The sequence below is a fragment of the Pelodiscus sinensis genome, chromosome 1 (genome assembly GCF_052426305.1).
Source record: "Pelodiscus sinensis isolate ZL-2025 chromosome 1, ASM5242630v1, whole genome shotgun sequence".
In the NCBI taxonomy this organism is placed as follows: domain Eukaryota; kingdom Metazoa; phylum Chordata; order Testudines; family Trionychidae; genus Pelodiscus; species Pelodiscus sinensis.
In genome coordinates, this window is record NC_143052.1 from 80,967,251 (window position 1) to 81,111,429 (window position 144,179).

Here is a 144,179-nt window from a genome sequence, read left to right on the forward strand (position 1 = left end):
ATAGGCCAGGTCCTATGATGCTAGACACATATGGGCTTCCTTTCCACCACATTTTTGTAACGCTTTGCTTCCAGATGACAAATCAAGGCTAGTTTGTAATGCCACTACCTTCCTGAGCAAGGGTCAGTACACTTATATACGACCTCAGGAACATATCAGAGAGGGAACTGTGGCTCTTGATCATTGTGATGGGGTATGGTCACAGAAGTCCTCTGGGGATTGTTCCCTAATATGCAAATCATGCCACTGCCACCTGCCTTCTTGCTTTCTGGGGTTCATGTAACTAACAGAAAAGTGCTGAATATGTATTTCTCTGAATCAATGTGAATTTAAGGTGAGAGTAGCTTACTGCCATTAGTCTTAAACATTCATCCCCCTACAATGTAATTTTTAAAAATGCAAAAGTATCAGCACAGTCAGATTCAAGTGATATAAGTGAAAAAGACAATAATAATACTTAGCACTTATTCAGTGTTTCTCAACTTCAAAATAAGTGTCAAAGATACAGTTTTAATTCAGAGCAACAGACATGCTGGAAAAGAGTTGTTTCACTTGAGTTGTAGTGGGACATTAAGGGTACGTCTAAACTACATGGCTCCGTCGATGGAGCCATGTAGATTTGTTTTTTTGACAAAGGCAAATGAAGCCACGATTTAAATGATCACGGCTTCATTTAAATGTACATGGCTGCCGCGCTGAGCCGACAAACAGCTGATCAGCTGTTTGTCGGCTCAGCGCGCTAGTCTGGACGCTCCCCTGCCGACATCAAAGCCCTTTGTCGGCAGCCCCGGTAAACCTCATCCCACAAGGCATAATGGGGCTGCCGACAAAGGGCTTTGATGTCGGCGCGGGAGCGTCCAGACTAGCATGCTGAGCCGGCAAACAGCTGATCAGCTGTTTGTCGGCTCAGCGCGGTAGCCATGTAAATTTAAATGAAGCCGCAATCATTTAAATACCTCAGAAATAGTAGGGGTCATTTTTTAAAATGTTTATCTTTAACCTGTCAGTCCTTCAGCCACTCCACCTGTCAAATGATAATAACAATACAGACGCAGCCTTGCATAGCATTTTGTCAACAATAGATGAAAAGTGCTGTGGAAAGGCTAACAAAGGCCCCATTCTTACAGCTGACAACTTATGGGGACACAGAAGGCACTCCATTGATTTCTGTGGGAATTTGCATGAGTACAGCAGTCCTTTATCGTTCTGTCAATCATGGCACTGGACCATAACTATGATTATCCTTTAAAATGACCTTGTTAGTAGTTAACTAGGTGTTCCAATTGCTTAGCATGTTTTTCACTGGGTAAAACCTCCATTACTATCTGAATATAATTCTAATGAAACTCCCATTGAACTAATTGGAAGAATGTGAATGAAAACATTTTCATAATCTTCAATATGAGTGAAATCTAATGATTAAAACAGTGATCAAAGCACATAAAGACCATATAAAATTCTAGGAGAAACTCTAAAGAGCCTGTAAATGACAGATCAGTTATGCAAGGCTTCCTTTCCTATAGTGTACCCAAGTAAAGCAGCAACATACCACAAGTGCTTACCACATGAGGGCATTAATGAAGTATAATTCTTTCAGGAAATAAGGTAGCTGGATCAGCATTTATTATATAGTTCATCCATCATCTGTTATTTATTTAGGTATTTTTGTACTAGTTGCATTAGAGATGTCTAAAGTAATATTGTCAAGGTATAAATATATATTTGCTGAACATTTTACTCGGTATAAGAAAATTGACTAAGGGAGTAGCAAAGACTGATAAAGAGGTACAAAGGAATACACTGTTCTACAGAGAAACTTTAAATTAAAAAACAACATACAAATACAGAACCAACTTTTACTGGCTTCCCAGAAATTGTGTTTGTGTACGTAACTAAGGAAAATATTTGGCAATAAAAATCTAACTTACTTCTCCTCATTTATGTTCTTTGTATTTCCACTTCAGTCACCCAAAATAGTGAAATTAGAATGCACTTGCCAAGAGCAAAAGCAGGAAGAGATGGACTTCAAAAAGGGTTACGCGAAAATGTGCAGGCACTTTTCTGCTTATACAAGGTTAGAGTATGCAAACTATACTGCATGCCTGCAACACTTTGTATGTATATTCAAACGCTCATACACTTGCCTGTGTGAACAAGTGCAACACAGGTGCGCACAAGGAAGTATACATGCATTACTACAAATCTAGTGCACATCCACATGCTCATACATTATAAAGCACCTTCCTTGTTCTAGGCAGTCTACAGAAAGTTAAAATACTTGGCATAATATTCCTTTAAACAAAATGGGATATTTTTGTAACTGCAAATATTACATGCACAGGAGAAGAACAAACACACATTTCCAACAGCAGGTTGCAAGGTACCGATTCTTAATTGTGTCCCTATTCCAAGACTGAATATTCTCTATCTAGCACCTCAGACAATATATTTTAAAATGATGATCATTTGAAATTGCTTCACTATTCAATGTATTCCCTGCAGAAATAGATTAGTGGGAAAAGCGCAGGTGAGGTGATCAAAGGTACATGATAATTTCTCCATGGATTTTAACCATCACATACTGTATGCGGTATAAAATATACATGGATAGAAACTGTATGTCACATGTACACAACCACCATTTTATGATGAAACCATCTAATTTAATTAAGTAGCATAGGTCGCCTGTCATTATTTCAGTACAAACAATAAGATCACTCATTATTTTGCAAGCATCCAAAATACTGGTACAATGTAATTACTAAAAATAAAGAAATCAAGCATTAGAAATTCACAGTTCAATTCAAAAGACACTAGCAAGTATGAAAATTCAGTTTAGGCACCCCATTCAACCAATGCTAGGTCTGTTCCTGTAATGACATTCTAAGAAAGGAAGAAACCCAAATCAACATGACAGACTATCCAAACACTTTTATCTCATTTGTAATTACAAATGCTGAAGTTTTTTACTCTGAATCATACAGAGGTTCAACAAACTCTGACTTTTGTACAGCCATGCCCAGTTTATAGAAAAAGACTTATTTTATAAAGCCCTAATTAAGGAGTGGATTCCCCAATCCATACTTGTGCTGACTAATAGCTTCTTGCCACAAGTAATGTGATTTAAATCAGTGAAGAAGCTATTGGCAAAGTAAGGTGCCAATAATCATTGTGGGTAAAGGATGATAGAATTTGGTTCTGACCAAGTAGCCACATGAAATCAATCATCCCACACCCTTCTATTTGACATTAACTAAGCAGCGTTGCTGCCAGTTCCCTTAGGTGCAGAGAGATGTCAGCTATTCCTTTCCTTGAATGTCTATAGTTCCAGCCCAATCCTGTTTTGTTTGTGAGCTGTGAAAGGATCACAGCACAAAATGATAGACATGTAGTATAATTCCTATTGCTGTTTTTGAAGAACATGAAAGTAACGTTTGTCATCAGTAACGCTGCCTAGAAAATTTGGAAAGCTTTTGTTCTGTTCTTGGCAGCATGTTATCTGTTAAAGTATTTTTGGAGGCAAACATGGGAAATTATGCCACTCACAAAAGAACGACAAATGCGTGAGCACACGAACGACCCTGATATTGGTACTGCAAGCATTTTATTTTGTAGACTGTATATTTCAATCACAACAAATGAAGCAAAAGGAGAGGTGCGCCCGTATTTGTATATAAAAATATATATGTAAATATATTTGATACAGTCTGCAATATTTAGTAACAAAGAGTGGAAAAAGCATCTGCTGAACACATTAAGAGGAATTACTTTTGATCTGAAAGATAAATGGCCAGACTGTGACCCAGATTCTTACATAGACTTCTGGAAATATTTACATGGGGTATATTGTAACCCCTTCCTTATTAGTAATTTTAAGATGTGGCAGCCAACTCATTCAGCTTTGAGTAAAATCACTGTGGAACAGGTTCTCAGCTAATGTAAACGGATGTATTTTCAATGGAACTACATAGATTTACATCATATTAGAATCTGACCCACTGTTAATATCTATTTTTGTGGCCCATAAATGCACTTTACAAACTTCACATACATTACAAATCACAGAATAAGACCTAAAGCCAAGATCGGTTCTTATTTATAATGTGTAAATGTGTAATGTGTAACAGAGTTACAGCAATGAAATAAGAACAGAATTTGGCCCTAATATTTGCTTCCCTAGTACATATGCCAGTGTAGATAAGATAAAACACAGGACAATAGTTCATGCATGGGAGGATGTGAAGACATCACTGCTTAACAAGGTAGGAAAACTTCTCTGGAGAAATTAAATTTAAGGGGGATTTGAATAAGACAGTGACCATTTAGAGGACAAGACTTGTGAGGACATTTCAGAGCAGAGAACATTTTGTAAACAGAGATGAGAAATGACCTCTTGATCTCATTTTTTTCAATAATACACAAGGGATTTTAGCTTTGCAAATGTCTTTTAAAAAACAGCTTAGAAGCCTCCATTATCTCTTCCTTCCTTTCTTCTGCCAGCTGGAAGATGAATTTCAGTGATGAATTTTAGAGACTAGTTTGCGCCTTAGACATTATGGTCTCTTGAAATAAAATATACAAGCATACAGATTTGCTTCCTCCATTTATGCTCTGGTAATCATTCTGTGACTATGAAACTAAGCCAAAGTCAACTTCATCTACAAAGAGCAGCTAAAAGCTGAAAACGTTTACTATGCTTCGTTGCTTAGGTTATAAAAAGGGACAAGTTTGTAGCTCAATGGATTTGTTTTTCTTCTTCCCACAAGTGCTTCCCTGATCAGCTTAGGAAGCATCTTCTGTTCTGTGCCAGCTCCCTGAGTTCTATTGCTGAATTACTCACATATAAAGTTAAATATGGTTTTGACCTGATGTCCCAGTTGCTTCTTAGAAGAGGAAAGTCAGCGGCCCACACTTCCCAGGAAATACACTTTTTTTTTCAAAGCTGTTGAATTTCCTAATATTCCTATATTTTATAAAGAACAGAAGAATTTCCTTCAGACTGTCTTACAAAATGGAGTACTATGGCCATGGTGTTAGCAGGTGCTTTGAAGCCTTTCACAGAGACTAGGAAAAGTACCTGTAGTTTCTTTTTGCCCACTTGTTCTTATTGGGGTGTGCATTTGTTGTTGAGAAAAAAAGTCAGACTGACACTCCTAAAGATCTTCGTTTACCCACAAAGGGACACAACAAGGACAAGATTGTTTCAATTTCCTCCATTTTCTCTTACCAATGTACTCCTACTCAATTCAAGAGAAATTGCCTCTACTAACTTTCTGAAGACAATAAGACTTTTCCTTCCATTCCAAGATTAGATCTGACTGCAGCTCTTATTTTAGAAGGAGTTGTATACTACTGCACATATATCTGAAAGACTCAATTATTCCATGACACTTTTTGAACCACCTGAGAGGATGGCTGTGGAGTGAGACTTAGCATGAAATGACCAAAACAACTTTCCTGTCTTAGCATCTATCTATTTACTTTGATCTGCTTAGGTTTACGTACCCATTCTCCAGATATTTAATGATGCTCTGTCTCACACTCCCTTCCTTTTTTTCTTTTTTTCTTTTTCTCCCCCTCTCCTTCCCCTCTTCTATTTATTTTGACTTTTCATATCCCCTATTCATAACTCCGGTCATCTGAAGAAGTGGGCTGTGCCCACGAAAGCTCATGATACCATCTACATGTTTTGTTATTCTATGAAGTGCTACTAAACCATTTGTTGGGTTTTTTACTGATGAAAGAGCACATGAAATAACATCACATGGCTCTTTAAAGGTATTGGACCTGATCCTCAGCTGTTGTAAATAGTTTCAGTGGTGTAAATAAAGTTCTCCAGTTTGTGCCAGCTGAAGTATTAGCACTGTATTTGTAAAAGAACAAAAGTTAGCTTTCCAAAAGATCAAGATGTATAACAAGAAAAGCATCTCTGTGACATTAAGCCATGTCTGCACTGCAGATAAGATTGAAGCAGTCACAGTCGATCTTCTGGAGGTTTGAATTAGAGGGTCTAGTGAAGACACACTAATTTGAACTGAGTGAGTGCTCCCATCAATGGCCATAGTCCTGCTTCAAGAGGAAAAAGGGAAGTCAAAGGGAGAGTGGGCTCCCTTCAACTTCCCACAGTGTGGAAGACACCAAAATTCGAATTAAGCTATTTCGACTTAAGCTAAGCAATTAATGTAGCTGAAGTTGCGTATCTTAATGTGAACGTAGACCAGAGGTTAGAAACACTGAAACTAGTTTCTAATCTGGATGGATGGGTGTTTGGTTTGAAAGAGTGGTCAGGCATAAAATTCAGATTTGTATTCAGACTTTATTAGGCTTTGGAGGGCATTCATATCTCAGATATGCAAGCCCCGCACCCCCATCCATTCTCTCTCATTCTTTATATAACACATATGTTAGCCTGTGTACAGGACATACTTATTGTTGCATTTCTATCTTTCTCTTGATTGGATTTATAGCAACTCACTATTTATGTGGGAGGAAGTAAAAATGTAAGTACGTCATACAATGAAATTAAATTACTCGTTTAACACATTTTCCTCTTAAAAACAGTGGTGTAAATTCTCTGGGAGGAAAAAATGTAAATTCTTAACTGTTCTATTTCTAGATTGAGTTCATATTGATTTACTCTCAGGAAGGTGTACAGTTCATCAGCATTCAGAATTGATTTGGTTTGTTTGGTCATGGGTTTACCATTATTTTATGTTGGAGAGAGGTTGTGGGCTACAATCAGCTCTAATCAGCTTTCTAAAACATAAGATTGCTTTTTTAAAGAAAAAAGAAACAGTGCTAAGAATAAATACTGATCATATGGATTTTCAAACCTCCCACATCTCAGTCTTTTCTGGATTAAAGGAAGTAACAGAAAGCTCAGTGTATTAGATTCACAAAGGAATTTAGGCGTGGTGATGCTCATGCACCCAGAAAATCACTATCATTCTGAATGCCTTCAGTGCTCAGGTGCCCTATACAATTTGTGGGGAGAGAGAGATTTGCCCCACACTCCACAGTAAGATTACAGTTATTTTGGTATCCAGTCCCAGCACGATCCTCCTCTGCTGTTGTTTTGTGTTCCAATAAAATATACAGGCTCAAACCACTGAGACACAGTTTCCATCTGTGTTTTTTCTGCACTGTAACATTAAAAAAGGGCCTTGAGTGCCTAACTAAATCCCAGAATCTGCTGCTGCCAAACCTTAACTCATGCAATGGCATTTTTCCTCTTCATAAAAATTCTCTGGGAAACCTGTATTTCTGCATCTGAGCGTATGCACCCGAGAAACGCCCCAGTAGCCGCATAACAATTTGTGAACTGGAGGAAGGTAGGCATTCCTCCATGTAACTCACTTATAGTGTCTAACCCGAGAAGCATGCTCTAAGCTTGCTTATTGGAACAGGACCCAGGAGGGGCTTTACGCAAATCAGCAGCAATCTCTCTTTCAGGAGTTGCTCTACTCCGGTTAAGTAATTTTTCATCATTGGCCAGAGAGACACCACAAGCATGTCCTGTAGCCTGGTGGTTAGAGCACTCATTGTAGAAGAGTGTCAGATCCAGAGCCCTACCCTAATGACATGCAAATGTATTGAGCCGCAATGTTGAACAGCTTCAGTGGGAGAGATGGAAGGAACTTGACATCAGAATATCCCATAGCCCAGCTATTAGAGCACTTTCACTGAGATACCAGAGCCTTGTCAAATCCCTTCTCCCCCAGACACAGGATCTGAAGCAAGGATCTCCCATATCCTAGGTGAGCAGCCCACCCCTGGCCTTTAAGTTGTGGAGGAGGGTCTGCCCTATTTTGGCACTGTTTTCTGCCATTTCAGATGCAGAATCCAATCCAGTAGGTGAGTTCTGAGCATACTAACAAGATTGGCCCCTCCCAGTTAGGCACAGGAATGCTTATCTTCTCTAATTTGCTTTTCACTGTACTGCATAGGCATTTGCATGCCTAGAGTGGGGCTGTACTAAGCATGCTCAGAAGTAGAAACACAGATGCATAGGAAATGTTTTACTGTAAAAAGTTAGGTGCCAAGCAAACTTAGGTACCTACCTGCATTGGTAGCAGCTGAGCAGCGGTTTTATGAATCTAGTGGAGCTTGATTCTGGGATTAAGGTACCTAAAATTGAAGTTAGGTGCCTAAGTCCCTTTGTGATTCCAGACCTGTGTTTCTTACTTTGCACAAATTGCAAAACTTTGATTGACTTAAATGGGGTCAGAACTACACTTGTAAATGTTAGGAAACCAAAGGCCAGCCCTGAAATTACTTGATATTATACACATACTTTTTGTTATGAAAATAAATACTTTAATATCTGCATAGTGGGTGAGTTAAAAATTATAAAGGGGATTGTTGCATGAACAGGAATTTTCACTATTTGATAATCCAGTTTAGAACAAGCCAAAAGGCTGATTTAAGTGAGTTTATTATATAGAGTGTATGATCAGATTCCACATTCCCAAAGTGAACAATTTGTTCTCTTAAAATGGTCCTTGAGTAATAGCAAACAATAGGTCAATAGTAAAAAAACCAAGTCTGTTCATGAATAGCCAAAAGAGGAATGGAAAAAAGAACCAGATAAGTGTTCAAGGAATCATTTAAACCTGTTTTCTAAGGATTTGAGTTGGGCTGTTGCTCAAATTATTTATAGTTGTATCACACCTGAAAAAAACCAGTGGGGATATTTTCTATGTTGCTGGTTTTCAGTAAAAGTATGGTTTTATATTTATATAGATGGACTCAAGTCTTAGGCATTTTAATAAATAAATGAAAGGAATACAAAAGGAAAGAGCTCACATCACAGTTTGTGGTTGGCTCTCTCAGACGGTTTTGTTTTCCCTTTTTTCTCCTTTGTGTGTGTGTCTGTGTTCTCTCTGAACATTATGTGGGTTACTAAAATAACCTTAAAGTAAGCTGGCTTATAGTAGTTTTCATCTGTTGCTATAAATATACCATTCTGGGAACTATATCAATTTGATTTATCACCACTGTGAAATATGTGATCTTATGAAATCTCTGTCCACTTCTCCTTGTATGGTTAAAATAGCCCTTCTACGGATTCTTTGCAGTGTCCATATAATCTGGGAACAAAACTGGTTTTACAATCACACTCCAGACTACATTTCCCAGCACATGGTCTACCAATATTTTCTTTGTTGATCTGCAGTAAAACTTGAAGCCCCTCTGATATATAACATTTTCTTTTGTATTTTATACAACTGATTTTGTATTTGTAATGGAATACACAAAAGGTATTTTTCATCACAAATATGAAACGGTGTAGATTTATTTTTTGGTGTGGGGAGCAGGGATGGTTTCTGGCTGGCAGCTCAGCAGTAGATTAAGATTCTGAATCATTACAGCCCTGACACTTCTCTAAGTACTGACTTGAATTCATGCCATCAAGTTTAAGGTGCAGTAGGGAGCAGAGTTTTAAAATGCTTCATCCACTTCCTGTCTTACCTTGACTATATCTGTGTTTGGGGGTCAGAGAAATGCAGTTCTTCAACTAATGCAAAATCATCTCCGTGTCACCAAGTTGTTAATAAAATAAAGGTAGACAAGATGGACAGAGATAAAATGATCCACTTTGAAATTCAGATAATGATTTATAAAAATGTTTCAGGAAATAATCTGTACTTCCACAAATTTCTGAACACCTATGAAAACCCTCAAAACTCTAGTTTAATAAACAAAGTAGCTGCCATTAAAAACACAAATGACATCATTATAAAGCACAAAGGCAGAGATGTGATCATTAGGAGATGTAACATTAACTCTTGACATTTCATTGATTTTTGTGGCAAATTTAGCGCATATTATTTTTATTCCCAGGTTCATTATTTTAGAGCTTTGCCATTTTATTATTAACCAGAATAAAAAAAGTCTTGGTTTCAACTAATTGTACTAATAGTTTCCAAACTCTGGGATACCGTGATAAGAAAATGTGGGTTTTTGCAAGAAATTAAATGATAATAAACATGGCTGGGACTCAGTAGGGAGTGATATTAATGTCGGTGGTGAGTGAAACTGCCTTCCAAATAACTGAGGCTTTATAGGTCTGTTCTCCTGAAATTAATTTTTCTTTCTCAAAGACCATTATCTTAAATTGCATGTTATATAACCAGTGCCGCCTCCTTCCAGCCCACATCCCCATTTCTAAAGCAACCTGATGCTGCATATTGTGGAAAGCATTCTTTCCTGGGCTCAGCATCAAGGAGATTACAATCTCCAGCCATAATGGGAATGGATTCGATTTTATACTGTTTCCCATTCTCTCTCAAATCATTCTCATGTGGATGGATTCCTTCTGATGGGCCAATTTCTGTTCATTTTTCCCCCTCTCCTTTCTCACAACGGTGACACCTTAAGAGTTTTAATGTTGCAAGTGGCAAGAGAGAACACTGGCCTAGTTTAACTGTGATATTCTGTATTTTGACCAGGTAATGTCTGTGTAGGAGAACACTGAAGCTATAAGAAGGGACACTCTGGCTAACCAAACAAATTAGAGAATATTAAAATTCAGCCCTCTCTATTTGTGTGGTACAGATTGTAAGTGAGTGAGGGGGGAGAAAAGAAAAGTCACAGCATGAATCCATTGTCCATCTTTGAGACACTAAGTCTAACAAGAAAAGCAAATGGTCCAAAGGTCACCTGATCTCAATATAGTGGACAATCTTAAGATTCCATACTCATAGCCTCTTAAGCAATGCTGTTCCAGCAGCGGGAGATTACAAAGCTTCCATACCTGCTTTACATTCTCTGTTGTTGGCAGGTTTACTTAAGAAGTCAAGATCATAGAACAGGAAATCATGCATGCCAGTAAATACAACACCTACTGCATTACAGTCACCAAATATCTACACAGCAGTGTTATTTAGAATAACTGACATTATTCCTCAATAACATAGTCCGCATCTACACTACAAGCAGTTATTCAACATAATGTCGAAATAATGTTGAGCTGGAGGACTTACTACTCTGACTCCTGTAACCCTCATTTTACAAGGAGTAAGGGAAGTTAAAGGAAGAATGTTCTTCCTCGGACTTCCTGCTCTATAGACAGAGCCAAACGCTGAAATAAGCTATTCCGATTTAAGGTACTCAGTTGACGTATCTGAAGTTGCATAGCTTATTTCAGCTTTAGCTCTGCTGTGTAGATGTGTCCCAAGAGAAAAGGGAGAAAGGGAAAACATGTCTTAATTAAAACCAAGAAACATTATCTTCTGAATTTGTAATTGTTATTCCATGTCTTTGGCACTGTCCGGTAGTGATTCCAGATCGAATCCCACCCTTACTTGAAGTCAATAGCAAAATTCCCATTGACTTTAATTTGGTCGGGATTTCATTCTCAGTACTGGCACCACCATTGGTACTAGAATTGTAAATAGCGTGTTTTCCTTTTATTCGCATGTTTACAAAACTGCAAACATTTCCTCTGAAAGATAATCAATAAACAAATTAGTTTAAAAACATCTATAACAAAAATGGATTCACAGCTTTATGGACTCCGACCTCAAAGAGCACCTTAGCATTAGATTTCAAGCTGTAATTTGCTGTCAGTATCATTAAGCTTCTGTTGGAATGAAACACATATCCCTCAAGTAGTCCAGTTTACTGGGCTAGACTCCCATCAGCATCAGTCTGACAAGTACACTTTGTACCATGTGAATGAACTTAAACTGTCCAGAGGTTTGTGCTGCAGATGGTCTAGAAGAGAATCTCTGCCAGACTACACCTCCTACGCAGCTGCCTCCTATCCCAGTACCTTCACGCCCCACACACCCCTATTGCTGGAAGGGGGAGGATGAGAGTATGCTGGGAGTGAGCGAGAGGGGAACATGGGGCAGAAGTGTATGCGTTGGGGAGCTGAATTCCTTTAAACTTAATCTCTTGCTGGCATTAGCAGCAGAAGTTAGAGCAGGTCCCCTGCTGCTCTAATTTCCTTTGGGATGGAGCAACTGGTTTCCTGAAGTTGCCACTCTCCACTAGTTCTGAAAACTGGGGCTCAGTAGCTCAATTCAACAAATATTTTACCTTGTAAATAATAACCGATATATTGCTTGTATTGCTTATGGAGAAAATAGCTGAAAGTACTTTGAAAACAACAGAGCAATATGTATAAATCACTTAGATCTAAAATAACTCTTCTAAATTTGATTCACAACTGAGTCTGGAATTTTTGGTTCACAGGCTATTGAGTTGCCAGAGCTTTGCATTTAATCTGGGGTCAATTTTTATTGTGAACCCATTGGCAAAGTTCAGATTTAATAAGTTATTGCCTGTTCACATAAGTTCACATCAGCGTCTGATGTACTGACCCATAACTGAGTAGGAGCCTTTGCTCTGTGCCAACTAAACTCTGGTCTCAGAGAAACAAGGTTCCACCTCTGAAACTGGGCTGTAATAAGGTCAGCCAAATCATGAGAGTTCCCGGCAGTTGGGTGAACTGTATAAGTTAATAATGCACTAGATCACTGCCAGCCAGAGTCCAACTGACACAGGAGAAAGGAGAAAATCAAATTCTGACTTTTCCATCTTGCGCAGAAAGAGTTCAGCTAAATCGTAGCCTGTATTTCTCTCTGGGAGGAGAAGAAAAGTGAAAAAATACTGCTTAGCCCCAAGGGAGGGTGGAGCATTGAGTAAAATTTCCATGAAGCCAGCGGAGTATGGAAAAAATTGGTGGTTAAAATTAAACTGGATTGCAGCTTAAAAAAGGATTTGGTCTTTGAAATCAATGTGTTGAAGTTTGTGGATAACTATTTTTTTAGTAAAAACTTTAAAAAACAGCAAATAGTCTGGTGGCACTTTATAGACTAACAAAATATGTAGATGGTATCATGAGCTTTCATGGGCAGAGCCCACTTCTTCAGATGACTGGAGTTTAGTGTGGAACAGTAGCATTTTCATGTGGTTTCAACTTATATCTGTATTAGCTAAAAATGTAAGAAAATATAATTGTTGATGGGGGGGGGACACATAAATTCTGTATGTCTATATCTATATGTTCCTCCTCCACTCCCATTGAAGTAGAGGGGGACTTTGAAACACCCAGTGCCATTTTACACCATAAAAAAATTGTCTGCTTCTTTCTTGACTATGGATCACGTGACAACTCAAATTTATTAATCCATCTAAATCAAATTTCTGCTTATTGCTGTACTATTTGACATGTAGTATATTTTTCAAGAAAAAGTCACAGTCTCTTCATCAAACACACTTATGATAAGCCTAAGGAAGAAGATAATGGCAACAGTTACGAGAAAAACTTTCTATTTTAACGGGCAAGCAAAAGCATAGATACTGCTGAATAAGGGGACCATACATCCCACTTTGGCCCAGGACAGTCCCGTTTTCTGGCTTGACTGAGCTGTCCTGACTTTTTTGGCAAAGCTGTGCATTTCTCCTATTTGCTCTTGCTGATTGAGCATCAGTCAGCAAGAGCAGAGCAAATGAGAAAATGCCCAGTTTTGCCAACAAAGGGGAGTGCAACCCTTTGCAGGGCATGGAGAGGTGGGGGGACAAATAGCAATATCAGCCTTCCACAGGAGGAAGGGCTCAGGAGAGCAGCTGGAGACAGGCAGGAATCAGCGGCAGTGCATCTTGGGCCAGCCCTGCACAGGCTGACAGCAGAGGGGAGGGGAGGGGCTTGGGCTGGCCCCATGAAGAGAGTGTCCTGTTTTCCTTTAGGGAAAATATTGTCACCCTGCCCTGCCACTCAACCCTCCTGTCTATGGGTATGTCTACACTAGCCCACTAGTTTGAACTAGGGAGGCTAATGTAGGCATTCGAAGTTGCAAATGAAGCCCGGGATTTAAATATCCCAGGCTTCATTTGCATCTTCCCAGGCGCCGCCATTTTTAAATCCCTCTTAGTCCGAACTCCGTGCCCGCGGAGTTCCATGAGGAGTAACGGTAGTTCAAATTAGAGATCCTAATTCTAACTACCTACTCCGTGCCGCGTGTAGCCGCGGGCATGGAGTTTGGACTAAGGGGGATTTTAAAATGTCGGCGCCCGGGAAGATGCAAATGAAGTCCGGGATATTTAAATCCCGGGCTTCATTTGCAACTTCGAATGCCTACATTAGCCTCCCTAGTTCAAACTAGGGGGCTAGTGCAGACATACCCTATGAGGTTAAACAATGGAATAAGTTGTCTAGAGAGGTTGTGGAATCTCTATCACTGGGGATAATTAAGAGCAGGTTGGATAAACATCTATCAGGGATGATCTAAATAGTGCTTGGTCCTGCCATGAGGACAGGGGACCGGACTTGATGACCTCTTGAGGACCCTTCCAGTTCTAGTATTCAATGATTCTGTGAGCTCATGTACATGGGGTTTATCACAGACTAAGGGCCAACATTTTTGAATGAGTTATTAAAATATTGGCAGCACATCTATAATGGACAGGAGGAGTGCTGACCAGCACTCGGTGACTAAGGGGTTAAACTCAGGTAGCTACAAAGATATTGCCCAGGGGGGCCAGGAGAACCAATCAAGATAGAGGGATGAAATGTGAATCATATAAGATCCCTTGCCTGCTTTCTTTGTGTGGGAGAGAAAAACCAGGAGTTGAAAGACATAGAATGATTTAAACCCAGACAGAACTACTATGTCTCCAAGGAATTTGGGGCCTGGGAGTGGACTGAACAAAGAGAAAATTGGAAGTAAGTAAAGGGAAAAATGAATCCAGTCATGTTCAGGGTAATTTTTCTTTATTTTGCGATTTGGTTTGAACTTCTCTATATGATTCTATGTCTCCCCTCCCCATTTACCATCTAGCACTGTGCCCAGAGACTTTTCTCTGTGTTTTAATGTGTTTTCCTTAGTTGCTCTGTAACATCTAGCAACCAAGTATGCTTTATCAAGTTTATCTTTTGTTTTGTAATTAAAAAATTACTTTTTTAAGGCGATGATTTGATTCTTGTGTCTTGGAAGGTCTGTCTGTCGTCTGTATCTGCATGCCTCTGACTGAAGGGTCAGCTGCCAGAGACAGCAGTTTGTTTTTCTCTTTTCTTTTTTCAAGCTTTTTTGCAGCAAAAAAGCTTGGTGTACCTCTGGGGGTGGGTTCAAGTGTTCACCCCTGATTTTTTAGGGACAATCATTTGATAGAGATCCTCCAAAATCAGTGTATTGTGATTCTTGGGGGAAGTTTTTGTTACTAGTGTCTGGAGAGGCAAAGGTTGTTTTTTGGTTTTTGGTTTTTCTTTTTGAACTTTGCAGGACCTCACCTCCTGCACTCGTTGTGCCAGATTAGGGAACAGCCCTGACAACATCACTGTTGCTCTCTAGTGCAAGAAACAAATCCTTGAGCACTGGTAAATGATCAGCACTGAGCTGTGTATATTTTCCATCAATCTCCACTGACCTGTCCTTTTTTTTCAGATATTTTCCCGATGAGATTTTTTTAATTATGAATTTCTCATCATTTTAATTTTAAGACAAGCTGTACTTCTATATCAATTAGCATCTTCTTTTCTTAGAGGACCAGGCTCCCCAGGATCCAATCACATTTTCACATCAGTTAGATTATGCCAATTAGTTTTAGTTCATATCTGAATTCTGGTTGCACAGTTAGTTTTAAATTGAAGACTTTTTCAGCAGCCTTGATATCACTATTTTACCTTTAACCATCTAAATATGTCTACAAACAATATGCACTATTCAGTGTGGGTTACATTTCTATAACAAAGAAAGGATTGGTGATTGTCTGTATCATATCTATTAACTTGATGAGAAAACAGACAGATGTAATATACTCATTCAAAGATGGTTCAGGGCCCTGTTTATTACAAAAATTTTATCTTAAATATAAATTGACTAGAAGATTTGTAGACTATCCCAAGGGGTGGTTAATCATAAAGTTTGAGATGAATTCTCTTAAGAGTTCGGTAAAACAAACATGATACTTTTTTTATTTGAAGAAGACCTAAGTCACACAGAGGGTCCCTCAACCTGCAATAGGGGACAGAAAATAAGGCAACAATAGTTGCAAACTGAAGTTCATAGGCCTTCATTGGACTGGGAGAGAATTACAGATGAGTGGTAAAATAGACGCTACAGAGAAGAGACCTTTACTAGGGAATTGGGAGACTCTGAAGCAGAGAAAAGATTTATACACTATTTCAATCATGAACTCTTTGGGGCAAGGATTCTCTATTTTGTCTGTGTTTGTACAGGGCCTAGCACAATGGGGTCCTGATCCATAATTAAGTTGCTTAGACATTACGGAAATGCAAGGTATATAATTTCAGGAAACAGATAGTCTGTGGTGTCAGCTGAGGGTGGAGCACCAAGTGTTGATCACAGAGTTGGGCTCTATTACCAAAGATATTGGCTGTCCCTCAAGGACATCATTTACAAAGATTGGGAAATAATAATACTATATCGTACCATATTTGTCATCTATTCCCAGCAGTATTGCTGCCTAAAACTAGAGATGGGTTATGTGTTTCGTTAAGATTTCCCCTGAAGGAAGGTATTTGTCCTGTTTTATTTATCATTTAGTATTACAATTAAATTTGGGATCAACACTCTTAGGGTACATCTACACTACATGGAAAATTGATGCTGCTGTGCTCGATCTTCTGGGTTTCGATTTAAAGGGTCTAGTATGGACCTGCTAAATTGAACTCAGAGGGTGCTCCTGTAAGTGTTGGTATGCTCCTCACACGGAGAAAGAGAATCTGATGGAAGTGTTTGTTCCAGCTGGCCTCCTACAATGTTGACAGTGCGGAAATAGGATTTAAGATACATCAAATCCAGCTACGTAATTTATGTAGCTGGAGTTGCATGTCTTACTTCAACCTTCTACTGTTGTGTAGACCAGGCCTTAGAATCATAGAATCATAGAATCATAGAATAATAGGACTGGAAGGGACCTCAAGAGGTCATCGAGTCCAGCCCCCCGCCCTCAAGGCAGGACCAAGCTCCACCTACACCATCCCTGACAGATGTCTATCTAACCTGTTCTTAAATATCTCCAGAGAGGGAGATTCCACCACCTCCCTTGGCAATTTATTCCAATATTTGACCACCCTGACAGTTAGGAATTTTTTCCTAATGTCCAATCTAAACCTCCCCTGCTGCACTTTAAGCCCATTACTCCTTGTCCTGTCCTCAGAAACCAAGAGGAACAAATTTTCTCCTTCCTCCTTGTGACACCCTTTTAGATATTTGAAAACCGCTATCATGTCCCCCCTTAATCTTCTTTTTTCCAAACTAAACAAGCCCAGTTCATGAAGCCTGGCTTCATAGGTCATGTTCTCTAGACCTTAATCATTCTTGTCGCTCTTCTCTGTACCCTTTCCAATTTCTCCACATCTTTCTTGAAATGTGGCGCCCAGAACTGGACACAGTACTCCAGCTGAGGCCTAACTAGTGCAGAGTAGAGCGGCAGAATGACTTCACGAGTTTTGCTTACAACACACCTGTTGATACTTTTAGAGTCTTAAAGTCTTACAGAAATTCAAATAGATGAAACCAGTAATAGTCTCTAGAAATTTAATATCTTTAGACTGATAATCTTTCCCTAGTTCTAAATTAACCTGTAGAATATTATAGTAACATAGAATTTTAATTGCATTCAATGAAAAAAGTGCCAAAACTTATAGAAAAGTTATTTTTTCTATTAAGTTCTATAATGCTTTTCTACAAGAAAGGGATTATTTTACTCATTTTCCAAATTGCAGACCCCACACTAATTTGTCTTTTCAAAAATACACCATAGTGTGACTGACTATTCTAAAAGCACAGATACTAAGAATGAGCATTTAGAATCTCATATTTTTGCACAACTATTTTTGTATGAAAGCAACTTTCACAATAACTTGACCTTTTGGATAGACATCCAACGCTTTGTGGGCCAGTTGGAACTGATAATCAAATATCAAAGAACCTTACTCCTTTGGTAAGTGAATCATCAGAAAACAAGACAAAAACATCAAATAATGAAATTCAGTAAGTCTTCTTGATAAATTATACCACCAACATAATTACCAAAATCTCAACAAATACACACATTTACATTCCCTTTCCTTAAATAAATGTTAGTGCTTGGCTGTACTCTACGATTTTATCTTTAAAGATTTTTTTTAATCAATGCTGTTTTAAATAAAAGTGCTATTTGTAACAGGCAATGCATGACAATAATTAATACTCAAGAGGGGGGAAATCCTGTTAGTAGCTATATTTTTGAACTGGAGAAAATAGGGAGAAGCTTTTATTTCTGCCTTAGAGTATTTGTTTCACAAACAGACATGCATGTACAGAACAACACTCAGACCTCCTCTAGGTAGTAGCAAGCATCAGTTAAATCCTTTCATCAGTTAACCTTAATGGATATAATCCTAGACTTGCTGACGTTATTGGTGAAATTCCCATTGATTTCAGCTCCAAAATCTGACTTCCTAAAAATTTAAGGTACAGTTTTAAGAGTCCAAGACACACTGGTTTTGCTTCTTTGTACCTTTCCCACAAAAGTGTACCTCATGTATACAGGAACAAAGACTCTTTCCCCCTCTTTTTAAAAGAATGCATCCTCATTCTATGTGTCATCAAAAGCCCACTAAGTAATGAAGAACCTTTCCACTAATGTTAATGAGTTTGGTTTTAAGCTGATGGTGAGATACCGCTAATACAATCTGAAGGGTTTTTCCAGATGTAACTCAGAGGCACTGAGACCACTGAGAAAAGAAAGTTAAGTTTTCTCTACAGTCTTAGCTGTGAGCCAGTTGGCAATATAGCTCATGCACTACAGACACATGGCTTTAGCCTCTAAGATCCCAGGTTTAATCCCACTGGCTGACAGCACAGGGTCCATCGGCTTTACACGGCATGAACTAATGAAGTGAGACAATGAATTTGAAGTGGGTGCAAAAAGTACTCGTAAAAGGTTAGATTATACCACAGTTACTCACACTAATCTGAAATCTACTCCATGAGTAGATTTACTCATTTTAATGGGATCACCTAAGATGTGTACTATTCAGTGTCAATAAAGGCAGTAGAATTAGCCATAACTTTTATCTTGCAAACAAAAGATGCATTTTTGCTTTAATGTCATTAACATTCCATAACATGCATTAAAAAAATGTAAAAAACAACATATAGACTAGTAGGACCTTAAAGACTAACAAAATATGTAGACGGTATCATGAGCTTTCATGGGCGCAACCCACTTGTTCAGATGACAGGAGTATTAGACATCCAGATCCAAGAATAATGTGAGTTACAGTTTGTTTTCCAGGATGTCTGCAGAAAGTCTCTCAACTACAGGAAACCCTCACCATTTGTGGTGATGCATTCCCGCATCCACTCGGAATGGCAAAATTCATGAATACTGGGAGCCATGGCTCCAAATCCCCACAGTGAGTTTCTCATGCCTTCCAGCAGCTACGGTGAGTTCCCCACAGCTCTGTGCAATGGTGGAGAACTCACTGTGGGGGACAGGCGCTGTGGTGAGTTCTCACTCCTTTCCCTCCCAACCAGGACATGAGACCCGCACATATGCAGAACCATGAGGAGTGATTCTGCGAATAACGAGGGTCTCCTGTACCCAGGTGACTGCATTATCATATGTTTTGCAATGGAAGAAGCCACACAGCTATCTTGAAAGCTCTTTGGCTGCATTTAGATTGGCATGATTTTCCGGAAATGCTTTTAACGGAAAAGTTTTCCATTAAAAGCATTTTCGGAAAAGAGCGTCTAGATTGGCACGGATGCTTTTCCACAAAAGCACTTTTTGCGGAAAAGCGTCCATGACAATCTAGATGTGCTTTTCTGCAAAAAAGCCCCGATTTCCATTTTCGTGATCGGGGCTTTTTTGCGGAAAACAAATCTGAGCTGTCTACACTGGCCCTTTTGTGCAAAAGCTTTGCACAAAAGGGACTTTTGCCTGAATGGGAGCAGAATAGTATTTCTGCAAGAAGCACTGATTTCTTACAGTAGGAAGTCAGTGCTTTTGCGGAAATTCAAGCAGCCAGTGTAGACAGCTGGCAAGTTTTTCCGGAAAAGCAGCTGATTTTCCAGAAAAACTGGCCAGGCTAGACACAGCCTTTGAGTTTAGTATTCAGAAAGGGGAAGGAAAGAAGCAGTTGGTTCTATAAAATCTGGAATTTCTATATGGGAAAATAACTTCTATTAAAAGAGAATATGTGCATTTTTATCTTGAAATTTGATAACCTTTTTCAGACTATGCTAAGGAAGTCCTGTGACAGAGAGAGAAGCCAACCTCACTTGCCCCATATTGGCCAATTTACAATTCATTTTCCCAATCGCAAAGTATTTTCTCTTATATATAACATTGACAATTATAGGACTTTTCTTTGAACCAGGATGATTATGGCAAACTAGAAAGGAAGTACAGCTTATTTATTTATTTTCACTTCAAGTAAAGACTGCTACTATATAGAGACAAAATGTTTTACCTAAACTGCTATTGGTGGGTCATTTCTTGGCCTATGATTCACCATCTAGTCTTGTGGTGGCTCTTTGGTTAGTTGTTTATTATTCTTTAAAGCTGTCATGTTTGGGTTATTTTCTAATACATATGATTAAATCTCTGTGGTCTCTATTTGTAAAAATCTATTTCCTCATTTTATGCATGTTTCTTGTTTTTTCCTTATCACAACCTAAAAAAATATTATATCAAACAGAAAAAGGGGTTTATCTTCCTTTACTGAGTTTTGTACAAATGAAACCAGTAGTTAGATATACTGTACTCCCAAGGTCCCAAGTTATAATATGGGCTAAGGGTTGATAACATCTGATCTCAGAATATTAAATCACACTGAAATTTGTTTAAAGCACTAACATTTGTGATATGTCTGTGAAATATGAGCCTGCATGGTAGGCAAGAAGGATTAGAATAGTTGTTGAAACAAATAAATGTGTACACTGTATTTTAGGGTTGGGAAACTCATTTTGCCAAATTTAGAAGCCACTTAAAAGTCTCAGTTTGCGGTTTTAGAATAGAAACCAAACCTTCTAAGTTTTGTGTTCCATTTGTCTTGGCAAAACGACATCCTGGTCTGCATCTTGTTTCTTTAACTTTATATCCTGTCTTAATCCTAGAAGCAAAGACAAGAATTATGCTGAGGAGTATCTGTATTGTTCTCATATCCATTTACATAAAATACGTAATTTTGTTAAATGTCATATATAAAGTATATTGTCTATATGGGCACAATAATATTATATTTAATCTGAAAAGTTTTGCAAATCCTAAAGTTCTAGAGAATATGTAAAAGCTCAGGACATCAATGATTTTCCTTGTATATTGATACACACAGAGAGTAAGTTATGTGTACGTACACACAAACACACAGAAGAAAGTAATATGTGAACTTTTATTTAAGCAGTTGGACTTACTTAGTAAGAAATAGTATGCAAACATCACTGGGCTGTCTTTAAAATACATTAACTAAATTGTCCATGTCACCCCATACTAAGGTCTATATGCAAACAACCAACTGTTTGTTTTGTGACTAGAAAACCTTATTTGCGGATGAATAAGATAGCTACTAAGCAAATCTCATTATTTGTCTGACACCTTCTGCCATGCCAATAGCACTTAGCAAACAACATATTCTGATGTGAAATATGCAGCATGTGTGTGTGTGTGTGTCTGTGTGTGTGGACTACTTGTTCTGCATGTTGATTACTCTCTGTGTCATTTGAAAAGCTTTCTATTCCCACAGCTTTATGCAATATATCAGAGGTAATGGATTCATAATCATTATGAAGCTTGATAGAGTCTTGACTACTGTGACAGATGTCTTCTCAGTGTTCCTATCTTATACTTTCTTTTCCCTTTGGAACACTGCTTACATAAAATCTAGTATTCGTATTACTTTTGTTGTTTTTTATAAGATTTTGACTGCAGCAATCACTCTTTTAATCCAAATGAATAGATAATTACTACCGAGGTGCCAAATGTATTGGCACAAATTAAGCTACTCTCTAGCAAACAGTACTAATCAAAATTATTGTCATCAGGTAACGTGGGATTTTATTACAGTTTTGTGCATCTGAATATTGTTTCTATTGACAACTATCATACCTAGTTACTGTGTCCTGGCAAAAGGCAGACTATGATATTATACTGGTTCAATTTTATACCCATCAAGAAAATAGATTAGGTGACTGTGCAAATTGTTCTCCTACTTCAACAACTATTTACCTTTAAAAAATATCTGGACAGGGAAAGAGACTGAATGCTGCTTTAAATCCTTCCAAGCAAAACCAAACAAGTTTATAAAATCTTCCTCCTGGAAATTATTTTTTCTGTGCCTCAAGCAGCACTTATTTAAATGTCTTGGGCTGACAATCAATTATAGAGTTTCCAAGCATACTTTGCGAGGAAATTATTTTATTGTGCTTAAAGACAGTTCTTGGGATTCCTTCCATGATATTCTCCAGTTCACAGTAGGCTCAGTCCTGAGAGTTACTGGTGTTTAACTCTTCCATGGGGTTGTCCATAGCAACAGAATTCAGTAAGGGCTGAGGGCATGCAGCACCTCTCAGAGCTCCTCTACTTGAAGGGAGCATCCAGATGAACAGTGTATGTTTTGTTCAACATCTTCTGCACTTCATTGTGTTGGGCTTGTAGGTTTTTCTTTTTTTTGGGGGGGGGGATTTAATGTTGGCCCTGTCTAAACTAAAAAATGAAGTCAAATTACGTTCACGTACAGCCACAATAATTAAAGGGTTCACATGCACCCTATTTTCTTTCTGTCAGCAGCAGGTATCCCAGAAATGCTTCCCCTGGCTGAAGTGAGCCACCAAGGGGTACATACATCTGGAGGCCCCTCCCGACCATGGTGAGCCTTCCCACTCTGAGCCCCATGCCAGGCCGACAGACAGCAGGCAATATAAGTAACGCAGCCACTGCAGCACCCTAATTACATTTAACTTAAGTGCTATACCTCCCGCAGAGGGGAACTTATTAAATTGAGGTATGAGGCACTTACATTAGTTGGAGCACAGTTATGGACTGAAGTGTATGTAAGCTCCTTTACATCGACCTAAATCTATAGCATAGACTGGGATTTAGTCTTGACTGTCCCTTACCCCTTCATTTGCAACTGCTCTAAGTCTCTATCCTTGTGCTTCTAACAGCTTTCCACTTAGACTCATAGACTCATAGACTTCAAGGTCAGAAGGGACCATTATGATCATCTAGTCTGACCCCCTGCACAGTGCAGGCCACAGAATCTCACCCACCCCTCCCAGAATAATCCTCTCACCTATATCTCAGATATTGAAGCCTTCAAATACTTTGAAGACCCCAAGATGCAGAGAATCCTCTAGCTGTGATCTGTACCCCATGCTACAGAGGAAGGCGAAAAACCTCCAGGGCCTCTGCCAATCTACCCTGGAGGAAAATTCCTTCCCGACCCCAAATAAAGTGTTATCTGCAGCATGAACTTTTCCGTTCTTAATAGGCTCTCTTATTGCAGCACAGAAGGTCTCATATCCTTGGAAAGAAATGTTCTATTATACTCTTGGTCTCTTTGCGATTGACATAAAGGTAATGTGAAAATAGAGGCCTGTGGGCTCCACCTGCAGAAGAAAGCCTACAGATTGCTTTACACACATTTCAGCTATTTGCAATTAACACTTTTCTCTGTACACCCATGTTTTCCTGCTACTCTAACTGGTATGTACATTGAAATACATTGCATGTAATACAGAGGATGGTTAAGAGTCTGCTGATCTGATGGAAGGAACGCCCATTAGTAAAACTAGTCACAACATAAACTTTTTTTCCCCTGAGGAAAATTTCAGCTTTTGGGCGTGGGAGGGGGAATATCAAGCCCTGAAAATTATATGCTGCAAAGCCAAAACTTGTCTTTGGAAATACCACCAGAGTGCTTCCTGGGAATTCCAGGTCAGGTGCTGCATGCCCCCATTCTGCGTGCTCAGTCGCCCGGTCTCCCTGCTTGCTGAGCTACTGCAGGTCATCATGGGATTCCTATGGAAGTGGTTCATCATGGGAGATAAAGTCCAGCTGGAGTGCATGTCACACAAAATTGGGTCCTGCAGCACCTGAACTACAACTCCCATGAAGCATCCTAATGGGCATTTTCAATGTTATATTCAGTTGTTGACCTAAGGTGCAAAGTTGAAATTTTCTGCCAGAGGGGACACTACTCTCTCACCCACACAACAATAAAACAAATTCTGTAAATAAATAAAAATTAAACCAACAAGAAAAAATTTTTGATTAGCTCTACCCATCAGCCTTCAGCGGGCAATATTTTGTGTTAGTTGGGACCAATTCAGGACTCACAAAAGTCTCCGGATATACTTTGATCCTAGCATTTCTTTAGAGCAAAACACGTAAATAGATTCCCCAAGCCTCTTCACAGGAACCAGGCACATGGCAGTCCTAGCTCTTGATTGGCCCTGGTTCCCCTGCTCTAATCAGCACTGGCTGAGCAGGTACCATGCAGAAGGAATGACAACAAGAGAAATCACGAACATATTCAAATTGAGACTGGTGATATAAACAACACCTCTGTGTCTAGCATTTCCTATAGTTTCAGTTGGGACAGTGATTTACTTCAAAGACTTGTTTCATGACCAGTATATAATTAAAACTAATGGAGAATTCTTTTTTCTGCAACAAATGCATCCAGTTTAACTGGAAAGCCTAGTGAATTCACCGGGTATTAAAACTTAAGTCATTAAGGTCCTCACATTATAATCATGAAAGCATCTGACAAGAGATTAATAATAACATTTTCCAGTAATGTTTCTAAGTTGTGCCATACAACATGCGGTTTTGAAATTAGATAAATGCTAGATTTTTGAGTTGAGTCCTACATATTGATGTAATATTCTGTAATGTGCCATGTTTTAAGAGCAGTTTCCAAGTACCGGGTTTCCCAGGATTCATGTAAGATGAGTCTATGAGTTTTTGAACTGTGGTGGACTTTTGCTTTTCCATTCCCCAGTGACAATTCAGTAGGTCAGCATATTACTGACTTTGGAAAATGACACTTGCCCTCTGTAAATTAAGCATGGATGTCCTTCTAAAATGTATTTTCAAGCTCAGCTAGAAATTAAGGACTTGGTGCAGTAATTGCTGGGTGAAATTCTACATGCTGTGTTACACAGGAAGGTCAGACTAGGCAATCATAATGGTTCCTTCTGGCCTTACTACAGTAAAACTCCATTAGTCCGGCATCCAATGCTCCGGGACTCCTGATGGTCCGGCAGCATCAGGAACCCGGAAGTGCTGGGGCAGCCGGACAGGCTTCCCCCATTCAGCTGCTGCTGAAACTGACCAGCAGCTAAATCGGGGAAGCCGGGAGCAGAGCAGCTGGGGTGCTGCTGGGTTGGTCTGGTAGCACTGCCCCTCGGGGCTGCGGCACCAACCCAGCAGCACTCCAGCTGCTCTTGGGGACGCCTGGGGCAGAGCAGCTGGAGTGCTGCCAGGTTGGTCCCACAGCGCCAAAGGACAGCGATGCGGGACCAACCCGGCAGGACCCCAGCTGCTCTGCCCCAGGGGTCCTGGAATCAGCCGCTGATCTGTTTCAGCAGTGGCTGACTTGGGGACCCCTGGGGAAGAGCAGCTGGGGTCCTGCCGGGTTGGTCCCACAGTGCCGTCCTTTGGCGCTGCGGGACCAACCTGGCAGCACTCCAGCTGCTCTGCCCCAGGCGTCCCCAAGAGCAGCTGGAGTGCTGCTGGGTTGGTGCCGTAGCTCCGCCCCTCGGTGCTGTGGGACCAACCCGGCAGCACCACAGCTGCTCTATTGCAGGCACCCCCGATTCAGCTGCTGCTGAAACTGACCAGCAGTGGCTGAATCAGGGACTCCTGGGGCAGAGTCTGACTATCGTAAGGGGGGGCTATGAGGGGTCTGGGGTTAGGCATCCCCTCCAAACCCACTCCAGACCCCTGATAGCCCCCCCCTTCTGATAGTCCGGAATATCTGATAATCCGGCACCCCCTGGGTCCTAAAGGTGCCGGATTATCGGAAGTTTACTGTACTTACAAAATCTATAAATCTCCAGTAAGTAGCTTGGTGAATTTTTACCTTTAACCACTGCAAACCATCAAATACTTTATGGCTAATGGGGTATGTCTACACTACAGCACTAATTCGAACTAACTTAATTCGAATTAGTTAATTCGAACTAAGCTACTTCGAACTAGTGCATCTAGACCTAAAAACTAGTTCGAATTAGCATTTTACTAATTCGAACTAGCATGTCCACACAGAGTGGACCCTGAACCGAGGTTAAGGATGGCCGGAAGCAGTGCCGGCAGGGCATCAGATTAGGATTTAGAGCATGGAGCTGCTGTCTCAGGCTAGCCGAGGGTTGTGCTTAAAGGGACCCGACCCCCACCCAGGACAGACAGTTCTCAGGGGTTTCCCACTTGCAAAGCAGTCCTGGTTTGGAATGCCCTGAGTGACCACACTCAGCACATCACAGCACTTGGCCATCAGCCCGGCTGCACTTGCCGCAGGCTGCCATCCGGGGGGGGGGGGTGTTCAATCAGGGGGCTGCAGGAGAGTTTCCACCCCAAGGAGCCCGCAGAGCCACCCCAGTCCTCCCCATTGGGGGCTCGTACCCCATTCCTCCCTCACCTCCTTCCACTTACCCCTCCCTAGCCCCCCTTCCTGATGTACAAAATAAGGGACATGTGTGTTCAAAAATAGAAACTCTTTTTATTGAACAAAACTCGGGGAGACTGGGAAAAGGAGGTGGGAGAGGGGAAGAGAGAAGGTGGAAGAGGGGAGGGCAACTAAAGTGATCAGGGGTTTGGAACAGGTCCCATATGAAGAGAGGCTAAAGAGACTGGGACTTTTCTGCGTAGAAAAGAGGAGACAGAGGGGCGATATGATAGGGGTCTATAAAACTCTATACAAATAACATTTTCTTACTCTTTATGTTTTGAAGTTTTATAATATTTCATTTATAGCCCAAGGCAATTAGAGGTTTCTTGAGACATCACCTAACTGGTATAGGTTGTAAATGTGGCTTTCTGATATAATAGGTAGGTGTGATTATTATGTTGCTTAATCACAGTTTACATTGCAGTTTATTTCACTTGGACATTATCTCAGATTCATCATTATAATTGCCATATGTTCAGAATTATTAAATTGGCATTCCATTAAACACTCAGGATAAGGTGTGAAACATTTTTTCTCATCTATCATTTTAAAATTCAAATTACTGAACACAATCTTACCCAATGAGGCTATAAAACATATTACAAAACAAAATCATTACCTATTTCTCCTCAGAAAGACAAAACCAAACTATCCCCCACTCCGCAACCCCAATACAAAACAAGGGTCAGGGTATTAAGTCTATCAAATACCCAATAGTGCCTGCTTATAACATACATTAGACTAGTGCAATAGAACACAAAATGCTGTAAAGTCCAATACAATCTGAATTTAGGCTAAAATTTAGTTAGAAATCAGGGAGTTGGCATTGCATAATGATTTTGAGAGCACTGACAGCATTTGCTTGTGCTAATGAATACAATAGCACATTAAAGCTATTTAAATCTAGGGTGGTGTATGTTTAAGTTTGAAAAGGAAGGCTGTAGTACAAAAAGTTATGATCTTTACCATAACATAAGAATCTGGTCAATATTTTCAAACCAGAGTCCTGATCCTCCAAGGCACCTAATTTCTATTTAAATCAATAGGAGTTAGATGTCTGAACTCCTATTGATTTAATAGAAGTTAAGTGCCAAAATATCCTTTGAGGATCTGGCCTAGGGGAGGTTTAACAGTAGGCACCTCAATTCCTACTCGGGTACCCAACTGAAGACCTAATTCTGTACCACTGATAGTCACTGAGGGTATGTCTACACTACAAAGTTAATTTGAACTAACAGCCATTAGTTCGAATTAACTTTGATAGGCGCTACACAGGCAAACTGCTAGTTCAAACTTAATTCGAACTAGTGGAGTGCTTAATTCGAACTAGGTAAACCTCATTCTACGAGGACTAACGCCTAGTTCGAATTAAGTAGTTCGAATTAAGGGCTGTGGACATGCTAGTTCAAATTAGCAAAATGGTAATTCGAACTAGTTTTATGTCTAGATGGACTAGTTCAAATTAGCTTAGTTCTAATTAACTAATTCAAATTAAGTTAGTTCGAATTAGTGCTGTAGTGTAGACATACCCTGAGAGCTGCTAGGTACTCAGTACTTATTCTGCTCATTAAGGCTATGTCTACACTGCAGCCTTTTGTCAGCAGAGACAATTCAAATGAAGAGCTCATTAGCATTTGTCTCTCCATCAAAGGTGCAGGTAAATAAAGTGGTGTCTGGCCCACCTGCCGGTTATTGCCCACTGCTGCTCTAGGCCCTCAGCCTCCAATAATATTGGTGTGGAAAGACGCCTATAGAAGTCAGCAGAATTCCACAATGGCACTGTAGCTTCCCTCACAGAGCTCTGGATCAGGCTGGTGTTTTGGAGGACTCACGTCAGCATCCTCAAAAGATATTTAGGAGGCAGTTAGGTACCTAAATACTTTTGTGATTCTAAGGGCAAGTCTCACAGGCATCTTCATGGAATATCAGACTTTGCTACCACTTGTACATGACCATTTATTATTTTCAAAATTTACTCCCTTTCTTTGAAAGAACTAAAAGCAAAATGTTTTACAGCAAACCATCTCTACCTAGAAAAGCACTTTAACACACACACACCCCTTTAACCACATACTCAAGTTCCATTGATTTCCACAGTTAAAATCATCCTAAGTGTTTGCTGAATTTGGGTCTAAGAGGTGTTACAATGGGAGCTAAACAAAAAGCTTTTCTATTGGGTAACTTAGGGTCAAGTATTTCAACCAAAATTTCCTGAAACAATTTTAGCACTATATTGTATATGATTATCTCCCTATGCACTCTCTTTCAAACACTATTACTCACAGGTTGAAGTCAGCTTCTTTCCCAGAGCCTCTAGCCTGCACTGTGATACAGCATTCTCGTGCTAATGAGCTCAATAGCATATTAAAGCTATTTAAATGCAGATTAGTTTTATCTTGATCCTTAATTATAGCCTTTCAATTCCCCACCTCATCCCCTTAGCAATTCTATGGAAGTTTCCAACTTTGTAGATCTTCTGACGAAAGATATCAAAATGAAGTCCATTCTCATGCTAAAATTTATAAAATGTCTTGATTCTCTGGCACAACTGAGTCTACATCTAGACTGCAGGCTTCTTTCAGAAGAAGCTTTTCTAGAAGATATCTTCCAGAAAACCTTTTTTTTGAAAGAGAGCGTCTATACAGCAAAAGCACAAAGAAAAAGCGATCTGCTTTTTCGAAAAAGTGTCCACGTTGATTGGATGCTATCTCGCACATAAGGCCACCTGGAACCAGTTCAGGCAGGGCATTAGGTCAGCAAAGTGCTGTTGCCTAAGGCTAGCTAAGAAGTTTGCTTAAAGGGACCTCCTAGACAGCTGTTTCTCTGCTTCTCCTGGGTGTTTGCCTACCTCTCCGAGAGACAGAAAGCTTTAGCAGTGGATGCTCTGGTTGCCCAGCTTTTGGATGTCACAGCATACTCCTAGCCATAGAGCCAAAGCTGCCTCTGGGCATGCAATGGCCCCACACTGCCATGCTGCAGTTTGTGCAGCAGTTTGTGCAGGCTGCCTTCATAGCCCTGCAGGAGCTCAACACGGAACTCATCATTGAGACCCTCTCCCTATGTGCGGGAGCAAGGCCCTTGCATCACAGGGGAGAGATGATTTTGGAGGCAGGACATCAGTTCCAACTGCTGGGACCAGCTGGTTATGGAGCAGAGGGATGACCAGCAGTGGTTCCAAAACTTCTGTATATGGAAGGCCACTTTCATGGAGCTGTGTGCCTGGCTTGCTCCTGCCCTCTGTTGATGGGAAACCCACCTGCTGCCCGCCATCCCCCTGAAGAAGCAGTTCGCAATCACCCTCTGGAAGCTCGCCATCCCAGACAGTTACCAGTCAGTGAGCAACCAGTTTGGCATGGGAAAGTCCACCGTTGGGTGGCTGGGCAGGGGACATGACGCCTGCATATTTAGAAACTCCAGCCTCTACCACAGGCTGGCACATTCTCACCTCAGCGTGACTCTGGGGTTGGGGACGTGCAGATGCCACTGTGCATCGTGGGGGACATGACCAACCACCTTATGCCATGGCTGATGAAGCCATACACCAGCCACCTGACCCCCGCAGGGACCAATTCAATGCTGACATCGGTCAGGCCCACATGCAGGCGGAATGTGCCTTCGGGCACCTGAAGGAGCAGTTCAGGTGTCGCCTGACCCACCTTGATGTGGGGAAGCACAGCATCCCTGAGGTAGTCTCCACGTGTTGTGTCCTCCACAACATTGTGGAGAGCAAGGAGGAGGCCTTCCTACCGGGGAGGGGAGCAGAGGTCAGCCATGAAGGGAGGGCCTTCAAACAGCCACAGACAGCTGCCACCCGCCAGGCCAATCACTTGGGGGTATGCATCTGGGAGGCCTTGAGGGAGAGTTTCTCTCAAGGACCCCAGTAACGCTCCCCAGGGCCTCCCCACTAAGCCTCCACTATACCTTTCCCACCACAACTCCTTCTTTCCCCCCTTCCCTGAACTCTGAATAAACACACCTGCTTTGATGTGAACAAAACAAACTTTGTAATTTTTTATAATAAAATAAACTGGAGAGGAGGGAGACTGAGAACCTGGATGGGGGATGAAGAGAGGGGCTCATGGCTGGGAGTGGTGTGTGGGGTGGCTGGAAGTGCCACCTCGGATCCGGGGTCCTTGGTGAACTTGGGCTTGGGTGGGACCTGGGACAATAGGGAGATGGGCAGGAGAGGGGGTGGAATGGGGTCAGGGATGGCAGAGGGAGGAGCATAGTCATAGCAGGCGGAGGGGGCAGAGGCATTGCTTGGGGAACAGTGGGTGGGGGAATGGGCATAGCAAGGGGGCAGGAGGATGGGAGGCAGGAGCAGGGACAGCAGCTGGGTGAGCCATCATTTCCCACATGATGGCACACGTGTTGTTGCCCTGCCACACAAGTTGGTCCTACATGCGGCTCCACCACTCAGCTTTGTCCCAGACCTTCAGGGCCAGGATTTGCTGCATGTCGCACAGGACACCCACATGCTGCCTTGTGAGGACCTCCTGGTCCCTCTTGTGCTTGCGGATTCCCTGGGTCAGGCGGCTGCCTCAACTGGCGTGCCATAGTCATGTCTGGTCTGGCTCTGGAGAATAAAGAGGTAGAGACGGTCAGTCATCCATGCACACACTGTCCATGGGCCAGAGGAAGGGAATGTCCTGGGAGCAAGGCCATATGTGGCCTGCAAAGCAGGCTCTGCCTCACAGGGACCCCGAGGTGCCCAGGGGATCACGCTTCCACCCCACTCTCCTCTGTCCCATGGACAAGCAGACAAAGGGAAGTGTCCAGCCGCAGTGGGATCCCATGGGCGGGAGAGGGGCCTGGAGTAGCCTGGCCTTCCATACCACCGCCCCTCCACACACACAGCTGCACCTGGCTGTGCTGTCTGCGAGAGCAGGTGGTGCCTCACGCGGGCAGGCATACCCATGTGCTGTGTGCGGCACTCCTCGGTCTGTATGGAGTCAAGAGTGCGCCCTTGTTCCCAGCTTGCTTCCAGTGGTGGCTGGTGGTGGGACGGCATCCCCACCTCCAGGGGTCAGACATGGGTGTGGCCTCCCCTGTGCCTGTAAGCAGGATCCCGGGGGTGCTCTGGGGCTGCCTCCTGAGGCTACTTGGTGCAGACTGGTGCTACAAGTGGTTCCATGTGCATGGACTGCAGCACGATGTCCAGCCCAAGCAGGCAGAGCGACGATCGCACCCCATCTCCTCTGCACCCGCCGCCCTGTGTGTGTATAAAACTGAGAGCACTCACCTGATGATTCCCGCCATCAGAGGATACCTGGAAGAGCTCCAGGGCCTGGGTTACTGGCTCGAGGGTGAGGGTGACAGTGCTGGCTGTGTTCTCTTCCTCCTGCAGCTGCTGTTCTTCCTCCTCCACCTCCTCAGCAGGAAACTCCGGACACGCAACGACGGGCGTCTCAAGCCCAGAGTCCACCACCACAGATGGGGAAAGGGCTTTCCATCCCCCAGCATCTGGTGAAGTTCCTGGAAGTACGGGCAGGAGTGGGGTTCTGCCCCAGAGCAAAAGCTGCACTCCCTGGTCTTGGCAGAGCCCAGGCGGAGCTCTATTACCTTACTGCTGACTTGCTCAAGAGTCCTGGGGGGGTGTCCCCTCTCCGCCAGGGCCTCAGCAATCCTTCCATAGATGTCAGCGTTTCTTCACTAGGAGCAGAGATCCTGCAAGGTCTCCTCCTCCCCCCATAGCTCGAGGAGGGACAGGATCTCTGCCCCAGATCAGGAGGATACACACCGTTTGGTGCCCCTGGCTGGGTCTTGGGAGCACTGGTGTTGCTCCCTGTAAGGGCGAGGGAAGTATCGGGGGGCTTGAGGCTGGGCCATTGCTTAACAGTTGTATTGCAGTCCGAGCTGCATGGTGAGGTGCAGTTTCCAGGCCCGGCTTCCTGCCACAGGGCTTGTCCTGGGTGCCTGCAGCTTTAAGAGCCAGCAGGAGCCAGGAACTATAGAGTTCTGATTACTTTGGATGGAGTGGCCACCAGGGCACCTGTGCTATTTCCTGGAGGCCTCTTCTTTCGAAAAAACACCCTCTTCTGCATCCAGACATGCCTTTTTCTGAAAAAGCTTTTTCAGAAAAAGGCTTCTTCCTCATAGAAGAAAAAGGCTTCTTCTACTGTCGGAGAAACCCCTCCATTCTTTCAACTTTCTATCAAAAGAACTCAATAGCAGTGTGGACATAAATACTGATTTTCCACAAAAATGGCTGTTTTTCCGAAAAAATGTTGCAGTGTAGACATAGCCTGAGTTGTGTTCCTCAGATCTAGGGCTAATTTAAGGCCAGATTAATTTGGGGGGTTACTTAGAAAAGCCTTCAGAAGTGATTTGGGATCAGGTTTAAATAGCATTGAGTTGCTTCTGAGCTCCAGGGGCCATTTCAGTAGCTGGTATTTCTGCAGTCCAGCATCATTATGCATTTGGACATGTTCACTTTTCCAAGTAGCAGAGAGGTAAAAGGTGGCATAGCCTTCATACTGACTCTCCACCACCCCAAATTTCCCCTCATGAAAGAAGAATTCTCAGGAGACAATCAAGCCAAGTTATAGTCCCTTTTTGCTTGAATGGGACAAGTGTGAGATCAAGGATTTAGCCCACAGAATCTGGGAGCTGATGGCTGCTGTCACCCATTGCACCATGTCATTCCCCCCTGTCCTCCCCCTTAAAAATTAAAAGGCTCTTGGGCTTGACTTCTGTTTCACTGGGAGTGAGGACATATTTCCACTAACCCAGCCACTTGTGACTACATTACAGCTTGGTGTGCTAACCCATGATGACATTGCTTCTTTTGAGGTGGATTCAGTATGTATGAGCAGACATGTAAACAGTTGTTTGCTGCTTCACCCCCTCGATATTTGGGAATATTTCTTATTCTCACAACTGTTTTGGACACACAATTACTTTAGTTTTTCCTGAGAGGCCAAGCTCTGTTGCAGACATTTCTCCCCTCCCCAATTTGATCCTGCTTCCACGACTATATTGAAAAAATGAACGATGTCCTAAAACAGTGATCTCCTGTCAGCCTTGGATTTCAGTCCCAGAGAACAGGCAATATGTGAATAAGCCGAAATGTGGCTTACACATGTCTTGCCTGGAAATATACATTTTCATTTTGTTTGTCCTCTCTCTTAATAATGCATATATTTGTGGCATTAGCAAAATCAGAAAGATAAGCTACTCAAGGCCTCATGCAACTCTGAAAGTATCTTTTTATGAAGGAATTGGGAACCAGCAAAATTAGAGAAGAAAGCGTTGTCAAATCTATTTGAAATGGAATATGAACACAATTAGTATTTGTCTCATTTTTTCTGCCTTGCTAGTCAGACATATTGTTCTATCTGAAGTTCAGATTAAAGCATTGGAATAATGGCTTTCCCAATTACCTAAATAGATATATATATAACATTAAGCATATGGCATGTAGCTATAAGTGTACCATTTGGATATACTTATATTCAACTAAATAACTACATCCCTTGCCAAAAACACCAGTCCAGGATGCAATGTTTTCAAGTTGGAAACCTGTTTTCTTTCATTCCTGATGGGGGACAGGAAACTTCAGGGAGCAAACCTTTTATACCTTGCCTTTCACCTGGTATTTGAATCAACATCAGAAGTGCAAGCTCCTCTGATAAGCCTTCTGTTAAATTTGCACTGTAAACAGGATTGTAAATCAAGAGAGACTTTGGGTGGCTCATAAGTTAGGTAGGTGTAAGTCAGTTCAATTTACAGTGAAGTGTCAAAGCTCAGGCCTTTTTTACCAGCTTTGTTGAAAAATCTGTGTGATGGGATGCACAGAGGAGGGACCAAAAACTTCAGAGCTAGATCTAGAGTTTCACTGATTTGCACTTGTTGAGGATCTTGCCCTTAGTTTTTTTTAACGTGCACTGCCATGTGAATGCATCCTAAGTAGCGGCAAATGCTCATGATGTTTATGTTTCAATATAAATATCAGCTTTGTTCCAGTCTTTATTGTTTTTGTTTATCCATCCTTTCCTCCAAAAAAATATTATTTTTTTATATTCTTTGATCATTCTTGCTAACATCTCCTCTGAACAGTGATCATCAAGCCTTCTTGGTGTCATTTGTCTACCCACCAAATTCTAAGTTACGGAAAGTTATCCAGAGAAAGACTAGTTTCATAAAAAATAAAAAACCATGTTCTCAGCTGTGCTCAGAGGTTTTCTGGGAGCAACAAGGGACAGAGTGCAAAAGAACAACAACAAAAAAAAACCCATTTGCAGCTCGCTGATCCTCAGGGCAGTGTCTTTGCTGGCAATGTCTACAGAGTAGTTTTGAGTAATCTCAAGGCAGGGGCTCCACTTCACCTTGCAATCCCCTTGTGTCAATGGAATCCTCAGCTGGCCGTCTAGCAAAGCACGATTTATTGGCATTTTGTGCCATTCAAACATCTTGGAGGATTAATTAATATAAAATTTTTGCGATATGCACTCAACTTATTAGCCACCCTGATAATTTGTGAATTTGAGTTGTTATCCTCTAAATAGTGACACTGACGTAGTCTAACGCAATAATTTCCAGATCACATGCTACTCTTACAGGGCTATACCATGTAAGGTAGTATACTCATCACCCATAACACCCATAGCATAGTCTGTCCATGTTTTCAGCATCTCCTGCTGACCATCTGCCTCTTGCCACATTTTGTGAGATTCGCTCCTTCAGCCCAGTCACAGAAAGCTAAAATGATCCAAGTAAAAGTTCGCAAAAACATTCAACACAAAAAACTACTCAGCCGCCTTTTGGGCTGCTGCTCAGCCTGGCCTTTGGGGTCAGTCTCCAAGCTCACCCTGACTCAACATTCCTTCTGTTGGCAGGGGAGCCTACAGTCACACCAGGCTCTGGGGCAAGGTGAGGGGGGACCGGCTCTATGATCCCTGAAGGGGCAGGACCTCAGGCAGAAAGTGTGGGGCTGGGGCAGTTGGCCCTCAGCACTTCCCAGACTGTAAAGCATTGCCCCCCCCCTCCCCCTCCCGCCCAGCCCTTAAAGCTGTTGGGAATGCACTGTGAAGCACTCCGGTGATGACTACAGGGCCCAGAGCAGCAATGGCTGCTGGAGCTCCGGGCCTTTTAGAATCACTGGAGCCCAGAGAAATTGCTCCTTTTTCCCAGATCCCTGTCTGTGGGCCTCTGTGTTGGGCTTCATCAGGCACTGCTAGTAGAACCCAGATCCATCCTCCACCTTGGGTTGGGCTCATGGGCATAGGCGTGTGCAGCACATTTCATTAGGGTGTGCACCCAAAGAATTTTTTTAAAATGCACTTTGACCCCCCCCATTAGCCACACCCCTGACCCCTGTTAACCACGCCCCTGGTCCCCATTAGCCACGCCCCTGGAGGTAACCCTCTCTGGGCAAGATGGGCACATGACCAAAAGTAAAAAGTGTTACGTGACCCCTGACCCAAGGACTTTTCCCACCATCCTCCTACCAATAGGGATTAGTTTGGCCCCCACCAACACCCCCTCCCCGCAACTATCTTGCAATTGCATTAATCCAATGTGTGTAACATTAATGCAGGGGTGGAGAAGCTGGAGGGGGGGAAGTGTTCCCTCTAAGAGTTTCCTCCCATGAGCAGAATGTATTTTGTGTTGTGCACCAGTACTGAGTTCATGTGGCTTGTTTGGATGTGCCATGTGGCACCTTTGTTATTAATACATATGTTATAAATCTCTACCTTTTCCCTCTGCTGCCATGTCTCCTCCACTTGCTCCATCAACTCCCCTGGTGCCCGTTGCCCCCCAGCCACTAACTCTCCTCTGCTGTCCTGACTCCTGCCCTTCTCACTGCCCTCAGCCTTCCTGAGACCTGCCCCCCTCCACCAGCCCTTCTCTCCCCCATGTGCCTACTCCTCCAGTAGCCCCACTCTGATCATGTGAGCTACCCCTCCTCATCCCTTCATCTAACACCTCCCTCGCCTCTCTCCTCTGGTGCTGGTCCCTCCCCTGCAGGTGTCTGCCCTTCTGCTTCACCCCCAGAATTCCCTGGCACCTACACTTTCCCTTACTCCTGCACCCTCCTGGTGCCTCCCCCTTCCCTCACTGCCCCTGCCCCCTTTGTCCTTTTTTCCTAATGCCCATCCCTTCACCACCCTCTGCCCCCATTCCCCTCATGCCCCTGTGCCCTCACACATGACTTGCTCCAACCCCACATTCCTCATGCCTACCCCTTCTGTCAAGCCTTCTCTCAGCACCTCCCCCTCCAATCCCCAATGCCCTTACCCTCTCCTCTTCCAGCATCACCCTGTCCCCCCTCCCACTGACACCTCCCCTCCTGCCCTTTTCCTCATTGTCTCCACTTCCCCCTAGCATTTGTGTCTCCTCTATCCTGGCCCTTTGGTGCCTTCCCCTTTCTTCCCCCTCTCCCCTTCTCTGCCGTACAAGCCTCTTCCACCCCTTCCCCTTTCTTCCTCCTCCACCCTCCCCCACTGCAAAAGCCCCTTCCTCTCCCACCCCTTCCTCTTATTCCCCCCCCCCCTTCCTTACCTTCAGCTTCTGCCTTATAGCTTGCAGGGCTGGAGTCAGAGCCAGCCCAAGCTGCAGGGCCAGGGAGGGGCACCTCCGGCGCGCCGTATGGTGTTGTAGGGCGGGGTGGGGATGCCCCCAGGGCACCCCACTGTGCTGCAGGGCCAGGCGCCGTGTGGTGCTACCGGGCCAGGTGGGGGCACTCCCGGGCACCTCAAGGGCACTCTACCGTGCTGCCGGGCATGCTCCCGGGTGCCTCAACAGCATCGCGCCATGCGCGCCGTACTGCCGGGCCGGGCAGGGGCACTCCCGGGTGCCTCAAGGGCGCCACACCATACTGCTGTTCTGGGTGGGGGCACTCCCAGGTGCCTCAGGGGTGCCATGCGGTGCTGTTGTGCTGGGCGGGGGCATTCCCGGGCGCCTCAGGGGCACCGCGCCATGCTGCTGGGCCACGTGGTGCTGCTGGGCTGGGTGGGGCCCAGGGCAAAAAAATGGCTCGGGTTAGCTGGCCCGAGACATTAGAGTGTGCCTGGGCACACCCGGCACACACGCCTATGCTCATGGGTCCTGTATTAACCGTTAGCTGCACATCTGAAGAAGCAGGTCTGTTTCCACTTCCTTCACCCAATCCCCCTCACTCATGCTGCTTTCTCACAGTCTGTGCTTCACAGAAATTCCTTTGTTTCTCTACCCTCTGGCTTCTTCCTTTCCCTGATCTTCTGCCCTTCTCAGATTCCCCTAAAGTGCTTTTACTGGCTCCTGTCTCAGGATTTACCCACAGACACCTTACACATACCCTGTGGATTATCTTACCTGCCTTCCCATCTGTTTAAGGCCTTTTGTACAGTTTCCCCCACACCTTGCTCTTTGTGGGTATCACTCCATAGACAAGTCCTGTGTTCTCTACAGTCTCCTCTTCTAGGGTATGTCTACACTAGCCCCCTAGTTTGAACTAGGGAGCTAATGTAGGCATTCGAAGTAGCAAATGAAGCCCGGGATATAAACATGGTGCCATTTTTAAATCCCCCTAGTACGAACTAACTGCCCGCGGCTACATGCGTCAGTCAAATGTTAACTTGAACTAAGTCCTTCGTGGAATGAGGTGTAACAGTTAGAGGTTACATTTATATTTCTCCTTTACCATTTTCCCAACCAAAACAAAAAACCCAACTCCTTTGTTTTAGCATGCAGAATGTACCTGCAGACTCTGAGGCAAACTTAGGCCTAGGTGCACATTGAGCATTCATTGCTTCAAAGGGAGATGTTCCCACACATGCCAGGACAGACTCTGACTGCAAAACTTCAAAATGAATGTGAAAGGCCATTTAAGTAACAGTAATTGTAGTCTCAGGATAGCCCAAGAAAAAAAAGATACAAGGAGACAGTGACTGTTACAGTGAAACTTTGCTTCATCAGAGAATCAGTAGAAATGCTGAACATAATTTGACATGACTATTTGAAATGAGTTGAGTTTTTCTGAGTGGAAGCAGTTTTACCCCTCTTGCTTTTGACTCAATAAAGTGTTGATCTTTACTACTGTCATTATTACTGTATGTTCCTTATGTTTCCCAGAAAAAGGAGGGAACGATTTATGCATGTTTTCTTTTCTCTCCAGCTTTGTGGACTAAAATAATTCTGATATATAAGAAAACAAGACAAGATTTGGTCCAGAAAAACCAAGGTAGGCATATAGTTTCAAACATTTATTTTGAATACCACTATATGGTTCATGGTTGAGATACAATAAAGAACAGTAACTTTCACAATGCTGAGCACTCAGTAACTTATGTAGTACCCTTAGAGGTAATGTAGATTGACCACTAAAAAAAATCTGTAAGTAAATTCTCCAAATAGAAAAGGCTAATTGATTGAAGCTCATAATATGCATGTTGAGAAAATGCTTGTTATTCACTAAATGGTTGAAAATATACCTCGTAAATTTTTAGAGTTGTTTGTTTTTTCCAGGATGGTGGGCTTTTCCCCTGTCTTCATTTAAGTCTTTAAGAATGGATATGGGAATAACAAATACAATAAATGTAATGCCCCATAAATCCCACAATAATGTTAGCAGATCACTTAATTTGGGTCCCATTATTTTGTGGCTCTGCCCAAACACAAGGAACTGTCTGAATAGAAGATTTTGCAGAATCGGGGCACAAATATATTTAACCCCGATGAAGTACATATGTTTTGGGGGACAAAATTACAGTGCATTGCATTAAATGTTTTTAGTAGGGGCAATAACATCAAACTGTGCAAAGTGCAAAACACACAATAATAGGTTTAGTGGGAAAACACATTCATGGGAAGTGGGAAAAAACAAAGGATTTTATTGTGGTGGTATCAGACAGAGGAAACAATCTTACACCTCTCAAGCTGAGAAAAGCTGCATGTGTTACACAAAATTAGAGGTGAGAAAACTGTCACTATAGTTCTAAAATCCAATTCCCCTCAGATCTTGAAATTCCTGGTGCTTGCAATTTGATTGGCAAATCTGCACTAAAATAATGTAACAAAAGTTTAATGGAAAACCTGGGGCTTTTGCACCATGGGGCAAATTAATCATTGATATAACTGGTCAGTGGAATCACACAAAGAATCAATCCAGCTTCATGTTTCAAAACTGAAGACTAACATGGAGAAAATGTAAGGGAATCAATTTCTATCAGTGCACTGTGTGTTAGGGAAAGAATTGAGCTCAACAGTACTGAAAACCTTTCCGTTCCTGATAGTCAAAGAAGATATTGTCTTATAATGGAATAAAATAGGATAATGGAACAATACTGAAATATAGAAACCTTAGGATAATTGGGATTTGTGAAAAATTGGATCCATCCACAACTCACTGAATCAATAGACTCTTTCCGTTGATTTGGATCAGGCCTGAAATGAAAATTGTTAAGTCTCAGAGAAGTAGCCATGTTAGTATGTAACTGAAAAAACATATAAAATGATGAACAGTTCTGCAGCACCTTAGAGACTAACAAAAAAATGTAGATGGTATCATGAACTTTGGGTTGTGTCCACAAAATCTCACGATACCATGAAAATTGGAAGGTAGCTGAGGTTTGGGATTTAACTGAACTTCTATTTGAGACTAAATTTGATCCATTATTAAAAGGTGTATACTGGGTATTGTATCCTAAACAAGTGCTGTGATATCTTGGGGGGAGGGGGGAACAAGGTCAAACTCTATAAAGGTACCAAGAAAACAATTATTTTCCTTTTCTGTACCCTCTCTAGCAACTGGTATAAAGTACACTTTAAAATAATTTCCTTGGTCTGAGGAAAACGGATGGTCTCCTTGAAAGAACTGCTCTTCAAAAGCTCTTATGTGACAGATTTATTATCTCTCTCCATATATAAAAAAGTTTTTCCTGTTGGGTGACAGAATGATATCATGTCATCAGTGTCATAAGCATCAACAGGCTCTCAATGAAACGAAAGCAGCAAGAGAGAGCGAGGTAGTCAAATGTAGCAAGCAGAGGGCACATCCCCCTAGTTCTTATTAATGGTAAATTAGGCTGAAGAATTCTCTCTTTTTTTCTTATTAGGCTTACATGAATTTTGTACAGCTCCAATTTAATTAGAAATACAATCTTCTGTGAAGATTCATAATATCTCAAGTGTTTTGTTAGGGCAACAACATTGTGGCTACGTCTACACTGGCCCCTTTTCCGGAAGGGGCATGTAAATTTCACCAGTCGTCGTAGGGAAATCCGCGGGGGATTTAAATATCCCCCGCGGCATTTAAATAAAAATGTCCGCCGCTTTTTTCCGGCTTTTAAAAAAGCCGGAAAAGAGCGTCTACACTGGCCCCGATCCTCCGGAAAAAGCGCCCTTTTCCGGAGGCTCTTATTCCTACTTTGAAGTATTGAAGTAGGAATAAGAGCCTCTGGAAAAGGGCGCTTTTTCCGGAGGATCGGGACCAGTGTAGACGCTCTTTTCCGGCTTTTTTAAAAGCCGGAAAAAAGCGGCGGACATTTTTATTTAAATGCCGCGGGGGATATTTAAATCCCTCGCGGATTTCCCTACGACGACTGGTGAAATTTACATGCCCCTTCCGGAAAAGGGGCCAGTGTAGACGTACCCTGTGTGTGGGGGGGGTTGTTGGTTTTGTTTGTTTTTGCTTTGAGCAATACTTGTGAAGTTTTTTTGTTTGTTTGTTTTTAATAATAAAACACTAGACTCTTAATTGTATCCAGGACAGAGTAATGGTCTCCCTCTCCTGATAACAAAAGAATTGCAGAATATTGCAATTTCTGGTGTTTTTCTATTTTGTTTTTTCCTCTTCTTCCATTTGTGCAGCAAAATGCCATTATGTGATGTCTTTTCCCTTTTGAGGATTTTGGTGAAAGAATACCCATAAGGAACAAGAAATTTTTTTAGAAAAGCAAGCTCCTGGACAGAAAACTGTATCATAGGACCTGATCCCAAAATCCATTAGAAATATTGGAAAAGACTCAAAGGCTTTGGGGTCAGAACTGTAATACTCTATCACATAAATGAAATAAATGAGGAAGCGATGAAGTTTGCCAAACAATTCTTGCTGGATCATTTTGATATTCAGAATGTTTCAGAAGTACCATCCCACTAGAACATGAATGAAGGGCCCTGAGGTTCTACTCACACCCGTGGTTTTTAAGAGGACACCGCCCTTTCCAGTTATTAATATTGCATGTAAGATGCTGATTAAGAACCAGACTGTGATATTTAGCAACATGCCTAAACTGGGAGCTGTACAATCCCAGAAGCAGCTCCCGGAAAGACTGCAGCTTAGGAGGATCTAGCCTTCCCCTGGTTCTGAGTACACAGGACAGGTTTCAAACTCCACAGGAGGATTGTATTTTCTTGTCTATACTACAAATGCTTTGCTGGACTCAAGAACTCAAATTTAACACAGCGTACACCACTACCAGCATAATACCACCTCCCTCAGCGTTAGCTTTGGTCAACAGAAGCACTTTGGCAGCATAGCTATGTTATCTGTGGGGTATCTAACACAGTTATGTCAACAAAACGTTGAATACAGAACCAGCCTTCATGATACACAAATAACAGCAAGCTTTATAGTTGGTCAACAGTATTCATTTCTAACCCTAGTGTTCTAAATAAGACAGTAGCTAATCCATTTTATATTTCACATACAAAACTAATGCAGGCCCTGTACATTCTAAACAGAATGTTTTCATTTTCCCTTACATGATTGTTTTCGGAAAAGCACTTAAGCATGTGAGCAATCTGTTTGAAGTCAGAAGGTCTACCCCTATGCTTATAAATGCTTCTTTGGATCAAGGGTTTATGGATAGCTATGGGAAACAAATATTTTTGCTTCATGTGAAGGAAGTAGAATTGTACCGTGTCATGAAACCTCATCCCTCGGGCTCTCTGCATTCTTTTGAATTAACAATGCCTTATAATTATCAAAACCACCTGTGTGAGCTTTCTGATGCTGTATAGTTAAGACTCAGCATTTAATATCTCTCATAAGACATTATTTGAAAGAGCCTCTGGGTTTTTTGTAGTCTGTCAGGAACATGCCATCATTTCCACCCCCTAACAAGCACATATTTTTTTCCTCCTTTGCTATAGAGTTTTTTCTTGGTTTGCTCAGCTGGTAACACAAAGGTTTGTACCTCCTAGGGCAAATGGACAAATCATGGTCATAAGCATGTTTAATAATTTAGAGGGACTGCATACAAAAAGGGGCAGATCCCCAAGTAAATCAGAGCACCTACGAGGCTGGGGCTGGCCACAGACGCTGATGGTGGACAGGGGGCTGTGAACAAGGAGACAGAAGAGGGGACATGGAAATGGAGCCAAAGTGGGCAAGAGGAAGAGGGGAATGATGAGAAATGAGAGAAGGATTGTGGTATGTGGAGTCAGTGTGAGAAGATAGGGACTGGGGCAAGAGCAGACTGGAGGAGCCAAAGGAAGCATGGGCTATAACCATTAGAGACCATTCCCCTCACAAGCTGGAATAGAAGTCTCAGCTTTCTTCTGCTGTTAGCCTGTGAATCCCACTGAAAAACATGTTCACCTCTTCTCCTACTAGTTGCTAGCCCATATAGAGGATGACAACCTAGTGTGTTAGCTCAAGTGATAAATCTTTGTGCATTGGATCAAAACCTTCTAAACAAAGTTTCTGACCTCTTTGAGAGAACATATGAAGGGTTTTCTCTTTTTCCCCTTGTTTGCTTTTTCAAAAAGTTGGAAATCTTTTAATGTGTGAGAGAAAGTTAAGGTTGCAAACTCAAGTACTCAAATGTTAGTGCCATGTAACCTTAATTCACCTACCTTGTGAGTATGCACCACAATACAGTTTAATTACATAATCATGCTCTTTTCCCCATGAGACCTCTGCCCCATTCAGTGCACAGGATAGACAATATTCAAGGTTGATCAGGATTGTGTAATCAGTAAAGTTGTAGCCCCACTATCTCATTTATTTCAGGTGTGGGAACATATGTAGTGACTGAGACAGGGAAAAGGTAACCTTATGATCAAGACAGTTGAGTGTCCCACTAGAGAACTGGATTATTTTCCTCCTCCTATCACATAATTCCTATATGATGCTGGCAAAATATTTAATCCAAACTTTTTCCAGATGGTCACTTAATTCCTGTCCCTGGAGCCAGTAACCTCCCCTTCTCCGGATGTCACCCAAGGGTCAGATTAGACCAGGGAAGGCTCATCAGTTGAGTAGCATTAATTTCCCTAGACACACGCTGTGGGAGGTTCTGGGTAGCCCGGGGCTGTGCTCTGCTCACTTGGCCTTTTTGTCCTGGGCATTGCAGAGCTGCCTGTGCACGTGGGTGCACATGGGGCACCAGTCCAGAGCAAAAAGCCACAATGAGGCTGCCACACAGGAACCCTGCGCTCCTGTTCACGGAGTTCCTGCACAGGCCTACCTTACTCCCGACCCTGTGGTGGGATGCCTTCCCACCACAAGCCACTATGGAAGCACCATTGACTTTTGGGGCAGCATCTGCTCCTGGGGAAGCACGGCCAGGTGAAGGACAGAGCCCCTAGTAGCACCCTCTCTGGCAAGCAGCGTCTGCTGCTCACACACACCTCCCCTCAACAACCTGCCCCACTCTATCCTCCGTGGACAAGGATACAAGTCCTCTCCCTGTGGGATGTGGCCACTGCTGGACTTGATGTGTGCACACAGCTGTAGAAATCCTGGAGCCCCTGCTGGTCTTCCCATTGCTCCGTGACGATGTGGTCCCACCAGTCCGAACTGGTGTTGTGGAGCCAGGAGCAGCAGGGCATGGTGTGCAGGGAAGGGGGGCAGGGCTGTTCTGTATGAGTAGCACATGGAGAGAAGAGAGGAGGTGCCCTGTATGGAACAGCGGGTCCTGTTCCTGTAAAGCCACAAGGGCAACCTTCAGTAACTGCACCAGGAGGTGTGGCAGCAGGTCTAAGAGCTAGCAACTGCTTTCCAGCAGGTCCTACGGTCCGACTCAATGGCAACTGCTTTCCAGCAGGTCTGATGGTCCGACTCCTCAAGGAGGTAGGTAGGCAATGGAGAAGAGCATGAGACACTAGAGACTGTACAAGGGGGTCCCTTTAAGCACGAGCCTCAGCTAGCCTCAGGAAGCAGCTCCAGGAGGTGAATGTTGTCCTGATGCCTTGCCCAGAATGATTCTAGTGGGGCCTTAAATGTGATTCAAGCTCCAAGCAGTGTGGATGCTCTATTTCAAAGTAGCTCAGTGCTATTTAAATGGGCATTTGTAGTGTAGACACGCTACTTTGAAATAAGCTGTTTTGGAGTTTTTATTCCAAAATTGCTTATTTCAAAATAAGCGTGTAGTGTAGACATGCCCTAGGGACCTAGGAGAATGCTTTGTGAGTTAAGTTTAGGTTCTAGAAAGCAAATCATGATTTTGTTTTATAAGCAGCAATTTGTTTCCAACCTGCATACTTTCTATATATCTTTGATAATAGAAATATTCTTGTTTTCACTATATATATGCATACCTTCCTGTGTTGTGCATTAAGCAGAGTGGTGATCATTAGCTGAATCTTGCAAACTGAGGTGTACTATTCTTTGGGGAGTAGCACATCTAAGAGCTCTGTGAATTTTCATTGGATCTAAAGGTTGGGCACTCCAGAGGCAGGGTTAGAGGAGGATGCCTATTGCTAACTAGTACAGATCAAAGCCTGCAGAGGCCTGGAAGTGCATGTGTTACCAGAGGCTTCTTGCTTCAGGGCACAGATCAATAGGAGGATCAGACAAAAACTTCCTCTTGCCAAGAGCAGGTGGTGATGAACTGCCTTGCAACTATGGGTATTCCAAGGAAGTATCACAGTTCTCCAAAAAACTATTCTGGGAACATCTCAGATTGGACACCCCAAATTAGTGGGCACATTTGACAATGGGTCTGTGCCTCAGATGTAAAAGGGAAATAACATCATTTCACTTCCAGGGTGCTATGAAGATGAATTAATGTCAGTGAAGCACTCAATGCTATCGGCATTACTGACACAGAAAAGCCAAGGAAGATATTAAGAATTCTGCCTTCAGATGAGTGTGTAGTAAATCAGGCTTTCTGAATAATAAGGATAAAACAAAAGAGTGAATCCATTAGGTGAGCACTGTCCATTCTGTCCATTGAATGAGACAGTCTTATCGGGGGGGAGGGAGGAAGAAAGATAAGTCTGTGGAACAATATATACGGATAAAAGGGACAAATTAAGATTGCAACTGAAACATTAAATCTGGTGTTTACTAATTTATAGGTATTTAAGTTTGCAACCTTACACTTTTATTGTAGTTCCTTATATGTAATATATTTATAAAACATTTTGGGAGAAGAATACAGAAGAGGTCTGGAACTAAATTATCTCTTTACTACTGACCCAAAAAGAAGGGACTATTTATGTTGGAAAGCCCACTAAAAATTGTTAAATGCCTTAGCATAATGGATGTTCTTTCAGACATATATGGGATTTATTTTAAATGCCCATTACATTCCATTGAGTTGCACAGCGTAGCACTTCTTTACAAAGAGAAAAAAAAAGGAGAAAAAATATTGTAAAGATAAATCATCCCTGTCTTAGGTAAGTGTTCTGACACAAATTTATGTTTGCCTCTGGCAGGAATTCATGTTTCTGTTTCTTAAAATAAAGCAACTCCATCTTCCTCTTTGATACTTGAGTCTTCCAAAATACTGCAGAGACCACAGCAAAGCAAGTAATGGCTTGTGAACCAGTTCTGTAGAAATGTAAAACCACAAGGCTATGTCTACATTGGTGCGATCTTGCGCAAAAGCGGATACACAAAGAACAAGTTAAAGATCACTTAGGAAAGTTAGATGTCAGCAAGTCACCAGGTCCTGATGAAATGCATCCCAGGATACTCAAGGAGCTGATAGAGGAGGTATCTGAGCCTTTAGCTATCATCTTTGAAAAATCATGGAAGACAGGGGAGATTCCAGAAGACTGGAAAAGGGCAAATATTGTGCCCATCTATAAAAAGGGGAATAAGAACAACCCAGGAAACTACAGACCCGTCAGTTTAACGTCTGTTCCAGGGAAGATAATGGAGCAGGTAATTAAGGAAATCATATGCAAACACTTGGAAGGTAATAAAGTGATAGGGAATAGCCAGCATGGGTTTGTGAAGAACAAGTCATGCCAAACTAATCTGATAGCTTTCTTTGATAGGATAACGAGCCTTGTGGATAAGGGAAAAGCGGTGGATGTCATATACCTAGACTTTAGTAAGGCATTTGATACGGTCTCGCATGATATTCTTATTGATAAACTAGGCAAATATAACTTAGATAGGGCCACGATAAGGTGGGTGCATAATTGGCTGGATAACTGTAGTCAGAGAGTTGTTAACGGTGCTAAATCCTGCTGGAAAGGGATAACAAGTGGAGTTCCGCAAGGGTTTGTTTTGGGACCCATACTGTTCAATATCTTCATCAATGATGTAGATATTGGGATAGAGAATACGCTTATTAAGCTTGCAGATGATACCAAACTGGGTGGGGTTGCAACTTCTTTGGAGGATAGGGACATAATTCAAAATGACCTTAGCAAGTTAGAGAAATTGTCAGAGGTAAACAGGATGAAGTTTAATAAAGAGAAATGCAAAGTGCTCCACTTAGGAAGGAACAATCAGTTCCATACATACAAGATGGGAAGCGACTGTCTAGGAAGGAGCATGGCGGAAAGGGATCTAGGGGTCATAGTGGACCACAAGTTGAATATGAGTCAACAGTGTGATGCTGTTGCAAAAAAAGCAAATATGATTCTAGGTTGTATCAACAGGTGTGTTGTAAGCAAAACTCGTGAAGTCATTCTGCCGCTCTACTCTGCACTAGTTAGGCCTCAGCTGGAGTACTGTGTCCAGTTCTGGGCGCCACATTTCAAGAAAGATGTGGAGAAATTGGAAAGGGTACAGAGAAGAGCGACAAGAATGATTAAAGGTCTAGAGAACATGACCTATGAAGCCAGGCTTCATGAACTGGGCTTGTTTAGTTTGGAAAAAAGAAGATTAAGGGGGGACATGATAGCGGTTTTCAAATATCTAAAAGGGTGTCACAAGGAGGAAGGAGAAAATTTGTTCCTCTTGGTTTCTGAGGACAGGACAAGGAGTAATGGGCTTAAAGTGCAGCAAGGGAGGTTTAGATTGGACATTAGGAAAAAATTCCTAACTGTCAGGGTGGTCAAATATTGGAATAAATTGCCAAGGGAGGTGGTGGAATCTCCCTCTCTGGAGATAGTCAAGAACAGGTTAGATAGACATCTGTCAGGGATCGTGTAGACTGAGCTTGGTCCTGCCTTGAGGGCGGGGGGCTGGACTTGATGACCTCTCGAGGTCCCTTCCAGTCCTATGATTCTATGAAAACTTGCTGCCTGTCTACACTGGCTGCGAGTTCTTGTGCAAGAACACTGACGTTCTACTGTATGAAATCAGTGCTTCTTGCACAAGAACTATGACGCTCCCACTCAGGAATAAGCCCTCTTGCGCAACTGTTCTTGCGCAAGAGGCCAGTGTAGACAGGCAACATGAATTACAAGAAAGCCCTATGATTAAAATGGCCATCAGAGCTTTCTTGCGCAAGAGAGCGTCTACACTGGCATAGATGCTCTTGCGCAAAAGCACATGCCAGTGTAGACGCTCTCTTCTGGAAGAGTTTTTGCACAAGAACTCTTCTGCAAAAGAGTTTTTGTGCAAGATCATGCCAGTGTAGATGTAGCCCAAGTGTTTCAGAAAGCTGTGTCATGAGATGCAAACTTGGATGCTACCATAATATAAACATTCTGGCAAAGTAAGAGTTCAGGAGAGCTTAAAGAGGGCTGATGAGGGACTGAATATGTTTCAAATAAAGGAAGGGGGAGTGATCCCTGGAAGAGATGCAGCAATGATCAAAATACGAATTTTTCTGTCCTGCCAGACAATATGGCATGAATGATAAGGGATGAAAAGCTAGGACAGTAATGTTCAGGACAGAATGTTTGGTAACCTTTATTGTATTCATCAAGTACACCAATGTAGAGGTGCTTAGTGTTTATGGATTTTCAAGTTGCACAAATGAATGACTTCTCAAAAGTTGAAGTGCTAAAATGTTTGGACTTTGCTTTAATTGCAACACTTTGCAAGAATTCAGATTTGTAGTGCCCTGGCCCGAGCATCTGCAAAAGCAAAGTCTTGGAAAAGAAAGGCAAGATGTGAATCTGCATCATTCATAAATTATCCAACATACAGTCTTAGTCTTGGACTATCAGTAAGATGAACTTCCCAGTGGAGCAAAACTGAGGCATTGACTAGAATTCAGTAAATGTTCACAAAGCAAAACCAAATAGAAATGGGAGTTTCAAGAACATACATAATACTCAGCATTTATTAATCCTTCCTGATGAGATTTTATTTTCAGTTATTGGACCAAAGAAGGAAGTAATGAGCATTATGCAAAAGTCACACAGTACAATTTGAGATGGATACCAGAAATGTGTTTTTCCCCTCTTCTGTTCCCATGGATTTCTCTGTGGATTGATTAAAAACATAAGACCTTGTTCTTTTACTTAAACTGAAGTAAATGAGGAGTAATTCCATGTGAGTCAATGTACTGTAATTACACCAGTGTAAATACTAGAGGGAGATCAGAATTAGACATTCTTATTTTTCCTTAAAGCTTTTGTTCATGCACTCAAGAACAAAATCCTTTCCCCTGCACACACATTCCAAGTCTGAATCAGTGGAAGATCCTAAAATAATTTTCCCCTCTTAAAATATTTGTAGCATAGAGAAGGAGGGAGTGAAAACTCAGAGTTTTCTCCTCTAGAAATCATAAAGAAAAAAAACAGTTATGTGTGTCTCAGATCTTCACCTTGTGGAAAAATCATTTTCTGTATAACAAACAATCTGTTTCCATGTATTAGTTCTGATACCAGTTTTCCCCTAGTTGTATTTCTTCTTTTTTGTTGTTGTTGTTGTTGTTGTAATGAGTTATTTATAAGTTGGGATCTCTCACTCCACCCCAACGCTCTATGAAAAATGTTCATTCTCAGTAGAGGTAGTTGGTCTTTTCAGGAAAGATAAAAGAGCCCTCCAAGATATGTTGAAGGTGACAATCTTATAAATGGCAGGGGCAGCATATATATAGGGTTGGCCTGGAGTCTCCAGGAATTAAAGATTAATTTTTTATTAAAGAATGTTATGTGATTAAATCTCTAGGAATACCGCTAAACAAATTGGCAACCCTACATCTGTATGAACAAAATATATGAATATGCCTTTTTCAGTTTTTAATTTTTAATGATGTGTCTATGATCAATATGAAAATGAGAGTCTAGTTCTAAGTTATCTATGCTTGGCTTTAACTGTTCTCTAGATTCAGTCTAAACATACTTATTTAGTCATCTTTACAAATAAAATGTGCACTAATACTACATGTCTGCAGACCTTTCCTCCTTTGATTGTGATATTAAATGAGTGAAGCAACAAAGAGAGTAGCATCTTGAATTTGGCCTCTAGTTGCTATTACAATATATAATAGATTATAAAGATTTATGCCAATGTAACAGAGCATGTTCTGGCTTAAAACAGATGCCTCTCCTATTTGTACACAAAGGCGGGTGGAGGGGGGTGGGGCGGGATCATCTCTTTGCTTAAGGTGACTGGTGGTCTTTTTACAATGAAGTACAGTAATCCTGGTATGTAAAGTAATTGTGATATTTTATCCCTCTCTCTCTGTTTAGTCAACGATTGTGCTAAAATTCATTTCAAGTTAAATCAAAGTTTCCTTGTAGAAAAATATTAGTTTAATATTAACACCAGCCCAGCCCAGAATACAAAGTGTTCCAACTTGTGAAACCATACTACTAAATAGAGCAGGGTTTTCCAGCCTATGGGTCAGGACCCAAATATGAGTCGCCATTACATTTCAAAAGAGTCTCCAAGTGTCTCCCCAGGTGGCTCTGCCTCCTCTACTCCCCCCCGTTTTTTAATTGCCTTGGGTCACCAAGTCTTCCTGAATTGTCAAAATGGGTCTCCATCTGGAAAAGGTTGGGAACTGCTGAAATAGAGTGAGTATTATTTGTTATTGTATACTTTGTTCAAAAGGCTCTCATATAGTGCCATAGCATGAAGGGTTTATTAAAGACTGCAATCAGAACACATTGCAACTTAAGCATTTTTATACCTAAGACTTAAAACTTTCATTTATGTTTTTACTTGCCACAACCCCAATGAGCCTGCACTGTTAGTGCCTGAAGAAATGAGGTTTCAGAGGTGATTATAACTTTTGTGCCACATACAACTGTTATGATTTGGAAGGCAGATGCTAAAACTGAGTCAGATAAAGGTGTATACTGGGCACTCGCAAGGTCTCAAAGTGCCCTTTGCTGTGTTCCAATATTTTAGTTTCTGGCAACACACAGTGGGAATTACAAAATCAGAATATATAGGTCATAGTTATGAATAGATGCACATTTTAGAAAAACTGCAAACTATCACATTTGCATTTAGGCAATTAAAAAGTGCAGCACACAAAAATCTGAGACCTACATTAGCACATGAGGCTGGTCAATGTAAAGCTTGAAGCTATGCACTTTATTACTAGGATTTTATATGCAACTCTGTTACCATGGCTGCCAATAATTGCACGCCCTCCCCCCCCAACCAGTCCCTCCCATAGTGACTGTGACAAGGCCTCAATCATACTGCAGTCCAAGATTGATGAGAACAGTGACCTGCCATTGTATGCAAACCTCTTCAACCACCCACCAGCTCGCCTGACTTCTGGACACCCTTTATGGTCGTTTATGACACCAAATGACATGACAGTGGAATCTGCTTGGAGCAGTCACGATGAGAGTTGTTAGTCACCTCTCTCATCACTAACCCCACCATCTGTTCACCAGGTTTTGATTCATCACTGATGCACCTGTGGACATAGCTGAACTGGTTTTGAACAGGACATGGCAACTATGAAACTAATCTCTTTAAAAGTTTTTTTTTTCTAATGATCCACAATGCAGCTGTGATCAACCCCAAACTATGTCACATATCCTGAGTAAGTGCCCTCTGACTTAAGTGTAATGAGGGGTTACTGGCTCTCCACTTGGTTGGGCACATTGCAAATATGCTAAGAGAGATTGTTAAATTTTATTCTGTGGCCATATTCTAAAATTATCTTACATGGACTAAGTCTAAATTAATTATCTCAAGCCCAACACCTAAGCTTAACTTATCCTAAACATTAAGAACAGTAAAAACAGAGCTATTTTAAAAAATTAGTTCAATTGCATTCCTTTGACATTTATCAATATAGAATGTATCTGCTCTGTTTTAAGCCTAGATCCATTGATCCTGACCATTAGGAGAAGAAAATAATTATGATTAGACTATTCTCATTTATAATAAGGCTAATTGGTCTTGTAGAAACTCCATTGTTGGTGATGCACAAGATGGAAGAACTCAGTTTGACTGCAAGAGCCCAGAGTGAATTTGCTTTCCATAAGTATTGTGTTTCTTGCAAACTGAGCAAGTATGGTAAAGAAATAAGACAGTGAATATGGAAACCCTCAATCTCACTTCTCAGGACAAATTTTTTTAAAAAATCAAACAAAATGAAACTCCACAGTCCACAAACAATCACTTTTGTAGAGTAAAAGTTCATTAACTATAGTTGGCAATACCAGCTGCTATAAAACAGTCATATTCATGATCAAATGTTTTCCCCAGCCTACACTAATTTTAAGTGTCTAGCTGATGAACTGTCAGGACATGCAGTACTAACAAAAAAAAATTGATAAGTAAAATATGCGCGTTCTGAACTGCTTCACTTTTGGAATGTCAGCACAAAGAAAAATACATTAAAAGAACTTTAAAAAGTTGGGAAATGGCAGAATTAAGGTTCTCCATGAAACTTTAATTTAGCTCCCTTGTGTGTATGCATTATGGTATAGGTCATTGAACATCCTGTTTAAGTTACATATGAATATTTTACGGGTCAGTTAACTTGAGCTGAGCATATACTGCAAAAAGAAAGTAATAGTAATTTGGTTTTTTAAGAGAATTTGTTTCAATGCTGTTTGTTTTCCACATTTTTTTAGGTAAGGTCTCTTGCACAGATGTTCTATAAAAAACAAGATTTTAAGCAAATATTGCAGTATATTACATTATTGCTCAATTGTTGACATAAAAACACTTCATTTCATCTGGTTTTGCCCACAAATGCTCATGATTCTATATTTTGGTTAGTCTCTAAGGGTACGTCTAAACTACATGGCTCCGTTGACGGAGCCATGTAGATTTGTTGTTTTGGCAAAGGCAAATGAAGCCGCGATTTAAATGATCGCGGCTTCATTTAAATTTACATGGCTGCCACGCTGAGCCAACAAACAGCTGATCAGCTGTTTGTCCGCTCAGCGCACTAGTCTGGACGCTCCCCTGCCGACATCAAAGCCCTTTGTCGGCAGCCCCGGTAAACCTCATCCCACGAGGAATAATGGGGCTGCTGACAAAGAGCTTTGATGTCGGCAGGGGAGCGTACAGACTAGCGCGCTGAGCGGACAAACAGCTGATCAGCTGTTTGTCGGCTCAGCACGGCAGCCATGTAAATTTAAATGAAGCCACGATCATTTAAATCGCGGCTTCATTTGCCTTTGCCAATGTGTCTAATCTACATGCCTTTGACGAAAGAGGCATGTAGTCTAGACACAGTCTAAGATGCCGTATGACTCCTTGCTGTTCTTAAAGTTACATTCTAACATGTTTACCCCTCTGAGAATTAAAAAAAAAAATCTGAAAGACAAGCTTATCTACTCAAGGAACAGAAAAATACTATGCAATCCACATAAACAGTAAAAACAGTTGGTTTTTCACATGCTCAAAAAACCTGCTCTTTAAAAAGCTATACCCCAAGAATTACTTGCATAAATTTAATGAATTTCAAATACAAATTAATCCTCATCTGTTCAGAAAATTCACAAAGTAATGCTCATTAAATACATTATCTCTAACTAGTCACTCGTCTCTACACTTAGGCTGTGTCTACACTGCACCCCTTTTCCGGAAAAGGGATGCAGATTAGACACTTCGGAATTGCAAATCCGTGGGGGATTTAAATATCCCCCGCGGCATTTGCATTTACATGGTTGCTGCTTTTTTCCGGCTTGGGAATAAGCCGGAGAAAAGCGCCAGTCTAGACGCGATTCTCCGGAAAATAAGCCCTTTTCCGGAGGATTTCTTATTCCTACTTTCTTATTCCTTATTTCAAGTAGGAATAAGAAATCCTCCGGAAAAGGGCTTATTTTCCGGAGAATCACGTCTAGACTGGCGCTTTTCTCCGGCTTATCCCCAAGCGGAAAAAAGCGGCAGCCATGTAAATGCAAATGCCGCGGGGGATATTTAAATCCCCCGCGGATTTGCAATTCCGACTCGTCTCATTAGCATCCCTTTTCCGGAAAGGGATGCCAATCTAGACGTAGCCACAGTCTTCTTTAAAATTATAAAATAAGCACTTTCTAAATTACTTTTAAATATATTTTCATGTATATCTATACAGCATGTTATTATGCCATTGGGGGAAAATCCCACCCTGTGTACAGAGACAAGATAAACTTACTGTGTGTTCATTTCACGATACTGGTGAAAAGAGTTTCTTGTGAGTTCCACAGTTCCTCCTGCAACCCGAAGTAATCCCTGCATCCCCACACTGTTGGAGAGGGATGGCGCATAGACTGATGTCACAGCAGCAGCCTGAACCCTCCTTTGAGCTATTTTCCAACCATCCATCTTACTCCCTACACCAGTAAGCCTTTGGCTGGGATTTTTGCTCAAGACATTATTTACAGATTGTTTATTTCCAAAGTTGTTTAATTTTTTGGCCCACAAAGAAAGTGATACCCTGACCAAATGTAGTTCATAAAGATCCACAATGCAGCTTGTAAATAACATTGATCAGGGCTGGCAGGTTTGTATAATTTGTGGTGATGGCAAAATGTAATTCAAGTCTCCTCCCACCCTCAACAGCTGCCCTGGGAGGGAGTTTGGAGTATTGGCTCTGGGCTGGGGCAAAGGGTTGAAGTGCAGGCTCTAGGTTAGGGTGTGGGCGTGGGACTGGACTAGAGGTGAGTTTGGGGTGCAGCAGGCAGGCTGCCCCAGGATTGGAGTGGACAGCCAGAGAAGTGGACTTTCCCCAGCCCTCTTCCCACCAGCAATGGTGAGCTCCAGGAATAGTGCTCCCCTCCCATCTCCCTCCTTTCCCTCTCTCCCCTAGCAGGACACTCATCCATGCCCGCTCCCCCCAGGCTGCACTCAGGAGGTCCAGCCAGGATAAGACATTCCTCCAGATGGAGTTACCTGCCAGAGGAATGGCTGCCATGCACCTCCTCTCTTCCTCTCTCCCCGGGTGCTACAGTTGCCTCAGCCCCACTCCCTTGTACTTGGCTGCAGCAGAGGCTGGTGAGAGAGTGCAGCTTGGAACTACAAGTGACACTTGGAGGAGGTGGACAGGACAACAGGCAAGGCCGGGGGAGAGACCTGGTCCCAAACATTGGCGGAGCCAGTCCCCCAGGTCCAAAATATGCCTGGAACCCAGGTTCCATGGGCCCATCCGACTCGCTGCCATTGAGTAAATACCATCTAAATTCAAACTGGTGCTAACCCAGAGTGACTGCACCAAAGCCATGACTGTTAAGTGACTGAAATCACTCTGCATTTACAACAGCATAACTGAGAACAGTCCTCTGTTAAAATGTGCATGGTTTTAAAGTTGACCATATGCTTCAGTGCTTCACTGGGTCAGGGCCTGAATCAGGAGTGGGCTGAACACGATATACCAGGATTAGCCCCTGAAGTGCTGCCAGATGCTCTATTTACCTGTGCGTCTGCAGGTACGGCCACTCACAGCTCCTATTGGCTGTGGTTCGCTGTTCCCTGCCAGTGAGAGCCGAGGGAAGCCGTGGCCGAGCCTGCAGTACTTCCCACAGCTTCCACTGGCCGAGAACAATGAACTATAGCCAATAGGAGTTGCGAGCAGACATACCTGTGGACACACAGGAAAATAAAGCAGCCGGTGGCTCACCAGGGGCTAATCCAGGCGAACCACATCTAGCCTGCCGACTGCTTATTGCTTACCCCAGGCCTAAATGAAGAAGGAACTAAAAGCCTGTTGATCCCAATGCATGGTGTGTTCTCTTGTGCAGAAACTCAGATGTGAAGAATGATTTGGGAGAGGGGTCCAGCTCCAGTAAGGCAATGGAAAATCATATGGTGACGGTGGGCATGTTGAAGTACGCCACGGAATAGGGGGCCACAGTGGCAAGACAGATCCCAACCCATGTCTTAGAGATGGGAATAAATACAGGAGGAGCCAATTGCTGACTGACACTCAGATATTTCACAAGGCAGCAACTGACAGCTGCTGGGGCACATTTCACAGCAATCACAGCCCACAGGACAAGCAATTCTGCCAGTGAGGTGTAGACATTAGGAGGAGGAGTGGAAGACAAAAGTAGATTATGAGTGACTGAGATTAATGGACAACAAGCCAAGAAAGCAGCACAAAACTCACAGGGGCTACAGTCCATACAAACCACAGTGCACTAAAAATAGCAGTCAGCTGATAATTATGTAGGAGACAGCCACATACGGGACACAGTCAGACATCAGCTGTAAGACATCCCAACAAGCACCAGTATAACACCCCTCTTCTTCACTGCAGGCAAATGGTTTCCAGTCAAGAAAGTGCAGGCTGTTAATTCACAGTTCCTTCTTATTCCAGTTACCTCGACTGAGCATTAGCATACTTTTGTGTAGTGTATGATCTGCAGATTCACCCACTTTTGACCCTGCTCTTAATTGATTCAGCGGCACTATGCATGGAAATAAAACAGAGCAAATGCATAATATTTCCAGGATCCAGGATTTATTTGGGACAGTTTAAAACCAAGCTTGTTCTGCTGACAAAAGGTTTAACAGGTATGGCTTTGTCTACACTACACAGCATTTAGTGCAGTGTTACTAAAAGCTGGGCTGTGTGAATGTTGTTTCTCGGCATTTTTGCCAGCAAAATACTTCCACCCTAACCCTTCTCATCCTTCTCAACCCAGGACTCAGCCCAGGAGATTAGTTGGAGGCCTGGCACCAGCAGCAGAGGTTGGGCCCACCTACGCGCTCATTGGCGGCAGCAGGAACTGGGGTGACCTGGTCCCAGCCTGCTTCACTCCAGTGGCTCCCAGCATCACTTAAAGGAAGGAGCTTGGTGGAAGGAGTGGAACCGCCCCTCACACTCACCAGTGACAGCAGGAAGCAAAGTGATGGAGCTGGGAGCCGATGGAGTAGGGTGGGCTGGGGCTGGGTCACTCCACTTCCCGCCAACAGTGAGCGCAGAGGAGGTCCAACCCCATCTGTCAGTGCCAGGCCCCCTACTAATCCCCAAGGCCATCTTGCCCGGGAGTTGAGGGAAGGGGTGGAATGGGGCATGGTGAAGATGGGGCCTGGAATAAGGGGATTGTCCCGGACTCCGCACTCCCTTATGGATGTCCCCGCACCCACTCCCCCACAGTAGAGTTTGTGTTGTTGTTGACAGAAGAACACTCCTGCCAACAACGAGCCATTTACACTGCCACTTGCCTGAAAGACAAAAAGTTTTGCTGCAGCCAGAGGGCTTTTTTAAGCACCTGTAAATGACAAAAGTTTTGTCATTCAGTTGGCAGTGCAGACAAAGCCGGAGTCTTCATTTCTCCTAAATCCATTTGATATGGTTCATTATTAAACATTTTTCACCTTTGGCTAGACATCTTAAGACCCTCCCATGTTATTCCAGCTAATGTTATCAGTGTTGTATGGAGTTAGCTCAAGTGCTTCCTATTTCAGATGGTAGCATGCAAAGTTCTCCAGGTTTTGACATAGCCCACTTGCTCTAGGTCCGTGGTCACCAACCAGTAGATCGCGAGCTACCAGTAGATCTCAGGGGCTCTAAGAGTAGCTCTTGAGCCCTCTCTGAACTACGCATCTGCACAGTACGTTTACATTAGATTTCCTCATGTAATGTAGGCGGGGCTTCAAGGAAGGGGTAGGGCAGTAGATCTTCGTCTGTTCTGAGACTTAAAAAGTGATCTTGGGTGTAAAAAGGTTGGAGACCACTGCACTAGGTCAAACTATACCCTTTTCTGTGGATACACTTTCAAATGTGAACATGACAAATGAACCAGAGAATGTGCAAGCATTGAAAAATCATGAGCCAAGCTCTGGAATATCATTAGGTTAGTTTTTTTTAATTATACATTTGGGGTCTGTTTCTTTGCATTTTGTTTTTTTAGTATCCAGGGTACATTTGGGTCATATTTCAAGCTTTTCTATGCCACTTGGAGAGTGGGCAGAATGAAAGTTGAGATTTTCATGTAGCCAATTGTCTCCAGGAATTGGGGCTTTACGCATATAATCAAATATGGCAAGAGTTGTGATAAAATAGCGAAAGTTGGCAACATTGCTTTTTGCCTGTACCAGGGCAGGGATGAATCTAGGTAATAACAACATATAAAGTGCAATTTTATAGCACTAGCACTGTAGTTTGAATGGCTATCAGTGAATAGGACAGCATTGGGCAAGAGAGTATATAGCTGCAAATTACAAGGGAAAGCTAGGACCCAGCTCTGTTCCCATTTAATTAAACAGAAGCATTAGAGCTCTGTCCAATGCCAAATGAAACCCTTTATTTTAATAGGTTCTGAATTATTCTTAGTGAACACTAAATAGTTTCAAGAAACTTGAGAAGCTCTCGGGGCATGCAGATGACAGTTGCTCCCTTCCATGGTATTACTGCTTTTTCTGTAACACTGTCGCCAACTACTTTTGGTGTGAAACTAAAGGAAGGCTTCTAAAAAGCTGCTGATATGTACAAAATGCAACATGCAGCAAGATTGCACCTCTCAGTGTGATTTACATCTTGTTTTGCCTTACAATGCATTATTTCCCCGCAGATTGCACCTGAAGTATTGTTTCAAGGAAAGCTGTGAGAATGACAGAAGTGTTTACTTAAGCCAGGATCCAACAACCCCCTTTGTCTGAGTAAAGTCCATTAAAGACAATTTCATCAAAAGCAATTGTCTGCTTCTTTGTGCTCATATGCAGATAATAGAAATACAGGCAGACTCATAATTAATTTTTTAGTGCACTTAATACACCAGGAGTCTGAGTCTGCATGCCTTAAACACTTAAATCTCCCACTGAAGTGAATGGACTTCTAGGAGGAATAAGGGAGCAGGATTAGTTCCAAGTTTCTATGTATCTGTAAAACCAGAGCAATTTTTAGCAGTTAGTGGATTTTATCTCTCACTGTGAAGAAGTGCTGTACTTGGATGGTGCCTCCTATTGCTTGTGAGATCACTGCCCCTTCCCAAGGCTGGGCACCATCTCTTTGCCTCATGGGTCTGGAGCCCCTCTCCTGCTCTACAAGCTGTTGTTGTCTATTCGGGTATGTCTACACTGCCCCCCTAGTTCAAACTAGGGTGGCAGTGTAGACATACCCTTCATGACTTGGCTCTCTGACCGGGTTCTTCTGGATGTTTTCCCCTTCCCGGGTACCAAAGGGTTTCAAAACCTCATACCACACTAGTAGCTTCAGGGATTTTTTTCCATTCACTGCCCCATAGTGCTACCATCTCAAGAACCTGGACCAGCTCCAGCTCAGGTATCTTTCAGCCAGCTGTCAAAATGTGTTTCCTTTTAGACTATACAGCCTTCATAGCACCAACCCAGCCCATGCCACCTAATCTGGGCTCCTTCACTCAGACAAGGGATTACTTGGCCACCTGATTCCTCACAGCTGTGGCCTGGTGGGTTAATTAGTCCTCTTCTTTGCCTGCATTAATCCTAGGTGGGGGGGGGGGGAGGAGATGACACCCCATCACACTCCACCCATTCCAGCCAAAGAGGAAGAAAATTAGTCAAGTTTCCATGCTGCATAAACCCATATCTGAGTCCACAGACTTTCCAGGGATGATGTATCATGAAAGCTTAAACTATTCCGCAGCCTTAGAGTAATTAATTTCAAAATCTAGACAGGCAAAAATGAAAAATGTTACAATACACACATGCCATAATTTGCTTTTCAGTTCATTCTGAATTATCTTAGCTCAGCCCAGTAATTCATCAGTGCATAAACCATGCAGGGACTGAATGTGTGAATTATGCATGAAGCATTATTTAGCACTGATGTTCTGAAATACTGCTGCATGTTTGTGCAGTGTATCCTGAAAAGTAGCAGTAAGAGCCACGTGAATATTGGTACTTTGTCTTTGGGCTATATATACACAGCTTTGCACTTTTTGGTCAATTGTAATACAAAGCTGGTAAAAAATGCATCAACAGCTTAAATAAATTATGGCTTTAAAATATGAATCATGGCATAAATAAATGATCCCTCCCCCACCCCATCTGTCTTCGGATAAAAAATAAAATCAGTTAACTGAGTGTGTTATTCACTCTGCACAGACTGCCTGACCAAACAAGTTTATTTGCTTCCACGATGTAGACAGATGCACCAAAGAATGCAAACTTGACATGCAACCCATAATAAATGTGTGGATGACAAAATTTATCTGTTTTGTTCTGGCATGTTTCAAATTTGAATAGAGTTCCTTAGGGGTTTAAAAAATTACTAAATGGACCTTTGAAGAAGGAAGCTAAGTTAATTATAGTAACTAAAATAATAAAGGAAGAGTCATTTCTGATACATTATATCATAATCCTGCAAAAAACATTGTTAAAATGAGTTTAAGGCTGCAAGTATATATTACTGATAAGTGTACATTGCCTTAGAAGAATACTTCACTTACTGTATTTCTATTTTTATTTTCAAAATGATCGAGTTAAGTCTCATTTCTCAAACAAGTTGCTTCAATAGTAATAATTGTAGCTGGTTGAAAAGTGGTAAAGAGATTATGATACATCTTTAAAATTTCAAAATTCCTTTTCTAAAGGAAATTTATTATTTGTTTGAAATTTGTAGGGCATTTTTGGTTTACAATATTTTCATTTTTTGTCCCTCCACACCCTTTTTCCATTATGCCACTGAGGAAAGAAAGGAGGAGTAAGGAAAGCTGAGTAAATTATTTCCCCCAGATTTTAAAGAGAAATTAAACAAATATTTCTGCAAAAAGAAAACCAAATAAAAAAACCCCAAAACTGACACTCTTATGTAATGCAGACCTGGTAACAACAGGTTGATGACATCAGAAACTATTCTTGTGTTATCCATTATATATGAATTCAGGAACTGCTTGTCCAATTTATACCACATTTAGCAGGGGGGAAAATCTACTGTGGCTCTAGATTTAACACACCAGTTTTGAGGCTGATATGACTTATGTGAATTCTGAAAGACAGAAGAAAGTTGGGAGCATCATGAAAGCTCAGTGGCAACTTTAACTTTTAAGCTGCTGATGCTGACCTATTATTTATAACAGTAGTTTCACCTATTCTGAACTGTTATATGTCTACAGTTATATCTTTCATATATTGTATAGTAAATTTTTTCAAAAAACGAATAATTATATCAAAGCATAGCTGACTTTCCTCTGTGATTTCCCTCCCCTGTGCTTTACTATATTAAATTGCAAACCCACGGTACAGAAGTATGTAGGATTGGCAGTAGGGTTATTTCAATCTTTACTGAAGTGAAAACATATTTGTAAGAGCAAAAGTGATCCTTGATATTCGTAAATAAAGAAATGCAAGTTTCCCAGGCCAAACCGTGCTGAGTTCTCTGCCAGCGGTTAGATTAGTTTTTGAAGAACTATTTTACTGAAAAATAGCTAGATCACAAACCAACAGCAATCCTTGCTCCTCCCACCCCCAAAACTACACAGTAGAGGAAAAGTCATATTGGATGACTACCAGATTGTGATTACAACCACCACAGAGAAGTTGCTCACTCCCTGTTCACTAGCCACAAAAACTTGGGCCTTTCGTCAAGGCATGGTAGCTGGCCAAATTCAGCAGGGCAAGGCCTCACTTTGTGCCTCACTGCTGGCAGTCCAGCCCTAGGAAGTTTCCTCCAGAGTAAGGAAAATCTTCCAGGGGCACAGTTTTGGAATGGAGGTTTTTACACCAACCCAATTGTCCTTGCTGAAAGTGAAGGGATGTGGCTAGAGTAAAGCAGACATGCCCATGATACACAGACCCCGTCCTACTCCCCACATTGCAGCAATCGCTAGCTGTGCTTCTGGATCCTTGATTGGGCTTCAAAGAGCTTTACGTCACATCAGCCTCATCTGTTTTGCATGCAGATTAATGAACCCTGGTATCTGTCTCAATCATTAGTAATGATGGCCTAATAGGACCACCGATGTTGCTGGACCAGAGAGCCCCAGCTCAGGTAGCAGAGTTCTGGCACCCCGGGGCAGCCTTGGGGCAAAGTGCCAGCGGCCCTGGAGCTAGCCACAGAGCCCCTGTGGCCATGGAACAGCGTAGCCCCGACGATTCTGGGACTGACTTTTCTCCTTTGTCTGACAGGGCCTCAATATGTTAGCCTTGATGGCATGTGGCAAGCCTCATCATGTTTCAGGTGGACTGGGCTCAGGGCATTAAGCAAGTTTATTAAGCAAGCTTTTGTTTCTTGTTTGTAGAGGGGTTGTAAGCTTTGTTTGGCGCTGTAAATATTGTAGTGCTACAGTTCTGGTGGCATAAGGGATCTGTGATAGGTGCTGTTTTGGCTTTGCTTCTTGTCTAGACAGATATTTCTGAACAAAATCTGAAATAAATACATTAGATTAAGTTAACTCTGCTGGCAGGAGACGGGGAAAGGGGACTGTTGCCTCAAGGCCTGACAATTTAAAAGGGCCCAGGACTCTGGCTGCTGTAGTAATGGAAACATCAGACAGAGCCCCGGACCCTTAGAATCACCACTGGAGTGCTGCGCAGCGCACCCCAGAGCCCCGCACGGTGTGCTCTGGCTGGCTGTACAGACTGGCATGAGGGTAAAGGGGAATGCTGCAGCATCTGAGTAGCACTGGGGGCTGGCTGCCCCAGTCCTGCCCCTGTCACCTAAAGCCCCACCCCTTCCAGAAGCACAGAGCCGACCCCATGCCCCATATTGCCCAGGGTCCTGGCAATCCAGTTGGCTCTCCTGTCTGCTGGTTTACAACTCAATAGATCTAGGTATTCACAATCTGCTTTGTGGACAACTTAGGATCTGATTTTCAAAAGAACTCAGCAACTAGCAGCTCCCCTTCATTTCAAAAGGTGCTAAGGGTTAATCATTCAAAGCCATGTTAGTGGCAGTTCTGGAAAAAATCCATTTGGGGTAAACGGCATCATTTTCTGAAATGATCAGCTAATTAAAAACATGGAAAAATGTTATTTGAGCCCAAAGGAACTATCTTGGCTATTTACAAAGAGAGAAAAGGAAATGAAGGGCTAGAGTCACAAAAGCTGAAGCGGAGGAGCAGCAGCCCATCTTATAGCCAATAGCTTGCACACTCATGTGGCACAGAGAGAGCTGGATTGAAGTTCCTGCTCCAGATCAAAGATTCAAAAGTAGGTCTCCTCCCTCCCAGTTGAATGCCCTAACCCAGGGCCACCGAAGGGGGAAAAGGAAAAGGGGCAACTGCCTCAGGCCCAGCAATACAAAAGGACTTGAAGCTCCTGGCTGCTTCCACTGCTACTGGGTAGCACTGAGGGATGCTTGGGGGAGGCATCGTGTTCTCTAGGCAGTGCCAAGTGCTGTCTAGTCCCAGCCCCGCCCTTCCACCTGATGTCTGGCCCCATCCAGGACACAGAGCAGCATCCCCTTCCCCACCTTGATGAGAAGCCTAATGAATGTGCCAGTCCCGCTGCCCTAACCACTAGGCTACTCAGGGTATGTCTACACTACCATCCTAGTTCGAACTAGGGTGGTTAATGTAGGCAACCGGAGTTGCAAATGAAGCCCAGGATTTGAATTTCCCAGGCTTCATTTGCATATTGCCGGGCGCCACCATTTTTAAATGACCGCTAGTTCGGACTCCGTGCCCGCGGCTATACGCGGCACGAACTAGGTAGTTCGGATTAGGCTTCCTATTCTGAACTACCGTTACTCCTTGTGGAACGAGGTGTACCAGTAGTTCGGAATAGGAAGCCTAATCCGAACTACCTAGTTCGTGCTGCGTGTAGCCGCAGGCACGGAGTCCGAACTAGCGGACATTTAAAAATGGCGGCACCCGGCAATATGCAAATGAAGCCTGGGAAATTCAAATCCCGGGCTTCATTTGCAACTCCGGTTGCCTACATTAACCACCCTAATTCGAACTAGTGTAGACATACCCAAAGTTATTCTCAGGCCAAGTGACTATTCAGATCCCCCAGTACACCACAGTACTCAAAACGCCATAATCTAGATTTTATAATTCAGGTGCTCTTTTGCAATGAATTTCAATAGGAATATGCTGGCATTTATCAAATATCAGAACAGATAAAATGAAACAAACTGCAAAACAATTACTGGATGTCTTTTGCAGTTTATTAAATGAAAGCAATCGCATGTTAGCCAGTGACAGCATTCTCATTAAAATAAAGATGTTAAGTATCAGTTAATTTACTAGTCAAGTAGTCGAAGGAATTTTAATCAACTACACAACTAGTCGATAGGTACTTCCACATTCCTCCTCTGAAATGTACAAGAGCCTCCATCGCAGCCCAGGGCCAGAGAGAAGTCCCATTGACTCAGGGCTGTAGGCAGGCGTGCCAGCTTTGAAATGTACAAAAGCGGGGGTTCTTGTGCATTTCAAAGTGGAAGTGCCCTCGTAGAGCTTGGGGTCAGTGGGGGACACAGAGTCCCTCGCTGACCCCGGGCTCCATGTTGTGCTGCCGATTTGAAATGCCACGCAGAGCCCAGGATCAGCTGGGGAGTCCCCAACTGACCCCAGGCTCCACGTGGCAGCTGCCACTTTGAAACGCCGAGGTGGCATTCAAAGGGGTAGCGCCACATTGCTAAGCCCAGGATCAGTGCCGCAAAGCTGAGTTGGGGATCAGCTATGAGGTACTGCCGCTTTGAACGCAACCTTAGCATTTCAAAGGGGCAGCGTCCCACAGCTGATCCCAGGCTTTGAAGTACCCCCTCTTTCTTCCCCTTTGCTGCCTCTGATAGAGGCAGCAAGGGGGGTGGGAAATTGATTAGTTGACTCACTATCCGATAAGCATTTGTTTATTGGATAGTCGTCTAGTCCTTCACATCCTTACTTTAAAACAGCTTGCTCTTTCTTACAAGTGGATTGTACTGAAACATTTCAGTTTTGCTATAAATACTTCAGCTTGCATCCCATATCAGATGCCATCTGGATTGTTGTTTCCTTATTAATTAAATAGTAGTGCTCTATTAATACATTTGTAGATTTAATTTACCTGCCAGGCTTTGATAATTCTCAGCACCTCTGATTGCATTCCAAAGAACAGGATCCATTGTGGTTTATCAATTTATTTCTACCAGCTGAGGATCTGTGCCCCAGTACTGTGTTAGGGAGAACTAGAGGAGAAAACTAGTTGGTTAATACCAGTATTTTCTGTAAAGCATTCTCAAAACAGTTTTTTCTTTAGTACTACACTGACCTCGGGCATTATTAACAGAGTTTCATGGAACAGATGTTCTTCAATTTGCATAATGACAGACAGACTGCCTTTTCTTTATTAAAGGTCACTGAAAAACAATGCTTCTGTTAGGCAGCCCAGCCTTCATGAAGAGATTTCGGGACAAAAACTGCTTTGTCTTCATTTACAGCTTTGGTGATCACCACTTTACATACTTTATCAGATTGCTTTGCCTCCAGAGTATTTGCCTATTTCATCCCATATATGCCCTCTTTCCTTATCGTGGTTAATTTCTACTAATAAAGCACAGTTTTTATTTGAAAGTTCAAATCTCTGAGCATACACCTAGATCTTCATGTTCTACAGACTGTGTTAGGTCCTCTGATGTCAGTGGAGCTACGCCAATCTAACCCCATTTACATCATGGAGGGATCTGGCCCTTAGATGCCTCTTTCCCCCACCTCTACCCAGCCCAAGTATAGTAGTTCTCCGACCATTTAAATTCACATTGATTTGTCACATGGGCAAAATTCAATTGACACTAAGTTTGTACTTACAACTAATGGTCCTTCAGAACTTTAGAGACTAACAATAATGTAGATGGCATCATGAGCTTTCATGGGCACAACCCGCTTTTTTTGTGTTAGTCTTTAAGGTGCTGCTAGACCATTCATTGTTTTAAGTTTTTTCAGTTACAGACTAACACAGCTACTCCCCTGAGACTTACAACTAGTGAACATATTCATTATTAATTTTATTTACTATAAATTTAGCCTAATTTATTATAGCAAATTGTTCACAAACATCCTTATTGTCTTCAGATGGACTCATTAGTTGTATGCCAAGTCAAGTAGCTGAACAAATTATTTTCAGTTTATGTGTTCTTTGCTAATACCTGACTCTGGCTATTTATTCAGTGTCATTGTCATATGGAATTGTTTCTTTTCTCAGACTGGATGACAAACACCTAAAGCAGAAGAGCACACAATGAATAATACTAAACACTGAATAAATACGCATATAGTAAGTTTTTACAGATGAATGATCATTTGTGCTAAAATTCATGAAATGTCGCAGTGGCACATGCAAGACAAGGATGTGATTCTTTGCACAGCAGATCGATGCTCTCCTATGAGCTACAAAAGCGACATGTTTAATTTCCAGTGGTGTGTTGTAATCAGTGACACCTCACTTTTTAGTGCCAGCGAAATTCCATAACTAATGTCCCAGATAAAAAAAATATTTGCCTTTAGGATAAAAGATAAGTCTTGCGTTCTCAGCCACACATACCTATTAAGTTATGGAGAAATTGGATTAGGAAGAGGGAAAGAGTAGAAACACTCCATCTGTACTACCCAGTTGCATCAAGGGGGATAGAGAGAAAGATATGCTCAGATGCCTGGCAGAAAGAAAGGAAACCTATCACAAAAATAGAAAGTAAAAATAAATACAAAATTTCAGGCTTTAAAAAAAAATCACTCAAATGACCAAGAAATGGAAGATGTATCAGCAGGGTAAATTATATATTTTCTGCGTGACATATTTTCAATTTTCAGTTAGTGGAAAATTGCAAAGCCATGTGGTATTTATTACTGAGTCACATACCAGCATTTGCTGTTACATGACAATGAACTGTATGATGATGCTAAAATCATCTATTTACCCATATTTCAGATTGATTCAATATGACTAAGAACAGTCATAATGCCAGACTTACACATGGGCAATGGGATACTCTGCTGCACAGAACAAAAAATTCAGGCTATGTTGACACTACAGTGATCGGGAAAAGGTATGCAAATTGCACTCCACTGATTCCAAAAATTGTATACCTTTTTCCAATGTTTTTTCGGAAGAGGCTTTTCCGAAATTTGGCCTGTCTACACTGGGCCAAATTTCGAAAAAACCTTCTCTTTTGGAAGAGCCCTTCTTCCTTGTGGGAGGAGGAAGACAGGGCCTCCAAAAGAGCGCATCAGCTCTTCCACAAAAAGAAAAGAAAAAGGAAGAACAGATGCATTCCCTGGAGGTATCCTGGAAAAGCCCCATAGACTACACATAGCCTGAGTGTTGCTTCCGAATTATGCATAGCATTTTGCCTCTCTTGCAAGGAAGAAGAGGGTGCAGAAGCCCTTCCTACCAACTCTCCATCTTCTTTCGGGGAGTGGCCAAGTACAACCCTGTTCCTTCCACTTCTGGACAGCAAGTTTGGGAGATTTTAACATTGGCAGCCAGCAGCAGAGAACCTACTTAAAGACAGGGAAAAATGGAATGAAGTTCCAGCCGCCTTCACACTGGCCAGAACAGCATGGCCAAAGTGAGAGAAGTGGAATATGCTGCATCCTGCTGAGGACAGATCATACCATTTGAACGAAGCCAAGCACGGGGGGGTGGGGGGGAGAACATATAGAGCCACCCTGGCTTAAGGGATTACCAGAAGAAATTGAGTCTCAGAAGAATTTCCTCAAAGAGATTCTCCCATATTATTTGGTGTGTGTATGTATGGAGAGGTGATGTTTACCTCTGGAAAAGGATGTGGGACCTACCCTCAGGCATGTCAGGAGACTAACGCCATCTGTGTTTAGACTATCTACTCTGCAACAGCTCTGATAAACAGTTTCCCCAGGCTGTAGCAGCCCCCAGTCCTGCTAGGAGTGACTAAACAGAGACTGCAATACAGTCTGGATCTTACTGCTTTTCCTACATATTTTCCATTGGCTTAAGAGTTAAGTAGGGGGAGTGATGACGTGCCTATCACCTGAATCCTTTTCCTGCCTCTTGCTCCATCCACTTTACACTGCTTCACTCAGTGTGGTTCCCAAAATACATGGGAAGGGCTCTCCTGTCCAACACTTGCAGGTCCAAGTATTTTTGGGAACAGTGCTAGAAAGGTAGCTAAGTCTCCAGTAATGTGGAAAGGGCAATCAGTACATGGAGATCCCCCTGTATGCAAATCTCAGTGAGAGGGGACAGGGACAATCTGGCCATTGTTATATTTTCTGAGCCTGTGCCCAGATCCTGGTATGACCATTTGTTATAGTGACAGAATTTGAATGTTGCATGTAGCTTGTTAGCAGTTAGGTTTTAATTTTTTTCCTGAGCTCCAGTTTTCATTTCCTCCTGCCATCACTCTCCATTTAAATGGAATTCTGATATCCCTTCCAGCTGGTGTTTAAATTGCTGGTGTTGATGAAAGCCCTGAATGGTTTGGAATTTGACTGACAGAAGAATCCCCCACCCACCCACACCTGATGCCATTACAGGTACCATCAAATGAGCTAATATCACCCAGAATTATTTATACAGGAAGGGGCTGGTAGCTAGGGGTACATCTAGACTACAGCCAGTTCTGTCGACAAAGCAAGCCGCTTTTTCGAAAGAGAGTCTAGACGCTTTCTTTTGAAAAAGCACAGTGTGGATGCAATAGCACCACATAACTCTGTCGAAAAAAGGCGTTATTCCTCATAGAATGAGGATTACTGCCGTCGACAAAACTGCTGCATTCTGTCGACTTACTATAGACAGAACTCGGCGGTAGTGTAAACGCAGGTACAGTTTTGTCAACAAAAATCCATTTTTGACAACAAAACCCTGTAGTCTAGACACACCCTAGCTGTGAAATTTGTTCCAAGTTCCCGTACTATAGAGGTTGGACAAAGCTTACTAAATTTAGTGTCTGATGCATTAAAATCAGGAATAAGGGATCTTCCGGAAAAGGCTTTATTTTCCGAAAGATCCCATCTAGACTGGCACTTTTCTCCGGCAAAGCCCCGAGCCGGAAAAAAGCAGCAGCCATGTTTATGCAAATGCCGCGGGGGATATTTAAATCCCCCGCGGCATTTGCAATTCCGACTTGCCTCATTAGCATCCCTTTTCTGGAAAAGGGTGCCAATGTAGACACAGCCATTGTGTATAAACTAAATTAATTCTTTGAATTACTTTTCATGGCTAAGGGCATAGAGGATATTCCCAAACTTGAGTCATTCTTTTTAGGAGGCAAATCTGAGGAATTGTCACAGACTGAGGTGTCATTAGAAGAGGTTTTGGAACAAACTGATAAACTGAACAGTAATGAGTCATGAGGAGCAGATGGCATTCTCCCAAGAGTTCAAAAGTAACTCATATATGAGATTGTGGAATTACTAGCTGTAGTTTGTAACCTATCCTTTAAATCAGCTTCTGTATCAAATAGCTGGAGGTGAATAATGTGATGCCAATTTTTAAAAAGGGCTTCAGAGGCAATCTTGACAATTGCAGGCCAGTAAGCCTGTCTTGACTACTAGGGAAACTTGCCGAAACTATAGTAAAGAACAAAATTATCAGACACATAGATGAATATAATTTGTTGGTGAAGAGTCAACATGGAACTCTTTCTAAATGAAAACCATGCTTCTCCAATCTACTAGAATTCTTGAGGATGTGGACAAGGGGGACAAGCATATGAACAGGGAGATTCGGTGGATGTAGTGTACTTAGATTTCCAAAAAAAACCTTTGACAAGATCCCTTACCAAAGGTTCTTAAGCAAAGTTGCCATAGGGTGATGGAAGATCCTTGTTTGGATTGATAGCTGGCTAAAAAAAGAGGAAACAAAGAGAAGGAAAAAATGGTCAGATTTCAGAATGACAAGAGGTGACTAGTGCTGTCCCACAGGGGATCTGTACTGGGACCAATTCTATTCAACATATTCATAAATGATCTGGAGAAAGGGGGTGAACAGTAAGGTGGCAAATTTTGCAGACGATACAAAACTTGTCAAGATAATTAAGTCCCAAGTAGATTACAAAGAGTTACAACAGTTCCTCACAAAACTGGATAACTTGGCAAATAAATGGGAGATAAAATGTAATGTTGATAAAAGCAAAATAATGTACATTGGAAAACATAATCCCAGCCACCCCTATAAAATGATAGGGTCTAAATTTGCTGTTACCATTCAAGAAAAAGATCTGGAAGTCATTGCCAATTCTCTGAAAACATCCTTTCAATGTGCAGCATTGGCCAAAAAAACAAACAGAATGTTGGGAATCATTAAGGAAGGGATACATAAGATAGAAAATATCATATTGCTTCTATATAAATCACAGTTTGCCTACATCTTACTGCACACAGATGTGGTCACCCTATCTCAGGGCTGGGCAAAATATGGCCTGTGGATTGGATCCATACTGCCAAGTCTCTGGATCTGGCCCACAGACACAGCAGGGAGCCTCACGCAGGCTCCCTGCTTGCCCCTTTCTGCCCCCTCCCTTGGATGCCACTCAGAAAAGTGGCTGCAACGGCCATTTCTCTTTAACAGCTATGAGGCCGGGGCAGGAGGGAAAGGGTTTATGCACTGCCCCCGCCCCAGCACAATCCTATTGGCCAGTTTCTAGCCAATGGGAGCTGCCTGTTTGAAGAACTACTCCCTCCTCCCCTCAGGCTCTTATTCATAACACACATGGCCCCTGTGGTCAGTGTGGGGGCGGGGCAGGCAGGTAGCCTGCCCGAGAAACATGCTGGGCTGCTTTCTGGGAGTCACCCTGATAAGTCTCCCATCCAGAGACTGCCTCTGGCACCCCAGTCATTCCCCCCCCCCCAACCCTCTGCCTCTCACTCCTGTCCCACTACCCCACATACCCAAACCCTCTGACCCTCCCAGATCCTGCCCACCAATGCCCTGCCCAAGATCACAACCCCCACCTGCCACAGGTCACAACCCAAAGCCCTGTACTCCCTCCTGTACCTTAGTCCAGTGCCCCAGGTCACAACTCCCTCTGGGTATGTCTACACTACCCCCCTAGTTCGAACTGGCCGGGGTCCGACCTAGCCGGCATTTAAAAATGGTGCCGTCCGGCTTTATGCAAATGAAGCCCGGGAAATTCAAATCTCGGGCTTCATTTGCAACTCCGTATGACTACATTACCCCCCCTATTTCGAACTAGGGGGGTAGTGTAGACATACCCTCTTTCACGCAAACTCCCTCCCAGACCTCACACTCCCTCCTGCAACTCCATTCCCTTACGCCAAGCTCCTTTCTGCACCCAAACTCCACCCCAGACCCAACTCCATTAATATCATTGAAGAGTTTGGCCCTTGACCACTTTCCAAAATCCTGTTCAAAATTATCTAAAAAAAAGTATATTGGAATTGGAAAAAGTTCATAAAAGGGCAACAAAATGTTTGGGGTGTGGTTCATGATTCATGAAGAGAGATTAAATAAGACTTGTACTTTAAAGCTTAAAAAAGAGATGATGAAAGGAGGCATATGATACAGATATATAAAATCATGACTTGTGTAGGGAAAGTAAATAAGGAAGTGTTATTTTCTCTTTTTCATAACACAAGAACTAGGACTCACTATATGAAATTAACAGGCAGCGGGTTTAATCAAACAAATGGAAGTATTTTCCCCACAATATAGAGTCAACCTGTGGAACTCTTTGCTAGAGGATAGTGTGAAGGCTAAGACTATAGCAGGGTTCCAAAAAGAGCTAGATAAGTTAATAGAAGATTGACCTACCAATGGCTGTTAACCAAGACGTGCAGGGATACTGTTCCTAGTCTCTTGTTTGCCAGAAGCTGGGAATTGGTCAACAGGGGATGTATCTCTTGATGATTACCTGTTCTGTTCATTCTCTCTGGGACAACTGTTTTTGGCTGCTGTCACAAGACAGGATACTGAGCTAAATGGACCTTTGATCTTATCCAGTATGGCCAGTCTTATGTTCTGATGCTGCCACCCTTATACTGTTTCTTGTAATGATTACTGAATGAGAATAGCTAAAGGAGAATGACAGGGCTTAACCTGTTAGAAGAAAAGTGAAGGGAAAAAATCGGTCAGTGAAAGGATTCCATAAGAATCATATACAGGAAATTATTGAAATATACCATTTTGTATCTAAAATGACAGGGTAGATTCAGGAAAGATGTGAGTGGCTACATTTAGGCCATTAAATTACAACAGAATAGGTAAAACCACAACTTATTTTTCAAGGCTCATTGAATTAAGTGCCAGCAATGGCTTTTTCTATTTCAGACATAATTTGAAAGAACTCAGAAGTTTGTGGGGATACGGTAATATACATTTATTATCATTTTAGCCTAAGAACATTTAGATCAGCTTTTTAAAATGTATATTCTCTATATTATTTGGCGGGGTTTAGTTTTATTTTGACATTGGGGCAATGACAAAAAGGCAGAAGGACATATTTTTCCATGTTTGTTAAATATCTAAAACAATGGTGGGCAACATGTGGCATGCAGACCACACACGGCTTGTCAGGATAAACTGCTGGCAGGCTGCCAGACAGGCTGTTTATTTTGCATCCATGGGTATGGCCACCTGCATTTCCCATTGTCTGTGGTTCATTGTTCCTGACCAATGGGAACTTTGGGAAGCGGTGCAGGCTGTAGGTAGCTTACCTAACCAGCCACATACAGTTCACGGGCCACAGGTTGCCCACCACTGGTCTAAGACAGTGAGGTCCTGGCAGATGACTGCAGATTTTGGGTACAACAATACTACAATACGAATTTACTGAGCTACTAAGGCTTCAGATTTGTCACAGAATGTTTTTAAAAGACAAAAATCATGCAACAGGTACAGAAAAAGTCAACAAGTTTTATTATTTAATTTTAAAAAGTCACAATAAATGAGAAGGCTGCATCTCAGGGCATGGGTGCTTGGACTCCCCAAGGGGATTAAGACTGGATAATTTCCTGGAAAACAAAAACATAGGAGGATTTTTCTGGGAAGGAATATTTAAATAACTAATCTGACTACTGCATGTGGGTGTCTGAGTATAAAACTAGTAACCAAAAACACATGGTGAAGAAATACATGAAGCTAAGTATATAGTACTGCTTTATAGCATTAGAAACACACACAAAAGGAAATATATAATCTATTTCCCAACTTTCTGGAGAGCATCACTCCACACTATGTGATACTTCAGCAAGACTCATACACTGTCTTTATGCAATTTTGAGCATAAATTCAAAAAGAGCAAGTTCCTTGTCATTTGTGTAAACTTAGTGACACAAATAGCAAAGAAACAATCATGTGCTTTAATTAATAACGAATTAAAAATTCAATGATATTTGAAATGTGACAATGTTCATGGCATGTTCTGAGTATTTCATCCTCAACAACAGATATTTCTAGCAGTTAATGCAAAACAAAAAAGACTGATAACTTTTGTGCATTTAAACTCATCAATTCTCCACTACACTTATCTTCATGCCTCCAGCTCCCATCCCAGACATATTTTTCAATCTATTGTATACAGCCAAGCCCTAAGATACAACTGGATTTGCTCCGATCCCACAGACAGAGACAAACACCTACCCGATCTTTGCAGAGCATTCCTAAAACTGAAATACCCACCTGGAGAAGTGAAAAAACAAATTGACAGAACCAAAAAAGTACCCGGACACGAACTACTCCAAGACAGACTCAAAAGTGAAAACAACAGAATTCTACCTGTCATCACCCATAGTCCACAACTCAAACCTCTCCAACACATTATCCACAATCTACAACCTATCTTGGAAAATGATCCCTCACTGTCAGAGGCCTTGGGAGAAAGGCCTATGCTCGCTTACAGACAACCGCCCAACCTGAAACATATTCTTTCCAATAACCATGCTACACAGCTACATCATAAACATCCAGGAACCCATCCCTGCAATCAAACACCGTGCCAACTCTGCCCACATATCTATACAAGTGAACTCATTACTGGAGTCAACCACATAAGCCACCAAATCAGAGGCTCATTCAATTGCACATCCAGTAATTTAATCTATGCTATCAAATGCCAGCTATGCCTCACTGCAGTATATATTGGACAAACTGGACAGTCCCTACTTGAAAGAATTAATGGACACAAATCAGATATCCATAAAAGGAACATACACAAGCCTGTGGGGGCACACTTTAATCTCCCTGGGCAAGCATTAACAGATCTTCAAGTGGCTGTTTTGTTACAAACCAATAGTTCACCTTATGTTATGAGGTGTGGTTCAGAGGAGGAGGATGGGAGAAAATGTGGGTCCTGTGACATTGATGGTTCAGAACCAGAAGTTTCATCCTCTTCCTCTTCCTCGTCTGACTCAAGTGAGAATGGTTCTGGTGCATCAGGAACCGGCAGTCCTTCTCCGTAGGGTACTGGATGTATAGCTGATGGAATGTTTGGATAATGCACAGTCCACTTTTTCTTCTTTGACACACCTTTCCCCACTGGAGGCACCATGCAGAAGTAACAATGGTGGTATGATCTGTTGGCTCTCTCCAAATCATTGGCACTGCAAAAGGCATAGATTTCCTTTTCCTGTTCAACCACCTGCGAAGATTTGTTGCACAAGTGTTGCAGCATATGTGTGGGGCCCACCTCTTGTCCTGATCTCCAATTTTGCAGCCAAAATAAAGGTGATAGGCTTTCTTAACCATAGTGGTTATACTGCGCTTTTGTGATGCAAAAGTCACTTCACCACAAACATAGCAGAAGTTATCTGCACTGTTCACACAAGTTCGAGGCATCTCTGCTCACTTTGGCTAAACAGAAATGTGTCCCTTTGCAAAATCAAACACTGACAAATAAGAGAGCACGACACTGTATGATTTCTAGAGCTGATATAGGGCAATTTGTTCAGCAGAGTGATATAAGCTTTGTTATGATTGCATCATCCATGACTTCTAGGAATAACATGATGCAATTCATATCATGTATGGTGCTTCAGACTGCATCATTCATTGTTTTGCCTAAAAAGCGAGTACTGTCCAAACCCAGTCATAGATTTATTCATAGATCCAGTCAAAGATGTATTTTAGTCATTTCTGGTTTAAATTGAGATCCCTTCCCTTTATAACTCACTTATCCTCCACCATTCGCAAGTCAAGGGTCGTATATACTGACCCAATAGCATATCTTGAAAACTAGAGCCAATCAACAATTGTAAGCATCATTTTTGTTCTCAGTGACCCAGAATTAGTAAAGTTTGACTACATTTATTTCAGAAGCATTTTGGCTGTAGAGCAGTGTTACAGGAGTCAAATACACAGAGGACTGGAGCTTCAGCTCATTGGCAAGTTCAATTCTCACACCTCTGGATTAAACAAAGATACTGGATGGTTAGGTCATTACCTACCTATCAAACAATGAGGGTGACAGTGGTTCTTTAGTAATAGAAATGTAGCCGTGTTAGTCCTTTTCATATGTGTTCATTTTTTTAATTGTATCCTTTGGTATATATGGTTGTGACTATTTTCTTCCACTATTTGATCTGAGGAAGTGGGTCTGGCCCACGAAAGCTCATCATCTAATAAAACATCTTGTTAGTCTTTAAAGTGCTACATAGTCCTGCACAGTGGTTCTTTGACTTTGAAGAATCTCACGATACCATCTAGATGTTTCATCAGTCTTTAAGTGTTTCCTGACTCTTTGTTATTTGCTAATTAATGGTTCTTATCTTCCCCCTTTGACTATCTAGTCTTTAGGTGCTTATAGATTCGGCTTTCCCTTGATATATTTTTTGCCCACTGCCTTGTCTTCCCCCCCCCCCGCTCCCATTTTTCCCTTCTTCCACCCTCCCCCCATTCTCATCTCCTCTGTTTATTTTGGTCCTAGACATCTAACACTCCGATCATCTGAAGAAGTGGGTTGTGTTCACGAAAGCTCATGATACCAGCTACATATTTTGTTAGTCTATAAAGTGCTACCAGACCATTTGCTGTTTTTTCAGTTTTCCTGTACAGACTAATTCAGCAACCCCCTGAAGATTCTCAAGGAGTTAACTGTACTAAATTTTATTAATTAAATATTTATTTTAAAAGTCTTAGACCAAACTAGGAAAATTTTAAGCTAAAAATAGAGATTAGTTCAAACAAAGCCCATGTTCAGAACACAGGAATTGTTTGAAATCCAAACAGATCCAGATTTAAATGCTAAACACTAGATACTCAAGCAATACTCTTTGGAGAGAGATGCTGTCTCATTTTTAAATATATTATGAATCAGATAGATGCTTTATCTCTTTGGAATGCCCCAAATTGCAAGAACTAAAAATAAATACATACAAAGTATCACCAACACTTTATTAACCACCCCTCTGTCTAAAATTACTTCCTATCTTGATAGCTGCTTAAAATCTTCTGCCCAGGCTCTGAGGACCTTTTCCTATGGCCTTTGTGACTAATACATCCAACCCAAACCAGAAATGGCAAAATGCAATGCAAAAAAATGTAGTACAGGTTGAACCTCTCTGATTCAGGACTCTGTGGTCTGGCAGGACCATAGATGTTGCTGGACCAGAAAATTCCTGGACCAAGCAGCTGAGCTCTGGCTGTGGGCAGCTAGTGATAAAATGACAGACCCCAAAAGAGCCCAGAGTCTGTCAGCAGAGGGGCCAGCCTTCCATGGTCCAGCAAACTCCCTCCTTCAGGACCAATCAGATCCCAAGGGTGCTGGACCAGGGAGTTCCAACCTATATTCTACCAGGGAGCTCCAACCTATATTCTGCCTGACAATGCTAAACAGGAATCATAACACTTTAACTCTATTTTCACTCACAGTTCTTGTAAGTGTTCTCCTTTTGGGCTGACATTTTCCATATCTGGTCACTCTCTGAGAGATGATTATTTCTTTGCTTCTTTCAAAGTCTGAAGAAAGCCTTTTTCCATTGCTTTCGGTTTTTGGGGGTAGGAGGGAAATTGCAGTTTGTAGATGTAGGTAAAACAACCGTGCAGATGAAAATAGGGTATTGAAAAACATTAATGTGAGGTCCAAGTGAGTGAGGATCCTATGCCAATTCCTTAGGGCAGAGTCCCACACAGAAAGGCAACTATTATGCTCTCTCACTAACGTGGCTTTGAATTATTAATCCTGCCCATCTACTTGTGTGCAGTTTGAACATGCATTTAGTGAAGAGGAATATGGTGTTAGCTCACACAGTGTTTCATAAAACACTAAAGTAGAGAGGAAATGATTTCCCTTAATACCAAACTACCATCACCAGACTGTAACAAGTAATTAAATTTAACAAATATAGGGCAAAAAAGGTGGTCTATTAAAAGCGTGCTTTCCCATCATTGCTTATCAGAATTCTGGTATATCAGAAACCCTCTCATTCCATGGCACAGAATGGGTTCTTTCATTCATGCTGTATAAAAGAGTAGAGTTTACAACAATTTACTTTCATAGTCAGTTCCACACATGGTGGAATCCAAATATATACAGTATGTTTTAATCCTCATAACTGGGAAGAGTGTAGTTGTATAGGATACAGAGGCTCAGTCAGCATCCCCAGGGTGGGTCTAATCTAGCCACTAGCTGAGAGAAAACTGCCCATAATCAGCAACTTGCAGGAGGAGGACTAGTTTTATGCTGTGAGAGAAGATTAAATGTGTCTCTTTTCCTGCATAGTATGATTACAAATTTTTCTCTTGCTTGAATTTTAATATAATGAAGGAAGAACTCAAAGTTAGAGAAGAAAAGACTATGCTTCATATTTAGTAGCATCTTCTTTGCTCATCTAAGGTATTTCTCTGTAAGAGCAGGGTGTTACACTTGCTGTCTTGGCCCAACGTCTCACTTTGGCAATATGTAGCCAAATTCATCCTGTCATTTCAATTGAGTACAATACTCATCACTCGCCTTCTTAAACGGCTGCAGAATTAAGGCTGTTAAACAACTTCTGCCTTTCAACAAAGAAGCTGCATGTAGGATGTTTCTCAGTTATATGTGAAGAGGACTCAGTCAAGGTTCCCTCTAATTTTTTCCGTCCGTGTGCTGGATAAATTTTGTTATGTGCATCAAGGCATGTACACCACCCATAGAAACATGGGTTGCTGGTTGTGGGAGGCTGTGGGCTCTCTGCTAATCAGCTGAGCAGCATCTGAATCTCTCCTGGGCAACTGCCCACGCACTCAGCTTACAGGGAACACTGGATTCAGTGTAAATTCTGTAAACAAACTGATGTATTTATATAGTATAAACTTTTTGGATGAAATCCACTGTAATATAAAGCCATCTTGCTTCAATAAGCCACAGATTAATTCAATGTCTTTAAATATAACTCCCCTTATTATTGTTAATCAAAACAGCTATTGGTAGATTGAGTACTATACTTTAATATTGTGCTAAAAGGTATAATAATTTTCCTTTGAAATAAAATAAAGCTCATCATATAAATCTGTGTCTTTGCCAATGTTAATTACTAGGCATTTTATGAAATCACCACCACAGAATAAAGGCCAGTGAACAACAGAGTGGTTATTAATTCACACCTGCATCATTACTAAGCATACATGGTTTGAATTCTCATTCACTCTGATTCCTGCAAGCACTCACAAGGAATCATTTCTTTGCAGTCATTTTTAGTCATTGAAATTAAAATTCACTCCAAGTTGTTGAGTGCTCAGAAGAAATTAATCAGTTCCATAGCTACTGGGATTAATTCAGACTGTACAAGGGTGGGTGGCCAGCTTTCTACTTGAAAAAACAAACACCCTCACCCATCCCACCCCTGCCCTGATCCCTCTCCTTCCACCCCGCACCCCAATCACAAGATCTCCCTCCTCATCCTCACTCACTCATTTTCACTAGGCTGGCTCAGAGGCCTGAGGTGGTGGAGGGAGTGAGACCTCCGATGGGGGTTGGGCTCAGGGATGGAGCTGAGGGCTTTGGGGTACAGGAGGGTGCTGCAGGCTGAGACTGTGGGGGTTTGGGAGATGGGAGGAAGATCAGGACTGAGGCAGGGAGTTAAGGTGCAGGAAATGTGAGGACTTTGGGTGAGGTTGCAGGCTCTGGGGTGGGGTTGGGGATGAGGGGTTTGGGGAACAGGAGGATGGTCTTGGGTGGGACTGAGGGATTCAGAGGACATGAGGGGGATCAGGGCTGTAGCAAGAGGTTAGGATGTGGGGGAAGGGTTAGGGCTCCTGCTGGGGGTGCAGTTGTAACCTTGGGTGGGCTTTTGATACGGTCTCCCACAATATTCTTGCTAGCAAGTTAAGGAAGTATGGATTGGATAAATGGACTGTAAGATGGATAGAAAGCTGGCTAGATTGTCAGGCCCAACCAGTAGTGATCAATGGCTCAATGTCTGGTTGGTGGTCGGTTTCAAGTGGCGTGTCCCAAGGATCGGTTCTAGGGTTGGTTTTATTCAACATCTTCATTAATGACCCAGATGTGGAGCTGCATTGCCCTCTCAGCAAGTTTTCGGATGACACTAAGTTAGGGGGAGAAGTAGATACATTGGAGGACAGGGATCGGGTTCAGAGTGACCCAGACAGATTAGAGGATTGGGACAAAAGAAATCTGATGAGGTTCAACAAGGACAAGTGTAGAGTCCCGCACTTGGGACAGAAGAATCTCAAGCATTGTTACAGGCTGAGGACCGAATGGCTAGATAGCAGTTCAGCAGAAAAGGAACTGGAGGTTACAGTGGATGAGAAGCTGGATATAAGTCAACAGTGTGCCTTCATATCCAAGAAGGCTAATGGCATATTAGGGTGCATTAGGAGGAGCATTGCCAGCAGATCCAGAGAAGTGATTACTCCCCTTTATTCAGCACTAGTGAGGCCACATCTGGAATATTGCATCCAATTCTGAGCCCCCCACTACAGAAAGGATATGGACGCAGTGGAGAGGGTCCAGTGGAGGGCAACCAAAATGATTAGGGGGCTGGAGCACTTGACCTACAAGGAGAGGCTGTGGGATCTGGTCTTATTTAGTCTGCAGAAGAGAAGAGTGAGGGGGGATTTGATAGCAGCCTTCAACTTCCTGAAGGGAGGTTCCAAAGAGTCTGGAGAGAGGCTGTTCTCAGTAGTGACAGACGGCAGAACAAGGAGCAATGGTCTCAAGTTACAGTGGGGGAGGTCTAGGTTGGATATTAAGAAAAACTATTTCACTAGGAGGACGGTGAAGCACTGGAATGGGTTACCTAGGGAGGTGGTGGAATCTCCATCCCTAGAGGTTTTTAAGTCTTGGCTTGACAACCCCCTGGCTGGGATGACTTAGTTGGGATTGGTCCTTCTTTGGGCAGGGGGATGGACTCGATGACCTCCTGAGGTCTCTTCCAGCCCTAGGATTCTAAGATTCTTGACTTCACTGCCCTTCTCCAGTATCTAAAAAAAAACCCCACTCTCATAGAAGTACTGGAAACCCAGAGTTCAGTCTGTTAGGAATTTCAGCAAGGATTTCCCAGTGTCAGCCTCCCTACATTCAAGTCCCAAAAGAAACTAAAGAAATGAATGTAATTAAATAACTTTATAAAATCTTATGAAGAAACAAATAATCTAATTCTTGCAACATAATACAGCTATTTTATAACCCACAGAAAATGTCCACAGCTACAAGAAACGTAAGTAAAGAGAAAACTAAAAGTAAAATTTGAACAGTTCAGTCCACACAAACACAGTAAGAAAAAAACTGAGAGATCCCAAAAGCTTAGATTTAGTTCAGCAAAGTCTCAGTTTGTGCTTCTGATCATAAAATCTGCACCATATGCTGAGTCTGAATCATCTCTCAATTTGCTTGTAGGAAATCCTCAGTTGGGGCACATCTAGACTACGTTCTATTTTCAAAAGAGGATATGCAAATTCCCGCCGAAAAAAAATTCTTTTTCAAAAAAACCACTCTTGCTAAGAAAAAGGAGGCTTACACAGTTTTTCAAAAAAGGGGTTTTTTTCCAAAAAAAACATGTCCAGACTACTTTCACTTTCGGAAGACTCGCTTTCAAAAAAGCGATCCCACGGAATTTGCATATCCTCTTTTGAAAATAGAATGTAGTCTAGACATGCCCTTGGAGTCCAGGCAGACTCTTCCTCTGCTGTGGATCACTGCTAGGCAGCCAGCTTACTGATTAACAGGTCAGTTAACTCACAAGTGAACAGACTCTGTTACAAGAAAATACAAAAACAAAGAATAATGAAGTAGAAAGGACTCTTTCCCCATTGCCACATTTTCAGAGGAACTGAAGAATCCCTTTGACTGAGAAAGTGAACTAAAACAGTTTGGCTAAAATCAAAACATCATTTAAAGCAGACAATTAACACAGAAGAAGGGATTTTTCCTCCCAGGTTCTCCTACCTCTAAGTAGCATTGCCCATGATCCCTAGTAGAGGGTTAACAACATCTCTACCTACTGCAGAATGAGGGTACGTCTACACTACAGCGCTAGTTCGAACTAACTTAGTTCGAATTAGTTAATTCGAACTAAGCTAGTTCGAACTAACGCATCTAGAACTAAAAACTAGTTCGAACTAGCGTTTTGCTAGTTCGAACTAGTAAGTCCACATTGAGTGGACTCTGAACAGGGCTTAAGGATGGCCGGAAGCAGTGCCGGCAGGGCATCAGAGGAGGACTTAGAGCGTGGAGATGCTGTCTCAGGCTAGCCGAGGGCTGCGCTTAAAGGGTCCCGACCCCCACCCCGGACACACAGTTCTAAGGGGTGCCCCTCTTGCAAAGAAGTTCTGGCTTGGAGTGCCCTGAGTGCCCACACTGGGCACATCACACCACTCGGCCATCAGCCCGGCTGCACTTGCCGCAGGCTGCCATCTGGGGAGAGGGGGCAATTGGGGGGCTGCAGGAGAGCTTCCACCCCCAGAAGCCCGCAGAGCCAGCCCAGTCCTCCCCATCGGGGGCACGTACCCCATTCCTCCCTCACCTCCTTCCACTTACCCTTCCCTAGCCCCCCTTCTTATTGATGTACAAAATAAAGATAACGTTTCTTCCAACATTGACTCTGTCTTTATTGAACAAAACTGGGGGAGACTGGGAAAAGGAGGTGGGAGAGGGGAAGAGAAAGGCTGGGAGAGGGGAGGGCAACTAACATGATCAGGGGTTGGGAACAGGTCCCAGATGAAGAAAGGCTACAGAGACTGGGACTGTTCAGCTTAGAAAAGAGGAGACGGAGGGGGGACAGGATAGAGGTCTCTAAAAGCAGGGGTTGGGTGGAGAGGGTGCATTCAGAAAAGTTCTTCCTGAGTTCCCATCAAGAAGGACTAGAGGACACCAAAGGAAAGGAATGGATAGCAGGCTTGAAACTAGTAAGAGAAAGTTGTTCTTCTTGACAAAGCAAATAGTTAACCTGTGGAACTCCTTGCTGCAGGAGGCTGTGAAGGCTACAACTAGAACAGAGTTTAAAGGGAAGTGAGATAAAGTGATGGAGGTTGGGTCCATGGAGTCCTATTAGCCAGAGGGTAGGAGTGGAGTCCCTGCCCAAAGTTTGTGGAAGACTGGAGAGGGATGGCACGAGACAAATGGCTTGGTCACTGTCTTCGGTCCATCCCCTCCAGGGTCCCTAGGGTTGGCCGCTGTTGGCAGACAGGCTACTGGGCTAGATGGACCTTTGGTCTGACCCAGGACGGCCATTGTAAGCTCAGGGCTCAGTGTCGGGGGTCTCAGTGGACCCCCTTGATTTTCATGCACACCTGGTCCTGGGTGGCCAGGCTGGCAGCTCTCCTGCCCTAGACGGCCACTTTCCTGTGCCTAGTGCGGAGATCGTGGACAAGGTCCACTATGTCCGCACTAGCCCAGGAAGGTGCCCGCCTCTTGCAGTCCAGGGGAAGCTCCCGGGAGCCGCCAGCCTGGTCCCGGGAAGAGGGGGTGGGCTGGGGGGCATCGGGTGGGTGGCTCTGTGCCGTGCCAGGTGCAAGGTCTGCTAGCTGGGTGCTGGCAGGCTTGCACCTGGCACGGGCACCGTAGCCAGCCCGTGCCCCTTTAACGGGTCCGGGGCCGGGAGGGGGGCATAGAGTTTCCCTGGTGTTGGCCAGAGTGGCCACCAGGGAAACCTGGGGAGGGCTAGCCTCCCACTAGTTCGAACTAAAGGGCTACACAGCCCTTAGTTCGAACTAGCTAGTTCGAACTAGGCGTTAGTCCTCGTAAAATGAGGTTTACCTAGTTCGAACTAAGCGCTCCGCTAGTTCGATTCAAATTCGAACTAGCGGAGCGCTAGTGTAGCACCTATTAAAGTTAGTTCGAACTAACGTCCGTTAGTTCGAACTAACTTTGTAGTGTAGACATACCCTGAGAGACAACAATCTGCTCTCTGCTCCTTGCTCAGCTTCTCCCAGCTCACACAGGTGTTAGAAAAGCATCTATCCTGCCTGCTTTCTCATGAAGTCTGACCCCAAACTACCACACCCAACTCCAGAAACTTCTGGGTGTGGAGTGCTAAATGCCCCCAGCAACAGTACCACTCAACTCACTTCTACCTCCCCCGCAGGGGTCTCTTAAAGAGATAACTTCCTATTAGGTGCATGGGTTACATGGTCTCAGGTAGAGCTAGAACCCAAGGGATTTACAGAACAGGAAGGAAATCAGGGTGGAGCATAAGTTTGGGTCCATGCCGGGGGATAAGGCTCATGTGTGGCATGCAGGCTCTGGGGTGGGCTGGTGTTGCGAGGCTTGGGGTACAGGAGGGTGCTTTGGGCTGGGACTGAGAGGTTCAGGGAGCAGGAGAGGGATCAGGGCTGTGGCAGGAAGTTGGAGGCCAGGAATAGGGTTAGGGCTCTGAACAGCACTTACCTCAAGCAACTCCCAGGAAGCAGCCGGCATCTTCCCTCCTACTCCTACCTAGAGGCACACTCAGATTGATCTATGGGTATGTCTGGACTGCATCCCCCTGTCAGCAGAGGGATGCAGATTAGGCAGGTCAACATTGCAAATGAGGCAGGGATTTAAATATCGTGTACCTAATTTGCATAAAAATGGCCGCCGCGTTTTGCCGACTCAGCAGTTTGTCGGCAAAAAGTGGCAGTCTAGAGGGGGATCTGTTGAGAAAGAAAGCCTTTTTCGACAGATCCCGTAAACCTCCTTGCAGGAGGCATAAGGGATCTGTCGAAAAAAGCTTCCTTCCTCAACAGATCCCCCTTTAGACTGCCACTTTTTGCCAACAAAGTGCTGAGTCGGCAAATCATAGTGGCCATTTTTATGCAAATTAGGCATGGGATATTTAAATCCCTGCCTCATTTGCAATTTAGACCTGCCTAATCTGCATCCCTCTGCTGACAGGGGGATGCAGTCTAGTCATACTCTATGTGAGGTCTCATCCACAGACATTGCCCCTTCCACCTCCTATTGGCTGCAGTTCCTAGCTAATGAGAATGACGGGGTGGTTCTTCAGTCAGGGGCAGTATGTGGAGTCCACTGGCTCCCCCTACACATAGAAGCCAGAAGGGGAATGCTCCCTGCTTTCCGGGATCCATGTAGCTTGGCGGCTAGCAGGGAACCTGCCATCCCCGCGTGTGGCACCACCAACCAGAGAGTCAATGGCCTGATCAGTGGTGCTGAACGTAGACACCAGAATCCCTTTTCAAGTGGGTGTTCTGGTTGAAAACCAGATACCTGGTCACACTAGAATGTAGCTGCTCAGTGTTTTGCCATGTTGTCCATGTACAAACTTTTGTAACCAAGGGCTTCAGAAAATGACTTGCAGGCATGATTTGGAATTAGGTAATTCTTCAGCAGACAGAGCAAGAAAGAAAGCCACTGCCAATCATAGAGTGAATGGACATGCATATTCATTCACAATTTATTGCAGAAGAATTCTGTAACAATGTCTAAAAAATGGCCTGAAGGTAAAAGAATCAAAGACCAAGTAGGAACTGGAAAAATAAAAGTAGAAAGATGGAGAAGAGTGCATGCACTGTGTAAAATACATAAACATTGGCTAACTGCAGATATTAATTCAGAGCCAGGCAAAATATGGCCCATCAAGCCACTGGATATAGCCTGCAGGCTCTCTGCCTGCCCTGCCCCCACATGCCACTGAGAAAAGCCAACTGTGGAGCCCTGTTTGTCTGTGAACACCTGTGAGACCAGGGAAGGGAGGGAGGCAGAGGCTTTATGCACTGCACTTTCCCCCAGCACAATCTTTCGGCTCCTATTGGCCAGTTGAAAAACAGGCAGTACACAAAGTACCCCTCCCCTTGGGCTCACAGCTGTTCACAGATGCATATGGTCCCGCACAGCAGCCGGCTGCTCTGAGTGTCCTGCTGGGATATGGAAGGCAGGGAACCTGCTGAGCTGCTGCCTAAAGGTCACCCAGATAAGTGTCTCCCAGCCTCTGGCACCTCAGACTCTCCCTCCCCACAAGCCTCTGCCCTTCACTCCTTCCCCCCTACTCTACATAACCTAATCCCTCTGCTGCACCCATGTTTCCTCCCAGGTCCTGCATCCCAATCCTCTGCCCTATATCCCTTCCTGAACTCCAGTCACCTGTCCAAGGTCACATCCACCTCCTTCAGCCAAACCTCCTCCCAGATCCCATACTTCTTCCTGCACCCCAATTCCTTACCCTAAGCTCCCTTGTGCACCCAACCTCCATCCCAGACCCTGCACCTCCTCCATTAATATCATGGTAGAGTGCAGCCCTTGACCACTTACAAAAGTCTTAGAGTGACCCCCTATCAAAAGATATTGCCCATCCCAGTACTGATTCGTGCCACAAATTCCTGAATTTACTGTGGTTAGTGCTGCTGTAAATTATCTGAGCCATCTCTAATGCTGTACATCAGTAGATCCCTTTGGACATAGTATAACTTACTGTCACGCAGTATTCCTACTTCTCCTTAACGACTTAATCTGTAAGAAGGCCAATGCCTCCCCAAAGTAAATGTGACAAAATCAATAGCAGCATGAGGTTCTCTGGCAGTCTAGGTAGATGCAGAAGAAATGGTAGGTAAAAAGGTGACTTTTAGGGAAAGATGTCATATAACATTTTCATCCGTAGTATTTGGTTTCTACCAAACCACTTTTTCAAGGCAACCATCAAAAATAAAAAGAACAGACACATTATTAATTAAAAATAAGATTAGCCCTGATCTTTGTATAGACTCAAAAATCTTAGGTCCAACTACCATAGGCTTCATTGTCACCTGTGGATTTTTCTGTCCTTTAAACCAGATCCAGCAGGTGCCTAGCTCCACTGAATCAGTTTACCCCAGCTGAGAATCCGGTCCTTCAACTTTGAAAACAGAAGCAATATCTCCTAAACACTCAGAAAAACAGATTTAATTTATAGTTATCCAGAAAATATTTTAAATTGTCAAATAACCTGCATATACCATAATCTAAAACTATGTTCTACAATAAAAAGCTACGTAAAAACAAAAACACACATACTGTGCCCTTTTTTGATCTGCAAGTATAGTTTATGCAGATATGAATGTCAGCAAATGTAGGCTATTTCCAAAGAAAATATAATCACCTTACATCTGTGAATTCACAGGCTGTGTTTGAAAATGATAGTTTTTTCACCTTGTGAAGTGGGTTTCTCACTTTAAGAAAATTCATACTGTGATGTATGAAATATAAATAGGTTATAATAGTGCCTAGAGACTAACTTTGACAGTCATTGCAACCTTGAGCGATAGAAGCCTATCACTATATTCTTTGTAAACTGGAACTTATATGTCTGCTGACCTTTCCGAGGAAAGCACTTGCCTTGGAGTTTCATCATTTGGAAATTTGGCAAGGTAATCAAAATGCAGTTTGCTTTCGTAGTACTTTATCTGAAAAGATAAACCTGAAATATTAGGACATTTCCTGGTTGGTAGGGCACAGTCCTTAAGTTGTTGAGAACCCTCAATGAGGAGAACAGAATCCTTATTTCCCATTGGCTTTTGGTACTTTGCCCAGACTTTGCAACTCAAGGAATTTGAAAGAGTGTAAGCTATGGAAAATTACTACAAAGTGAATTCAGTTTTTAAATTCAGCATTTGATTAAATTCTCATTACACCTGTTTGTGAAATTTACTGACCCAGGTAGGAATCAGACCTAGGGTTGCCAATTCTCCTGACTAGACAAACTGGATGACATTCATTGCAATGGGGTCCAGTTCATCCAGTCCAGGAGCGTCTGCAACCTAACTACAGCTGAAGTTGATTACAGAGCCTGGGCCGGCAGCAGGATCCCGAGCAGCAGCGCAGACTCCAGGGCTGGTGGCCTGGATTCTGGGGATGGCAGGCTTTGGAACCCAAAGGAGCTGCCCAGAGGCCAGGACCCATGGCAGGAGAAGCCACTGGCAGAGCCAGCCCCTGGGAGTGGGGAAGCTTGATGGGAAACCTGGGGGTGCTGCAGCACCCCCCTGGCACTCCTACTTCCAGCAAGGGAACACAAATGTGTGAAACAAAACTTTGGGCAAATTGAACAATAACCATATAACCCGTGTTTTTAATAGCCTTAATATCTAAAGTGAATTGTAATAGCTACTCTACAAAGGATTGAATGAGCTATATTGATTGCCGAGCCCCTTCAGGAAACCTGATAGCAGCCCATGGCTTTAGGTTAGCGAGGTCTAGCAAGAGGTTTTGGGGAGATACAGGATGTATTTAAAAACAGAAGGAGAAATTAAAAACTCACCTTCTTTTCCTAACTGGAGAGCTCAGACAAGACAGTATTGCTACACTGGGAGACATATGGGATTTCAGACGAGAACCCGACCTGCACTATGACTGCACCGCCCGAGTAGCAAAAGGGATCATGAATGCCAAGGGCAGGATAGAAGTAGGAATGTTTGATCTGACCACACTGCTAAACTGAGAGGAGAATATATGGATGGGGCAATAATGGGAGAGCAATCCCTACAACTGCAGTGCAGGGAGATGCAGAATAGCAGTAAGAAGCTGTATGCTGAGATGTGAATTTGTGTAGTCAGGCAAACTGAACCAAAACTGAGACCTTTGAAAAGGTGTCAGTCCTGCCTTCTTTATATCCATGCAGAGAACTGCACCTGCAACAGTAAGTTGAACTTTAGTAGCTTTATGCAGGAAACTAAGACCCTGTTATAATGTGCCCTGGCTATTGTGAGACTATTATCAGAGTCTAGTTCTAGGGGCCTCTAGGACTCTACACTCCGCTTCTCCCCACCCCATTGATCTCACAATGTAACCCACAATCTAATACCCAGAATGTCTAAAATGAATTGTTAAAGGCTACCTTACAGAAGACTGAATGAGCTGCTGATTGTGGAGCCCCTGCAGGAAACCTGATATACTAGGCACCCTGTACATGGTACCTCCCCTCGTCACTCTAATCTACGCAATTTCAGCTACACAAATAGCATAGCTGAAATCGGTGTACTTACCAAGGTGTCTTCTACACGGTAAAGTCAGCAGGGGCTGCTCTCCCATCAACTCTGGCTACTCTTCTCATCCTAGTGGAGTATTCTGAGGCCAGAAAGGACTACTGTGACCAGCCAGTCAAATCCTTCCCTATCATCTCACCACCACCCCCCGCCAAAAAAAAATACAGGCCTTAGTTTTGGTGCTTCCCTGAATGAAATCCCACTTGAATTAGAACATCTCTCTTTTTAAAAGACATCCAGTAGGACCTAAAAGTCTTCAGTCATGGAAACGCCATCACAGCTCTTGGTGAGTTGTTCCAACAGTTAATTATCCTAGCTGGTAAATTTTGCATTTATTTCTAGTTTGAATTTGCCTCACTTCAAATTTCCAGCCTATTGGATTTTCTTCTTTTTTGGCCACAGTTTCATATGGAAAATTCATATTTGGCTGGTTATTCACCATGACCCTGAAGTCTTTTTCAAAGTAACTGTTCCCAGGATGCCCCATTATGTAAGTATGCCCTACATTCTTTGTGCCTAGAGGTGTATAACTGTATGCTTGTCTATATTGAAATGCATATTGTTTGCATGTACCCAGTTTCCCAACTGATCCAGAGTTCTCGGTATCACTGACCTCTCCTCTTCAGGATCATTACTCCAATTTTCCAATTTTTGTGTCATCCACAAGCTTACTCAGTAATATAGAATAGAATAAGATCAGGCACCATTGTAGTAGGTAAAATTCAAATACATTGTAAGCTTTTCAGGTCAGGCATTAAATTTTAATAAACTAGACAGACCAAAGGTGTAAGGGAAATAGATGTACAGAAAAGTGAAGTGACTTGCCTAAGGTCATACATCAGGTCAGTGGCAGACTTTCTGACTCCAATCCAGTGCCCTAGACTTCTTTGGGTAGATTCCAAGCAGGGTGACTAGGTGTCTGGTTTTTGATTGAAACTCCCAGTCAAAAAAAGGATGCTGGAAGCTCCGACCAGCATTGCTGATCAGGCTTTTGACTGTCCAGTTGGCGTTGCCATGCCACAGGGCTGGCAGGTCCCCTGCTAGTCTCTGCACCACATGACTCCCTAGATGCAGGCAGCATGTCCCTACACTGACTCATGCACAGGGGCAACCAAGCAGCTCTGCACGCTGCCTCCACCCCAAGCACCACCTTGCCATTTCCATTGGCTATGAACCCCAGCCAGTTGGAGTTGCAGGACCAGGGCCTTGGACAAAGATGTCCACAGATCCATGTGGCCATGTGTTCATGAAGGAGCCAGAGGGGGGGATTCCAGCTGCTTCTGGGAGCTGCTTTAAGTAAGCACCATTGGGAGCCTGCATCCCTGAGTCCCCCTCTATGACACAATTCCCCTGCCCCAGCTCTGATCTCCCTCCTGCCCACCAGACCCTTTGATCCCAGACCAAGCACCCTCCTGCACGCCAAAACTCCTCATCCTCAGCCTCACCACAGAACTCGTTCCCTCAACTGGAGCCCTGACACCACAAGCCCTCAGTCCCAGCTTGGAGCCCCCTCCTGCACTGCAAAATTGTCAGTGCTTAAGAATTCACCACAATACCTGCTAAATTGTCCTAATGCTGAGTTACCTTGTTGTCTGTCTAAATTGTCCTTGCTTCATCTTTTAGCCATTGGATTGCATTATACCTTTTATTGTTAGACTGAAGAGCCCATTACTAAATATTTGTTCCCGGTGTTAAGATAAAGAGATTGAGCTTCCTGACTCTATCACTGTGACAAGTTTTCTAATGCTATAATCATTCTCGTAACTCTTCTCTGAACCCTTTCAAATTTATCAACCTCCGTTTTGAATTGTGGTCCCCAGAACTAGATACCAGTTCCAGTAACATTTGCATCAGTGCTGAATACAAAGGCAAAAAAAACCTCTCCCTTCCTACTTGAGATACCCCTGCTTATACAGGAATTCCTTCAGCCCTATCCTGGCAAATGAGGTGGAACTAAGTCCAATTACTCATATAACACTAAGATAGAGTAAGGCCTAATTGCTTGGGATACAGGATTAGGGAGGAAAATGGATCAGCTGACTGGAAATAGAATGTCTGTACAAACTCAGATAATGGGGGAACCAGCCAGTGAACTGTTCACAATGGTCAACATAATAATGGATAAGATAAGCAAGGAATATATAAGATAGGTAGAGTAAGTCACACATGGCCAGTACATGCCGTATAGTGATTGTTTCTTACGAAGTGACTGAGCTAATCTCAAAATGTCACATAATGCATTGTATAGTAAATGCATATTAAGGAAGGGGTTTGCTGTGTAACTTTGGATGTGTGGTACATCTTATACCTACCAGCTATGACTTTGATGTTTGCCAGATAAAGGAACTTGAGTAACAAGACTAGAGTCAAACTCAACTCTTGGAGAACTGGGTGGAGATTGTCTCTGGAGAGCAACAAGAGTAGTGAAATAGCAGCCTGGCCAGTCCATTGTCATTAGTTGTTCACCATGGCTATATGGGATTTTTAATTTAGTGTTTTATACATATTTCCAACAGGTAGCCCCAATTATATTGCTATCAATAGCTCAGGCTCTAGACAAGATTCTAAGTCATTCCTTAGCTAGATTACGACCAATGATGACCACCAATGTTTTGATCCTAAAATTAGCTATAATGAGTGAATAATTTACAGTGACTAATTTGACATACAGTTTCTTTTTTCTTCTTGTGCAATATCTATAGATAGATCTCAACCTCCTTGATTTCTGGGTCCAATCTGAAGCTCAATGTATGTAATAAAATTATTTCCATTGACTTCAATGGAGTTTGGATTGATTGTTACTCAAAAAAAATCCCTTCATATTTATTATGAGTAAATTATGAATATTCAAAAATTCTACTGTGTTGCTTAATTGTGATTAGTCAGGTAGGTCACAGGGACAAAAGGACAATATTTTCAGTAACGGGTCCCTGAAATTAGACTCATAAATAAGTGATCTAATTCTCAGAAGGGCTAAGTATCCAGCTGCCCCCGCTGATGTGTTCAAACAATAACATTTGCAGATGACAACATTAGATAGCTTAGTCTAATGCAGAAAAAGCTCTGAGGAATTTCAGAGGGGCTTAAAGATGATGCTTGGCCAACAAGGTGGCAGATATAATGTTGACAAATAAAAGGTAATACCTACTGCAAGGAATAATTTGTTTAATGCACATTACTGTGCCCTAATATAACTGTTCTCTCAGGGTACGTCTACACAGCAACATTATTTTGAAGTAACTAGCATTATTCCACAGTACATTAGTCCGAAACTACACAGCAGGAAGTTATTTCAAAATAATGTCAGAATACTATCAAGCTGGAGGACTTCTTACTCTGACTCCTGTGCAAGGAGTGAGGGAAGTAGGAGGAAGAGCGCTCTATTTCGAAATTAGTGCTGTATAGACGCTCCCAATTTTGAAATAAGCTTTTTCACAATAACAATTAACAAGTGACGTAGCTCAATTTGCATAGCTTATTTTGAGTTAAGCCTTGCTGTGTACATGTACCCTCAGGAAAGTCCTGGGAATCAGTGTGGATACTTGAAATAATGCTGCTGTGTAGGCATGCCCTCAGTAAAGTAATGTTTAGCTATACAAAAAAAAAGGGATAGAAAAAAGCATTCTGTAAATAAACTAGTTTCTCTTATTTTAAATAAGCTCTAACAGAAAGATGGGGATCAAAGAGGATCAACAAATAGGATCTGAAGCATGGAGACACTTTCTTGTAAGGAGAGGAGATGAATGACATCAAGAAAGATAAAGGTATATAAAATAATGAACCCTAAACAGAAGCTATACCAAAGAGGACATTTAAATGTGTTGCCTTTCAATCTAGAGCAGACAGAGAAAGGACCATCTTATATAATTTTATTTAAGTAATGAAAATACCTGCAGTTAAGTCAGAAAATGAGAGAATCAATCATATTTTAGGGACTGGGACAATCAGTAACGGTTAGGGATTAGAAAGACATTTCATAATTTTGTGCATTGCAGGGTTTTCTGTAGCCAGCACCACAGCTGGTACAGGCTATTGTTCAATAGCCAACAGATGGAACAGTGATTTGATGCAGTATATTTCTTATGTTCCTATGTTTATTTTATATGAGACTGAGTAACTAATTTGAAAACAGGCCATAATGCATGTAGATGGAATAGTGATGGATGAATTAGAGTGGCAACCCTTTAAAGGAGAAATAAATCATTTCCACTATATTCAGTTCTGGTTTAAAATGTCTGGTTTGCATTTACAACAGAATACAATAATTTACTTGATCTAAACTTTGATTAGTAATGGTGGCAAGTTTAAATACTTGGGATCAAAAAAATGTAAGTGTTCATTACACAACTAGTTACTTATTTAGATCAAAGTCTCCACATTGACTGACTTCTGGGAATGAGAAAATAAAAACAAAAAGTGAGACACAGGTTGTTCATGGAGGGGACACTGAAGCCCTATAATGGATTTCTCTGGTAGAGTTGTGCTGTCCACATCTTGAAATCAGAATGTGTGCGCCATCTATTCCTCCTCTCCCCAGTTGTTACATGCTTCTCAACCGGGAGGGCAGCTCTCATGCTGGTGTCCTTGCACCACACATCAGGAGCCAGCTCGGCACATAGCTGCGGGAAGATTGCTTTGCACATCCTAAAGTTCTGTAGCCACAGGTCTTCATCCCACACCTGCATGACACTGCAATCCCACCACTCAGAGCTGTTTTCCCATGACCCAAAGTGTTGTTTTACCCTGTACTGCTGCTCTGTGACTGCCAAATGCAATTAGTTTGCTGTAGTCCATATCGTACATGCTGTCAGGCTCCTCTGAGTCTTCTGCCTCTGTCCGTAATTTCAAGATGATCTCCACTGCCATGCACGAGGTCCTCACAATAGTTCACAGAGCATGCGAGAGAACTGCATGAACCAGACTGTCTCTTTGCAGATTCTAGAATACACAGCAGAGAAATGGCCGTTGAGAAAAAAGCGTGAAAGGAGGCTGGACGCTCCAGAACAAAGATGTCCAGTACTCTGTTCCACAGTACAGGCAGTCCCTGGGTTACATGGATCTGACTTACATCGGATCCCTATCTTGTACGTAACCCGGGGACTGCCTGTACCTATAAATAGATGGGGTTGCTAGGGTCCCTGGGATACATACCCACAGTGCATTGTTCCCGTTGTTGACAGGGGAGCTTAGATGTGGACACAATCTGTCGACCCAGACAAGAAGTGTGAACATGCTTTGGTGACTTTCTCTGTGTGTCAACATTAGATTCCTTGACTAAACTTGATAGTATAGACTCTAGAACTGAGGTCAGAGTACTAAATGAGCTAGGGTCACTAACGAGCCCTTATAAATTCAGTGAGGCTGCTAAGTTATTTGCAAGGCTGAACCCAGCTTGTCTCAAAGGGTGAGGCTGCCAGCCCATCCAAATCAGAAAGAAGCATTTTAATTGCCTCAGAATGATTGGCGGGGCGGGGAGGGTGGGGAGAAAGGTGGGGATTCCAGTTCATGGAGATATTTTTTTAATTGGTTTCATTCCAGAATGGAAGAAGTTATGCATTCACTAAATTACACGCACACACACACAATGAAGAATCCAGTATCCACACAGTTCTATGCCAAAGCTATTATTTTATTTCAATGATTGGGTATTTTGTAGTGATTTAAAGTAGAGGTGACCAGGACAACGATTCTGTTTTGTGGCATGTTTTGAGACTGTGTCATTTGTTTCCTTTCTGCATTAAAAATACAAAAGCTTTTGAATATTTGTGTGAGCATGGACTTGGACAGTGGAGACATGGGTCAGTAGTTGTAGTAGTAGTGGTAGTCAGGGTATCCCAAGTTCCTGCTCTGCCTGATTTAGAGCAGTGTTTCTCAACCTTTTTTTATAAAGTACCCCTTTAAAAAAAACAAAAAAATGAAGTACCCTCAGTACCTACAATTTTCAGACACACAATTTTTTTCTACCATTGCCACATATTTGTTTAAACAACTTAATAGTAGCTGGGTGTGCAATGACATTTTTGGGTGTAAAAAGTACAAAAATAATAAAGCGCTATAAAACTTAAACCAAAAATTCATTTTTCTCCAAATTTCAGTTGTGTTGACATACCCCCCAGACTTCTCTAAAGTACCCCTGAGGGTACTCATACCACTGGTTGAGAACCACTGACTTAGAGCAGTTCTTTATTGGAAATTAGTTAGAGTGGGGCTAGAACTCTGGGTCTTCAACAGCCCTGCCTGGTATCCTAACCATACAATTACACACACTTTTCTGATTAACATTTTCTCAAAGTGTTTCAGTGTTGGTGAAATAGCATACTTCATAGAAATGAAAATGTTCCAGCCAGCTTTACTTTAAAGGCTAGTTTAGCTGGCAGAATGATAACTCCTTAAGGATTATTTTTATTTCACGTTTAATATCTTTCTTTGAAAGAACATTTTTGTGCTGATGTGGCTCTCTCAGAACTTGGAAACCCCAAAAGAGTTAAAAGAAAACTATAATAATAAAGTTATTTAGAATTTATGTAAATATGAAGGAAGAGGGAAAGGTAAATACAGTACAGTACTGAGCTTTTCTGATAACATAGCTTTTAAGTCTACATGACTCCATGAGGAATTGCAGTGAAATCCGTGCACTTATGCTCATTTGAGTGGCCTGCTGGTTGCTTAATTTTTTTAAAAAGCTTAGCGGTAGACAGCCAGGGGCTCTTTCTTTTCTTCTGCCCCACTTTTTTTTGTTAAACACGCTAGCTAGTTTTCTTTTGTACTGAAGAATTTATAGAAAATTGGCTTTCCAACAAAGAGGGAGAGCATTCAGCTACAACTGCTGTGACAGTACGCTTTCAAAATGTTAATGGCAAAATACCTGGCTTCAGACTCTGCTTTCTCAACAAAAAATTTTGGTTAAGCCTGATCTTAATGGGGGGAAATGCCATGCTTGATAGCCTGACAGTTTCACAGGGCTCACACCCGGTCATTAATGAGCCATTTCAAACTTTGCCTGTCCTAAGCTAATAACAGGGTTTGCTAGTAACATGTAAGTTGCCATAATCATGTGGCAACTTTAGGGAGAGCAAATCAAAACTTCAAACTATTCGTGTAATGGCTCACTACCAAAAAGAACTGTGATGAAATTATACATTTAGCTGTGGTGTACTATGCGCTTTACAATGTGCTGAGAGAGAAAGCTGTGGTTTGTTCTTCTGAACTTCTTCGTATGCAAAAACAGCAACTCCCCTAAAAGAACCTAGGCATTACACTAACAAGAGCTAGAGCTGCTACATGAATTCAATGGATGATGGTGCTTGGTCCTGCCATGAAGGCAGGTGACTGGACTTGATGACCTCTCAAGGTCCCTTCCAGTTCTGTGAGATAGGTATATCTTCATATATGCAGGTGGAAGGATCGTTCAGTGGTTTGCCCAGTGGCTTGTTAAACCCAGGGTTATGAATGCAATCCTTGAGGGGGCCATTTAGGAATCTGGGACAAATCTGTCAGGAATGGTACTTGGTCCTACTGTGAAGGCAGGGGACTCAATGACCTTTCAAGGTCCCTTCTAGCTCTATGAGATAGGTATATCTCCAAGATAATGTGGCTGTATACCCCACGTTCATTGGTGATTTTATTGATATAATATTTATGCTCCCAAGGGAATGTTTTGAGAAATGTTGTATATGGAGATTGCTCCTAGGGCCACAAATGTCACTCAAGCTTACTACAGCAATTCGTCTGCCTGCAAAATCTGGAGTCAGAGATGAGCTCAAATTCCCTTCAACCTCACCCCCACCCCCAAAAACACATGTCCAAAATTTAGGGGTATTTGGTTCTGGACAAGAGATTGGATTCATATCTATCTCTAATGCTGAACAACTACTTGTACATATATTTAATTTCTTTTGTGTTCTTTTATCTGGCACATTTGCCACTACTTTTTTCTTTGACCTGTTTCGAAGTTGTTATCGCAATTTGATTCTGGCTGACTGAGCATTTTCCAAAGAAAAGCTAGATACAATTTTCCATGCTGTGGATTATCACATTTTGAACTTTGGCTCACATGGGTAAAACTAAACAGACTTTCAAAGAGCAACGTTATATAAATAGACTAAAGTTTATATATTTATGCTCTGTGTCATGTACAGCTAGGCAAACCATTCTCTTTCAGATGTCAGAAATCTATGGCATTGGGCTTTATAGCCCAAGTCAAAATTCTCTCATGTTGTAATATGATAAATACTTACGTTTAAAGGTAACTTCTAATGACCAGGATCTGAAGTGAATGGGACGCCTCATGGGCACAGAAGTCCACCAGCTTGGCTGCCCTTGCTGCATGATGGACTAAAATAGGATTTGTGCCTCACTCAGGCACAGGTTACTTCAAAGTTAGGGAAGCAGTTAACTTAGTGGCTAAGGCATTGACCTGGAACTCAGAAGAGTACGCTTCCATGCCTAGCTCAGCCAATGACCTTGTAAGCAAACTAGGAAAATATGGTCCAGCTAAAATTACTGTTGTGGTTGCACAACTGATTGAAAGATAGTACTCAAAGTACTTTCTGACTTGTTTATTGTCAAACAAGGAGGGTGTTTCTAGTACAGTCCTGCAGGAACCTGTCCTGGTTTCAGTACTACTCAAAATATTTAGAGCCCTGGGCCAGTAGAAAATATATATACACAGATGAGGAAATCCATGGAACTGCAAGGCTCTACCAGGAACTGCAACAACAAAAGCAGCAGCCTGCTGGGCCATTTTTTGCAAGATCCAATGGCAAGCCCAAGCAGCTTCTCCTGTGTGGTTGTACCTCCCTCAGGCACTGGGCTCATTGACTCATGTTAGTGTGTACAAGAGGTTCGTCTGCACCCAGACAAAAGATACAAACTGCTGCATGGAAGGGAGGCCTGTCCAGGAACATGCAACCCATTTGTACACCCTAGTATGACAAGGGGCAGCTGCTGGTGAGCCAGGTACCCATGCGACTGGAATCTCCATCACTGGAGCTTTTTAAAATCTGGTTGGACAATACTTGTCAGGGATGGTCCAGGGTTATTTGGTCATGCCATCAGGTGAAAACTGCACCTGGTGACTTCTCAAGTCCTCTTCCAGCCCAAATGTCTATGATTCTGTGATTCTATGATGTACCATTAACTTGAAGCTTAGCTGTGTTTTTTGAAATGCCTGATGAAGCAGCTTTAAAAAACATTTCCATCCCCTTCCTATTGATACTTAATGCATATATCAATATATCTGTATGTCATGTACCTCCTACAAGAGTTTGAGTTCTATCTCAAACTTTTAACCAGACAGCACCACTTAGAAAACATTTGTGACCCATACTTCAAATTCTACCACCAGAATAGAAATTAAACTTTTCTCCCAACAGAGTGCAGGACATCCTTGTTTTTCCCTTTGGGTATATTTAAATAACAAACTTACATAAGAACTCTGACTATCATTAAAGATACCTTTGTCCAACTCTTTATGGTGTGCTTACTAAAATTATAGGAAATTCATTTTTTGAGGAGTAACGTTAGTTTGAACAAAGGGGTTTGGTTCGAACTAACGCATCCCGGTGTGCACTTTCACTTTTGAAACAGCTATTGATCTGAGTAATGCACCAGCGAAATCATGCTAATGAAGCACAGGATATTTAAATCCCCGCTTCATTGACTATTTCGAATGCCTACATTTGCATCCCTAGTTCAAACTAGGGTGCAAGTGTAGACATACCCTTAGTCTATAAGGTGTCACAGGACTTCTGGTTATTAAAATGTGGTGTTCTTCAAAAGGAATTCTGTTTCAATGGAGCATTAAAATGTACCAGATTTCTAAAGCTATATACAGTATCTCTGATATGTCGATTAGCTTAGTTTATTAAGAGATGTTGGACTCTTAACTCAGACTGTATTTGGATTAACAGGAACTATCCTTTGATAGAAAATTGGAAGAAGCTGAAGAAAGAGTTTTCTAAATACACTAACCTTATCTTCAAATCCTCCAAACTCACCTCTTCCATACTACTTACAGTAAACAGCAAATTGACAGCAAGTGGGTAGATGGGGAATTTTGTTCACTGCTCCTGATGAAGAATTACACACATCCAATTTTTTTTTGTTATTCCATCTTCCCTATCTTCACCCTGAGCTGCAGTTTTCTCATCTGCCCATAATGTTTTGTCTTTTAAATGCCAGATAGAAGTACTCTTGGAGCTAGAGATGATTCCCAGATTGCACTACTGCACCAAAAATACTCATGCAGCCGGGATAGCACAGGCTGTGGCAAGTGGCAGCACAGCCTAGCATCCTTGAGTACAAACCCTCACACATCCTGTGGAAATGTACTTGGCATGGCTGGCCCACTTCATCATTTGCCACTGCCAAGACCTTAGAAGTTGGGCCCCCATTTTCTAAGTATCTCTACCGCTCTTAGAATGCCCCTCCCTCCAGCTCACTGAGGCATCTAGGTGCTACTGACTATAAATAGTTTGGTAATAATTTCTTTATTATTATTATTATTTATTAAACTGTTATCTACACAGTTCCAAAACTTACCATTTACTGCACTGCTGTACTATCAAATGTTTCCATTTCTTTGGCTTTAATAATGCTAGTTTTAGTACCAAAGGCAAACATGAATGCAAAATGCCAGCGAAAGAGGACCTGTATTCTTGTTGTAAGCACAGATCATATTTATGTGGTGACTTTCAATCTGAATTTTTAATAATATCTTTAATTAGTAATGTCTCTTCTAAAAGCCTATGGAAATTGTCAACCATTTTATTTATAATTTATTCCTCTTGAGAAGCCAGGAAACTAACTACAGGCAAGATTCTGGCAGACTGGGAAATTTTGCTCCACTGGCAAATGTTAATTTCTATTTCTCCTCACTCCATAGTAAAAGCTTTTAGAAGTCTTGAGTAGGCCAACATGTTTAGACATCACTCTCCTATGTTCCCTTAAAGGGCACTGATGCTGTTGAGTGTTGTTAGTGGCTCCCTGGTACTCAGAGTTAAATGCCATCTGAGAAAGGGAGTGGGGCCGGTATATGCACATGTCAAAATTAATACTCAGCTCTTGGCTGTGGTGTTGGAGTCAGCAGCACAGAGCTGTGGCCAGATGTGAATATTAAGAAGATGGGTCCAGTCCAGAAGAATGAGAATTTAAGCAAATCTGGCGGGAAGTATATTTTGTAATTGCTAAAATACTGTATTTTCACTAAAGCCTTTAACTCCCGGCTCAGTGAAGTGAACTTGGATTCAAGTGGAAAGAAAAATGAGCTTCCCAGGAATGTGAAAATGGCAACATTGGCACGAGTTCCAGGGGAAGACAGTTATGAAAGTGAATGAAACCAAGAAGAGACCCTAAACAAATATTTTACATCATCCCCCTATGAGGTACTGTGATGAACTATGCTGCATTTTTCCTGTTCCTATCAAACCTAATGCTGCTGGTGATCACCAAGTTCAATAAAAGCACTTTACTCACTTCCTTTTGTGACATCTTTAAACGTAGATGGTTTTCAGGGTAATCATGATAGTATCTTATAAATTGTGGGGAAAGTCAGTGGTATCCTTGCAGCTGCCATCCCATAAAGACTTCTATATGATGCCCAACCTCAGCAGGACCAAACAATGATTGGAAATGTGGTGCAGCACCTCAAGTGTCCCTAGTTGAGTGCTGGCTTTCCCTTTTTCCTAATTGTCTTCTGTCTCTCTTTATACCCTCACAGTCTGTGAGCCTGTACAGCACAGGAGTCCCCTTCTTCAATTAATGTTTGTGCTGATTCTCATTTTTTGCGTCGTGGAAGTAGCTAGTGACTCCAGTCAGCACTAGGGGTATGTCTACACTACCCCGCTAGTTCGAACTAGCGGGGTAATGTAGGCATACCGCACTTGCTAATGAAGCCCGGGATTTGAATTTCCCGGGCTTCATTAGCATAAGCGGGGAGCCGCCATTTTTAAATCCCCGCTGCTTCGAACCCCGTGTAGCGCGGCTACACGGGGCTCGAACTAGGTAGTTCGGACTAGGGTGCCTATTCCGAACTACCGTTACTCCTCGTGAAACGAGGAGTACCGGTAGTTCGGAATAGGCACCCTAGTCCGAACTACCTAGTTCGAGCCCCGTGTAGCCGCGCTACACGGGGTTCGAAGCAGCGGGGATTTAAAAATGGCGGCTCCCCGCTTATGCTAATGAAGCCCGGGAAATTCAAATCCCGGGCTTCATTAGCAAGTGCGGTATGCCTACATTACCCTCCTAGTTCGAACTAGGAGGGTAGTGTAGACATACCCTCGGGCTTTAAGAACTACACAAACACAGAATGGAAGGACAATCCCTGCACCAAAGAGATCAGAGTCCAAGAGAGGATGTTACATTGACTCTGACCAGAGTGGGATGGAAGACGGGAAAGACAAGGAAATCAGCATTAAGAATATTGCCTGGCTATGTGCCCAACAAATGAACTTGAATGACAGATTACTTAAATTTCAAGGTCTTTGGTTCAGGGTTCATCTTTTTGTTACATGTAACTAGCATAATTGAATCCTGGTTCTTGACTGGGGTCTCGAGGTGCTACAACACCGCAAATTAATTATAACAGATGAATTAGATAAACATCAGAAGCTCTTACTGTCCAAGACTCTGCAACTTGTATATATTGCAGCAAACCTGGATCTTGATAAGGGATCTGAAGGAGGCCTTATGAGGCTGTTCTTTTTTTCTTCAAATCACAAGCTAACACGCCAAGTTAGCTATTGAATGAAATCATTAACACAAAGCAGCAAGTCATCCCTCCGATTTCAAACTTAATTACAAACTAACAGGAAACCATCTTTAAACTCACCATGGGTGTGTCTAGACTGCATCTTAGGGCTGTCCTACACTAATGTTTAAAGCAGTCTAACTCACATCTCTCATGGGTGTGAAAAAGCCACCACCCTGATCAATGCAAGTGTTAGCAACCTAAGCACTGTCCATACCTGTGCTACCTTGACAGGACATGATCTCCCACCAGTAGAGAAATACACAGTAGACACAAGAATATAGACTGTAATGGCAGAGACAGAAAGTTTCTGAGACTCACCACTGTTCTTGCACTTTTTGTGTCCATAGCAAGGACAAAAGACAGTTTTGAGTATAAGGCTAGGAACTAGCTGGCCTGGATTCCATTCGTAGCTCTGCCTTTCAACAATAGGGTTTGCCCAGGAATTGACGAATTTTATAATGTGTTTTCTTCTGGAATTGGAAGTCACAATAAACACCAAGAACAAATTTTGCTTCTCAGTTACAGAGTCTGGCAATTTATATTGTTCTCCATGTTGTGAGATCTCGAGCAAAGGGGACAGAATACAGAATTGTGATTTGTCTAAGACTGAGGCTAATGGAAATATTCTGGTGTTAGCCCCCCAATGTAAATTGCAAAGCTTGAGTATGTAGTCTGCTCTTTAGGCTAGCAGACAAAGGCATAACAAGATCTGATGGTGGCCAGAAGAGGAAACATGGTACAGTAAAACTCCAATAGTCTGGCATCCAATAGTCCGGCACTCCTTATAGTCCGGCATCAAAATGGTAAGAGCCTAGTGAGTGAGCTTCAGCAAAAAATGAGTCACAAGGTAACAGCGGCAGCAGCTGAACTGAGCAAAAAGAGTAAAAAAGGTTTAAAAAACTAAAACATTACAGTATACTGTATACAGTATGTACAATAAAAAGGGTTAAGAACACTTTATATACAGTATATAATGTATACAGTATATATATAACTAGGTTTATAGTACCTCCTGATAGTCCGGCATATTTGATAATCCGGCACCACCTAGGTCCCATAGGTTCTGGATTATCGGAAGTCTACTGTAAATTGAGACTAGAGATGCATTTTTACCAGTGAGAGTGATTAACCATTGGAACAATTTACCTGGAAAGCTGATGGACCATCCATCACTTGCCCTCTGTAAATTAAGCATGGATGTCCTTCTAAAATGTATTTTCAAGCTCAGCTAGAAATTAAGGACTTGGTGCAGTAATTGCTGGGTGAAATTCTACATGCTGTGTTACACAGGAAGGTCAGACTAGGCAATCATAATGGTTCCTTCTGGCCTTACTACAGTAAAACTCCATTAGTCCGGCATCCAATGCTCCGGGACTCCTGATGGTCTGGCACCATCAGGAACCCGGAAGTGCTGGGGCAGCCAGACAGGCTTCCCCCATTCAGCTGCTGCTGAAACTGACCAGCAGCTAAATCGGGGAAGCCGGGAGCAGAGCAGCTGGGGTGCTGCTGGGTTGGTCTGGTAGCACTGCCCCTCGGGGCTGCGGCACCAACCCAGCAGCACTCCAGCTGCTCTTGGGGACGCCTGGGGCAGAGCAGCTGGAGTGCTGCCAGGTTGGTCCCACAGCGCCAAAGGACAGCGATGCGGGACCAACCCGGCAGGACCCCAGCTGCTCTGCCCCAGGGGTCCTGGAATCAGCCGCTGATCTGTTTCAGCAGTGGCTGACTTGGGGACCCCTGGGGCAGAGCAGCTGGGGTGCTGCCGGGTTGGTCCCGCAGCACCGAGGGGCGGCACTATGGGACCAACCCAGCAGCACCCCAGCTGCTCTGCCCCGGGCTTCCTGGAATCAGCCGCTGATCTGTTTCAGCAGCGGCTGAATCGGGGACCCCTGGGGCAGAGCAGCTGGGGTCCTGCCGGGTTGGTCCCACAGTGCCGTCCTTTGGCGCTGCGGGACCAACCTGGCAGCACTCCAGCTGCTCTGCCCCAGGCATCCCCAAGAGCAGCTGGAGTGCTGCTGGGTTGGTGCCGTAGCTCCGCCCCTCGGTGCTGTGGGACCAACCCGGCAGCACCACAGCTGCTCTATTGCAGGCACCCCCGATTCAGCTGCTGCTGAAACTGACCAGCAGTGGCTGAATCAGGGACTCCTGGGGCAGAGTCTGACTATCGTAAGGGGGGGCTATGAGGGGTCTGGGGTTAGGCATCCCCTCCAACCCCACTCCAGACCCCTGATAGCCCCCCCCTTCTGATAGTCCGGAATATCTGATAATCCGGCACCCCCTGAGTCCTAAAGGTGCCGGATTATCGGAAGTTTACTGTACTTACAAAATCTATAAATCTCCAGTAAGTAGCTTGGTGAATTTTTACCTTTAACCACTGCAAACCATCAAATACTTTATGGCTAATGGGGTATGTCTACACTACAGCACTAATTCAAACTAACTTAATTCGAATTAGTTAATTCGAGCTAAGCTAATTCGAACTAGTGCATCTAGACCTAAAAACTAGTTCGAATTAGCATTTTGCTAATTCGAACTAGCATGTCCACACAGAGTGGACCCTGAACAGAGGTTAAGGATGGCCGGAAGCAGTGCCGGCAGGGCATCAGATTAGGATTTAGAGCATGGAGCTGCTGTCTCAGGCTAGCCGAGGGCTGTGGTTAAAGGGACCCGACCCCTACCCAGGACAGACAGTTCTCAGGGGTTTCCCGCTTGCAAAGCAATCCTGGCTTGGAGTGCCCTGAGTGACCACACTCAGCACATCACAGCACTTGGCCATCAGCCCGGCTGCACTGGCCGCAGGCTGCCATCCGGGGGGGGGGGTGTTCAATCAGGGGGCTGCAGGAGAGTTTCCACCCCAAGGAGCCCGCAGAGCCACCCCAGTCCTCCCCATTGGGGGCTCGTACCCCATTCCTCCCTCACCTCCTTCCACTTACCCCTCTCTAGCCCCCCTTCCTGATGTACAAAATAAGGGACATGTGTGTTCAAAAATAGAAACTCTTTTTATTGAACAAAACTCGGGGAGACTGGGAAAAGGAGGTGGGAGAGGGGAAGAGAGAGGGTGGAAGAGGGGAGGGCAACTAAAGTGATCAGGGGTTTGGAACAGGTCCCATATGAAGAGAGGCTAAAGAGACTGGGACTTTTCTGCGTAGAAAAGAGGAGACAGAGGGGCGATATGATAGGGGTCTATAAAAGCATGATTGGTGTGGAGAGGGTGAATAAAGAAAAGTTCTTCATTAGTTCCCATAATAGAAGGACTAGAGGACACCAAATGAAATGAATGGGTAGCAGGCTTCAACTAATAAAAGAAAGTTGTTCTTCACAAAGCAAATAGTCAACTTGTGGAACTCCTTGCTGCAGGAGGCTGTGAAGGCTAGAACTAGAACAGAGCTTAAAGAGAATTTAGATAAATTCATGGAGGCTGAGTCCATGGAGTGCTATTAGCTAGTGGTTAGAAATGGTGTCCTTGGCCTCTGTTTGTGGAAGGCTGGAGATGGATGGCACGAGACAAATGGCTTGGTCACTGTCTTTGGTCCATCCCCTCCAGGGTCCCTAGTGTTGGCCGCTGTCAGCAGACAGGCTACTAGGCTAGATGGACCTTTGGTCTGACCCAGTACGGCCATTGTAAGCTCAGGGCTCAGGGTCGGGGGTCTCACTGGACCACCCTGATTTTCATGCACACCTGCTCCTGGGTGGCCAGGCTGGCAGCTCTCCTGCCCTAGACGGCCACTTTCCTGTGCCTAGTGCAGAGATCGTGGATGAACGATGTCCACACTAGACCAGGTGGGCACCTGCCTCTTGCGGACCTGGGTAGGCTCCCGGGAGCCGCCAACCTGGTTCCGGGAAGAAGCGGAGGGCTGCGTGGCAGCGGGTGGCTGGCTCGAGCTGTGCCAGGTGCAGGGTCTGCTGGCTGGGTGCTGGCAGGCTTGCACCTGGCATGGGCACCGTTGCCAGACCGTGCCCCTTTAAGGGCTCCGGGGCCGGGAGGGGGGCAGAAGAGTTTCCCTGGTGGTGCCCAGAGTGGCCACCAGGGAAAGCTGGGAAGGGCTAGCCTCCCACTAGTTCGAATTAAGTGGCTACACAGCCCTTAATTCGAACTACTTAATTCAAACTAGTCCTTGTAGAATGAGGTTTACCTAGTTCGAATTAAGTTCGAACTAGCGGTTTGTATGTGTAGCGCCTATTAAAGTTAATTCGAACTAACGTCTGTTAGTTCGAATTAACTTTTGTAGTGTAGACATACCCATGGAGTGTAACGGAAGAGGAAGAAATGAATCAATCTTGCCACTTAATCTAGAAACCCCAAATGCTGTTGAAGTAGCATTCATAAGAAAAGAGGCACGTTCTGAGTTGTGAATCACTCTTTCATGAGTACTGAATGGTGATTCATCTGAGATGGCCCTGGAATAATACGGATGTGTAGACAGTAAAATACTTGGTACCTTTACGACATCTGCCAACAAGAGGAAACTCTGTCATTCATCGCTTTGAGTCAGCAGGAGACAGAACTGCTGGAACAGATTCCAGCAGTAACAGATTAGGGGTTGTATGATATGATGCTTCTGAAAGTACCCAGGACTGTGAGTCTCCTTATTACTACCTGCTCCCAGTGTCTTGCCTAGACTAGATAGATGTTAAGCTCCCCAATGCAATGAGCCTGTCTGCCACACACGCACTCTCCTCTGGGCTACACCAGTCCTGTCTTTGCCTTACAGATTACACACCATTCAAAGTGTTTTCCTCTTGTATGTTGCTCCCAATCACTGGCTATCCCTAGAAATCCCAGGTCCCCTGTTGGAATAGAAACAACGTACTGCAGTTTACCAGTTTTACCGTAGGTCATCTGTTGCAAAGAGCACATGAGTTCAGTTATAAAACAAAAGGAAATGTATTTTAAAAAGACTAGGGTTCCTAATAGAAATCAGAGTGAGAGAGGGGAACCTATAAAACAACAGTATAACAAACATTCTAAAGCATAAACATACCCGATACGTTACCTGTCCAAAGAAACCTCACCCAGAGTTCTCTCCGGAGTTTTCAGCCATGCCTGTCTGAGATCCCATTTTCAAGAAGGAAACTTGCTATTTACTTCCAATGTGAAGGATGTGACGGTGTGTGTCTTTGCACCCTCAGTCTGCCAGAACAGAAGTGTGATGTTCACTGCGAGAGAGGGTTCCCCACTTCCCACCACTTACCTCTTCCTGTTCGCTTCCTTCCCCACTCTCCACCAGCTCTTCATTAGCATTTGACTCAGAACTCAACAGACTCCTATTGTATGACAACATAAAAGTTTAAGATTTTGTCATGATTATTTTTAGTAAAAGTCAGGGTTGTTTAGCAATAAACAAAAATTCAGGGAAGCCTCTAACATATCCTTGACTTTTACTAAAAATAACTACGGCAAAATGGGGCTGATGGGGAGATGAGAGGCCAAACATTGCTGTGTGGGGAAGATCCAGCACCAGCCACTGCTGTGGCTGACAGTTCTGGGGGTTCCCCACCTCCCATGGTGGGTTAGAGATCTGGGACTGGCAGTTGAGAACTGCAGGTTCTCCTATTACCCAAAAGCTGTGAAGGCCCTTACCAGCCACAGAAGCTCAGAGTGGGGGTCCTCCTCCCCCACTGCTTGGCATCTGGGAGCTCCAAAGCACTCTCCTGGCTGATCACTCCTTCCCTCACAAGCAGGGGCTGATGTGGAAAATGTCATGGAAATCACAGAATCAGTGACTTCTGTGACATAATCTTAGCCCTAACAATACGGAGTGGCCTAAGCAATATGTGTCTTCCATCTCCTGTCTAGAGAGGCTTGTCTGAAGACATGCTAGCTTTGAGTGACCTGTTTTCAACTATAGACCTAGAGAACATTCTTTTTAGAATAACAACTCACATATTCTCTGAATATACATCTTGCAATGGTTATGACGACCTATGTGACAAATTTTCATTAGAGACTTTACATGAGATTCTGTTTGTGGTCTCTGGAGATCTCTGTACCCTGATATATCAGACTGCATCTAGATTGCAAGCCTCTTTCGAAAAAGAGCGTCTAGACTACAATCAGTACTTTCGAAAAAGCAAGCCGCTTTTTCGAAAGAGAGCACCCAAGCAGTCTGGATGCTCTCTTTCGAAAAAGCACAGTTAGCATTACATAGCACCTTTTTTCAAAAGAGCACTTTCAAAAAAAGGCATTCTTCCTCATAAAACGAGGTTTTCCACGGTTGAAAAAACCTCCACGTTCTTTTGATTTACTTTTGAAAGAACGTGGCAGCAGTCTAGATGCAGGGGAAGATTTTTCGAAAAAAGGCCACTTTTTTTCCAATAAATCCCTGTAGTCTAAACACACCCTCAGTGTCTTCTGCCAGTTGGCATCAAGAGGTTCCTGGGTCACACATGGACTATGCCATGCCCGTGTTTCTGATGAAGGTAGCTCAGATCAGCACTAGAAATGAACATTAATATCTTTGGGTATGTCTACACTGCCACCTTAGTTCGAACTCGGGTGGCTAATGTAGGCATTCGAACTTGCAAATGAAGTCTGGGATTTAAATATCCCGGGCTTCATTTGCATGTTCCCGGGTGCTGCCATTTTTAAATGCCCCGTAATTCGAACTACCCACCCGCGGCTACATGTGGCACGGACTAGGTAGTTCAAATTAAAGCTCCTAATTTGAACTATGGTTACATCTCCTGCAAGGAAGTTATATTTAAATCCCGGGCATAATTTGCAAGTTCTAATGCCTACATTAGCCACCCTAGTTTGAACTAGGGTGGCAGTGTAGACATACCCTTTGAGTCTTCTGATGTTTTCTTTTCATGCCTGTTCAATATTACCCAAATGTCCTGAGCTCTCCCAAAAATTTGCCCCAGTTTTCTATTGTTTTTTAATAAATGCATGTTTAAAAATAGGATCTACATTTGCTTAGATTTTACTATTTAAAAGCATTCATTTTGTGTTATCCTTTCTTTATAAAATGTCCAAGTACCTGCTTTTACTGAGCTTAACAGAAATGGAAGCCCAAGATTCTAAAATCTTGGAAAATGATTCTTACGACCTACAAAATATATGCAAATTATTTTGGTTTTTCTGAGAAACAATGTGTTTTTCCAGTCAAATATGAATCTTTTGACCCAACTGAGACTTCACTCTGTATAATAATTTTGTTGAAATGCAAAATCATGTAGATTTCTATATTCTCTGGAGCTTGTCCTTTTGCATTGCCATGTTATCCCGTGAGCTAGCTGGGTGAAAGGAAGCAGAGCATGAACCTCAGAGATTTTCTTATTCAAATTCTGAATGAATTGCTACAAATGAAGAAAGAAGCAGGCTCTAGAGCAGGTAGAAATATACCATGAAAGACAGGAGCACAGAACAAGTAATTGTATATAAGAAGAAACTTTTGCTGTAGCTCAACTCAGAACAAAAAAGACATATACACATTGCATATATTTGCAATAATTAGATGGATGAAAACATTATTCTTACAAAAAATCTGTTAGAAAGAGATGCTTCTGTTATTGAATGTGATTACCCCTCAGTACATCAAAGCATTATCATATTCAAACACTCACACAAAAGCAAACTATAAACCCCAAACAACAAAACCAGTGTTAAAGATCCACATTCAATAGCAGCTATTAGATGTATTATTAGACATCACTCTAAATGTATAACAATTTTCCCTATGGAGAACTTAACTATATGATTGCTAAAACATTATCTATCTGCTAGATTGCTGGGTACAGTGAATACATACATATTCAGTTATCAGTGAAATGTCTGCATTTTTTCAGCACTCCTTGTTTTCTTTGTCTTCAATATATGCAGCTAGTTTTTATCTTTTGCGTTTTAACCTGCTTACTGATTTTACTTACTATTTGAAGGTGTTGATCTAACATAGTTGTGAATCTCTCAGGCTACGTCTACACTGGCATGATTTTGCGGAAATACTTTTAACGGAAAAGTTTTTCCGTTAAAAATATTTCCGCAAATGAGCATCTAGATTGGCAAGGATGCTTTTGCACAAAATGTGCTTTTGCGCAAAAGCATCCGTGGCCAGTCTAGACGCGATTTTGCGCAAGAAAGCCCTGATCGCCATTTTAGCCGTCGGGGCTTTTTTGCACAAAACAGTTCTTCCCTGTCTACACTGGCCCTCTTGAGCAAGTATTCTTGCACAAGAGGGCTTTTTCCCGAGCGGGAGCCTGAAAGTATTTGCGCAAGAAGCACTGATTTTGTACATTACAAAGTCAGTGCTCTTGCGCAAATTCAAGTGGCCAGTGAAGACAGCTGGCAAGTTTTTGTGCAAAAGCAGGTGCTTTTGCGCAAAATCTTGCCAGTCTAGATGCACCCTCAAGGTCTCTTGATTCTCAAGGTCTCTTGATTTGGATATTAAAATCATTTTTCCTCTGCATTAGAAGTTACAATATGTGTTATAAAAGTTTTTCATTGATTCATTTATTGACACTCAGAGACATACAATTCTTGTGGTGGGGCTTTATTGGAAGATCTAGATTTTACTTTATGATTCTTTCACTATCTTTTTAGATGGATCATTTTAGATGATGAAGTTGCCAGGACATGCTCGGCATAGCTCATTCAATGGACCTGCATTTTGCAATTACCTTGGAAATCAAGGGGACTGTTTCCAACAAGGGGAGCCTTGCACCCAAATACATAGTACAATTGTCAAGATCAGCACTGTAACACAATGACCAGATGCAAAGCTCACTGAACTCAGTACTGCTCTAACTGAAAATTCGAATTCTTTACATGAGCCCAACGCTATATTCTTCTGCTCTCAGGTTTTGTATAAAAACTTTTATTTCATCCAGACTTTGTTCCAATTTTCTCTTTACACAGAATTTGTCCTCTTCTTTATGCCTGTCCTCTTTTTTTACTCCACCATGATAGACTGTAAAATATGGTATATTCTTATTAAGGCATTAATAGAACCATGCATTTTTTACTTAACTGTTTAATGTGTTAGGCCTTATGAGAAAGGGTCATATTGTTGCTGCATGTATCAGTTAATGAAGTCTCTTTATAAGTATTGAAATTCCCTTTCAGCTCTTTCTTATGCATGTACAGTTCACCTGGACACATTCTAAATCAGTTAGATTTTTTCATAAAACATTGTAAGTCTAACTTAATGGGAATATGTTGTGTGCTGGCAGCATGCTGGTATTAAAAAAAATGAATTACCTTGACCTCCCCCATTCATTTGACCAAAAAAAGTTTATTTTATAGACCGAATCTTTGCCAACTTTTAAAAAAAGTATGTATTTGATGTGAATTTGTATAAAGTCAGCCCAAAATAAAACTTTACAATCCTGTACATTTCTTTATTTGTATGATATATTCATATAATTTAAGCATGGCCAAACTGATTTTTTATTAAGTTAAATAATGCTAAATTTGGACAGAGATCTGCTATTTCATGTTTTGGCTTGGAACATATTTTTACAGCTCAAAAGTCAGTTTGTAATTAATACTGAACAAACCCTCAGCTCTGCTAGCCAAGAGCTGTTTATAATGCCAGAAAAGAAAATGATGGTGAAGTATATCTAGAAGCACAGTATTGCTTTTGAAGAAAGAATAAGCTACCAAAATCTGTTTTGATTTCTAAATAAGTAATGTTGTATTTGAACATTTGGGCTCAGAATACAAACAATCAATGGGTCAAACATCCTTTTGCTTAGAGTCTCTCTCTTTAAAAGGGAATATAACTACTGATCTCTTGGATGTCCATCTTGTTCCCTTCAGATTACTTTGAATAAAATTGGATTAGCATACTAGATTCACAGGAATAATGCCAGGCTCTACTATAGATCTACAGCTGGTTGGAAAATGATAGTTTTTCCTCACAAAAACTGACACAAAAATGTTTTGGTCTTAGTTTTCATCATGCATTCCCCCCTCCCCCCCCCCCCCCCCCCCCCCCCTTTATGAAAATTCTTGTGAACAAGAGGGATGACAGGACTTGCCATCCCAGCTTTGTTAATATTTTCCTTTGAAGATTTTCTGGGGCTTTTTTTTTGGGGGGGGGGGGTCAAAGCCTGAAAACAAGAATTTGTCTGTTTTCATTTTTATGTATTTTGTTCCACACAAGCAAAAGGTTTTGGTTGCCCATAAATAACTTTAAAAAAAGCTGAAAACTATTTTTATCCAAAATGGAATTGTTTAAAAAATCTTTGTGTTTCAAAAAGACCATTTTCTGTCAAAAAAATTGAGATGGAATTGGTTTTGACCAGCTCTGGGGGGAACTCATGGGTTATATGCTAGCTCCCCATTCCATCAGCTTTTGTACTTGTGACAGTGCAAAGTATTTGAAAAGCCAATGTACCTTTCTGTTTGTGGAATCCTTGGTACCAGGTAGTGTGGGAGCAGCTATGCTGACTCTATGCCACACTCTCTGCTGTAGGAGTCATCAGGGAATTGACGGGAAAAGGTGGACACTGCACTCTGTGGATAGCTGGTGGGCAGAATAGCCCTTTGGCAAACATCAGTCAGCACAATATTTTTCACGTTGCGTCATAGTTGTTCCCCTTTTCCTTTCACCCTCTCCTCTGCCTTTCTACCCTAAACTCAATCACAGACACTGAAAATGTAGGGAAAAGAGTACATCCTCAGCATGTTGCTTACAACGGGGATGAATGAGTAACCCTTTCCAAAGATAACCTCTATGGACAGTCTGGAAACAGATGTTCAAATCAATTACAGTAGCTCTTCTGACCTGACATCTCTCCTGTGATTAGCATACTCCCTTGCAACAAACAGCTATTGTTCAGGCAGAATCTGGAAGGAGTCTTATAAATATTTGGAAAAGTTCTTTGCTTTTTGTTTTTTTTCAAAACAGGTATTCTTTATCATTTTGCAGTAAACGCCATTCTTGCTATAGCTACCCACAAGCCAAAACTGAATTTGTTTTTGAGGTGTGGTTGAAACATTCTGTCCAAATCCAACAACCCTATCAATGCTGTTCCTTTCCTTTCTCCGGCCACCTTTTGTTTCACAAAATATTAAAGCCATAGCAACGTAGAGATACGATATTTTATCTGGCTTGGTTAGTTTCCTCTTCATCCTTTTTTGTAGCCAATATTAAAACCTTATCAGCCTGATAAACACAAAGGCAAAAAATGTACATGGTTGTACAACTAGGATTTCTCGTATGAACTTCCTTTCAAAGAGCTGCTACTTGTATGGCATTATGTGAGCCAAAGGGGAAAGCACCAGTGTGTGAAAATGCCAACTATAGAAAAATGATAGTAACTTCCTCCCAGAACCTTGTCATGATCCATGACAGAAAGCTTTAGCGCACACGTACTGTACATACAGATTGGCAAAAGCACTTTATCAAAAGTCAAGAACTCATTACATAAAAAGCGTAAGGAATAAGTACCAAAGGCGAATTGCAGTGCTCAAATGAAAATTGAGTTAAAGCCAGAAATATTTGCTCATTGCCCCTAATAGGAGTGGGGAAGGGCATGCAGCAAAGGAATATAATTGCAGTAGCTTTTTAAAAAACTAGTTTATAAGAGCAAATTTCAATTTAATATTAGCTAGGCAGAGATATGCCTTATCTTGCTCTACTTTGTCTAACTAAATGGCCAAGCTTAGCTTCCCATCTATATAAAATATATGCCAACATTTTTAGCAATCATTTATACCTATTACAGAACTGGTCATAAACCAGGCTGGATTGTTGTCTCTGCCAAAATGTATTCTGCTGTGACTTTTACTGTTCAGTTCACCAGGTGGCATGCATCATAATCTGTGCAAGTGTAATGTAAATATAAAGCAATTGAGCTAGCAGTCCAGTGAAACAGGAGCTCAACAATCATGGCATCAAAAATCATGAGATTGACTTTAAAATCATGATATCTTTAAAACATAAAATGCATTTTGGGCTTGTTTTATTTTCCTTCTGGTTTCTGAGCATTTAGCATACACTGGAGTCATGCTTTCAAGCTTGTCCCAGTGAGTAGGTCCAGTAACCCTACCAGTAATTGAAAATAGGTTTGAAAATGCCTGTTCGGTCTGAGAGAGACCACAGAGAACTAAAGTTACAACTCATAAAAACCAAACAAACAAACAGCTTTAAATGGAAGTTTGCCTGATCAAGAACTGAGGGGCAGATTGTAAAACCCTTGTTTGGGCTAAGTAATTGCTTACTCCGAGTACTTGAAATTAGTAATGGATTCAGGTACTACTTGCTGCGAGTAAGGGTGGCAGAATCTGGCCCTGCATAAGGATCTAAGGATTTGACCTAGAATAGGCCAGAATCTTGAGCAAGAAGTGGGGCACAAACAGTAACACGTCCCCTTAAGTAGCTCCTGGCATCATGGACACACGGAAACCCTTGTCATGCAATTCCTCCCCTGCTTCCCCATTACTTTTTGGTGGGACAACATGAGGGTAGTAATTAGCTGGTGGCTGCCTATAACAATAGCAAATTACCACACACCTCATGCAACCATGGCTGTCCTGGCTAATGTATAGGAAGAGTGGAGATAGGCCAAGGTTCTCCCATTTTCCACCCTTCACTGCTGCTGGCCCCTTGGAGGGATGAATAAGGGAGCACACAGCATCCATGTACCACTGCACATCCCAACCCAGTGTCACAATAATCTTCATGGCCCCCCTGCACAGGGCACAAAGACATGTTACTCTATAGCTCGCAGCTGGCTGGCCTTGAGAGGCCTTGCTCTCACTCAACAGCATCTCTCTGTCTGTGACATGATAATGCTAGAAACCCAAATCTGGGCACTTACAAGATTTCAGGAAATGATCTAGGAAGCAATGGGCAGAACCCTGGTGATTTTGATGAAAAGCCGCTGAGAGTTAAGTGGCTGGTAACCATTCCACACATTCAGTTTTTGTGTTTCTCTCTCACAGGTCTCCTCTTCTTCAACAGCTGCCTTGGGAGCTCAGAGTTCATTTAATTCATTTACTCCCTCCTCTTTCACTCTTTTCATTTGCCTCTTCAAAGAGATCCCAGGAAGATGCCTCCCCCCCTTTTGGAAACCAGTGCTGCTTGAACTTTTCAAGTAATGAAATTTCAATCTATCACACAATCGCAGATGCATCCTCTTCTGCTCTCCTGCTGGAGGAAGAATAGCAACTGCCCAGCATGAACAACAGAACTGCTTTCCAGGTCTCAATGATTGGCTGTCACTGAACAGCAGTGCATAAAAATAATCCATGGTGATCCCAAATGTGACATTTCTTATCAGCACTGCCACAACGCCAGAAGTTGATAAGACAGACAGGAGATAATTGCCGCTATCAAGCTGTCTAAGTCGTTTATTATTGTTTCATTGTCATCATATATTTATGGAAAAGTCGCTTTTTAATATAATAACAATCACAGAATAAAGTTTCCCCTCTCACTCTTCTTAACTGTGGTGGCTCACAGAGTAGGCTTCATGTTTAATATTAAAGTAATAGATAAATATCCCTACATATGTTTTAAGCAAGCCCAAATTTCTTCTGATCATTTCACAAACTAAAAAAATCAAATATATTCTTTGAAAACATCATGTGCCCTAAAAAAAAAAAAAAAGTCTTTCATGGCCATCATGTCCTTCTGGTTCTACGTGTTTGCAAGGAGTCATATACATAATTCTGATAATTATTTTCAGGCTTAATAGTAATTACTGTACTGAAACAGACTGATGGTCTGTCTAGTCCAGTATTGTCTCTCATACAGTGTTTTATAGCAGATGTTTCAGAGGAAGGAATAATATTTCCATAATGAACTTGGCAATTGTATAACATTATCCCCTGGGGGGAAATTTAATCCTTTCCCCAGCTGGCTATCAGCCGATACCCTGAGAATAGGTAATTGTTATCCTAACTACTATAACTGCAAATGATATTCTTATTCATGAGTACTTCTTTTCAAGTCTCACTAATCTATTTCTCTTCATGAGATCAAGTGGCAATGAGTTCCACAAACTAATTCTTCTTTGAACCTTCTTTTATTTTATCTGACTTACGTGTGTGCTTCATTGACTTTCCCCTTGCATTTTACTATATAATGGGATTAAAAGGAGCTTCTTACCCACTTTCTTAGTCTGTATTTTATAAAGCTATATATAGAGCCCTGCATGGATACAAAATTTGTTTTGCATCTGCATCTGCAAAAATGAGCCACAGATATCTGCGTCGACAACTGAGGATGCAGACACCCATGGATATAAAGCAGATAGCTGCAAATTTGCAGGGTTCTAGTGTAAAATTTGTATCCATATCTGTGTCCGTACCTGCAGATATGAACTGTGGATATCTGCATCCATATCCACCGAAGCAGATACCCATGGATATAAAGCAAATATCTGTAGATTTGCTGAGCTATAGCTATATTATATTTCCTCTCTTTTCCAAAAAAAAAATAGCCTTGTTTTGAAAAAACTTTCCCCATGTGGAAGTCACACCCTATTTCTCCTCTTCCTACACACACAGAGTCCATGTGAATCTCATTGTTCTTCATGGCTAAGGTTGATCATAGCATGCCAGGTGAAGTTTCTATTAAGTACAATTTAGGATCAGATTCCACAATTTCTAAACATGTTGAATGGCACAGTTATGCTGAGTAATCTCCTTCCAGAGAACAGAATAACTTGTGTGAGTAAATGCTTAAGGATGCAGATATTTGCGCTCATATTCATCAGCATTAAAATAAAATCCATTGTACATCAAATCACCAAATGTGTCCCTTTTCTGATCAGCTCTAGCAAACTGAGAGCTTGCTACATGGTAGCATGCTCATCATTCTTTTCTTTGCTCTAGGAGTACGTCTACCCTGCATGGCTATTTTGGAACACTGGAGGTATCCCAAAATTGCTACCCCGCATCTATACAAGCCACCCATTATTTTGAAATATTTTTCAAAATAATGGGCATGCTATTTTGCCATCCCGGTAAGCCTCATTTAATGAGGGTTAAGGGATGGCTCGAACTACCGTGTTATTTGGAAATTTGGTGCTGTGTAGATGCACCAAATTTCAAAATAAGCTATTTTGAAATAGATTCAAGATAAGATACGCAATTTGTGTAGCTCAGATTGCATAACTTATTTTGAGTTTAGGGTGCGGTGTAGATGCACCCATAGGTTCTGTCTAGACTACACCTCTCTGTCGACAGAGAGATGTAGATTAGGCACGTTGAAATTGCTAATGAAGCAGGGATTTAAATATCCTGCACTTCATTTGCATAAACATGGCCACCGCTTTTTTTTGACACAGAGCTTTTTAAAAAAAAAATGCCCGTCAAGACAGGGAACTGTCAAAAAATAAACCCTTTTTCAACAGATCCTGTATTCCTGCAAAAATGAGGTTTACAGGATTTGTCAAAAAAGGATTTATTTTTCAACAGATCCCCATCTAGAATGCCAGGTTGGTTTTTTTTTTCAAAAAAGCTCCGTGTTGAAAAAAAGTGGCGGTCATGTTTATGCTAATGAAACGTGGGATATTTAAATCCCTGCTTTATTAGCAATTTCAGCATGCCTAATCTATATCTCTCTGTCGACAGAGAGGTGTAGTCTAGACACAGCCTAAGAGAAAAAGCAGTAACAACTGTTTCTTATTTTCCCCAATTTGAAAAAAAAATATATCTCAATTAAAAAATAGGACAATTAACTCTTTATGTTTTCATGATATAGAGGGTAATGAAATATATATGGCAGTACAAAGGCAGGAAACATAATGAAGCTGTATAGGGAATGGAAATGAGTGGAGGACACTGACAGTTCCTTTCAGAGTGTAGCCAACAGGGTTAATGTCTGGCCCACTGATAAAATTCTGGCAGCTGTTGCTGAAAGCACAATGGGCATTGTTGTCATTGAGAAAATGCCTTTGTTTTTCCTGGCATGAGTTACTGTTTGAAAGCAGTCTGAAAATAGAAAAAAAAAAAAAGGTCAGCCAGATAACTTAAAAATAAAAAGTTGGTACTTTGCTATATTCCTAGGAAAAATTACCATTTCATTGTTCTTCAAAAGCTACTTATATACCTGAAATGAAATTACCTTCAAAATTCATTGCATACTTAAATGCAGCTTCTGTGAGAAATATCAGCCACCACACTTGTCCCATGGCCCATGTATTTGCATATGAAATGCAGTTACATTCTATTTTAGTCACTTCTCAAATATTAAGTGGCTCCCACTTCTTTGTGGGTGTTTCCCCAATAAGTAAAATGATGGTGCAAGTACATGTCTATTACAGGGGGCAATGTCACATACCTCGTATCTTCCTGCAATATCAAAATGTTTTACTGGCCAGATTCTGTCGTCCAGACGTGATATCAGATCAGATCCTCAGCGCACGCTAATTTACACTGGCCCAGTGAGTATGACAGGAAGTTTTTTGTTTGTTCTACTGATCTTTATTTCTATTCTCTGTCATAACTTGCCATTAGATGGGCATTAACAACATTAATAAGAAGGAGAAAGATAAGATCGATCATTGTAAAAACTTGCATTTGAAGTTGATGGCTCCTCTGTCCTGTTAGTTCAGAAATGATAAGCAAAGCTACAAATACAGACTACAGCAGATACTATACATATCCGTGTACTATGTTTCTTGCCTCAAGGGAATGGAAAGAGACTTGAGGGATGCTGAAATTGTTAGGTACTGTTAGGGTAAATATCTGTTTTGTTATGGTTTCCCCATTCGCCATCTTGAATTTCTATAAATAACAATGAGGTCTCCCTCCCGGACACCTTCTTTCATGGTGAGTTTTGTACTCTTTTCGCCTTTTTCAAATTAGAGCAGGAAAAAGGTAAATTGTCGGACAGCTCAGTCTGCTCAGCAACTGCAGTTTATTTCAGGGTGTGGTAACCATTACTCTGGGCTGTCCAACAGAGTGCCAGTCATGAGCAGTCAAGAGCTAGAACCCAGACAAACCAGGACTTGTTAGTGATTTCGGGTTACATGTAGCTTCCAGCTTCAAGACTTTATCTACATGCAACCATTACACCTCTAAGAAAGGTGTCTGCATACCACACGCAGACGAAGTGAAGAAGAAAGAAGAAATAATGTCCATGTACCTAAGCGATTGCCTGTTCCAGTGTTTCTGTGTTCCAGCTTCTGTTCCTATGTTCCAGTTCCAATCAAGATACCCAAGGTACATCTAGACTACAGGGTTTTGTCGACAAAAGTGGACTTTTGTCAACAAAACTATACCTGCATCTACACTACCGCCGAGTTGCGTCGACAAAACGTCGACAGAACTCAGTAGTTTTGTCGACGGCGGTAAACCTCATTCTATGAGGAATAACGCCTTTTGTCAACAGAGTTCTGTCAACAGAAGGCATTATTGCATCTACCCTGTCCTTTGCGTCTACACTGTCATGTCAACAAAGCGGTTTGCTTTGTCGACAGAACTGGATGTAGTCTAGATGCTCTTTGTCGACAGAAGCTTTGTCGACAGTATCTGTCGACAAAGCCTCTGTCGATAAAGCCTCTGTCGATAAAAGCCTGTCTAGATGTACCCCCAGTCATCATTATCTTTGTTGTTACCGGGTTCTCCTTTGGGTCAGCAAGAGAGATGGTACTGTGATTGCCTTTCAGTTTCCTCTGTTGTGTATGGGTTTGGGAGATCTGGCCTTCACATTCACAACATTATTGTTAATGACCAAAACATTAATAACTATAGTCTATAATCATTTTAAACCTGTTATGTTTGTATCTTATCCTTCTTAAGTCTTTAATCACAGATTATAACCAATGATAGATACAGATAGGGGGTAGAACTTGCAAGACTAGCTCATCTTCTATGAAGTTAGAGAAGTAAAATTAATTTAAATTTGTCTCAGGCTAACAGTGTTTGCTAACTTGAAATTAAGCCACTATTTTTTTCTTTACAATTATTTCAAACAAAGCCTGTACCCTGAACAAATCTATGAGATTCAGATGTTCCAAAAATAGTGCACAGAAATTGTGTGCATTGCCCATTAGACATAGATTGAACCAGCTGACTGATGTTTCTTTTACTCCTATGAAGTCAATGGACTAGCAGTTGTATAAAGAAGATCAGAATCATATTTAGTGGAGAAGATTCTCTGGCCTTCTCTGACACCTTTGAGCCATTCTGGCAGCACAAAGCGGCCAAAACTGGTTATATTTCTTCAAGCTGAGACTCCCTTAGGGTGAGGTATCATCCAATGAAAGAGGAAGCTCCTGAAATAACCAAAAAGCTGTGGTGCTAAGTCTAATCTACGCTGAGAGTGTTTGTGAGACCTTTACCAGCTGGCATAAATTAGGGCAGCCGCCAATCTGCTCTCAACTACTCCAGAGCCAAGGCAAGCATAGAGATTTACAGAGAACCAGGGGTCTACAAATAACTTCTTTGTACAATCATGTCTCATGCTTTGTACACCAGAGAATTGATGCAACAAAGAATCTGTACTAGGGTCATTTTAAACCAGGGGTCTCCAACCTTTTTAAGCATGCGATCACTTTTTGAATTTAAGCACAATCCAAGATCTACCTCAAATCCAAACAACTTTGCCCCTTCTCCAAGACCCCACCCACTGCTCACTCCATCCTCCCTCCTCCTCCTTCCCTTTCACTAGGCATTGGGTCACAGGCTCTGGTCATGGGTTAAGGGATCTGGAGTGTGAGGGGGGCTCTGAGCTGAGCCTGAGGCAGGCAGTTGGGGTGCCAGAGGAGGTTCTAGGTGCAGGCTCTAGGAGGGAGTTTGGATACACAGGTGTGACGGCGCGTTGGGGGTTCCCCGTCTCCTGCACCCCGAAATGGCACAAACAGACTTCACCAGCCGGTGGAATAGAGGAAGTTTATTGCCTCTCCAGGATACAGCACAGCACAGATGTAGTCTGGTCACAGAGCTGGGCTAGGATGCCTCAGGCCCCTTGAGATGGGGGAGACTGGGCCCCTAAACTCCAGCCCCTTCTCCTAGGCTCTCCTCCATGCTCTCCCACAGTAACTAACTAAATTCCCTTGCAGCCCTGCCCCCAGTCAGGGCAGCATTCCACCTTCCTTTGTTCCTCTCCATGGGGGGTGTCTGGCCACTGGTTCAACAAGTTTGGCATTACCTCTGCCTAGCGAGGTTTTCCCTGCTGGGTCTTGCTCCAGACAGCAGGGGTCACCACAGCCCAGCAAGTACCCCCACTATGTCACAACAGGTGCTTAGGACTAGGGCAGGGGTTTGGTGTGTAAGAGGGGGTTGATGACTGGGGTAGGGTTTCAGGATGTGGGCTCCAGCTGGGCACTGCTTACCTCAGGTGGCTCCTGGTTGGTGGTGCAGGGGGCAAAGGGAGGCTCACCCCTGGCCTTGCCCTGTACCACTCCCTAAAGCAGCCAACAAACTCCATCCCGAGTCTTGTTGTGCCCACTGCTTTGTGGAAATGGGCTACAGAGTGGGAAAGGGGGCATGTTGGTATGAGCACCCCTAACCCTCTCCTGTCCTGTACAGAAAGCCGGAGGCTTCTGAGGGGACAGCTCCAAGGCAAAGAGCAGGAGACACACAGCAGTCTGGGGGAGAAGCTGAAGTGCCAGCTCTTGATAGCCACTTGGCCAAACCAGTCAGGATCCCCTGTCAGAGGCTCTAAGATCTACCAGTAGCTCCCAATTGACCGGTTGGTGACCACTGTTTTAAACTGATTGGCTGTCTCTACACTGCACCCCTTTTCCGGAAAAGGGATGCAGATTAGACACTTCGGAATTGCAAATCCACGGGGGATTTAAATATCCCCCACGGCATTTGCATTTACATGGCTGCCGCTTTTTTCCGGCTTGGGGATAAGCCGGAGAAAAGCGCCAGTCTAGACGCGATTCTCCGGAAAATAAGCCCTTTTCCGGAGGATTTCTTACTCCTACTTTCCAAGCCAGAAAAAAGCGGCAGCCATGTAAATGCAAATGCCGCAGGGGATATTTAAATGCCCCGCGGATTTGCAATTCTGAAGTGTCTAATCTGCATCCCTTTTCCGGAAAAGAGGTGCAGTGTAGACACAGCCATTTAGTATTGTAGCTGAGCTTGGCATCAGCTGGTCCCTAATATGGTGCAGAGCAATCACACTACAAATCTGTTTTTTTTTAAAATGGTAATACCACAGCTACACAAAGCACAAACTCCTACTATTGCTGTGTCCATGAATTCTAAGAATCCAGCGTCATCTGTACCACAATTCCTAATCCAACCTCTGGGCCAAAGTGTGTTTAACACAGTGTTTCCCAAATGGTGTTCTGCAGAACCCCGAAGTGAAAATAAGGGTTCTGCAAGGAAATTCCATTACAGTAACATTTTATGATTTAAAAAAAATTAATATTATGTGATTTTTCTTTTTAAATATGTGCAATTAAACTAAATGTTGATCTTATGACCTTGTTTAGCATTTGTTTGTTATTATCCTTACTTATTTGTGGTCTACTTTTTCAGCTCCATATATTAGACTGTTATTAGGGGTTCCGCAAAATTCTTTCGAGTTTAAAAGGGTTCCGTGGCCAAATAAAATTGGGAAACACTGGTTTAACATGACAGAGGTGGGAGCAGTTAACCTGAAGCAAAATTGCAGAGTCTATCTCATTTTCACATAATACAAGATTTTTCCAAGAGGCAAGAGGTTTTTCACAGGAGTAATAAGTGCAATGCTAATGTTTGTGGTTTTCTGTTTAAAGAATAAAGGCAACAAAATATTTTGAGAAAATTCTTGTAAAGAAAAGAAATCCAGTTTTTAGCAGACAATATATTTATTTTTAACCATATACTATCAGAGATATACTGTACATAATATTTTCCAGTTTGGTAGGACCATAGCTCATATTCCAGGCAAAGAATTTCACTTAACTGCAGTTAAATGTTGCAATACAGATAAGTAATTTAAGGATTAAATTCCTAGATCAAACTGGTCTAGTTATATAAAAACAACCTTTAGAAAGGTAGGGAATTTAGAGTCAAGGTTAAATATAAAGGAAATCCAGTCCCTGCCTCATTCCTCAACCACCAATTTACAAGTTACGCAAGAACTGAGCCAATAGGCCAGTCGTATTATTGTCCTAAGCATTCAGTGATACTATTGAAATTAAAGCATTTTAACAGGTGATAAGAGATTTTGATCTTATATTTGTAGAGTAATAGTGCACTGACAGCTAAAAACACATTGCATTGTTTGGAACAGTTTCCAGATTTCCACCCTCAAACCCAACAACATGCCACTGGAAACCTGGAATTTACAGTTTGTAATCCACACACCCCATAATCTATTCAGCAAAAACTGTCACTCTCTCCTCATGTCTCAGCAAAGAGATACTAGTAGAGAGCTGTTAATCTCATACTCCTGGTTTCCTTCATTTTATAAACTCCTGTGTATGTAGTAGAGAGCATTTACTGGTAAACCATGAAGTATTTTAGGCACAGTAGGGATTAGTTAATATTATTAAAATATTTTAAACTAACTAAATTACTCTTTCAAATTATAAGCACAACTCCAGCCACAAAGGGTCAGATTGAGTACTATGCACTCTGTCCCCTTCTCATCACACACTCACAACATGCCCTTGGTGTACCTCTCCCTGTCCCCAAAATATCACCCAACACACCACTTACTCACAAGAGAGAAGTGGGTAGCATAAAACTGACTCCTAATTTTTGTCCCACTTGGATTATGCCCAGGGGAATCCCCTGTTTACCCTAAAGGGTGGATTCTGGTAACTGAAAAAATACAAATCACTCAGAAGAGGGGCAGAGGATCAAGGCCTCGGTCACTGGGAATGGGTCTCCCAGCAGAACCTCCCTGAATTAACAAGGTTCTGTTGTACTTGAAGCCCCTAGTGCTTTTAAAGATAAAGGATGAAAGTTCCTTGATCAAAGTAGTTATTTGATCCTTTGCATAAATCGCAACAAACTGTCAATCCGATTCTTCAGTTTGGTTTATGTAACAAGCAAATAGTGGGTGCATTATAATAGTTCAATATTCATCAAATGTGAAATATGCTCATGTAATAAACTAGCTGATTTTTCTCTAAGTGTAATCATGCCCAGTCTCAGAGTTTATTAGAAGCTGTGAATGAAAGGGGCTAATGAAGGACTTTCACACTCCTCTCATAGAGGTATTTGAGGCGTGGGTGTGACAGGAATTCTCTCAAATGCCTCCTTGACATGAATGTGAATGTTTTCCATCCGCCTCACACTGTCCAGCCTCTCCTTATATTGCTAACCAGCACAATTACCTGCTGTCCCTTGCCCAGAGCTTTGTGGCAAAGCAATGCTAGTCTTTATGGAGTATATAGGTTCTGTGTTGAATTTTAGGATGAATTTCACCCTACGTGAACACAGGAACCGGTAAACCAGTTTACTGTGCTCATCTAAACAGATCAGCAGCAACAAACTAATGAAAAAGCATAGTTAGGGCAACATACTGTCCATTTCATACATGTGTCCCACTTCTTTTAATGTCTGCAACAAAAGGATTCCAAATAATGTAGTTCCCTTTAGTCTCTTGGCTTGCTTCTCCACTGTCCAGTAGGGTTACGTCTACACTGCACACTTATGTCGAAATAAGCTATTCCAGAATGAATACTCCGAAATAGCTTATTTTGAAATACTAGTATTCTATATTACAGGGGAGCCTCAAAATTAGTCCCAGGCAGGCTTCCCTAACGTGGGCGTGCTACCTCGATTTAGAGCTCCAGGAGGCACTGGGGAGTAATTAATTTGAATGGCCCTGGGGAGGAGCTATTTAGAAATAGCAGCAATGGAGCATCCATACTACAGCTATTTCAAAATAGCTATTTCAGAATAGACATTATTCCTCGTGGAAGGAGGTTTACAGAAGTCGGAATAAGCCTTCTGTTATTTCAAATTTATTTATTTTATTTGGAATTGCTGTGTAGACGATAGCATGGTTATTTCAAAATAACTGTCCGGTGTAGACACACCTTAGCTGTGTCAAAAAAGCAAGATGCATTATGGGAGAAGGATGCTGCCACAAAGACCTCTTCCTTTCTCTATGTTGTCTTGAAAATAGTGGAGCGCTTTGTTCATATGTTCAGGTTCTTTCTTAATTAGTGTAGCTGCTTTTCCTATTCTTATTTGGGTTAATTTCCATGTTTTCCCATGAACTCATTGGTCCATATTTATATGGATACGTGGGAGAGGGACTACAAGACTCTAAGTACATAAAACTCCGATAGTCCGGCATCCAACTGTTCGGCACTCCCGATACTCTGGCATCAAAATGCCAAGCGCTCCTGACCAGCTGATTAAAAAGCCTGCTGTTCAGCACACGTGCTGGCTGTAACCAGACAGAGCATAAGGTTGGGGAGGGAGAGTGGGATCGTGTTACAGTATGGAGAAGAGCGGTTTCGCTTCAGCGAAGGGGAAAGGGGAAAGGAGGGGGAGGAGGATCAGGTTACAGCACAGAAGAGACTTGAAGAGGAAAGGAGAGGGAGGGAGATTGTGTCCAGGCCAGCTGTTAAGTCGTGCAGCTGTACCGGACATCCCCGATTCTCCGGCAAATCTGATAATCCAGCACCACCTAGGTCCAAAAGGTGCCGGATTGTCAGAAGTCTACTGTATGTTCCAAACAGTCTAGGTTTTTAAATGTTAGTTCAAAATAAGAAGCTAGTTTTGTGCTCTGTGGTCCAACCACTTATTTTCTCAGAGGCAGACTGTGGCTACACCCATGGTTTCCTTCTCACAGTCCCCATTCTCTTTCCTCACCAAAACCAAGGGAGAAGGAAGATTGTCACACCTTGATCATCATACAGAAGTTCCCTCTGCATGTCGTTCTCACTCTTTCTGCATAGAGAAAGAGGTTTTAAACCTCCATGACACAATCTCACCTGCAGATCAGATTTCCTCTCCCCAAAAATCCCTTGTCTTGCCCACATAGGGCTGTGCATATAGAAAGTAGCCACCAAGGCTAGGTTGGAGACATATGTATCAATTTACCCCACCACCTAAAGTTGGTTGGCAAAAAATATGAAAGAACAACTTAACCCGCTGGGTACCGAGTTAATCTCTCTCTCTGGCCCAGCTTACATTCAATTACACAAAGTGAAATTTCTCTAATGCAGTGGTTCTCAAAGTGTGGCCCATGGACCACTTGTGATCCACGACCATCTTGCAGGTGGGCTGCGGGCTCGGGTTCCCTCCTCCCTGCAGCGGAGAGCCTATGCTGGTGCTCCAGCCCCACACATTCCCCATGCTAGATTAGCTTCCCACTATGGGGGGGGGGGCAAGTTCCAAGCCTTGCAGGCTGGATCCAGCTCATGGGGGGGAAGCGGATCTCCGCTATGCCATTCCCCGCCACCCCCTGTCTGTGGAAACGGCAGTGCAGGAAACTGCTCACTCAGAGGCTTTCCCCACTACTCGCACTGACTGGAATCCCAACTAGATTCCCACCCCCAGCCCAGACCTGCACCTACCTCCTGGCTAGACCCCCATCCCAAATCCATCCTGCACCTATTTTGTCATTATGTCTGGTGGTCTGTGGAAAGTCGTGTGTGGAGGAAGGTGGGCTATGGGCCAAAAAGTTTAAGAACCACTGCTCTAATGGAACAGACCAGCTCCACCCCTCCAAATCAGGTAGAGCAGGGTCTTGATAGAGTTGTCTTGCACCTCACATTCCTCCCTGCTCCAAGAGTTCCCTAGCCTCTGTGGTATTAGCTATTTTAGGGGGCAGGGTTGTGTGCTGGCTCTCTCTTTCTTTGCCTCTCTTATTTTTTCACCAAAACTTTCAAAAGGTTTCTTTTTGGCCCATACTGAAACAAAAATAAATTCCAGACTCTTGACATTTTTCATTAATTAGAAATGTTTTGGGGGGAAATGCTAATTAAAAATATATAGCCAGAACCTGTATTCACTTTTTTAAAGTCCTTCCTCTATGTTGGGAACCCCCTTGAAGTTGAACTCTGAGAATGTGGATTTAATTTCCATTTCCTGGGACAAAATCTAGAAGGAACTGTGCAATCAGGCCCCTCATTTTTAGAGTTTCTATGACTATACAGATGGCTGGGGCACAATTTTAGATGTTTCTTTTGATTTGATTTGATTTTCCGATATCATCCCTTTTCCTTTTTTTTTTATCTGGCCCCCCTTGTTATGACAAGCAAAACTGCTGAACATAAAGTTTAGCTTCAAATCAAGAGCCCAGGATTTACATTTTTTATTTTCTGCTCCTTGGAGATATAATTTTCCATCTTTCCTAAAGAAAAATTTCTGAAATTATTCAACACACAATTGATGAATTAGTTGGCTTATGAAAGTGAAGAAAAAAGTAATGCTTTTTGGAGGGGGGGATGTGAATTTGATCTTATCTAACGCATTTCATGCTTGATACATTTTACTTCATCATGTGAAGAGTTAGACATGTACTCAGCAACAGCACTTAGCATTCCCTGGAGTAGTTGCATTATTGGAAGAGGGAATGTTGGGCCAGACACTACAGCTGTGCCTTATTTTAGCCTCACAGAATGGTGATAAAATAATTCAACTCAGGCATACAATCTGCTCGTCTGCCCATATTCAGGGATGAAGATAATGAGATATTTTTCTCACCCTCCTCCTCAAAAATTGTATGCTTTGGGTGAGTGTTCAGCTAGAACTTTGAATACCTATCATATGCTTTTCAAAGAGGGATCTGGGATCAGTAGATTGTACTAGACAACTGGCATTAGGATCTTATTTTATACCTCCTCTATATAATAGCACCTGTGCCAGTGCATTATTGCTAATGATAGTGATGGATAAGAGCTCCTTGTGTGTTGGTAAATTAAATTCACCGTAACCTTCCTAACTACAAGCAATAAAGAGATGAAAAGCTTTGTAAGTGTTTTAAACAAAGGTGGCCCTTTTTTGCCTTTAAAATGTTTCCCTTTTATTGAATTTTTCCAGGAAAATTTTGCAAAATAGACTACATGCAATTTTAACAATTGAGTACATTATGACATAGCACACAGACATTTTGGGTCAGAGTCATCCCTGGTGTAATGTCACTGAAATAAATGGCATTATACCAGGCATCAACCTACAGAATAAAGTTTGTGTACTTTAAAGCATTACTAATGCTGCGCTTTAAAGTCTTCAACAAAACTACAAAATTTGCAGCTTAATGACATGTGGGTGGCAGAGATGAAACTAAGATAAAAGCAAATTGTATCTATGGTAATAATGTTGAATGTACTTCTCCTATTTGTAACTATTATAGTTTATCCCATCACTATCCAATCAAAATGCAAAAAAATGCCAAACTATTGTTACCCACAGAAATTGTATAGCTTGCTGAGTGCTTTCATCCTGACTGGCTAATGAAAACAGAACTGGATGGATGCAAGAAAGATCCATGATGTTGCTGTTTGCTTTTACAATATATTCATGTGTGTGCTTTGAGATAAACAGTTCATGAATCAAGAAAATGCCATTGCATATTGTTTAGAAGTTATTTGTGTGATACTTGATTTCTTAAATACTTCTCAAGGGGAAACAAATAATTACCTCTTATTTCTATAACATTATATCATCAAAGATAATGGAAGTACAGAACTGCAGCTTACTTGCCCACGCATGAAAGAAAATTATATATCATTGCCACATCCTGATTGGCTGATGATTACAAGAGACTGGTAGTTAGATGAATTTTCTTCCTCCTTTTTATTCTTAGGGGATTTGAATGTTCTGTTTCTTTAGTTTCTTTACTTTGTCCAGCCAAAGCCTGTAAGTCTGAATTCATGCCATCTGTGACTATTGTTAGGAGAGGTTTCAAAGAATAATGGAGAATGTTCCCGGTTGTGATCTTCTGATGCAAGGGTAAAATGATGGCACTAAGCAAAAAAGGCAGCATTAAACATTAAATTGAAATTTCTGGCATGTTCAAGTAAGTGAAATGAAGTTTAACTTCCTAGGAGGCAGCAATGAGCTTGATTATTTTTTACATTTTAATCACGCATAAGTAAGCAGCCATAAATCAATGCAAATTAGAACTAATATAGTAGTTTTTGCTTCACATCCTGCTTTTTCAGGCCTCAAATCACCTCTCGTGCCCCCCCCCCCTTTACATTTCATAGCATATATACTATAACCATGTTTTGTTTTTTTCCATAAGGTGTGAAGATAAACCATGCATGAATCAATATGTGAATGAATCTGTTCCTGATCTAGCTTATTGCTGTACTCATCCTTTGTGCCTTTGAATAATCTGCAGAAGCTGAAACTGTAGCTGGCTTATGCTTCAGCTGAAAGCAGCTTGATTGCACTGTCCAATGAGGTTTCATGTTGCAGAGGAGCTCATTTGTTAGGAATTGCAAAAGCAGGAAGAAAACACCCAAAGCTCCGTATTAGAGTAGAGGCTCCTCATGGAGACCTTTAGGACTCAGAGCACACTCACAGCCAGATTCTGGTGTGAGCAATATCATGGCCAGCCTCTTAGCTTTGCCACGTCTGACCTTACTTCATGAGATTTTTGGTGCTGACTTCAGTGAAACCAGTATTTGGACCGTGAGGTCAATGGGACTGGCATCACTTCGAAAGGAGCTGGTTTTCTGATGCAAATTCAATTGGAGCAGGACAGAGACTCCCTTGGCTCCAACTACTGCAGGGACTAACCAGAGAGGGGGATTCTCAGTGTTTGGCAGGGAGAAAATGAGGGAGCATAGAAAAAGTAACTCTGACCTAGGTTGGTGGGCCTCAGAGAAGGGGATGTAGGGAGGGTTCCAGCCAAATGCAGTTCTTGAGACTTAATTATTAATAATTATGTGAACAAACACAGAACAAAAATAGTCCCTGATCCTGCCCAGTGAGTTTCCAATCTATATACATTATAACCAAGTAGTTGATATGTATTTTCATTTGCTGTCCTCTTTTCTATCCCAGTGGCAACTGTTCTCCCTAACAATTCCCATCTCCAGACTGGCCTCCCAGTCCTCACCTCTCACCCTCTTTTCCAATATCTGTAAGCAGCTCTGAGTGCTGAGGCAATTTCTAGGCACATGGTGGTAAAAAGCAAGCCCGTGTTACAGCAGAGAAGCCAGCAAACACTGTAGTGAAGGGGAGAACCAGTTTGTTAGAGTCTAACTCCCTTCTTCAGTTGTTCTTAAGTTTACAAAAACCATGCCTCTAATGTTTGTTCTCAGACCAAAGACGACTGGGTTTTTTAAGCTGGCACAAAGCTGGTTGAACTATTTGTGTCCTATATTTGTAAGTGTTCGTTTGTGTTCTAACTATTCCATCTAGTAATCTGGTTCCTGAGGGCCCAATTCTGCCATTCATACACCTACTGAGTAGCACATTACCCAGTAAGTAGACTGGTTTATTTCAGTGGAACCACTCTAATGGTGTAACTCAGCATGAGCTGGGGGGACAGAATCTAGTCTTTAATGAATGGAAGGTTTCAATGCATTTACTGAGAAGCTGTTTGGACTAGTGACAGTACAATGCAGTTTCATGGATAGTGACTAAGAAATACAAACAAATGCTCGCTCTCTCTCTCTCTCTCTCTCTCTCATTTGCACTATAAGGAAAAATAATTGAACAGTAGTTCCCCCTCAGTTTTCTCTGTACGTGCTGCTGATATGGTTTCCATCATTCCTCCCTTGCCCAAAAATTATTTAGAGTGACATTCACCACATTGCAGAACTCGAAAAAAGATATGCACATGCATGCATTGTAAGCCCTCAGAATAGGTCCTCTGTGACTCATTGACCTTGAACAGGAGCAAATTTCATTCCTTATTTCACATTTAGATGAAGGAGTATGGATTAAAAAGTCTTTGTGTGGCGTTTGGCAGGACATCAGAACCCATTTGAAATGGTTGTGTGGGAACAGAGTGATTGCCCGTGGCACATTTCACATTGGGTGGGAAGTAGGGGCCCCATATATAAAAACCTGCATTCACGTTTCACGTGATACATTTACATATTCAAAAAGAACAAATTAAATTGGTGGGAACATTATTACCAGTGCAGAGTTATTACCATACGCAGCATTAGATACCTTGTTTTAATTGCAGATTGAAGCTATACACTATTACCACTGCCTCAAGACTATTGCTCTCTGTGTATCTTGCTAGCTCATGCGGGTGACTCATTATTCAACAGATGTCACATGTAACAGCTCTCCTAGATAACAGTTGCCACACAGGCAAAGGTAGAAAGGTTATATGCCACAATTATGCTACCATTATATGCAACCATATCGATCCCAAGATATTAAAGAGACAAGGCAGGTAAGGTATTATCTTTTCTATGACCAACTTTTGCTGGTGAGAAACACAAGTTTCAAACTTAAACAGGACCTAAAGAAGAGCGAGGGGTAGCTAGAAAGCACATCTCTCTCCACAACAAAAATTGGTCCAATAAAAGATATTATCTTGCCCTCTTTATCTTTATAATGCAATTACATCAGTCCATGGTTTTGACTCTGTTATTGTTTAGTATGTTTGTTTATTTAATATGGAGACCAACTGTGTTCTGAAACAGTTTTGCAAGTATCTAACCAGAAGAGTCCGCGTACTCAGCTAGCTTGTGACTATTGCTAGTTGCAACTTATTCCACCTTTATTTGAATCGAAGACATTCAGGGTATAACACAAACAGATCCACATGTATAATTTGTGAGGAGGAGTAGGAAGGGAGTTCACATCACACAAGAAGAGGTTTGTAAACAAATAAAGGTGAGCCTACAAAAAAGCCCTCCTAGCTCAAAGCCAATTGTTTCTATCCATGAGATGTTGACAAGTGCACTTAACTTAGTAATCAGACAAACCTCTATGGTTGCTACCAGTCTGGATTGATTAAAGTATCTGCAGAGATGGAATATGAATACTTCATATTTTATTCAGCTTTGCCAGTTGTAACATTTGCATTTGTTTCTGTAACTGCATACTAATTTCAAAAGCAGAATTAAATAATAAAAAGAAACACATAAGGAAAACAGGCTGAAGCAGACTCAACACCTGGAATATCTCTGAGGTCTAAACCAGGGAAAACCCACTTTGTAAGGCCTTCTTTTTATATGATAAAGAAGAGTTGCAAAAAAGGGAGCACAAACTGATTTTTCTCTCGCCATAGCAAGCACTTTTAAAAATCCTATCCTGCTATCTCTATGCAGAGTTAACCTTCTCTGACAAATAGGGCATTGTGTCTTCACAAGGAGAGCAGGCTCAGCCCCTAGGTGGGATATTTAGGATACGTCTACACTACAAAGAAAAGTCTGCTTTTGTCGGAAGAGGCTTTTCCGAAATTTGGCGTGTCTACATGGTGCAAAATTTTGGAAAAACCTGCCCTTTCGAGCCATCTCTTCTTCCTGGTAAAATGAGGTTTACAGGGATAGCGAAAGAATGAGTCTGCTTTTCCAAATTTTTTTTTTTTTTTTTTGAAAAGCAGACACGTTCCTTGGATAAGGCAGTGCTTTTCTGGGATACCAGAGCTGCAGTCTAGACGTAGCCATAGACAATATAGCTAATTGTGTTCCTATATAAAATTTTAGACTAAAACAGCAACAGGTTTGCAAGGTAACCTGTGGAGTAGTTTTGTCTGTTTTTGTAAAAGGGTATATTTAGCTGTACCACAGGGGTGCCCTTCCTGTTTATGTAGAAATGCTCATGTTATACAGACGTGGATTGTGTTTGGTTTGGCCACATGCTGCTTTGTCTGGCCTGATTAATATTTGATTAACTTTTCATATAAGAAGCATATTTATGTATATATGGTTTTAAATAAGAATTCCTATGTTACCACATGTGGATATAAGCCAGCATAGTTGTGATGCCTGGCCTAGATAGAGTATATGATCATCTTTTATTTATAGGTACTTATGTGACCTAGAAATAGGATTCTTGTAAGATAATTGGCTATGACAGAAAAGCACTAAGACTGATGATTGATAAACAGACTATAAAAAGGAAATGTTTTATTTTAGAATACTGACAAGTGTCAAAAATAAATAAGTCCTTCAGTCTATTTAATTGAGAAATGTCCATGCCTTTCTTTTATTTAACAGTGTGCAAAATGTGGTTTATGATCCGTAATGATATGGATGTATATATTTCTAAAAACAAATATGTCATCATGTTAAAGCCTAATCCACCAGAATAAATGGGAAAACAGCTAAATTCAGCTCTCAGGCTACATCTAGACTACAAGCCTCTTTCAAAAAAGAGCATCTAGATTACAACCAGTACTTTCAAAAAAGCAAGCTGCTTTTTCGAAAGAGAGTACCCAGGCAGTCTGGATGTTCTCTTTTGAAAAAGCACAGTTTGCATTACATAGTGCCTTTTTTTGAAAGCACAGTTTGCATTACATAGCGCCTATTCCTCATAAAACGAGGTTTTCTGCAGTCGAAAAAACTGCCACATTCTTTCGATTTACTTTCGAAAGAACGTGGCAGCAGTCTAGACACAGGTGAAGTTTTTTTGAAAAAAGGCTACTTTTTTCGAAAAAAACCCTGTAGTCTAGACAAACTCTCAGGGTGGATAAAAAGGTAGAATTTGATCCCTGGGGACCAAACCTATGCAAATGATGGTTTTGAAATTACTGTTGGCCAGATTCAAAGGCCATTGAAGTCAGTGGTAATCTTACTACTGATGTCTTTTGGTCTTTGGATCATGTCCTGTTTCCCAGATCTACAATTTTCAGTGTGATAGCATCTAAGAATGGAAATCTAAATAAACGTACCTGAGGCTTTTATCATCTTGTGCTCAAAGAACTGCAGAGTCACTACTCCGTCTATGCTTTCTTATCCACTTATTTTGGCTGCTTTGTGTTGACAATTAAACTGGGACATTGTTCTCTGAGAATGAAGGGAGACGCTATTCCCAGCAGTCACAATTCAGGATGGGAATTTATGACTGTAATTTCCTAATAGTGAAAAAATAAGGAAAGAAAAACATCTTACAGTGCAGCAACATCAGGCTTTGGATGTTGATTTCATGTACATGTTATAACATTGTGAAGTTAGAAGACCTAATCAGCTCTAGAGAAGTATAGATAGCATAACTCTAAGGCTATGTCTAGATTACATCCCTCTTTCAAAAGAGAGATGTGAATTAGACATATCCAAATTGCAAATGAAGCCGGAATTTGAATTTCCCGTACTTCATTTGCATAATCACGTCACGGTGGTTTTTTTTTCAAAAAACACTATTTCAAAAGTGAAACCATGGTCCAGGCGTGGTTATTTCAAAAAGAAAAGCCTTTTTCGAAAGATCCTCTACTCCTCAAAAAATGAGGTTTACAGGATCTTTCGAAAAAGGCATTTATTTTTCAAAGAACCACGTGTAGACCTTGGTTTCACTTTTGAAATAGCGTTTTTCAAAAAAACGCTGAGATGCGATTATGCAAATGAAGCACTGGAAATTCAAATCCTGGCTTCATTTGCAATTTCGATATGTCTAATTTACATCCCTCTTTCGAAAGAGGGATGCAGTTTAGACATACCCTAATAGCCCAGATCTACACTAGGGTTTTATTTCAAAATAACCTCCCTTAGGTCGAATTTATAAGTAGAGCATCCACACTACCAAGCCCATTATTTTGAAATAATGGGCCACTTATTTCAAAATCTGTACTCCTGCTTTCCTTGGGGAATACTGCTAACTTCAAAATAGTTATTTCGAAATAGTGTTAGTGTGGACGCTCCAGTGCCACTATCTCAAAATAATTACTCCCCAGAGTAGTTCAAAACTAATTACTCTCCAGTGCTTCCTGGGGTTCTAAGTTGAAGTAGCGCATCCACATTCAGGGAGCCTGCCTCGGACTAATTTCGAGGCTTCCCCATAGTGAGAACATGCTATTTTGATTTTGTAAAATGGGGAGTTAGTAAGTCAAATTTAGTTATTTAGCCTATGCTATGTTGCCTTTTTCTAGTACCTTAGCGATAAATAGGTTAATGCATATTTGCTTTTTGCTATTTTTTTTCTATTACGCTTCTTGTTATATGCAATTATACCCGCTTGCATCACAAGCTCCCAAAGTAAACAGGTGTTGGCCAATCGACCAAGATGCTACTGGATATTGTTTCCCAATATGAGACTTGCCCTCTTGGAGGTGGGAAGAGCCAGACTAATTCGGGAAAGGTGTGGTGCAGAGAACAGGATTACCGTTGGCCAGGAAAATTGCAGTTCCCACAAACATTACAAATGTGTGTGCAGAGTCTGCAGGTGATGTGGCAGGTGGTTCCTTGAAAGTCACTTCCCCTCCCTTCCTTGCTCCCATTGGGAACCCTCTTGTAGCTGGGGAAGGGATTTGCTCGAAGACACAGGGCTGCAAACTCAGGCAGGAGCCCACCAGCTCTGCTTCTCTGGCACTCAACTCCACTTACCCTGCTCTCTGCTTTCTCATCAGCATGAGGGAGTGGACACTCTGGTATCTGAAGAAGAGAGAGCTGAAGAGTCAAAATACAAGAATAAGATGACGGGGGGGGGGGGGGGAATAAACCGAGAGGAGAGAAAGTAGAAAAGTGGCTACATGAGAGAAAACTGACAGAAAAGAGCAACTGTCTGAGGACATGGGGAAAAGGAACATGGGGGTTGTGCATCTGGTAGAGTCTCCCAAGGGACTTCAAAAAAAAATAGGGCAGGAGAGCTAGCAAGGCAGCAGGTGGCACCCTTCCCTTTGAGTCAGTGCTGAACCAGTGCCCAGCGTGGTACAGTAAAAGCAGTTATCCAGAATATTGGGAGAATGGAGCATGTCAAATACTCTGGTTGGCTAAGAATTCTACTTTACCAATGGAATACCAATTTCCAAAGAATTAGAATAAAGTATAAAACAGAATACAGGTACACACCTATCCAGTAGTAGTACCACGTGGGAAAGGGTTTCTTGAAGAACTTAGGTGTATGGTGGTAACGTTTTCTATGCAGTAGGTTATCTTATGACTCTACATATCAGTATGGACAGTGCATGGTATACATGCAGATCTCTAAAAATACACTATTTATCACTTACACTATACTGAACTTCATTTAATCTTTCTTTGATTCAGTAGGAACTTCAAGATCTTACAGTGCCTCAAGGTCATTATTATCAACATCAGGGATCACTGTAGATGTAGAAGTTGCAGGAGATTGGGCTGAATTTGTAATGACTCTAGGACATTCCCTGGAAGTTTCTTTTTTGAATAAATCCCTGATTTCAGCTTGCTTGTCTTCTGTCTCTTGTATAAAAGCAGAGTGCAGCATACGCAATTGCATGATGTATACTAGTCCCAGTTATTAGATTGAAGATTTGTACTGGGATATATCAGAAATGTCAGTTAACTGATCTGTCTGGTACACCGAGTGCCAGATAACACCAGTTTTTATTGTATTATGGGGAACTGTGCTGCCAGAGGTGCTGACTCTTTGGATTGAGACATGAAGCCAAGAACCATACTACTGTGCTCATTAAAGATCCGATGGTGCATTTAGTACAAAACAGGGAGTGAAGCCTAACGTCCTGATCAAATTTCAACCTGGGTCCTTCTACTTTGCCTGCCTACATTTCTCTGGGAGGGTCAGTAATCTTTTTCATTTATCGCACTATGCTGCAGAGCAGGGAATAGTGCAACACAGGTGGAAAGTGGAGTGCAACGCCCTTCCTCCTCTACATGGGCAGGGGCAGAGGTGGCCACATTTAGGAAAGTATGTGCATGTGTTTGTGCAACCTGGACACGTGCCCCATCATAGCAACCTTTAACAACAACTGACTGATCCACTGCACCCACTCAAAAGCCTGCCACTGCATCCATCATTGGGGGATAAATAATTTATGGCCCAGATACTAGCTGGTGTAAATCATCTTAGCTCCATCAACTTTGCTGCACTGCTTTTTGCTGGAGGAAGTTCTGGCACTGACGTATTTTGGCATTAGCCAGCATCACTGACATGATTAATAAGGGAAAGAATTTTTAAAACACAAAGGAGCATCCCACTCACTAATCTCTTTGTTACACAGCTGTACAGTACTTTCTTTTTTTAAATGATTGTACAGATGTCTATCTAAAGAGGGTCCCAGGATAGGACAGATAAGGACCATGGTGACATGGGTGAACTGCTTGTTTTAATATCTAATCCAGTATCCCAAAGCCATGGGATAATGTATCAAAAGTAAAATGAAATATTTAAACCTTAACATGTAAAGTCCTATTTCATCCTTAATAATAAGCACTATACTCTGTTCATTTAATCAAAGAAAAATGGTTCAGATTTGGAGCAGTAAGACATTTTTCTATCCTGTAGTTAAGCATTTATCTATAAATACCCCAGGTTACTGAATTAACAAAGTGTGCCATGGGACTGGATGCTTCCAGACTGAACAAACTCTAGTCATCTTCTGTCTGAAATTTCTGTAAGCACATAACTCACACTATTGATATATGCCATATTGTACAGTCACCTGCTAAGTCTGGTAGACTTCCTGTCTACCTTTTGCATACACATGTTTCCAGACTATTTTCCATAGATGAAACAGCCAAGATCTTTGGACCCAACCAAATGGGATTTTCATCTGGACAAGGATTACTCACATGAGTAATGGTTGCTTACTGGACTCTATGGGCCTGACTGTCTATTCTGCCATACCAGTTTTACATGGGTATAACTCCCCTGAAGTTGATGGTGCTGCACTCCTGTATGTGGGCTGGTGAACCAGGCCTTATGATTTTAATTTGGAAGATATTAAGAGGGAAAGAATCATAAGCACCCCCAAAAAACAGCCATTGTAGGGTCTAACACTGTTTCAATTGAAGTAAAAGGGTATTTTGCCCTGAATTTTAGTGAGAGCAGAATCAAGTCCCTACATTGCAAAACGGCATTAAATGACTAACTAGATTCTGATTGTGGTGCTAGGAAAAGTGGGTATAGGCAGATATGCCTTTGAAAAGACATGTCATAAAATGTACAATATTATCATAAGAAAACATGTACTTGAAACCAGCTTTTCCCATGGGTTGCTTTTGTGTATTGCTCTCACTTCTTTCATAATGATGCTATTTGAATTTCTGTAGTTAATCCTGAGTCAATCTTTCCATTTCTAACCCTGGCATTAGTGTCTTTACCCTCCCTTCCTGGCTTCTTTTGGTTCCCATTGGCTCAGACAGGTGGCAAAATGAAAGCAGCACCATGTCCATACTTCTGGGTTTTGCACCCGTTCTGTGATTCACTAATATTCTAATCATGCCCATACAAACTGGAAAATACAAACCCTCTATGCAAGGAGAACTCTCATAGTTAAAAGGCTTACATTTAAAAACAGCATAAAAATAGGTTGTGGAGAGTCTGCTTGTTCCTTATCCCACAAAGTAGAAAAGCAGTTTGCTCCTCAGATGGGCATCCCTTCAGAAACAAACTGAGCTGTTGACTTAACAGCCACCATGCGGATTTGAACCTGGGACCTCTGGAGCTTAGTATAGGAGCCTCTACACTATGAGCTAAAAAGCAGCTGGCTGTCAGTCCATGCTGCAGAAGTCTCTTGGTCTTATTTGTTGCTGTGGTCTAGGTGCCACTCCATGGGACAGTGAACCACACTAAGGGTACGTCTAGACTGCAGAGGGGGAGGGTGTTGGGATACTGCCACGTCCAGAGAACACATTTGCTCTTCCTCTTTTTTTTTTGTGGAAGAGCAGACACGCTTTTTCCAAAGCCATTTTCCTTGTTCCACAGGGAAGAAGGGATCTTCCGAAAGAGGGCTTTTTTCAAAAATTAGGCCCAGTGTAGACGGGCCAAATTTTGGAAAAGCCTCTTCAAAAAAAAAGTGGAAAAAAGTACACAAATTGCAGAGCGCATTTTGCGTACGTTTTTCTGAAAAAAAGGCATAGTGTAGACATAGCCACGGTGTGTGGGTTACACTGAGTTTCTTACAGAATCCATGTGCTGCAAGCATGCACAGTCACAATACAGTCACAATGCACACTTCCCACCTGCTGCCTTCGGCTCTTTGGCTTTCTCATGCTGCTAGGAAAATCCACATGTCACCAATGGCGAACTAGAATCCACAGGGCTTGGGTATTTATCACCCTGTAGCCTAGCCTCATTCTGAGAAGAATCTTATGACGCAGCCATACGAATGCTTAAGCCTTGTCAATGTTGGCTCCACTATGCCATAGATGGAATTGCACCAGTGTTGAATTACACACAAGACCTAAATTTCCTAACATCAACAAGCTCTACGAGTCTTGTTCTTTGGCAAGTATCCAAGCTTTTTGGGGTGGGAATGGCCATTGATTTCATGCTTCCAGAGCACTCGCTACAATAGGGCCCAACCTAATTGTGGCCTTTAACTCTATCACAGTCTAAATAAGTGTTGAATAATGAAAATAGATGGGAATGGACGCACCAACCACATACTTTCCGTTAAGTGATCTTGTTTCAGTTGGTTATTTGTCAAATGTTACCTTTTCAGGCTGAAGTTTTTTCTGGCAGGTGCCTGCTTACCTATTTTCTTACCTATTTCCAAGAATGAGATTAGTGAGAAATTTGTTGTTAAGGGAACATTAAATCTGTCCTATTCACATTTTGGAATGCTTGACTTTGAACTTTAATATTCTTAACATCGCTCTGCTGTGTAATGTAATAACATCGGCGAGAACAATTCTGGCCAGTTTCAAGAAAAGAATATGCAGGAATATTGGAGGGACACCGTAACAAGCATCTGCAAACCAGACAAAACCAGCACCTGGCATTTGTTAGGAGCATGCTGCCCTGATGGTGTTTTTAAAATAGGCTCATATTGAGGTCTAACAGACTTGTTGGCAATATCTTTTTAAATTAGTATCAGTCCCAACAAATTTGAGACATTCCCCTGATTTTAGGTTATATGATTTGCCATTCCAATATTTCCAGGGATTGAAATAACCAAGCCTATTTTAGCAATCACTTTCTTCCAGATTGTTTGGCTCATTGCAATTTTTCACATTGCAAAGTATTTTTAATGAGAGTGAAGACTGTCTACGCTTTTGCATGTCCCTGAGTAGAATCTTAATTTTGGCCTTTAGAAAAATCATGTGGCAGGCTCATTTAGTTGGATGAAATGTTTTTTTTAATTATGTTATATCTGTGTTGACACAATGTTTGAAAATCTCACTGAATAAAAAAAAATAAAGGGGGAAAAAACCCTTTCTATGAATGTTGCTGGGTTTTATGCTTATATCCTGGATCCTACAGCAAGCGGAACAGATGCATTATTTTTCTATTGGAAAATACAGATTCATCAAAAATTTCTACAGTAACATGTTGGTTTTGACAAAAAAAAAGAAAAAGTAGAAATGAAATGTTAAATATATGGATGGAATGTTTTGATTTTTCATCTTGAAAAGGCATGGCTTTGTATATTTTATTGCATTGTACTCTATGTTATTAATCAATATAATATGACATGTATAAAACACGAAAAAGATCAAATTAAAATTGAAGTGAAACATTTTGATTCACCCAAAATAAAACTTTGTAGTGGGAGATTTTTTGGTCTAATCCGGAACTAAAATAAATTTTCAAGAGTCAGAATTTCCTGTGGAATGGAAATTCCAAGTTTTTAACCAGCTCTAATTGCAAGTTTACCCTTTACAACAATGGGCCAGAAGCTGGGCATAGATAGGGGAGAGCATGTTTGAGTTTTGTAGAAAAATGTAGACTAACATTTACTTTATTTAGAAATCACGAAGGACATTGCAGCTGACCTTCAGGTTTAGTAGCTGGAAGGTTTCTATCTCACAAGTTCTCATACTGCTGATGAACACAAGGTCATATGTGAACCAAATTTGGACAAGACACCTTGCCAGTATCACTGAGATTTGGCATAATGCCACTTTTAGCCCTTGTCTAGGCCAGTTAATCTATTCACACAGCTTAGTACACCACACAAAAATAAGCCCTAACTTAAAACAAAGGAATGAGGGAGGAGATAGAAAAAGGGAAGATGCAGTCACAGTCTTGGTCCCTTCAAATGTAAGGTCAGAATTTCCCACATACATGTTTTGGAATGAATCTACAGGATCTAACAGACTAAAAAACAAACAGAACCTAGGATTCCTGGAGTTATACAAATCTCCAGATTAAGACACTGCCACCTCCCTAGGGGAACAAATGGGCCTGATGCCCAGCAAAGGGCAGGAATTCCCAAGGTTCGTCATTCTTGGTGACCTCACGTTCAGTCTAAACCAGTGATTCTCAAACTTATTTTTTGAGTGTGAACCACTTGAATATCGCTGAGGGTCTCAGTAGACCACTTCATGATCTTTCCAAAAATTGTTTGTTCTGTTAGCTAACTATTGTAAAGCTCTTAGGATAAAAGCACTATATTAAAACGTGTCTGGACAAGTGTTTTCCATTAAGTTTTAGCAGTAGTTTGGGGACTTCTGTGTCTCACCCTCTGCAGCAGCTTCTAAGCTAGGACTGGGAAGGAGAGGGGTCTCTTTCCCCAGCCATGATATCTCCTGAGCTGGGGTTGGGAAGGAAGCATCCCTTCCCTCCTCCTCCCCCAAACAGCTGCAGCTCTGGATCTGGAAATATTTGCCTCTTTCTCTGTCAGCGGCAGCCCTGTATGTCCCAAATTCTCACCCTACTGCCTCCACTTACCTCCTATTTTCCCACACCACTCCACTGCCCCTTCCCACCTATTGCCCTAAAGTCATCACCTCACCCTACATGTGCATTTTACCTAGGATCCAGGCACCTAATTATTGGAGCCATGCCTCCCTGGCTCCACTAATTAAGTAGGCAGCCTCCCAGGTGTGCAACTTAGAGGGAACTCTCCATAGGTGACCTGAATGGAGCTCGTGGACCACTAGTGATCCACGGACCCACAGGTAGAGAATCTCTGGTTTAAACAATGCCAGAGCACCCCAGCATCTGATCTCAGGTTTTACTGAAAGCCACATTGAGACCATCTATAGACTCACACCTCAGCCAGACAGGAGTTAAACTTGACCTTCAGCCTAGCTACAGACAGCAGGAACATGACATATCTTTTCCTGTTCTTACCACCATTTTACATAAACAAATCTGACACGGTTAATTTTTTTTAAGTCACCAAGAGTGAGGTTGGACCACCATTACATTTTATGTGGGAAAATTATTATTTTAATTGAAATTCTTTTAACAAGAATATTTTTTAATTGTGGGGAGAAATCCCATTCTCTCTCCCTTTTTTAAATTCTCTCTTCCCCCACTTTTTTCTCATTAGAATGGGGGGAGAAGGGAAGGTGATAGGGAGGAGAATGAAAATGTGAAGGGAAAATCTCCGACCAATGAAAAGTAGATAGTTGACCCACTCCTAAAAAAAAGCCATCTTGCTCCGACTGAAGACAATTGGAACAGCCCCTGTGAAAAATCACTCCATTCTTACATAAATATCTAATCTTAAAACACTCAAATTTGAAAATGTTAACTATTGGGCATAGCACAAGTCACTGCTCATATTCCAGATAATAATGAAGTATCCTCAGGGAGGTGCAAGCCATAAGGAACTAGAAAACAACAGTGAACTTGTGGTACCTGTCTCTAGGCCCATTATGATATCAGTCCTTCCCACGAGGGTGTACACTTGTGTGAGGTTACTACAGGGGAAAACACACACACACACACACACACACACACACACACACACACACACACACACACAATATGGCTAGATGAATGCAAAAAGGTCTTTACAAAGCTGATACCATGGTACAATAGGGCAGGACATTGCAAGTGTCATGGTGGGATATCATCCATTTAAAAGGTATGGTAACATGTGCTGCACCATTGTAGATCCTTTGCACACATTCTTTATCTAACTGGCTTAATTTAAGGCTACTTTCCACAACCAGGACTGCCTGCCTATCCATCATGTGACTGGAAAATTACCATTGCTCTACTTCCTCCCATATTTCACATCTGCATACCTTTCTGCTTTTGAAAGCAGTGTACACTTTGTTTAAATTCTCTGAGTACCTGACAGTCTGTGCAACTTTGTGTCTGGTTTATAAGTGCACAGGTGCTGAATTCAACCCAGAGTTCTTTTATATACCTGTTGCGTAAATACAGCTTGAGAATAGAGCTGACATTTTTAAAACCTGATAAAATGAGCTTACAAAAATACAAGGCAATTGGTTAGCACATACACACACACACACACACACACACACACACAAAACCACGTGGTTTCTGAGAACGATGAAGAAGAGCATTTCTCTACAACAACAAAAATAAACCAAGCAAGGAGCAGCAAAACACATTTATTAAATATCAGCAAAATCATTCACTGTGAAAATCTGACAAGAGGTTATTGACCGCAGAGGAGTACGTGTGCATTCACCACATCACTGCCACAGAGGTACAGGATGTTATTAGTACAATATGACCCTTTACTCAGCTGTCACTAAACCACACTGTGCTTGCTGTCAATTTGTTTACAGAATTCTAACAGACATTTTGTGAAATTGACTGTTCTATTTTAGAAGGCCCAAGTTCTGTTATCCACCTTATACGATAATTAAATCATCTCTCCAGCTATCATAGTATTAAAGAAACAAATCAAATTTTTTTCCCCAGTTAAAATAAGGGTACTGAAGTTGCACACTGATGACCTTCAAACACATATGCATGTGCTTAACTTTATTACCACAGGTACTCCCTAGCTTTTGATAGTTCAGGAGAGTTTCACTGGATTGCGTGGAAGTCAACAGCAAGAGTTCCTGAGACTTCAGTGAGACTGCCCATGACAGTACATTTAAGCACATGTAGGCTTACAGAATTAGGCCATTGATCTTGCCCTCAGTTAAGTCAGGGGGAATTTTGCCACTGACTTAATTGCATGTAGGACTGAACCCTCTGAACTGATAAAAATTGATGCATATTTCTCACCAAATAGCTTGATGCACTGGACCAGGATGGTTGTGACTATTTTCTTCCACTATTTGATCTGAGGAAGTGGGTCTAGCCCACGAAAGCTCATCATCCAATAAACCATCTTGTTAGTCTTTAAAGTGCTACATAGTCCTGTATTTTGTTTCAGCTACACCAGACTAACACGGCTACATTTCTATCACTGGACCAGGATTGTGAAGCTGAAGCTGGATGCAGATATTCTGAGGATTATCTCATCTGCAAAAGAGTGGAATTTACCCAGGGCTGGATCATGAAAGATATTTAGGCACCTACTGCAATTGTCAAAAGTACGTGGGCACTTACAATGTATTGATTTCAATGACTGTTCTATCATTATGAGAAGACGCTGGAGATGGATAGGGCACGTGATGAGAAGGGAGGCAGACGCCATTGTAAAGATAGCACTTCACTGGATGCCTGAAGGACGACGCAAATGTGGGAGGCCTAAGACAACATGGCAGCGTACTTCTGAGGCAGACATGAAGAGAATGAATTACAACTGGTACACACTGGAGAAAATGGCCAAAGACAGACAAAAATGGAGAACCTTCGTTGCTGCCCTACATGCCAGTGGGTGTAATAGGCATTAACTAACTAACTAACTAACTAACTAATAGGTGCCTAAATACTTTGAAAGAATTGGCCCTTGTGCTAGGTCATGAAATGCTCATCTGACGGACTCTGTCAATAATAAAGTTTCATGACACACAACTGAGTTATAGGGAGCTGAAGTGACTTTTTCAGAGTTTCACAGTGACCAGCACTAGAAATGCAATTTAGGGTCCTGACTTTAATGCCTTTCCCTGACTAGTAGGACATACACCAAACAGAAGGAGAGACCATGATTAACAGAAACAAACAAGCATTAAGACACATGCAGAGGGGGAATTGCAGTGAATTTACAGAGATTGTTAACACACTTTTAATATGCTTAAGTGCAACTGGCATGCAATGTTCCACTCTCAGCTACATTACCAGACACATGTCTGTTCATGTACAAGGTACATAATGTGACAGCTTTTATTTGTCTTACTAAATAAAACAAAATACCTCTGATTTCAGGCTCCCATTATCAACCTTGCTCCCTTTTACCTCAAGTACCTCTACAGCTACCTTTTTGCATAGTGAATTAATGGCACTATGGCAGTTTAAACCTTTGCTTTGTGTACTCTGGGTTCACTTCTGAGTCACGAGGATATTCTTTGTTCTCAAGCTCACAGTTTCAGGGCTGAAAAAATATGATTTCCTTCTTCCCCCACACCACACGCATAGACACAGCTCAGTGGCAGAAGAAAGATACAAACGTTACTATTCTCATTTCCTTTCTTAGCTTATTTGAAGAGATCCTCTCTACCCTAAAAGTAACAGGGTCTTGTTTTATTTATATTTTTGCTCTGACACTGATGCAGGTACAGACAAGGCA

At 42.1% G+C, this 144,179-nt stretch overlaps 2 long non-coding RNA genes across 2 annotated transcripts; one reads left to right on the forward strand and one right to left on the reverse strand.

The window, feature by feature from the left end:
* The first annotated feature begins 4,202 nt into the window (after positions 1-4,202).
* LOC142830144 (uncharacterized) lies at positions 4,203-109,629 on the forward strand. The gene is made up of 3 exons (XR_012905118.2): positions 4,203-4,262; positions 38,733-38,798; positions 109,505-109,629. It is a non-coding gene; the product is annotated as an uncharacterized LOC142830144 (long non-coding RNA).
* On the reverse strand, positions 84,134-98,676 carry LOC142830142 (uncharacterized). The gene is made up of 3 exons (XR_016350201.1): positions 96,455-98,676; positions 92,960-93,155; positions 84,134-88,299 (listed from the first exon to the last, which is right to left on the reverse strand). It is a non-coding gene; the product is annotated as an uncharacterized LOC142830142 (long non-coding RNA).
* Positions 109,630-144,179: the final 34,550 nt, after the last annotated feature.